This window comes from Vulpes vulpes, chromosome 13 (genome assembly GCF_048418805.1).
Source record: "Vulpes vulpes isolate BD-2025 chromosome 13, VulVul3, whole genome shotgun sequence".
Lineage (NCBI taxonomy): Eukaryota > Metazoa > Chordata > Mammalia > Carnivora > Canidae > Vulpes > Vulpes vulpes.
This window is the reverse complement of record NC_132792.1, coordinates 40,626,262-40,750,819: the sequence shown is the minus strand read 5'-3', so window position 1 is coordinate 40,750,819 and position 124,558 is coordinate 40,626,262. Positions and strand designations below refer to the sequence as shown.

Below are 124,558 nucleotides of genomic sequence, written 5' to 3'. Positions count from 1 at the left end.
GAGGTACCTAATCTCAAAAAGTGGTTCTCAGCTAAAGGGCACCTGAAGCATCCTCACCTACGTTAACAAAAATAATAGCTGTCATTTAATGAGCTCTTACTGTAAGGCTAGTCTGAACAAGTGTGCTCAGATCAGACTCCCTCTTTTGGACAAGCTTAGGTATTGCCAGCCTCTTTTACTGTTTGGGATGACCATCCTCTTTTTTTAATCTGCATGTCTATTTTCCATTAGAAAAATACTATCTATTAAAATTGTGGTCCACTTTATTCTCCTTTACCTCTACCATTCAAGTTTCAGGTACTTTAATTTTATTCAAGTAAAAGCAGAATTATATAGTTGAGGTGAGGACTAATTATTTCACATCATTAAATTAATAGGATTTAACTGAATTATGTGTGCTCTTAATTATTTATTAGGAATGGTAATTCCTCTCTCCCATGACTTATTTCCCTCTACTTTCATTTATTTGTGTATGTAATGAACGTCTCTTTCCCCACATCCAGTACCATGAGTGTGTGTGTGATTTATGGCACCACTAACTGGAGTTGCCATCTGATCTCCAATTCATGCTTAATTCCCCTTATTATATGGTTATTTCCAAAATGACCTCAAATGTTTTAGCCAATCATACACTTTCCAACGTCAACGGTAAAAATTAAGATGTAAACCTAAAAACATTGTTACGATTCCAGATAAAATAACACTGGGCCCACTTATAGCGATGCTGTGGTGAGAGGTCCTAGGACAGCCACTGCTTCAATCTCCACACGGCCTCCTTTGGACAAAGCAGCAACCTGGTAAGCAGCTCTTGCAGGAAAACTACTCTTGAAATACTGTTTGTAGACTTCATTGACAGTGTTGAAGTCATTTATGTCACCCAGCAAAACAGTTTTTTACCACATTAGTGAAGACACAGCCAATTACAATCACAAGACACAATACCATTACAATCAAAAACAGAAAATTCCAGCTAAGGTAATTGGGTTTAATTACTTAGTATTCTGGTTATTGAATAGTTTCTTGAACCTTTAGTATGTCAACATGGAAACCTAATCATTTTAGAGAACAGAAAAGTAAATTTCTGGAACAGAAAAACAGAAGACTATATCCTAAAACATAGTAAACACACTTATCCATGAGCATTCTATGCCTCTCCTGGGCATTTAGCCTCTCCAAGCTTTTTACCACATCTATCTCACTCCCTACCCTTCTGAATGATTTTGGTATCAGACAGTTTTTAGCTGCCCTTTCCAGCTCCTCAATACCCACAAGAACAGCCTTTCATTACTTGGACTTAAGAGTTCCTTGATCTTCTCACCTCCCAAGGACCCTTATTCCTTTTGCATCCCTTGACTTCCATTCAGTTCAACTGGCATATGAGCACAGGCTATGTGTCAAGCACCTTGCCAAGGCTCCTGAAAGACAGGTAAAGAATTTACAGTCCCTTTTCCTCAAGAAGCGTGTACTATAGGAGAAGAGACAGGGTGCATGCCATCATACACAGGAGGACATGTAGAACATGGAGATTAAGACTGGGCTCTTAAATCAGGCAAATTCAAGTTTAAATCCCAGCTCTGCCTTCATGACTGTGAACAAATTCCTTATCCTAAACTTCTCAATTGGTAGGGTGATGATAACAGTATCCACCTTTCGGGGCCATTTTTGAGGACTAAATTATACAGTGCTTGTAGAGTACTTAGCACAGTCCCTAACACACAATAAACTCCAATATAACTTGGAAATCAAGAAGGCTGGCTCAGATCAGAATGCCATAGTTCTGAACCTTGCTAACTGTCTCACATTAGTCACTGAATCATTTTGCTTTAAATTCTTCACCTATCAAATGAAGAGGACAATGACAAAGTAGGGTTGTTGTGTAGGTAAAGCACACCCCCACACACACACACACGGACCATTATATATTATATATAGCACATGGTAAAACACCAAGAAAATCATATAACATGAACTCTTACCTGTTGCTCTGGTGGCCCATATGCTCCTTTCTGATTTATCCCCTGCAGTGCTCCTTGGAGGCATACCTACAAAACCCCTAGGGATTGTTGGGGCTCTGTTTGGACACAACTGATTGAATAAACTGGGACAAATAAATGGGAGTCTTGTCTCTGTGGCAGAAAGATGGAGGAGACTGAGATCACAAATGTTATAATTGATGTTATACGTTAACAAAGGAGGCATGCAGAAAAAGTACTGGATAAAATCTCTGTATTTTACTGCTGAAGCTTTGACCCCCCTCCCCCAAATCTCAGTGTAGAATCCATTGTAGAACAGGTAGGACCACACATGAAGCATGTTATCTCATGCTTAGGCTTTGTTTCTCTGGGTTCCATCCAAAAAAATTTTATGGACACACAAAAAAAGTCTGTCTCTTATGACTGGCTAAAGCCTACTCCAGGCTCAACCCACATTGGTCCTCTCGCCTTTCCCAGGGATGAAATGAGGGGAGATAGCATTGAGATCCCCTTAGAGTTTGGAAGATGATAATAAACTAGAGAATGAAGCAAGTTTTGATTTAATCTTCTCCGTTGGGATGTGTGTTTTAAATGACAATATATTATGCGTAACTCCAGGTACTAAGGAGACAATGGTGAACAAAATTGGATGTGGTCCTTGCTCTCATAATCTCATAAATCATAAAATACAGGAGAGGACAGGAAAACTAGCAAAAGAATTCAACTAAATGTTAGTTTACAGCAGAGCTATAATAGGGAAATACATGATAGTGTGAGAGTATTTCATAGGAGGGCCTGGGCTGATTACAAAAGGCAAGAGGAATTTGTTAAAGAAGTGACAGATGAGCTGGAAGTAAAGGGGGAGTTAGTGAAGTAAATGGGAATTTTCAGAGAGGGGGTGGGAACAGGGGTGGTCTGCAGAGAGGTGCACAGACTTAGCACAGGAGTGCACAGGACAATGAAAGGGTGCAGGAAGAAGTCAGACCCTGCTGGGAGTTGCCGTCCATGCTCAAGACTTTGACCTTCCCACTGAAAAAAACCAACGAACTATTTTAAGCAGAGGTGACATGTTAGACTTGCATTTCAAGACATTACGGAGAATGGATTGCAGGCTGGCAAGAGTGTGTGTATGAGGACAGGTTAACAGGTTTTTTGACTTCCAGTTTAAGATAACAGTTTGAACACAGATATTTACTTCCACCCTTTCCAGAAATCCTAATAAAATAATAGAAAAGGAACTTGGGAAAGAAGCAAGAACGGACACAAATGAAGATAATAGAGGAGGCAACAACTATAAAACTTTGCAAGCATGAAACAACAGATGGATAGGTGATAATTTCTTTTGTGAAAACAGGAAGGCTGGATCCCAAATGGACAGTGGGAAAAGCTAAGAAGCAACCTGATATTCACCAAATTAAGTCTTTAAAAACCTTAGAAATCCTCAGTATCTTCTGTGGGGGAAGGAGGTGAAAACAGTTGGTTGAAAATCAATGTGTAAAGCACTAAAGACATGCATTTAAGACTCCTTTCCAGGGATCCCTGGGTGGCGCAGCGGTTTGGCGCCTGCCTTTGGCCCAGGGCGCGATCCTGGAGACCCGGGATCGAATCCCACGTCGGGCTCCCGGTGCATGGAGCCTGCTTCTCCCTCTGCCTGTGTCTCTGCCTCAATCTCTCTCTCTCTCTGTGATGACTATCATAAATAAATAAAAATTAAAAAAAAAAAAAGACTCCTTTCCAGTACCAAGAAACCTATCTCTCCCACACTAGAGCAGAAGGTTGAAAGTTTATTCTCTGGAGAGAGTATGAGACAATGGGTACAGATGAGATTAGGGGTTCTATTATATAAAAAGAAGTATGTAATGATGAAGCTGAATGATGAAACTCCCATCTTCTTTCCCCACTAAACCTGGCATCCAGGCTTACATTCTCTGAGGAATCTGATCAGTACAACAAGAAAGAAGAAAGAAAAAATACTAACATGGGAGAATGCCCTAAGAAACAGCCCAGTCAAATCACCCCACACATTGTCACCCAGTCAAGAAGGCCCACCTGTTCTTGTCGAACTTTCTAGTAGCTTTTCAGGGTGCCCCTCTAGTATCCATACATTACATAGATATACACAGATACAATACATGTATACAGAAATAACAAAGGGGCACCAGATTTATGAGTAAATGCTCTCACACAAAACAGAACTTTGAAAAAACAAATTGCATTGGCAGAAGAAAACTTTAAAACACAATCAGTAATGTCCTCAGATAAAATATTGCATTCATGAAAGACTACCAGGATGTTATAAATTATATAGTCAGAAAATGAAAAAGAGCTCTTAGAAATTAAATTAATAATAGTGGAAATGAAAATCTCAAGGTAGGGTATCCCTGGGTGGCTCAGTGGTTCAGTGCCTGCCTTTGGCCCAGGGCATGATCCTGGAGACCTGGGATCGAGTCTCATGTCAGGCTCCCTGCATGGAGCCTGCTTCTCCCTCTGCCTGTGTCTCTGCTCTCTCTCTCTCTCTCTCTCTCTCTCTCTCTCTCTATATATATATATATATATATATATATGTAAATCATGAATAAATAAATTTTTTTAAATAAGAAAGAAAAACTCAAAGTAATGTTTGATAGAGACAGCTTAGAAAATTTTCCAGGAAGTACAGCAAAACAAAATAAAATGGAAAAAAATATAAGAAAATTATAAAAACAGTCCAGGAAGTCCAATATCTGAAAACAGAGTATCCAGGAAGAAAGAATAGGAAAAAATAAGAGCTATTCAGAGGAACAATTAAAATCCAACAAGTGTTCAACATAAAAGAAGACAATGAGATACCCCTGGTGGCTAAGTCACATCTGACTCTTGGTTTCTGCTAAGGTCAGGACCTCAGGGTCATGATCTCAGGGTTGTGAGATGGAGCCACACTGGAGTCTGCAGGGATTCTCCCCTTCTGCCCCCCCCCCCTTCCTTATGCTCATGCACATGCTTTCTCTCTTTCTCTCCCTCTCTCCAATAAATAAAATCTTAAAAAAAAAAAACAAAAAGACAGTGAAATACCCCAAGACACATCACTGTAAAATTAAGAAAAAATGAACATTCTCAAGATTTCTAGAAAGTAAAAAACAAATTCAAACCCAAAAGATTAAGAATCAAAATGGCAGATTTTTTTCAACAGCAACATTAGAAACCAAAAGAAAAGCAGTGCCTTCAAAATTCTGAGGGAATATTTCCAAAGTAGAACTTCATACCCAAGTAACTATTACGTAACTGTGAGGGCAGAATAAAGATATTTGCAGATATGCAGGTCTCAAAAACTTACATCTTATGATATTTTCTCAGGAAGCTAATATTTACCCAAAGGAGGTGAACCAAGAAAGAGAATATGCTATACACCTAATTTGAGATCCAATAATAGATTGCGTAGTCTTTTCATTCTTGGCTTATGTACTTTAGAGGTTAGATAACAGTGCTTAACAACATAGATGCCTGGGGGGCACCTGGGTGGCTAAGTGTTAAGTGTTAGCCTTTTGCTCAAGTAATGATCTCAGGGTCCTGGGATAGAGCCCCACATCAGGCTTCCCGCTCAGCAGAGGAATTGTTTGCTTCTCCCTCTCCCACCCCCCCCCACGCCTGTGTGCCCACTCTCCCTTTCTCGAATGAGCACAATCTTAAGTAAACAAACAAACATAGATGCCTGAGGCAACTGAAGCAAAAATAAGTGGGGCTACATCAAACTAAAAAGCCTCAAAAAAAATTAAAAAATAAAAAAATAAAAAGCCTCCGCACAGCAAAGCAAACCATCAACAAAATGAAAAGACAAACTACTGAATGGGAGAAAACACATGCAAATCATGTATCTGATAAAGGGTTAATATCCAAAATATATAAACAGCGAATACAACTCAATAGCAAAGAAACAATTTGATTAAATAATGGGCAGAAGTTTCCAAAGAAAACATACAAATGGTCAACAGGTACATGGAAAGGTACTCAACATCACTCATCATCAGTGAAATGCAAATCAAAAACCACAGTGAGATATTACCTCACACCTGTTAGACTGGTTATTATCAAAAAGAAAACAAGTTTTGAGAAGAATATGGAGAAAAGGAAACCTTTGCTGTTGTTGGTGAGAATTTAAATTGGTGCAGCCATTATGGAAACCTCTATGGAGGTCCCTTTAAAAATTCAAAAGAGGACTATGATATGATCCAGGAATTCTACTGGAATTTCTATTTATCTGAAGAAAACGAAAACAGTAACTCAAAAAGATACATACACCCTACACTCATTGTAACATTATTTACAATAACCAAGATATGGAAACAGCATAAGGGCCCATTGATGGATGAATTGATAAAGAAAATGTGATTATAAACACTTACAGGAATAGTATTCAGTAATAAAGAATGCAATCTTGCCACTTGCAACAACATGGATGGACCTTGAGGCATTACACTAAGTAATGAAGTGAAATAAGTCTGACAGAAAAAGACAAATACCTTATGATCTCACTCTTGGAACCTTTAAAAAAAATGACAAAAAATCCCCAAACAGATACAGAGAACAGATTGGTGGTTTTCGGGGGTAGGTGGGAGGGGGTGAAATGGGTGAGTGAAATGGGTGAAGAGGGTCAAGAAGTATAAACTTACAGCTGTAGAATAAATAAGTCATGGGATGTAGTATACAGCCTGTGGACTATAGTTAATAAGATGTATTGCATATTTGAAAGTTGCTAAGAGTAGATCTTAAAAGTTCTCATTACAAGAAAAAAATTTGTGACTATATGGTGATGGATGTTAACTACACTTACTGTTATGATCATTTCTCAATATATACAAATACTGAATCATGTTGTACACCTGAAACTAATATATCTCAGTTATACCTCAATAAAAAAAATAAAATAATTGATAATGCCTAAAAATTTAAGGCTTATTTATTTTTTTAGGATTTTATTTATTTATTCATGAGAGACCCAGAGCATGAAAGAGAGAGGCAGAGACACAGGCAGAGGGAGAAGCAGGCTCCATGCAGGGATCCCGAAGTGGGACTCGATCCCAGGTCTCCAGGATCACAACCTGGGCTGAAGGTGGCACTAAACCGCTGAGCCACCCGAGCTGCCCAAATTAAGGTTTAAAATAGGTTATTGCAATAATTCACATGGGAGTAGGTAGCATTTTAGGGTGACAGTGATGTAGAAGTTAAGAAAAGTGGGGACGCTTGGGTGGCTCAGCGGTTGAGAATCTGCCTTTGGCTCAGGGCGTGATCCTGGAGTCCAGGGATCGAGTCCCACATTGGGCTTTCTGCATGGAGCCTGCTTCTCCCTCTGCCTATGTCTCTGCCTCTCTCTGTGTCTTTCATGAATAAATAGATAATAAAATCTTTATTAAAAAAAAGTAAAGTAAAAGTATTCAAGAGATATGTGGGCAATTAAAGAGATATTAGAAGATTAAAAAAATCAAGAAGTCTAGACTGAAATGGGAAGATGAAGGAAAGGAAAGCATCAAAAGCGACTCTCAGATTTTTGGTCTATATTACAGGTGGGTTAATGTTGCCATTAACTGAGATATAAGACACTGGAAGAAGAAAAGGTGGGAGGTAGAGAAGTGATGTAGTTCATGGGTTGTTTTGGAACCTTGAATTAAAGTTGCTTTATTCCATCCAAATGCTTCAATGGAGTTTTCAAGCAAGCAGTGGAAATACTCTTCAGAGCTCAGAAAAGATACTTGGCCTGGATAAATATAAATATGTGAGTGATCTGCAAAAAGTGGTCACTGATGTCAAGGACACGGTTGACATCATCCACAGAGAAACCAAAGTAAGAGAAGAGACATGAGCCTCAGGGATCCTCCATATAATAGGTAAAGGAAGTTGAGCCAACAAAGAGCAAAGAGCAGGAATAAGCAGAAACTTTGTTCTAGGAATATCCTGGAGAAAACTGGGAGAGTGTTCCATCATGGAAGCCAAGTTCAGTTTAGAACATATGGAATTTGATGCAGCAGTTCTAGTAGGAACTAGAGTAACACCAAGAATCTGAAGATTGGGTAAGAGAACAGGGCTTCCCACACAAAATAGCCCTGCCTCTAAGATCTTGACCTAATTCCTCTTTCTGACCATAATCTCCATTTCTGCATTTTGCATTTGTTCATCACATTCTTTGTAATATTTTAATTCATTAATCCCCCTAATGGGCTGACTTACCTTTCCCTTTTCTTTATTCATGGCTAGGAAAGCACAGCCAGGGATTCAAAAGCAGCAGTAAAGAAAATTAAGTCAAGTCAAATTACCAGAGTTAGAATCGTGCTCTGATTATGACCCTAGGAAGTTAAATATTGCTTTCTAACTCCTGATTTTCTCATCTGTAAAGTAGAAGTGATAATAGCCCCAATTTTGTTAAATGAGATATTGCAGTACCTGACACACTGAAAACAAGCAATTAATATCAAGTATTTACATTGTTATCCATGGTCCCAGCCCCCACAAACATATTAGATAATTCCTATAACTTTAATTTCTACCTTTAATTTTTTTCTGTATTTGGTAACAAGCTATTTTTTTTTAAAGATTTTATTTATTTATTCATGATAGACACAGAGAGAGAGGCAGAGACGCAGGCAGAGGGAGAAGCAGGCTCCTGGTGGGGAGCCCGACGGGGGACTCGATCCCAATACCCAGGGATCATGCCCTGAGCTAGAGGCAGATGCTCAACCACTGAGCCACCTGGGCCTCCCCAGTAAGAAGCTTTTATCTGTGGATAATTCCTTCACGTTAGCTGGGTGATACTCAGTAGGTCTTTAAGCCTGATAAATGCACTGTCTACTCATAGGGTTTATTAAAAAGATTAAAATAATGCATGTAAGAAGTTTAGCATTATACATGACACAAAGTGTTTGCTTTGATTTTTTTTTTTTTTAGGAGACGGGATATATCTCTGGCTCAGCTCATTTTCTTCCTCCTGTCTTAAATCGGAATTAGGCAAGCACACTACAACTAAGAGAGAAAGGCTGAGAAGACTACAGAGCAGACTATCTGACATCGTTGAATGAGGACCAGCGGCCACCTATCTCCAGACTACTCGTGTTTGTTTTTGTTTAAGCCACTGTGAACTGGCTTTCACCACCTGATCCATTTACCCACAGCACCAATATCCCTGATGATACAGTCCCAATTTATGCGTAACAGTTTCCGCTCACATTCTTTCTGCTATCCTTGTAAGCAGTTTATACAAATGAGCCTACAGTATCTATAGTTAGGGCAAACCTGTTTCTATTTTAAATCCTTCCACTACAACTAAGCTCTTTATTTAGCTTTATTGGAACCGTCTTCCCAGGTGCAGAGCCCAAAGGTCTTAGACCACCATAGTTCCACTGTCTGTGGTATACAGTGGCAGTATCACCTTGTCTGTGTGTGGTATACAGTGGCAGTATCACCTTCTTAACTAAAGGCAATAGGTTTGTCCTACATGTAGAAAGTGCCAAAATTTTTCTCTGTCTATTCCACAAAAAAAGCCACTTCATAAATTGAAATGATAAGTTGTGGAGTTGACCAGATGGAGACAAATTTTCGTTCCACCTCTTCCTAAAATGTAACTGTCTTGATACTAGGCCTGATGGTAGTTAATGGTTAAAGTCATCTAACTTAACTTAGATGCATTTTCCACAAGCATTAAGAGTTGTGTGTATGTATATTTTCTTTAATAGTGTCAGATCCTCATTTTTATTACAAAATAAAAAAGTTTTTTGAGAAAGCCAAAAGTTGTTCCAAGCTGCGACTGATGAATAAGATGGCTAAAAATTATGCTGGATGATTGTACTGGGAGAGCAGGGGGGTGTGAGAACAAAATAAAACAAACACAGTCCAACAAAAACGGAAGGGAGATTTAGATATAATAAAAAAATGCAATTTTCTGTGATCTGTAAGCTGCTTTTTTTTTTTTTAAATTTTTATTTATGATAGTCGCACACACACAGAGAGAGAGAGAGAGAGGCAGAGGGAGAAGCAGGCTCCATACACCAGGGGCCCGATGTGGGATTTGATCCCGGGTCTCCAGGATCGCGCCCTGGGCCAAGGGCAGGGGCCAAACCACTGCGCCACCCAGGGATCCCTCTGTAAACTGCTTCTAAAGCTAATTCTAAAATGTTTTGGTGAACATTTTACGGGCCTCCCGGGTTGCTTGCTTTTGAAAGGCAACATTCACATGTGCGTACGTTTGGTTAAAAATTAGGTTTCTTCTTTATTCACGAACGGGGTATAAAGATGATCTCATTTTATATACAGGATTTCCTTTATCCAAAACGAGGAAACTGGAAACACAATGAAACGTCTGCCAGGAAAAGACCTTTTTGAAATGCTCAAGCCAATCTTCCAGCATTGCCCATTTCAAATCAACGGGGGTGTTTTTTGTTTTGTTTTTCTACCTTTTTATTTCTATTTTTTTGTTTTTCTACCTTTTAAAAATTATTTTAAAAATTTTAAACATTTAAAAAATTTTTAATTTTTAAAAAAAATTTTAAAAGTTTTTTTAAACTTAATTTTTATTTTTAAAATTTATTTGTTTTTTATTTAACTTTATTTTTATTTTTTTAACTGACACACTTCTCAGGACACATGCACTGCTGCAATGTCTCCTTTAACGCGAAAATCGCCCGGTCTGAATAAATTCTGGTGTAAACGTCATTCAGCAGCTCCACGAAAAAAATACTTCTTCTCAATCTGCGTGATACCATTAGAGACTGCCGCGGGGTCCCGTTCACCGACCCCCGGAACCGGTGTCGCGTCCCGGGAACAGGTGGCGGCCCAGGGCGGGCAACACGCCTCCCATCGCCCGCCCGGCGCCCGCCAGCCGGGTCCGCACCGCCTCCGGGTCCAGCCTGCTTCCCGCGGTGGCGCGGTTCCCCTGGCAACGGGGCAGCGGCCGCAGGCACTTCCGGAAGCCCGGCGGAGCTGTCCAATCAGCTCTGCAGACTCGCCGCGGGGGCCGATGGGGCGCTGGGGCGTGCGCAGACGCCGGCGTCCGCACCATGGCAACGGGCGGCGGAGGGGTCGGGGCGGCCATGGCGGCTTGCTCGGTCCTGAGCCTGTGCCTCCTGGCGGTCCTCCCTCGGGTCCCGCACGCCCAGACCTTCTCCTTTCCCTTCGTGCAGCCGGAGTCGTGCGGCCACAGCCAGCGCTTCGACATCTCCGCGCTGTCCTGTGTCCCGTGCGGGGCCAACCAGCGGCGGGATGCCCGAGGTGAGCCGGCCCGGCGGGGCCCAGGCGGAGCCCTGAAGCCCCGGCCTCGGGGAGAAACGTCTGGGGGAAAGGGAACCGCCAGCGCGGGAGGGAGGGGTGTCCTCGGAGCACCGCAGCTTGTGCGGGGGGGCGGGGGCGGGTGAGCCGGGCCTCGGGCGCGGATCCCCTGCTTCCCGGCGGATGGGTCTGTCGGCAGGCGCCTTGCAGGGAGAGGGACGGCGGGGGGCGGGGGAGGGAGGAGCGCGGGAGGTTACGTGTCTGCAAACGGGATGCCAAGTAAAACATATACAATAATAATAACAACAACAAATTTTGTTAGCGCTTTTATTTTATTTTTTAAAGATTTTACTCATTTATTCATGAGAGACACAGAGAGAGAGGCAGAGACCCAGGCCGAGGGAGAAGCAGACTCCACGCAGGGAGCCCGACGTGAGACAAGAACCCGGGACCACGGGGTCATGACCTGAGCCCGAGGCAGATGCTCAACACCCAGGCGGCCCTTTGCTAGCGCTTTGATCTTGCATTTCAAATGCCACAAACCTAGAGCTAGACGGACCCTAACCAGGATGAGGTCCAGTCTTCTCATTTTACAGCCGAGGAAATTGAAGCCCAGCGGGTGTTGTAATAACCCTGTCTGTCGCCCACACCGCAGCTCGGGAGGACCGGAGTCTCTTTGCCCTCAGTGTAATTTCCCCTACATCGTGTGTCCTTAACGTAGATTTCCTTAGGACTCGTCCCTTTTGTTACTGACTATTACTGATCGTCCTTGAAGTCTCTTGAGAGTAAGCTTATTTCTTTTTCTTGAAACGTGTGTCATTTGGTCTTAGTTCTCCCCCTAGAGAGGGGGAGAAGCTGCACAGAACAAGACTTCCCATATTACTAAGGAACAGAATTGGCATAGAGTAGAATAGACTGTATTCTGAGGTCTAGGATGTCTTCAATTTCGATTTGGTCACCCACAGCGTCAACCCCCTGCCATCTCCAAGTCTTATATATCCTCCTGTAAGTCACGATGTCAGGCTCCCCAGGTGAGGAAATACGAATGAGAAAGCGTTGCACAGGCTCCTAAAGTGTAGGGTGTTGGCTTCATACTTAGGAACCCAGATATCGGATGCATCTGCTGCATAGATTCCGGTGGGTGCTGTTTCCACCTGATGTCTGCTTAGGACCGTGGTCCTCACCCATCCAGCAGGTTGAACAGTGATCATCTTAGTCTACCGTCTATCCAGAGGAAAACAATAATTTATTTGAATCAAGATAACTTAGTTAATAAAGTTTTGTTTTGGCAAAGTAACTTGGAAATCATTGAATATATGTATGTGGTCAGATGAAATAGAACTGTACAGTTTCCCATAACAGTTAACGAATAGTCTGATTATTAAAATTAAAGTCCAATACTCCAGTAGTTCAGTGATGCTTGCACTTAAGTAGCAAGCACAATACGTACTGTGTGCCATACATAGTCTAAGACCTTTCCATGTAATAACTCATTTACTACTCATACCAACCCTACGAGGTAAGTACTATTATCATCCCCATTTTGGTGAAATGGAAACCTAGGCGCAGAGTTCAGTAACTTGCTCAAGGTCACACAGCTAAGTAGCAGAGTTAAGATTAGAGTCCACATAGTACGTTTCCAGATGTGCTCCTAACAGCTGCCCTGGTTTCCAGGATCTTGAGAATACTGAAAATTTCCCCATCTTGTAGTTTTATTTTTATTTACCAAGGTCAAAATTGGCTCTTTTCTTTTTAGGAACTTCATGTGTGTGTCTGCCGGGATTTCAGATGATCTCTAATAATGGAGGACCTGATATTATTTGTAAAAAGTGCCCAGAAAACATGGTATCAAGTATTTATTTTGAAATAATTTTACTGTAAAATGTAGTAGATTGAATGTCTTTATTTTAAAATTTGTATTTGTTTATTTTAGAGAGTTGGGGAATGTGCAGAGGGAGAGAGAATCCTTGAGCAGACTCCCTGCTGAGCACTGGGCCCAGTCCCAGGACCCTGAGGTCTTGACCTGAGCTGAAATCAAGAGCCAGTGGCTTAACCGACTGAGCCACCCAGGCACCACTTGAATATCTTTATTTTTTAAACTATGTTTTAATGCTGTACTCTAATATGTTCTCAAATTCTAAAATTACTAAATTATCTTTGTTTTAACTAGAATAAATTTTAGGAGATCAGTGAAATTTTATACAAGCTTGGAAAAAACAAATGTAGCGCCTGAGTTTTTAAAATCTGAAATTTAAAAAACCACAAACCTGTGAAAATGTGTGTCTTTATGTTCTTTATATTTTCTCATAGAGTAACTCTGTCTTAAAAAAATAGATAAATGATACAAAGAGCAAGTTGGGATATGTGTATTTTTAGACTAGTACAGATTGAGTTATGTGTCTTGGAACTACTGTGTCAATAGTTTTATAACAATATATGTTCATAATGATACCTAAGGTGTGATCAGTTCATGAGTTGCCAATTGTATCATTAAATAGGTTAAATAGTATCTGTTGCTGCTCTGTTAGTCATATAACTTTTCGAAAATTAGTAAATTAGTACTATATATAATGATTCTTAATTAACAGAAATATATTTTCCAATCATTTTCAATAATTACAAGTCTTTGCGGGCCAGTTCTTTTATAGTAATGTTTCTTCTCATTATCTGGATAAAAAAATTTGAATCTAGGAATTTAATAATTACCATTAAATTAATTAGTATCAATAGTATAATTTACCAATTATACTAATTTATGGCAATTTGATTTAACTTGTAAGTTTATCACTTTAATACTTATTTTATATTTTTAGAAATAGTGACCATCCCTGAATTATCAGTGATAAAAAGCTGCTAGTATGAAATGGCTGCAAAGCAAATTTATTTTTCAGTGAAATTACAAAATAATCCTAATTTTTAAATAGTTCTATATGATGTAGTACCAAATATAGGACCATTTCTTAATATATGCAGTCTTTTCAACTAAAAATAAAAATAACTTGTGGTATTGTTTTGTTACTGCCATTTGTTCTTTATTCATTTTGGTTACTGTATAATCCCAATTTTTTTAAATAAATTTTTTATTTTTCTATTTTTTTTTATTTTTTTAAAAGATTTTATTTATCCATTCACAGAGACAGAGAGAGAGGCAGAAGGAGAAGCAGGCTCCATGCAGGGAGCCTGATGTGGGACTCGATCCCGGGTCTCCAGGATCACACCCCAGGCTGCAGGCGATGCCAAACCGCTGTGCCACCGGGGCTGCCCCCCAATTTTTTTTTTTAAAGCTTTTATTTGGGCAGCCTGGGTGGCTCAGTGGTTGAGTGTCTACCTTCAGCTCAGGGTGTGATCCTGGAGACCCAGGATCGAGTCCCACGCTGGGCTCCCTACATGGAGCTTGCTTCTGCCTCTGCCTGTGTCTCTGCCTCTCTCTCAATCTCTGTGTCTCTCATGAATACATTTTTATTTATTTATTATAATTTTATTTTTATATTTATAAAATTTTTATATTTATAAAATTTATTTATTATTTTATTTATTTATTTATCCTGAGCCACTGAAGAGTCCCTATAATCCCAATTTGAATGATGTCATATTTTATCAAAAACCTTTGTTAGTACAATTAATAGAAAGAAATATCTTTGTAATTTAACCACTTTATTTACATAGTCATATACCATAAAATTCACCATTTGAAATCATAGCTTAATTTTTAAAAGTTAATGGATGTATTTGGGTTATAAAAATTAGAATATGTTATAATAGGTAAAACTAAACTATTAATTGGCTAATCTGTTGATTAAATCCTTTTGAATTTTGTTTTATCTTTTAAATTGGAAAGCTGAATGAAAGTGTTACTTTGAAAGTAAGGACTCATTTGAACTGAAAATCATAAAGAAGCAGCAACTGTTGCCCAGAGTTAACAGTAGTTAGTACATAGTGATATTGTATAACTTCATTTTGGAATGTAAGCATAGTTTGGCTATCCAGGAAATTTTTATATGGCTCCTATGTGCATGATTTATTTGAGTATTGACTATTAATTATATACTATTGTGGTGATGCTGTGTGTGTGATGTAATACTTTTTGAATTTACATCACCAATTAAGGAGAAAATTAAAAAATGGTAGATTTTATTCTATTTCATTTCATTTCATTTCATTTCATTTCATTTCAGAAAGGTATTACTGAAGATGGCTGGAATTGCATTTCTTGCCCTGGTGGTTTAACTGCAGAAGGAAAATGCCACTGTCCCACTGGCCATGTTTTAGGTAAGAAGTAGATTCTTTATGAAAAAGTAATAATGAATCTTCACTTAGGCTGTTTTTGATAAGGACATTAATTGAAATTGCTTGGTGAAGAGTATTTTGTTGTTTTCCAAAATTTAATGATATTTAAGACAACAGCAGGCATTGGGAAGAGAATAAAAAGCCCTACTTGGTTAAAAAAAAGTCTTTATATGATTAGATGGATACTTCCTTAAAATAATGTGATAAAGTATATATGTTTCAACTCAAAAGCCTACATGATGCCAAATAGGGAGAAATGATAAGCATTTCTATTAATGTCAGGATCCAGATAAAGATGTAAACTGTGCACTTAGATAAGTGAAAGAAATAGGACGTAGAGTAATTAAAAAAGAGGTAAAAATCATTTAAAAATTAATTTTTAATGACTTGATTATATGTTTAGAAACCCAAGGGATCCCTGGGTGGCGCAGCGGTTTGGCGCCTGCCTTTGGCCCAGGGCGCGATCCTGGAGACCCGGGATCGAATCCCACGTCGGGCTCCCGGTGCATGGAGCCTGCTTCTCCCTCCGCCTGTGTCTCTGCCTCTCTCTCTCTCTCTGTGACTATCATAAATAAATAAAAAAATTAAAAAAAAAAAAAAATTAAAAATTAAAAAATTAAAGAAACCCAAGGGAATTACTGAAAATTATTATAAACAATTAAGGTTTTTGATACAAAATTATTTTCCAAAAATTAGTAGCCTTCTTCTATCTAAACAATTCTTCAGCATATATGTAGAAAATATCTCATCTAGAGTAGCAACAAAAAAAAGTGCCTAAAATAAACTTTAGAAGAAATGTATAAAATAAATCAATTGAAGAAACCTTAGAATGCTCCTGTACGATACAAAAGTTGGCTTTAATAAGTGAAATACAGGGCAGCCCGGGTGGCTCAGCGGTTTAGCACCGCCTTCAGCCCAGGGTGTCATCCTGGAGTCCTGGGATCGAGTCCCATGTCGGGCTCCTTGTATGGAGCCTGCTTCTCCCTCTGCCTGTGTCTCTGCCTCTCTCTCTCTCTCGGTCTATCTGTGTCTTTCATGAATAAGTAAATAAAATCTTTAAAAAAAAAAAAGTGAAATACATACCATGTTCTAGGAGGGTAAATGAAATTACTATAAAGATGTCTGCTCCCCAATGCCAGTCTGTCCATTTAACAGAACTCTAATAAATTCTACTAGGATATTGTTTGTCTGTTTTAGAGACTACACAACTAATTCCACAATTTATCTGGAAAAGTGTGAAAAACCAAGACAATTATGAAAAAGGAGAGGAAACAATCCCATCAGATACGCACATTTTATAGCCACTTAATAACATGTATGGCCGGCATATGGATTACACATGTTGATGGATGGAACTTAAAGTAGAGAATCAAATAGATCCAATCTCAATTGGAATGTGATATGTGATAAATGTCGTATTTCATGTCAGTGGAGAAAAAACTGATTAGTAATGATACTGGGGAAAATGCTAAATTGGGTTTCTAACTTATTTCTTAAAGACAAATGAATTTCAGGTCAATTATTTAATTATTAAATATGAATCTATAAAGGGTCAGTAAAAAATAGGAAAAATTCTTTTTTTCTTTTTCTTTTTTTTCTTTCTTTTTTTTTTTTATTATGATAGTCACAGAGAGAGAGAGAGATTGAGGCAGAGACACAGGCAGAGGGAGAAGCAGACTCCATGCACCGGGAGCCCGACGTGGGATTCGATCCCGGGTCTCCAGGATCGCGCCCTGGGCCAAAGGCAGGCACCAAACCGCTGCGCCACCCAGGGATCCCAAAAATTCTTTTTTTCTTAATGTGGAATAGGCCTACGTATGAGGAGAAACCTAGAATTTATACAAGGAAACATTGGTTAATTTTACTAAATACGAATTCTAATATCACATAAAGAAATTACAAACAATACTAGGAAAACACCTACAAACTAGAGAAAAATTTATAGTGCATACAATCAACAGAGGTCTAAGTTCTGCAATATATATAAAACTTCTTTTTTAAAAAATATTTAATTTATTTATTCATGAGAGACACAGAAAGAAAGACAGGCAGAGACAGGGGCAGAAAGGAGCCCAATGTGGCACTCAATCCCAGGACCACAGGATCACACCCTGAGCTGAAGGCAGATGCTCAACCACTGAGCCACCCAGGCATCCCTATATAAAACTGTTATGAATAAATAAGAGCAAGAGGAAAAGCTGAATTTAAGAAAATGGTCCAAAATTATGAATAAACTTCAGAAAGAAAAAAATGCTAAATGTGAGAAACAAGCTGAACCTTAGAGTAGGAATAATACTAATTAAAATGTTATTTTTAACCTACCAGATTTTATTATCAACATTTTTGAACTTTGATAATGTTTGCACCCAACTTAAGGTTGCATGAAAGGGAAATAGTTATTGTATATTGCTGGGGAATTATAAATTGGTGCAATCTCTGTAGAGAGCAACTTTACAGTTATTTATCAAATGCAGATCATCACCCAAGTAGCCCTCATATAGGAATTTCCGTTCTAGTGTAGGGAAATACATGTCTGAAGAAGTATATGCATGGCTTCTTATTGCAACATTAGTCCCAAGACAAATATTGTAAAGAATGTCAAAGTCCAGTAAGATATTAGTCAAACTGTCAGACATCCATGCAGTGGTGTGGGATACAGAAAAATATTATTGTACAGAAAAATAATGCAGTTCTGTAAGTATTACTATAGAAACAAATACATTAAAAAAACAAGCTATAGAAAAGCTCACTTATTCACCCACAAATATTTGAATACCTCCTATTTATCTGTACTGTTTTCTTTTTCTGGTGAGCTACCATTTATGCTTTCTAAAAATAATAAATTCATAGGTGCTTACGCAGCCTTTTTCTGGAAGAATTCACAAGGAGCTAAGAGCAGTATTGCCTCTAGTGTGGAGAACTGGCTATCTGGGGGAAAAGGGTGGGAAAGAGACTGAATTCTCACTTTAAATTTTTCTGTGCCTTTTATTTTCATATTCTACGTATATATTATTTATTCAAAAATTGATTTTTTAAAGAAAAATCCCTGCCATCAATTTATTTAAAATCTAGTTAGAAGGCAGGATATGCAAATGGAAAAGTAATTTGCAGAATAAGATAGCAACAAAATATTTTCACAGAACACATATGTTAAATCATGAAATGAGCATTCTAGACAGTAAATGGAAGGAAGAACTCAGTTCAGCCAGGGTTATTTGGGAAAGTTAGCATGGCAGTATAATAGTGGGGCCTTGAATGATTAATGGGATTTCAAAAGGAAGCAAGAAAGAGAACATTCTAGGCAGAAGGAAGAGTGAACAGGAGTATTATTATAAGTATAAACATCTAGGTGGAATATAAAGGGATTATGGGAATAACAGTGTAGTGAGTTTAAAGGTTCGTTGGGCAAGATTATGGGAGTCTTGAATGCTAGCATGTTCTATGGGCATAGGCCTTTTGTTGAGCTCCTACTGTGGCCTGGCCATTGTCCAGGAGCATGGAGGGTAAGACAGTGAAAAAAAGACCGTGAAGAGGAACGCAGTCCCTGCCCTCATGAAGTTGATGGTTAAGGAGTGGAGGCCAGAAGTAGGGAGAGTGTGAAGAGGCTGCTGCAGTACTGTAGACAGGCAGCGACAAGGACCTGAACCAGAGTTAGAACACGTTATACCCACAGAAGTAGACGCCAGAAACATCGAAAGGATGATAATAGACGAGATGAGTGAAGGAATATGGGGATGAGGAAAAAGAAAGTCAAAAATATCTTTGGGATTTCTAAGTGGAGATGAAGATTATGAGGTTCATAGATTCAAATGCTGTGACCAAGTTGGGATGGACCGAGTTCTGAAATGACTCGTGACAGTCAGAGGTTGCAGTTTTAATGAATTGCTAAGAATGGAGGCTAGATGCCAGGGGGGTCAGGCAAGGGCTCTGACACTGAGTGACCCCTTAAGGTTGGGTGACCGCTGTGAAAACAGTATTTCACTATTTTATTTTTTTAAAAAGATTTTATTTATTTATTTGAGAGACAGAGTGAGCAAGGGTGAGATCGACAGAGCACGAGCTGGAGGAGGGGGCAGAGGGAGAGGGAGAAGCAGACTCCCTGCTGAGCAGGGGAGCCTGCTATGGGGCTCTGTCTTGGAACTCCAGGATCATTGCCTGAACTGAAGGCAGATGCTTAACCCACTGAGCCACCCAGACGCCCCAGTGTTTCACTATTTTAGAGGCTGCTGTTACATACTCAAAATTCTCCATGGTGTGAGCTCCTTAGAGCCATCTTGAACTTTTGCTGTTAATTTGTTCTGTGGATTTGCAAGAAGGGCTAGTAGGGGAGAGTGGACAGAAAGAAGATACATCTTCTGGCATAAGCTCTTTCAACTCTTGCCATTTCTAGCATAAGAAGAAAATGCTCAGATAATCAGGTAAATAGTTTTTTAAAAATAAATGCAGTAAGTATATATCATTAAAAATATCAAATCATGAGGCTATAAAATGAGAAATGAAAGTCTACACTTCTCATCTGTTTCATTTCCCAGAAGCTACCCTAAGGTAATTATTCTCTATCCTTTCCAAGTTTTTAAAAATATTATAAATATTTTGGAGTGTTTATTTGCAGTGTACTTTGGAGAGAGTACTCTAAGAGCACACATAGGTTTATTGCTTAAAAAGGCATGTATTTTTCAACTTTAAAATTTTACTTTTTAAAATTAATGTGTTTATATGGCTAGAAATATATAGTATAGAAAAATATGAAAACTAAGCCCTTTCCCTTCTGCCCTTATTTTCATTCCTAGTTCTCTAATGTAAGCACTATTAAGTTTCTTTTGTGTTCTTCAAGAATGCTTTATGTATGTATGTCTTTATACATTCTTGAAAATATATGTTGTCATGCTCACTTATTCATAAATATTTGTTGACAAAAAATTAAAAGAATTTTTAAAATAAATTTTTAAAACTTCACTAAACAGAAGGGCAGTTAAGCTAAGAGGCATTAGCTAGTCAGTGCCAGCAGATTGTTGTCATCATGTAAGAATGTGGGTCCCATGAAATCAGATTTTCCTATTTTTTTAAATAGGAAAAAATTTTTAAAAGATGCCAAAAATATACAATTTTTATGTGAAACCTTTCGATTTAAATTTTTTCCAATTAAAATATATTTATTGAGTACTGCCTTTGAGCAGTGAATCAAACTTAGGTTCTAGTGGCAAGAGGAAGACAATAATGAATCTCAGAAATGAACAGTATATGCCAGGTGATGCTAAGTGCTATGAAGACAAATGAAGTAGGACAAGGGAGAGAGAACAAGTGTTATCTTACATGGATGATTGTGGAAGACTTCTTTTGAAAGGTAATATCTGAGGGAAGATTTGAAGGAAGTGAGGGACAGAGCTATAGAGATGACTAGGGTACTCATGCTAGGCAGAGGGAAGAGCAAGTACAAAGATCCTGAGGTGAGAGCATATTGAGCATGTTCAAGGAGCAGCAGATACACCGATATGGCTGAAGCAAAGAAGGAGGAAAACAAGCAGATGGGTCTGGAAAGTTGAGGTGATTGTGTGCAGACCACAGAAGGCCTTGTAGGCTATGATAGTGACCTTAGAAATTACCCCAAGTGAGATGCAAGGCCACTGGAAGGTTTTCAGGGGATTAAAATTATCACACATGGTTTCTGCCTAAAGCATAGAGCCAGGGCTCCAATTAGGAAGCTGTCGTTAAAGTCCAGGTGATAGATGATGGCCCTTGGCCTGGGGTAGAGTTGTGGAGGTAGAGAGAATAACTCAGTTTCTGCATATATTTTGAAGAAAGAGCAAACAAGATTTGCAGATTTATTTTTTAATTTTAATTTCATTGTTTTTAATGTGCAGTGTAAAAAGAAACGATACTCTTAAGGCTTGGGGCCTGAGTAAATGGTCCAATGGAATTGCCATTTACTGAGACAGGGATGACTGTAGGAGAAACAAGTCATTCACCTTTACTTCAGTTAAAATCATTTTTAACATCTTGTAAAAACTTAAAACATTATGGATAAAACATTATTGATAACATTATGATTGGGACTAATGGTCTTTGACCAATTTTCCCAATGCTGGTTCTCTGTTAATTCCCGTAGCCTCAGAGTAATTGTTATCATTTTGATGTGCGTGCACATACATGTTTGCATGTGTGTTCTAGATATGTTCTAGAACCTTTTTTTTCTTGTTTTTAAAATATACACTATACCCACAGGAAATATAGCTGGTATTTTTATATAAATGTTTCATACCAAAAATATTTTTCTACAGCATACTTTCTCCAGTTACCAGTATGATCTGTTGGATTACCTCATTCTTCTTAATCTACTCCATAGTATCTCATAGTATTTCATAGGTTGAATATTCCATCATTTTGCTATTGTAAATTTTTAGGTTGTTTTCTAACAAGGAATGCTTCAGTAAATATCCGTATACACATGTACCAATATTTCTGTAAGTTAGGTATCTAAAAATGAAATTGTAGTGTTGAAAAAGTATGTGAATTTAAAATTTTAATAGGAGCTACCAAAAACCATCTAAGTTGTAGAAATATGTCAGCTGTCTATGAAATTACTTGTTTCTATATACTTGTTGTAACAGGAACATACAGGTAAGAAGTAAAAAAAAAAACCACAAAAACAAAAACTTGAAGAAAATGCTTATGATTTTGAAAATTAGTTGCTTTTTTTAAATTCTTCCTTTATTTTTTTATTCTTTATTTTATTTTTTTAGGATTTTATTTATTTATTCATGAGAGAGAGAGAGAGAGGGAGACTCCATGCAGGGAGCCCAATGTGGGACTCGATCCCAGGACTCCAGGATCACACCCTGGGCCGAAGGCAGGGTCTAAACTGCTGAGCCACCAAGGGATCCTAGAAAGTCAGTTTTTGTATTTTTTTTATGTGGGAATGAGGAAGTCTTCACTTTTCAATACTTTTTTATGGTGATGTTTAACATGCCTCTTCTGCAAATCGGATATTTTGAAAATTATTAGGATAATAATTACAAGTGGGCTTCACAAAGTATATAGAAGATTAATGTTGACTTTGAGTTACATCTTAATTTTGTTTCTGATTGTTTAGTGGAAAGAGATGTTAATGGAACGTTGTTGTCTCAAGCAACTTGTAAGCTCTGTGATGAAAATGAAAACTCTTTCACAGTAGCAAATGCTTTAGGAAACAGGTAAGCAGTGTGCTGGGTGCTGACTTTAAATACCATCTTACATTTGTATGGAATCTGTACCCTTTTATGATTTTATTTATTTATTAGAGCAAGAGAGAGAGAACACCAGCAGGGTGAGGGGCAGAGGGAGAACCAGACTCCCCACTGAGCAGAAGCCTGATACGGGGCTTGATCCAGGGACTCCAAGATTATGACGTGAGCTGAAGGCAGGTGCTTAACTGACTGAGCCACCCAGGTGCCCCTCAAATCTGTGGTTTTTTTGTTTTTGTTTTTGTTTTTGTTTTTTTATTTATGATAGTCACAGAGAGAGAGAGAGAGAATGGCAGAGACATAGGCAGAGAGAGAAGCAGGCTCCATGCACCGGGAGCCCGATGTGGGATTCGATCCCAGGTCTCCAGGATCGCGCCCTGGGCCAAAGGCAGGCGCCAAACCGCTGCGCCACCCAGGGATCCCCAAATCTGCGTTTTTAAATACTTCCTGTGATATCACTTCTCCTCACCATAACCTAAAGGATAGAAGTAGACATTAACATATAAAGAAACTGAAGCTCAGAGAATGAGACTGATTAGAGTGCATTGGCCCATTCTCTTATCAGTTGTTTGACCTTGGCAAGCTTAGTAAGTCAGTCTTGTCTTTAAAATGGAGATTCTCCACCCACTTCATAGGCTTTTATCACAGCTCAGAAATCAATATGTGAATTCTTAGCTTAGTACTTTAAAGGCTCCGTAAAAGGTAGCTGTTTTTGTTTGTTGTTACGTAATTTGTATGATTTAGAATATATATAGTATATAAATATTAACATCTATTCACAGCATACTTACTATGTGCTAGGAACTGTGCTTTGTAATAAAGTTCTATAAAAAATTAATAAATGATAATTATAGTAACCCAAAAGAAGCCTGATTTATAGCCCTATTCTCTATCACTACTTGTCTCCCCTTCTTGCATGCTTGCATGCACACCACGTGCACACTCACACACACCCCTGCGTCTCTAACTCAAGCATAATATCCCTATTTCAACTTCTTCAAATTTTTTTAAAGGGCAACATAATGACTTCCCTCTAAGCACAGTTTTCTCTTCAGTTCCCAAGTTTAAAATAGAAAATCCTTGAGTAGTTTCTGAGGATGTTTAGTATTGGATCACTACTTCTCTTAGGCTGACTACTGGACTGATCCCCAGGCCTTCACTTCCAGTTCTGCTTCATGCCTAGGACTATGGCCCTAGTCCTCACACTAGGACTATGGGAGTAGGACTATGGGACTAAGACTATGCCATGTCCCATCCCCTCCCACCTGCTCTATCTTAAGAGTAATGAATACTACAAACCCATCAGTGTCCCCACTACTCTGGCGGATGCTGTCCCTCCCTGTATATCATACATTAATGAAAGCTATATTTTCCTAAAATAAATAAGGAAAATGAATAGACTTTAAAAGTGTTTATTATAAGTTTAATAAAGGGATAGATACACATATCTTCTTTTTGCTTTGTGACAGTCAAAGGAGACTGTGTGACAGAGCCAAGGAAAGTAGATTTGATATAACTGCATATGAACAGATTGGATTTCATTTATATGAGTTTGTTGGGCTCGTAATTGAGTGGCTTACCATATCTGCTATTCAATATTTCTTATTCTGTACACTTCATATAGTTTCAAAAGAATACTCTCCTATTATTGGTTAATTTTATTTATATATACCTTGTATACCTTGTAATACAAGGAGTGGTAGAAAACCAATCAATGTTAATATTTTTAGTGTGTTTACTTTATTGCAAGTAATTACTTAGCTAAATGAATCTATTCTAATTCAGCATTTAGGAAGACAACTGTTTGATGGAATTAAGTCTAGCATAATTCATTAACATTCAAAAATTTTTTTGTTATGTTGACAGATGTGTCCGATGTGAACCAACATTCATCAATACCAGCAGGTCCTGTGCATGTTCATCACCGAACATTTTAGTAAGTCTCATCAAATTAATGAAGTATATATTTTAAAATTAAGTTGCTTATACCTTTCCATAAACTGTCTTTTTTTTTTTTTTTTTTTTTAATGAAGACAGGGGGATTATGTTTCAGCAGCACAGGGAATTTTCCTTCACGTGTAATTTCATCTGCTCGTTATGGAGATCTTGTGAGTATGTTTCAGTTTTTTTGTTGCATTTTTATTGCATTACTGCCTTTGGTCATCAATCTGGGACTAAAATGAGAAACAGTTCTGTGTAAGTCATTTTAAAACAGAAATTATCAATCTAAGAAATTTTAACCACTTAGCATTATTATTTATAAGTACAGTTATTCTCTACCTTGGCTCATCCTTTTTCAGTGAACCACCAAATGCTTAAGCTGGAAAGTTCTTTTACAGATCCTAGAAAGAAGGTGGCATTATGTGTTAAGAGCACCAGAGAGTAGTCTTGAACCCTGGATTTTCCAGTTACTAGTTTTATATCCTTGGACTTACTTAATATATCTAAACTTTAGTTTTATTGTCTGTACATTGGACATAGTAATAATACTTAACCTCACAGTGCCTGCACATGGTAATCACTGGAGAATTCATATCTGGCCAGATTCCTTCTTTTGTAGATGACAGCACGGAGGCCTAGGGTTAGAGCCTCTGCAACACATGCTGGTCTGACAGTGTCTTCTATGTCAAATGAGAAGAAAGAGGTTGAATTGGAACCGAAGAGATCGCAAATCCAAGAGAATAGGAGTTAGATGACTAGGAATTAGTTAATGAGCATTGAAAATACTCAGTAGGCAAGTAGAGCTTGGGGTGGACTGGCTGGGATCTGATTGCTCAAATTGTCCTTAGATCAGTGAGAATGATTAGGAGGGGTTGGAGGATAGCCATGATGAACATAGAATCTAGGCTCTTGATGAATAAAGCAAGAATTCTTCTCCAGTATTGTCTTGTGGGTGTGATAGTAGGCAAGTACCAAATATTTGCAAAACAACAAAATAAATACTAAGAGGTATAAATAGGGAGCTCTGAGATCACCCAAAAATTGGTTCCTTAGCAATAAGATGCATATCATTTGGAGTGTTCCTCCCCAGGTTATAGTGACCTTCTGTATACCAGTGTCAAACTTGCAGGCCTTTATTTTCATTTTTTTCGTGTGTTTTCCTTTTTAAAAAAATTTTGCCAAAAGGACCAGCAGATCTCTTCTCCCTCTTTGGTGTCAGATCAGTCATTTAGAGCTCCCGCCTCTTTCAGTCTCATCTGGAATAAGTCCTTAGTCTTTTCCTGCCTTTCATGAACTCCACAGCTTTGAAGGTTACAGGTCTTACTTACAGTCTATCGGGTGACTCTTGACCTGGGTCCAACCCAGTTTTTCCTCATAATCAGGACATGCTTGGCAGGAAACCACAAAAACGATGTCCTGCTTTTCTCAGTGCATTGTACCAGAACAGAAGGCATGCAACATCCGTACGTCCTATCACTGGTGATGTTAACATGGATCACCTGCTGTAAAGTCACCGTGTCTGCTATAAGGGTACCATTTTTCCCTTTGTAATTGGTTAGTATTTAGTGAGGACAATTTGCAAGATTATGCTTCATCTTCACCAAACATTAACAATAAGTTCAGTAACAGTAAGCTTTACTCTCCATCAGTTATGCTTGCCTTTATCAACCACTACTATGATGGTTGCCAAATGTTTCCATCATTCCTTCTACATTTATTAATTAACCTTCTACTGTAAGGAAGAATTTTCCCTTCTCCCCATATATATATTTATTTGTTTATGTCAGTATTGATTAGTGGGTTCCTATTTTATTCAATTGGTTATAATCCAATATATGCGTTCTTTGTTTTGGTGCTCAAATTGTCCTAGATTTAGCCATTGAAGCCCCTTCAAGTTAGCTCCTTTTCTTTTCTTTTCTTTTCTTTTTTTTTTTCAAGTTAGCTCCTATATCTTTTTTATATGTCTCTATCATTCTTTGAGGATTTCTTACCTTTCTGACACAGCAAGATTTCCAGGCTTATCTTATACTTTTCCTACCCCAGTCCTGGAATCAGACATTTTTTTTTAAGTTTTATTTTATTTTATTTATTTATTTTAATTTTACTTATTTAATTTTATTTGAAAGAGAGAGTGAGTGTGAGAGACAGCACAAACAGTAAGGAGGAGTAGAGGGAAGAAGCAGGATTGAGGGAGAAGCAGACTCCCCACTCAGGTTATGATCTGAAGGTAGACACTCAACCAGCTCAGCCACTCTGGCACCCCATCAGCTATTTTTCTAAGATTTTCTGGAGTACAGTATTTAGAAACCAAGGTTACCATACTTAGAATGCCCTCTTAGGAGACAGAGCCAAAAAATATATACACACACAGTTAAATACATAAACACATCTATAACTATTTCTATATTTTATATATATATTGAAGTAAATGAGTTCATACTGATACTTTCAACTCTAAAGCAATACCTCAGCATTCCTTCTAACATTTCCTTTTGACAGATTTTAAGTGCCTTCTCCAGTAGTGAGAAATCTTGGTCTCATCCTCACTTAACTTGTTTACCTAGTATAACAGTCTTTCAACCAAGCTACTCTTTTCCACACCACCTGCACGTCCTCCCTTCTTCACACCCCTGTGCAGTAGATCTATTGTAGACTTCTCTGTTAAGAAAAGGTGGGCAGAGAAAGGCAATTCCATTCTTAAAGTTCATCTGATTCAGTGAATGCATTTCATTTAAACATATGAATCTTGAACATTAACTGATGCTTTCCTAAGGACAAATTTAGAAACCTTGATTTTAAGTCGACCATTTTATAATTAGTGTTGAGACAGGTTCTGTGTAGTTATATGAGACATGTAAACAAATGTAGTCAAAATTCTGTGACTATCCTGGCCCAGTCCTCAGCCTGGCACCCTTAGCAGTTCACCTGTAGGTCGGTCAGGGCCTAAGGGACCAGTTCAAAATAAATCCACAAGAGACTAGATGGATTGATAAACCAGAATGCATACTTATTAGTTTATGTTGTTACTGTAATTGGCAGCTAGACTAAAGTACTTGTATTAACTTGGTAATTTACACTCTTCCTAACTGGAAAAGTATACTTAGAACATGACAGATCAGATGTTTTTTGGATAATACAAAATTGAAACATAATTAGTTTTGTACAATTTTATGAGAGGCATTTAATCCTACTGTAGCAATGTACCTGCCAATCAGTAATAAAGAATTTCTATATAGTTGAGTCAGTGTCTTTCCATTGTCTTTCGCTGAAGATAGTAATAGTGATTAGTGATCTAGCATCTTGGTTGTATGTTTTTCTCACTTTTATTTTGAAAATTTCAGAATCACAGAAGAGTTCAAAATACAAAACTATGACTATATATATATTTCACCAAGGTTAACCAGTTATTAACATGATGCTGCATTTGCTTTATCTTTCCATGTGTATATAAAATGCATACATATACACACACACACTTTTCTGAGCAACTTGAAAATAAGTCATGAATGTATGACAGTTCACTCCTAGGTATTTTATTATGTAGCTTCTAAGAACAAGGGGGCTTTTGTTGGCATCACAGCAAAGAAATTTAAAATTATTAGAATTACCTGACACACCGTTCATATTCAAATTTCCCCTCTTGTTCCAAGAATGTCCTTTATGCCTGCCCTCTCCCTTTTTTGCAGGCGCATAGTGGGGAGGTGAGAATCCAAGGATCCGTTTAAAGATCCCACACTGCAATTAATCTTTTAATTTTCTTTAATCTAGACCCTATTCTGTTTTGCTTTTATGGGTTTTTGTCATTGTTTTTGCTGTTGTTTTATGCCATTGCATACAGAGTCAAGGTCAGCTGTCTTGTAGAGTATCCCGCATATAGACATTTCTGATTGTTTTCTCATGATTAAGACTCAATGAAACATCTTTTTTGCAAGAATATGATATAGGTGTTGTATACTGCCATTGCATTATAACAAAGAGTACAACACGTTAAGTGCTCCATTTCCTGGTGCAGCTAAATTCAGTGGCCAGGTCACCATGGTATCTTCCACTTCTCTTCATTGTAAAGGTACTGTGATTAATAAGTTAGTCTGAAATTTTAATTTGGCACTGTGTAAATACCCATTTTAGTGGCCATTGATAAGCCAGCCCGTGCCTGAGTCAAGTTGTAAATTGGTCATTTCACAATAATTTCACAGTTCTTTTATTCCCTCTACACTTATTAGTTAGCAATTTTCTGTAAAGAGTGCTTTCCTTTCTCTCTGTGCTTTTTTGTGTGTTTTTACTTTATTGTGAACTCATGAAATCTTTGTTTATTCAGTGTGTTATAATTGTTTCAAAGCTCAAATTGTCCTAAATTTTGAGAGATCTCCTGTGTTATTTGAACATGTCTCCATCAGTCTTTTTGTACTTTGTTGGTTTCTCTATACCATGTTCCAGGCTCAACCAATATAATTTTTAATAGTTACCGAACACTCTCATTAATGTACTGAAATTTATATAATAGTAGTACCTTTGAATATTTAGGTTTTCTGTTATTAACAATATTGCTATCAACCATTTTATGCACATAGATATGTTTTTCCTTTTGGAGAGATTATTTCCTTAAGCTAAGTTTCCTAAGTGTTTTCTAAACTCCTGGGTTAAAATGTGTAGATATTACTTTGTGAAAGGATCATACATCTTTAACATTGCCACTAGAATAGTCCATGGGTTTATTTTATACAAATTTCCAAGCACCATTGTAACTGCTTTCCATTTTTACTAATTTTTTAATGTGATCTGCGGTCTTATACATACATGTGAGTTTTTTCATAAAAAGGGAGAATTTTTGCTTCTTGAGAGATGAAAATAATGACATAATTTTATTTTTGATAGCTTTGGTACCATGTTCCATATAATTTGGCGTTATCTCCTCTGTACATGCATGTCCAGAAGATATACTCTGAATGGTGTTTCTCAGTGTGTCATTTTTTAGCAAGATGTTCGGATAAGCTCTAAACCAGTGGTTCTTAGCCAGAGATTTGTATCTGCAGCTTTCAGAGCACATGCATGACTTGCTCTCGTCTTGGAGATTGATTTGGAATACAGCCAGGCATTTTCTGTTCTTAGGAAATCCCACAGGTGATTCTGATGTTCATCATTGTTTGAGAATCACCACTTTGGAAATTTTAAATATTGGTTATTCTGTATATCCCCGATTTCCTGTTGCTTAAAAATCATTCATAAATATTTCTCTGTTATTACTTGCCAATTTAATGCAGTATAATAATCCTAAATCAGCAATGTTAACAATGAAATACTGAATCAGTATCTAGGTTTTCTTTTATATTTTGCCATTTTGTTCTTTGTTTCTCGTATTACTAAAATGGGCGTTTAGTTTTTTTGGATTATAGACACACTTTGTTTCCTTATATCTTTTGCCGAAGTGACATGATTTTGCAGTGCAGTCCTTATTTGTGATAACTGAATTTGGTTAGAATTAATTCTTATAGTCCCATTAAAACTAGTTTCTGGTAACACTGAGAAAGCAATAGTGCATATTTCCCATTGGAAAATATGCACATTAATGTTTTCCTAGCAATATAGGTAAGAAATCTTCATTTGCATTTAAAACTAAAACTTATCTTGTGGTGCATGGGTGGCTCAGCCAGTTAAGCTTCTACCTTCAGCTCAGGTCATGATCAGGGTCCTGGGATCAAGCCCTGCATTGGGTTCCCTGCTCAGCGGAGAGTCTGCTTCTCCTTCTCCCACTGTCCTTCCCCCTGATTGTGCTCTCTCTTTCTCTCAAATAAATACATTTTTTTAAAAAGTCTTAAAGTAAATATAAAATTAAGAAACTGAAACTTCTCTTTTTGTGAACAGGGCACGTCTTTGTCTTCAGAATGGTTTGCAAAGTATTTGCAGTCATCAGCAGCTGCTTGTTGGGTGAGTTTGAATTTTTTAAAAATAATTTTATTTCATTTTGAAGAATTGTGCCACCGTTTTTTTATTCAGATAATAAAAGTCTTCTAAGTAGATGTATCTCCATGGTCATATTCTATAAGAAGAATAGGCCATTTCTAGTGGAAAGAAAATATGCAAAATTGAATGTCTTCAAGGTTGTTCAGCTGGAATTGAGTGTTAGGGGAAGGTGATTCATACTGTCACTTAGTACATATTTATTAATAATCTGCTGTGTTCCGGGCCCTATTCTCAAATCAGGTAATGTATTTCAGAAAAAGACAGGAAAAAAATCCCTCATGGAATTATATTCTAGGTAAATGCAGGCAGTTCTAAGTGCTATGGAGACAAATTAACCAGTATAAAGAGCATAGAGAGTGGCAGGGATACTATTTTATATAGGGTGGTCAGGATAGGTATCTCTGTGGGTGATACCTAGCCTGAACAAAGCTCTGAGGAAGTGAGAGCCACAAGCAAATGCAGAGGTTCCAAAGCAGGAGTTCTCTGGTATGTTTATGCTTAATAAACAGGAAGGAGGCTAGAGCGGCCAAAGCCGAGTGAGTGATGAAAAGTGGAGAGATGAATTTGGGGATGCAGGGGGTGGCCATGGTGAGAACGTGGAGTTTACTGCAAGGGGGATATATGTGCTGCCAAAGCAAGCGCTGCAATGAGGATAGAAGGATTTTGTGCAAAGGAAAATACGATTGAACTTCAGGTTTTGAAAGGATCACGAGCATGGAGAAGAGATTTTGCAGAAGCAGGGAGACCAGGCAGGAGAGTATTACAGTAATCTGAGTGAGAGGTGATGGACCCATGGACAAGAGTGGTAGCGTGGAAATGAGAGAAGTTCAGTTTCTGGATATACTGTGAAGATTGAGCCAACAGGATCTACTGAGGAGTTGGGTTTGGGAAGGGAAAGAAAGAAGATCATTGTAATGTTTAACTTGAGTAATTTGTAAAAATGGCATTGCCTCTTCCTGATAGGGAAAACTGAGAAGTTTAAGGGGCGAACTCAACAATTAGTATTCTTTTAAATAGAGTTATTTTACTTCATAGTTTTTTTAAATGTCATGCTATGTTTTTAGTTCTTTTTTTTTTTAGTTCTTTATTCAGTTGCTTATCTTTATAGTTTCACCTATAACTTACAATTAAAATGCCCACATTATTCATGTAGAAAGTTCTTTTCTACTTAAATTAGAGGAAAGGTATTAAAGAGCAAAATAATATTGCCAAAAAGAATTTGTAGACTAGGTACAATTAAAACCAAGCATAATTTTTATATGAGTTTTTGCTAGAGTATTAAAGTCCGTGTTACATCTCTTTGCCATGGTTCCCTCGTAGGTGTATGCCAACCTAACATCCTGCCAAGCTCTTGGAAACATGTGTGTGATGAACATGAATTCTTACGACTCTACCACTTTTGATGCATGCCGACTATTTCAGTTTATCTTTGAAAATACTGCTGGACTGCGCACTGTTCACTCTGTTTCATTTTGGTAAAGATACCCTGATTGTTGAATTGTCATTTTAACCAGATTCAGTGCAGTTCCTTTTGGTGCCCCATTACTAAAACAACTCTAATTGTTTACAGGAGACAGAATCTTCCATGGCTGTTTTATGGAGACCAGCTGGGATTAGCACCTCAAGTACTTAGTACCACACCTCTTCCTACAAATTTCAGTTTTAAAGGGGAAAACCAGGTATAAGTCACTAGATTATTAAAGAACAACTGTATTTTGATTTCTCATTTTAAAAGGTCATAAGAATGTTATTAGTCATAATTCTTGATTCTTTAGGTTGTTTTTTAAAAATGTGATTATTAAATTAAACCTAAAAATCAGGTGCTTATAGGAATTAAACAGTATAGCATTTTGCAGTCTTACCAGTATATGGATACCTCTGGATTATGTGGTTGTGGCGGCAAGTAGCGCTCCTGGGACTGAAGGTAGTTTACATCACCAAATGCCAGATATACTCAGGCCTTCTGTATCTCTGCATGTTTAAGAAGTGCTTCTAAAGATTAATTGGGACTCTGTGCCATTTCCTGAGCATTTCACAGGTCCAAATTTTTACTTTCAGCTTTTTGAGCTTCTAGAAAGATGGACTATTCTCCCCCGCAGTCACTCCCTCACTCTTCTATACATGTGCATGCACTTGCGCATGCACATACACACATAACAGGTTTCAGAGAAGGTTATCTGTCACTAGCGTTGCCATCAATTCTGGAATAATAGTTTTAATGCAAAAATATAGTTCATTTATTTTTAGGTGTGGTTTAATCATAAAGATACTTAGATTAATTTTGCTTCAAAGTAAAGATAGTTGTATTTAATATTTGATATCTGGGAAAAGAAAGGATTAGTCAACAATGAATATTTCTTTATAAAATACTGCATTGCTTCTTGCATATGTGACATTATTTTATTCTTATTTTCATTTAATTAGAATAGAAAACTGAAGTTCGTTGCTGCTTCCTATGATGTAAGAGGAAATTTTCTTAAGTGGCAAACTTTAGAAGGAGGTGTTTTACAGGTGAGCATACTTCTAGCTAAAGAATTACTAATGTGCCTTACTTTTGCCTCAGGCAAAGATGAGGAAAACTAGGTATGTACTAGATTAGAGCATCACTTGCATGCTCCAGTTGATTCTTTTCTTGTGCTTTAAATAAGAATTTCTTCAAAGTAGAGGATCATTGGGGAAGAGGGGGGAAAAGTAAAACAAGATGAAATCAGAGAGGGAGACAAACCATAAGAGATTCTTATTCCCAAGAAACAAACTGAGGGTTGCTGGTGGGGAGTGGGAGGATGGGGTAACTGGGGGATGGACGTTAAGGAGCGCATGTGATGTAATGAGCACTGAGTGTTATATATGAGACTGATGAATCACTAACCTCTATCTCTGAAACCAATAATACACTATGTTAATTAATTGAATTTAAATTAATTTTTTTAATTTTAAAAATAAATAGGTAAATGAATACTAGCAATAAACAATCAAAAAAAAAAAAAAGCAGAACATGAGATGTGAATACTGCTGTGTTTATATGCATCTTTCTTTCCTAATGACATTCGAATGTAAGTAGGCTGCTCTTAAAAGATGACTTGCTTTCCAAAAAAAAAAAAAGGAATTTTTTAAAACTACTTTAAATAGTATTATATAAAGCATATGTTATGTCGGGGTTTAAGAACTCTTGACTAAACCCCAATCAAGCAAAGAAAACAGTATTCTGAAATATTAATCAGTTGTGTTTTTTTGCTATAGCTTTGTCCAGACACAGAGATAAGACTGAATGCTGCTTATTCTTTTGGAACAACCTATCAACAAAATGTAAGTTTGAACTATATTAGTCTATATTTTAGCTTCATTTTTCACATCAACAGTAATTGGAATGATCTTTGAATTTTCAAAATGTTTCTTAATAATAATGAATAATTTCACTGATAAAATTTTTTAATAATTTGGGTGCAGAAAGTCTTACCTTGTTTTCTGTAGAGTTTAAATACCATCTACTGTAAGATTTTCATAATTATTGTTCATTTACTTCTAGGCATATAGGTTTTAAAAATAATATTCTAAGCATTTTAAAATAAAGTGAAAACATTATTTTTAGTGACTAATAAAAATGTTACTCTCACCTCCCTCTACCCCCCCCAGTTAACAAGTACAAAGGCCACTTTTTCTCTCCTTCCATACTTTTTCTTCCTCTATCCTCCCTGACTTTCCTTCCTTTGGAAACCCAGTTTTGAAATTACAGTATGATACAAAGGAATATTATGAGTCCTTAAACTTTTGAAAGACATTGACTTGTCTACAAAAATACTTCTTGAAAAAATGCATATACACACACCATAGAACAGAACTGTGATGAAAATGTCATCATGGAAACTAGATTGGAAGACAATAAACATTTTTTCTTTTTGACAATAAACATTTTTAACAGTGGTTATCTCTACATGATGGGATTACAAGTGACTGGTTTCTTTATTTTATATTTTCCAAGTCCTCTATCATGAACATGCGTTTACTTTTATTATCATATATGAGTTATGTATTATTTAAAAAAGAAAAAAGAACCGTTATGTGTTTACCGTGAGTCAGGAGAATCAATCCTGGTTAATGCCTGCTGCTGGATGCTCAGCATTTTACCCTTGTTATCTCATTTCATCTGTGAAATAGCTATGAGATACATATCATTCATTATCTGTGCTTTGGAGTTGAGGAAATGGTGCTCAGGGAGGTTGGGTAATTGACTTAAGATCTTGCATCAGGTAAATTGTGGAGCCAGTGTTCTATTATGCTTGAAATCCCTGGGTTTTCCATTCACCCTGGCTGCCTCTGAAGTAGTTTACAGCCTAGTAGAGAAAAGAGTTACCTAGACAAAGAATTGCAAAGAATGTGGAATGTGGTGTGTACAAGGTACCATATTGACACAAAGGAGGAGTCATCAGCAGTTCCTGGGGAAGTACTAAAAGACTTCTCAGAATGAGTGATGTTTGGGCTTATAGAACGAATATGAGTTTACCAGTGAAACACAGTGGGGAAGGGAATGTCAGGCAGGAATGTTTGCAATGTCAGAGAGATGTAGAATAGCATCGTGTATTTAGGAACTGCAAGTAGATTAGTTTGAATGGACCTTAACACTGTAGGGAGCAGTGGGAGATAAGCCTGACTCTTTTAAGGGAATCACAGACAACATTGTACATCAGGAGAAAGAATTAAGACCTCATTCTATAGGACAGTAGTTTTTAAATTTTTTCACTAATGTACGCTTCAAGTTGAGGATTAAGGCATACCCTCTCCAGCTGTGTTGTAGGACAAGAACTAGGCAGTTCTTTACTCTTACTTTTTTGGCCCTTAAAAGAGTCATTTATGGTATCCATGTTTTAGAAGGCGCATTGAAATGCATATAAACAAGATAGTTTAAAGATACTTTATTTACAAAATTAATAGCTATGAGATACATATCATTCATTATCATTTAAAAGATACTAAATATGCTTTCTAATTTTCAGTGCTTTTATTTTTAATTTTATTTTCCAGTGTGAGATTCCTATCTCTAAGATCTTAACGGACTTTCCCTCTCCTATATTTTATGATGTGTACCTTGAATATACTGATGAAAATCAGGACCAATATATTTGGGCCGTGCCTGTGTTAAACCTAAATCTTCAATACAATAAAATATTTGTGAACCAAGGTAAGACATCTGAGCTAAAAACCAATAAATAAGTCCAACAACATGATAATTTAATAAATCATGGGTTATAAAAAAGGTTATGGATTTTCTCTTGTTATATGGTTTTATACAGTCTACCAAAAAGTAAAACAATAGGAGGGGCTGGTTTATTTAGACATTTTTACCAAATGTGTCAGGGTATTGTTTAAAAATTAATACTATCATTTAAGTATAAGCTGAGAAAAATTAGTAGAACTGAAAATTGGGGCTGCACTTCTTCAGCTGTTCTAAAGCTGCTTTCCTGATAATTCATTTATTTTGTTCTCGTATCATTAAAATCCTTATTAGGTAATTTGCAGGGAAAATATCTTCCAAACAATCAGACCATAGTCAGGTGAGGTAGGAAAAGCTATTACCAGGAATTTCTTACAGCAATAACTGCCTGTGCAGCCATCTTATCTAAAACAGAATGTGCTGATTTTGTGTTTTAAATTTATTCAGTAAACTTCTCCTTGAGAGCCATCTTGAACAATTTGAAGGTATTTTTTTAATGCCACCTTTTTTTCTTTCTTTTTATGATAAAAGACAGTAGCTCTGGCAAGTGGCTTCTGACTCGGCGCATTTTCTTGGTGGATGCACTAAGTGGACGAGAAAATGACTTAGGAAGTCAGCCAAGACTAATTCGAATTGCTACCCAGATATCACTGAGGTGAACAAACATGTTTTTCGTTTGTTTTTTTTTTTAAGATTTTATTTATTCATGAAAGACACAAAGCAGGCAAAGGGAGAAGCAGGCTCCATACGGGGAGCCCAATGTGGAACTTGATCCCAGGACCCCAGGATCACTGCCCTGAGCCGAAGGCAGATGCTCCAATGCTGAGCCACCCAGGCATCCCAAACATCTGTTTTTCTAAATTAAGCTTGCAGTGTACAGGAAAATGTTATAATGAAAGTATTTACTAGTAATTATCAAGAGGAAAACTGTAAGGACAAGTGAATTGGAATAATATGTAAGTTTTGTTTTTTTTTTTAATCTGTGTAGATTGGTATGCACCAGTAGAAGTGAGGAGCTCCAAGGGAAGAATTATATCAGAAGAACCTGAGTTTTGTCAGAATTCATTCTCTGGCCCTGCTGAATTAGAATGGGTTGAAAGGTGGAGGGGAATTAAACAGCAGTGGGCTGAAATGGGAATGGTAGAAAGAGCCCACCCAGTGTTTGCAATGAGTAGGCCTCTTGTGTGTTTTCACCTCCTTTCATAGCTACTCGTCTGGGTTGGCCCAGATTAACTAGCAACACCTCCCTCTTCTTAGGATGTCTTAATGATGACCCTACTGTAAGAGTAGTGCCATGCAGCTCTTATTTCTCTTTTCAGTGTGAGATTGCTACCTCTAGATCATAACCGACTTTCCCACCCCCATATTTTTTGGTGTGTACTTTGAACACTGGTGAAGATCAACACCATCATCTTATGAGTCTGGCACTTTGAAGCACTTTAATAAACTTTTTTTCATTGTTATTTCATTCTGATTTTCATCTCAGTCTTATGAGGTATAAGTGGTACAGAAGCCTTTATATCTTGATGAAGTCCAAATGTACTGTGTTTTTATTTAGCATTCCCTTAATCTACTAATGTAGTATCACTAGTAAAAATGAAATTGGATCTAGTCAGGTCTGACTTGATTGTAGTGAAACCATGCCACCCCCTAGTGTTTGGCACTTTCCTTTTTGAATTTACAAATTATACCATGCATTGAATTCAGCAAAATGCACTCCACTATGTGCCATAAATTGTACTAGATATGACACACATTATTTTGTGAAGAATTCACCTCTCTTTTTTTTTTTATTGAATTTAGATTTGCCAACATATAGTATAACACCCAGTGCTCATCCCATTAAGTGCCCCCCTCAGTGCCCGTCACCCACATCTTTCTCTTTTGAAAATCAAAACCTCAGAAATGGTTCACAATAGTTCAGTGATTTCATTTGTAAAACTTAAGATAGCTTGTGTTGTTATCATTAGTTTATGTTTGACCTTCCCTAGTCCTTATTAACTGGTTGGTTCTGAGATCACCAAGACTATCCATATTAAAAAAAAGACAAAAAAACAAAAACAAAAAAAAACAACCAGTAAGTTAACTGAATGCTTAAACACTTAGATATCTTTATAACTAGAAATGTATTTTCTCATAAACAGCATCCACCTTGTACCTAATACAAAAAATGGAAATATATACCCTCCTTTAATTACCATTGCGTACAGTGACATTGATGTCAAAGATCCCAACAGCCAGTCTGTGAAGGTGAGTCCCGTGCTGTTCAGTGCCTCTATGTCTGTTAATGGAATATTGATGCAGTTTACATTAATGGGCAAAGGCTTTTAGTCCTTTTTCAACTTTTAAATAAATGCTGTATTTAATATAGTCCACTCTTAATTACTTTACATTTTTAGGTTTTATTTAAATTCAATTAATTAATGTATAATGTATTATTAGTTTCAGAGGTAGAGGTCAGTGATTCATCAGTCTTACATAACACCCAGTGCTCATTACATCACATGCCCTCCTTAATGTCCACCACTCAATTACCCCATCCCCCCATCTCCCACTCCCACCAACAGTGTATGAGGGTTCCCCTTTCCCTGCATCCTTGCCAACATCTAATTTTAGCCATTCTAACTGGTATGAGGTGGTGGTATTTCATTGTGGTTTTGATTTGTATTTCCCTGATGCCGAGTGATGTGGAGCATTTTTGTGTGTGTCTGTTTGCAATCTGGATGTCTTCTTTGGAGAAATATCTATTCATCTCTTCTGCCCATTTCTTGATTGGATTGTTCTTTGGTTGTTGAATTTGATAAGTTCTTTATAGATCTTGGATACTAGCCCTTTATCTGATAGGTCATTTGCAAATATCTTCTCCCATTCTGTAGATTGTCTTTTGGTTTTGTCACCTGTTTCCTTTGCTGTGCAAAATATTTTTATCTTGAGGAAGTCCCTATAGTTCATTTTTGCCTTTGTTTCCCTTGCCTTTGGAGACCTGTCTAGGAAGGAGTTGCCGCGGTCAAGGTCACAAAGGTTGCTGCCTGTGTTCTCTAGGATTTTGATGGGTTCTTGCCTCACTTTTAGATCCTTCATCATTTTGAGTCTGTTTTTGTGTGTTGTGAGGAAATGGTCCTGTTTCATTCTTCTGCATGTGGCTGTCCAATTTTCCTAATATCATTTGTTAAAGAGACTGACTTTTTTCCACTGGATATTCTTTCCTGCTTTGTCGAAGATGAGTTGACCATAGAGTTGGGAGTCCATTTCTGGGTTGTCTATTCTGTTCCATTGATCTATGTGTGTGTTTTTATGCCAGGACCATACTGTCTTGATGACTACAGCTTTGTAATAATCATGAAGTCTGCTGTTTTGATGCCACTAGTTTTTGTTTTCCTTTTCAACATTCCTTTGGCTATCCAGGGTCTTTTTGGTTCCCTACAAATTTTAGAATTATTTGTTCCAACTCTGTGAAATAACTTGATGGTATTTTGGTAGGGATTGCATTGAATGTATAGATTGCTCTAGGTAGCATAGACATTTTAGCAATATTTGTTCTTCCAATCCATGAGTATGGAATGTTTTTCCATTTCTTTGTTGTCTTCCTCAATTTCTTTCATGAGTGTTCTATAGTTTTCTGAGTATAGATCCTTTGCCTCTTTGGTTAGATTTATTCCTAGATATCTTATGGTTTTTGGTGCAATTGTAAAGGGAATTGACTCCTTCCTTTCTCTTACTTATGTCTCATTGTTAGTGTATAGAAATGCAACTGGTTTCTGTGCATTGACTTTATATCCTGCCACTTTGCTGAATTCCTGTATGAGTCTACCAATTTTGAGGTGGAGTCTTTTGGGTTTTCCACAGAGTATCATATCATCTACAGAGTGAGGGTTTGACTTCTTTACTGATTCGGATCCCTTTTATTTCTTTTTGTTGTCTGGTTGCCGAGGCTAGGACTTCTAGTACGATGTTGAACAGCAGTGATGATAGTGGACATCCCTGCTGTGTTCCTGACCTTAGGGGAGAAGTTCCCAGTTTTACCCATTGAGAATGATATTAGCTATGGGCTTTTGTATATGGCTTTTATGGTATCAAGGTATGTTCCCTCTGTCCTTACACTGTGAAGAGTTTTAGTCAAGAAACTATGCTGTAGTTTGTCAAATGCTTTTTCTGCATATATTGAGAGGATCACATGGTTCTTGTCCTTTCTTTTTTTTTTTTTTTTTTTAAATTTTTTTTTTTTTTTTTAATTTTTATTTATTTATGATAGTCACAGAGAGAGAGAGGCAGAGACACAGGCAGAGGGAGAAGCAGGCTCCATGCACCGGGAGCCCGATGTGGGATTCGATCCAGGGTCTCCAGGATCGCGCCCTGGGCCAAAGGCAGGCGCCAAACCGCTGCGCCACCCAGGGATCCCTGTCCTTTCTTTTATTAATGTGATTGTGTCACATTGAGTGATTTGTGGATGTTGGACCACCCTTGCAGCCCAGGAATAAACCCGCTTGGTTGTGGTGAATCATCCTTTTAATGTACTGTTGGATCCTGTTGGCTAGTATTTTGGTGAGAATTTTGGCATCTATGTTCATCAGGGATATTGGTCTGTAATTCTCCTTTTGGGTGGGGTCCTTGGTTTTGGGACCAGGGTAATGCTGGCCTCATAGAACAAGTTTGGAAGTTTTCCTTCCATTTCTACTTTTTAAAACAGCTTCAGAAAAATAGGTATTAATTCTTCCTTTAATGTTTGGTGGAAGTTCCCTGGGAAGCCATCAGCCCTGGATTCTTGTTTGTTGGGAGATTTTTGATTACTGCTTCATTTCCCTGCTAGTTATGGGTCATTCAGATTTTCTGTTTCTTCCTGTTTCAGTTTTGGTAGTTTATACATCTGTAGGAATGCATCCATCTCTTCCAGATTGCCTAATTTGTTGGCATATAGTTGTTCATAACATGTTCTTATAATTGTATTTCTTCGGTGTTGGTTGTGATCTCTTTCATTCATGATTTTATTTATTTGGGTCCTTTCTCTTTTCTTTTTGATAAATCTGGACAGGAGGGGGTTTATCAATCTTACTAATTCTTTCGGAGAACTAGCTCCTAGTTTCATTAATCTGTTCTACTGTTCTTTTCGTTTCTATTTCATTGATTTCTGCTCTAATCATTATCATTTCTTTTCTCCTGCTGGGATTAGGCTTTATTTGCTCTTCTTTTTCCAGCTCCTTTAGGTGTAAGGTTAGGCTGTGTATTTGAGATCTTTCTTGTTTCTTGAAGGCTTGTATTGCCATATACCTCCCTCTTAGGACCGCCTTTGCTACATCGCAAAGATTTTGAATAGTTGTGTTTTCATTTTCATTTGTTCCCAGGATTTTTTAATTCTTCTTTAATTTCCTGGTTGACCCACTCATTCCATAGTAGGCTACTCTTTAACGTCCTTATATTTAAGTTCTTTCCAAATTTCCTCTTGTAATTGAGTTCCAGTTTTAAAGCAGTGTGGTCTGAAAATATGCAGGCAGTGATCCCAGTCTTTTGGTACCGGTTGAGACCTGATTTGTGACCCAGTATGTGATCTGTTCTGGAGAATGTTGCATCTGCATTTGAGGAAAATGTGTATTTTTTGCTTTTAGGATGGAATGTTTAATATATCTGTCAAGTTCATCTGGTCCAGTGTGTCATCCAAAGCCCTGTTTCCTTGTTGATCTTCTGCTTAGATCTTTCCATTACTATGAGGGGCGTTAAAGTCCCCTACTATTATTGTGTTATTGATGTGTTTCTTTATTTTTGTTATTGTCTTATATAATTGACTGCTCCCATGTTAGGGGCCTAAATATTTATAATTGTTAAGAGTTTCTTGTTGAAGAGACCCTTTAATTATGATATAGTGTCCTTCCTCATCTCTTATTACGGGTTTTTGGCTTAAAATCTAGTTAGTCTGTTATAAAGATTCCCACCACAGCTTTTTTTTTTTTTTTTTAATTCCATTAGCATGATAAATGGGTTTTCAGCCTCTCACTTTAAATCTGGAGGTGGGCAACCACTGTGGCTCAGTGGTTTAGCGCCGCCTTTGGCCCAGGGTGTGATCAAGTCCCATGTTGTGCTCCCTGCATGGAGCCTGCTTCTCCCTCTGCCTAAGCCTCTGCCTCTCTCTCTCTCTCTCTCATGAATAAATAAATAAAATCTTAAAAAAAAAAAAAAAAGTTTAGGGATCCCTGGGTGGCGCAGTGGTTTAGCGCCTGCCTTTGGCCCAGGGCGCCATCCTGGAGACCCGGGATCGAATCCCACATCGGGCTCCCGGTGCACGGAGCCTGCTTCTCCCTCTGCCTGTCTCTCTGCGCCTCTCTCTCTCTCTCTGTGACTATCATAAATTAAAAAAAAAAAAAAAAGTTTAAAAAAATACATAAATCTGGAAGGAGGTATCTTTGGGCCTAAAATGAATCTTTAGCAGACAGTATCAGTGGGTCTTGCTTTTTTACCCTGTGTCTCCTGATTGAGGCATTTAACCCATTTACATTCAGAGTAACTATTGAAAGATATGGATTTAGTGCTGTTGTATTACCTGTAAAGTCATGGTTTCTGTATATGATCTCTGTTCCTTTCTGGTCTATGTTACTTTTGGGCTCTCTTTTCACTTAAAGGATCCCTTTTTATTGTTTCTTGTAGGGCTGGTTTGGTGACCACAAGTTCTTTTAGTTTCTGTTTATCCTGGAAGCTTTATATTTCTCCTTCTATTTTGAATGACATCCTACCTAGGTAAAGTGTTCTTGTCTACGTATTTTTCCCATTTAGCACCCTGAATATATCATGCCAGTCATTTCTGGCATGCCAGGTGTCTTTGGATAGGTCTGTTGCCAGTTTAATGTTTCTAGTCTTATAAGTTATGGGCCTCTTGTCCTGAGCTGCTTTCAGGACTTTTTCTTTGTCTCTGAGATTTGCTAATTTCATTATATGTCAGGGTGTTGGCCTATTTTTATTGATTTTGATGTGGGTTCTCTGTGCCTTCTGGATTTGGATACCTGTTTCCTTCCCCAAAGTAGGGAAGTTCTCCCCTATAATTTGTTCCAATACACCTCTGCCTCTCCCTCTTTTTCCTCTTTTTCTATGATGCCATTTATTCTAATATTGTTTCATTTTATGGTATCACTTATCTCTTGAATTCTCCCCTCGTGTTCCAGTAGTTGTTTATCTTTCTTTTTCTCAGCTTCTTTATTCTCCCTCATTTGGTCTTCCATATTACTAATTCTCTTTTTAGCTTCATTTATCCTAGCAGTTAGAGCTTTCATTTTTTTATTGCATATCATTAATAGCCTCTTTTATTTCAACTTGATTAGAATTAGATTTAGTTCTTTAATTTCTCCAGAAGGGGATGCTCTAATGTCTTCTATGCTTTTTTAAACCCAGCTATTATCTTTATAATCAGTATTTTGAACTCTAGTTCTGACTTTTCACTTGTGTCCATACTGATTAGGTCCCTGGCAGTCAGTACTGCCTCTTTTTCTCTTTTTTGAGGTGAGTTTTTCCATTTTGTTATTCTGCCCAGAGAAGAATAGATGAACGAGAGAACAAAATACTAAAATGGTAACAACGACCCTAGAGAAATATACGCTAAACAAATCAGAAGAGACCCAAAACTGAAAAAAAAAGAGAGAGAATATAATCAGACAGGTGAATAGAATAGAGCAATAGGCTAAATCCTGTGTGTATTTTATTCCATCTGCTAGAATATTAGATCCCAAAATTGTAATGAAAGAACATATATGAAAAAAATTAAATACAATGAAAGGTTAGAATGTAGCTATAAAAATGAATATTAGAAGAAAAAAAAGGAATATAAACAGGTGAACAGAACAGAGCAATACACTATATTCTGAGTGTATTTTGATCAGTTTATTAGAAGAAGCTACATCTCAAAATTGTAAAGGAAGAAAAACATACATATACAAAAATAAAATTAAATACATTAAAAGGATAGAATGTAAAGATGAAAATTTAAAAAGACTTAAACAAAACAGAAAAAAAAAGAAGAAAGAAAAAAACCTGAATATAATCAGGTAAAGAAAACAGCCATACACTAGATTCTGGGTGTATTATGTATGATTTGTTAGAAGAAACTCCATCCCAAAATTGTAAAGAAAGAAAAGCTTACATATATAAAAAAAATTAAGTACAATGAAAGGATAGAATATAACTGTAAAAATGAAAATTAAGACAGATTTTTAAACAGCATTGATAAAATAAGAAATTGGTTGAAAAGGAAAGAGAAAAAAATTAAAATTAAAAGACTCAAGTATCATGAGAAAAAAGAACTCCATGAATTCTATAGGCTCTATTCCCCCGGTCAGCGCTGGCGTTTTGCAGTAATCAGTGATCTGAAAGTGGTGGCCTCCCAGTCTCCAGTCCTGGAGCCAAGAGCTCGGGCCACCCTCCTCAGTGCACCCACAAGGAAAAGCAGTCAACCACGCCTGTGTCTGGGGCCTCTGGCTCCACCGTGTGCTCTCCCAGCCTGTGAGCGAGCATTTCTACCTCAGGGATGCAACCCCCTTTTGAGTCTCAGAGCCCTGCAGACTCCTGCAGCTCACTCTCACCTCACTCCTCCCAGGGTAGCCGGGGGCTTGATGGTTCTGCCGTTTGCTGAGCCCCTGCTTAGAGAGCAGTGGTGTGGACTGTGCCTCTGTTCTCTGTTCATGGCAACCCCGAGCTGCAAGGCCCCTCCTGGGCTCGCCGGTTGCAGCTGGCTTCCCTGCCCCATGCCTGGGGACACTGCCGCACCCAGGCAGCCCGGGCTTCCTGTGACTTCCAGGATCCTGAGACCACACTGCTCCGCTTAGGATTCCGCTCCTACTTCACTGCCTGAGCATCTTGCAGGCAGGGCTGTCCCTCTCTGGAGCTGACTTTTAAAAGATCTGATTTTGCGTCTGGATGCTATATCACTTTCCAGTAACCGGTTGCCAGCCCGCTGTTTCTCTTCCCATATATTGCCTCAGATTCACCTCTCCGTACCTCCTACCTTTTAGAAAGTGGTTGCTTTTCTATTTGTAGAGTTGCAGCTATTCTTTTCTTAGATCTTCAGTTGAGTCTGCAGGTGTTGAGAATGATTTAATAGCTATCTAGCTGAATTCCTGGGACCTGTCAGACAAAACTAAGGTCTCCTACTCCTCCATCATCTTGGACTCCCTCCAGGTCTTAATTACTTTTTACTAATAATGATAAAGGTGAGTTCTTGTGGATCCTTCAGGTGAAAAAGCAAGAATTAAGTTTTTCTCTAGACACCATCACCAGCAGTTTTTGGGCATCCCTGTTTGGGATCTTAGGGTATGCAGAGATGTGCAGCATCTGTCCCTGTCCTCTTTGCCAACTTGCTTGCACTAAGATTTTGCTTCCTTGGTGAATGAAACCAGAAACTCAAATGTTCAGCAGACACATGTGTTCTCTTCTCACCAGGCTTGCTCCCTGGATGGAAATACACTTCAGCAGGTAGAAAGAGGTTCATATTGTCTGTAGTTGGTAGCTAGTAGTACTGAAGTGAAGTAGAGGATACAGTTTGGTCCTGCAGCCACGTAGTCTTCCGACTACTTCCTCAACTCAAAGTTAATACAGAACTAAAGGCCTCTCTTGCGTGGGACGGCCTGTATGGAGGAGAGACCTCGTACACCCTGAAGATGGCCTATGCCAAAGGGAACAAGCCTGGAACAGGCGGAGCACGCACGCACGCTCAGTTCCTTCTCCCAACCTCTTGGGTCAGGGAAAGCCTCCCTGCTCTCAGGAGGGGTGTGTGACAGAGGGCTAGACATTGACACCAGAGGTAGTCCTCCTATAGTTTTTCCTCAGATTCCCTCTCTGGAAATGTGAGAGATGTTGAAACATTCCCTACCTACAAACTTCACTAATAGCTTTTAATTTCCACTATTTTGCATTTCTGAATTTTCATGTTCTAGTTCCTACAGCCAGTACTTTTGGCTTCTCTATTGTGCTTATACTCAGCTGCTACTGGATTCAGGCTTTCATTAAGCAGAAGGTAGGCACATAGCATTAACTTTCCTCTGAAAGATTTCACATCCTCATTTGTATTACCTAATTGGGTGTTAAAATTCGTTTCCATTGCCTGAGCTTGTATGCACCATAATAGGAGAAGAGGAAAATCCAGAAACACGCTGAATAGCAAAAGGCTGCCTGGTTTAAAATTTCTTGGGTAACCAAGAGTACCTTTGTTTTAAGATAAAATACTTCCAGTTAAAAACTTTTAACTATTTTTGTTGTTGTTTAAAGTATTCCAAAGATGGTCTTGTTAAAGTGGAAAACCATAGAAAAAGAATTGAGAGAATCATGAAACAATACTGATGACATCCACCCCAGGTTCGTTCTAAGTGTAGAATGTACAGTTCTTCCATCATTGCTTAATTTTTCATGACAGCTTTTGCAAAAAGTTTCCATTAGTTAATCATTCAGCTACATCTCTGCGCTCTTATCAATAGCAAATAACTTTCCCTCATCTTTTCTGAGCAGATCAGGACCATCCCTCAGATTTCCCCTCAGTTGAGTTTCCTCAGATTCCCCCTTTAATGCTTCAGAATCTCTGTTTCATTATCCTTCCTGTCTCCTGTTCCGGTTTTTAAGAACAAAGAGCCCTTCCTCCTTTCTTAAATTAATCTTCTACTGTGCTTGTTTGCAGTACTTTCTCCAATATCCTGTTTCAGCCCTAATCCCTTATTCAGCCAGCCCCTCTGCTGGGCCCTTTTCTCTGCTTTTCACAACTGTCACTTCCTCCCTTGCTAAAAACAAAGGAAAACAACCAAACAATAAAACTTCCCTTAATTCCGCCAGCATTTCACCTTGCTATCCTGTATCTTTCCTTGATTTCCCAACCATTTACCCTTTCATTATTTGCAGCCTGGCTCCAGCCATTTTGCTTCTTTATAAACCTCTTTCTTAAAGGTCAACAATGAATTCCACATGCGGTGGTTTTATTTCTTTAACTTGACATTGATACATTTGACATTGTATTTCAAGACTTTTGAACCTCTGTTCTGTGATCTTGGCAAGACTTCAGTTATCTCGCCTCTCCTTCCTCTCACAGTCCTGTTTCTCTGCCCTTTACTGGTTGTTCTTTCCCTTCTTGTCTCTTAATATAGTGGTATCCCTAAGATTTTTGATCAGCCCGTTGAATAATCTGCCTTCTGAGAGTGCGATTGTTGAGCCAGTTGCTAAATACAAGATTAGTCACATTCCTCAGTTATACAAACCTATCAGAAAATGAAATACCATTAGTTTGGCTTGATTGATGTTAATGAACCTAAAGGAGTTGCTAATGAACCCCTCTTTCTTTAATATGTGTTCAAAAGGGATATTCAAAGCATCATGAATAATTCCTCAAAGTATTTCCATTTATGTATAAATAAGGGTCAACTCTAATAATATTGATAGATTAAAAATAATGGCATTTATATACAAATACATCTTTATAGTAAAAGTAAGTTTGTGTTACATAATTTCAGTATGGTTAATTTACTGTCTTTTAAATGACAGATTTCTTTCTCAGTCAAATATGAAATGAATCAAGGAGAAGCACAAGTCCAGACAGATGTAAGTTTATTTTAACTTGTTAAAAATATCTATGGTATATTTCTTAATTTTAAAACATTTAGATATACAGGGGAGTTGTCAAAATAGTTTTGCCATATATCCTTCAGCCAGCCTCCTCTAATGTTAACATCTTACATAAGCAGAGTGCAATCATCACAATAAGGAAATTAATACTGATGTAATCCTATTAGCTGGTCTACATACTCTGAATTTCACAAGTTTTTTCACTATCCATTTTAGGACCCAGCCCAGGGTTGCATATTGCTTTCAGTGGTCATGTCTCCTTAATCTCCTTTAAATCTGTGACAGTTCCTCAATCTTTGTCTTTCATAACCCCATCCACTTTTGAAGAGTACTCGTCAGGTATTTTGGCCTTCAATTGGGTTTATCTGATATTTTCCCTTGATTAAATCAAGTTCATGTAGTTTTAACATAGATACCACAGATACGATGTTGTGCTCTTCTCAGTACATCATATCAGAGGGTACATGGTGTCAGGATGTCTTATTATTAATGATGTTAACTTGGGTCATATGCCTAAGGTAGTGTCTGTGGAGTTCTCCACTGTGTTTTTCCATTTGTAATTAAGTATCTTGTGGAGAAATACTTGAGAGGATGCAAATACTCTGCTTCTCATTAATCCTTTTGTTCTCTAAATTTAGTATCCAGGGATAATTCTCATCTATAAAAAGTATTACTGTATCATCTGCCTGATAATGATTTTTTCTATTTCCTTCATTTATATTTGTTAAATGGAATTCTACTATAAGGAGAAGTTGTCCCTTTGCCCACATGGATTTATTTGTTCAATTATTTCTTTAACTCAGTATGCACTCCTGGATATTTATTTTATTCTAGTGATTATAATTCATTACTATATATCTATCTTGCTCCAATTTTCCTAGATTTAACTGTTGGGAGTTCCTTCAATTTGGCCCCTATGCCCTCTCACCATGCCTGCCACAATTTCTTTTCTTGAGCACTTCTTTATGCTCTATTTGCATATTTGAACACTGATGAGGAAAATTGCATATATCCCAAAATGTTCTTTTTTTTAGATTGCTTTGGGTGTTTTGGGTGGACTGGCTGTTTTATCATCTCTTCTGAAGACAGCAGGGTGGAAGAGGCGCATTGGGAGTCCCATGATTGATTTACAGGTATGGTCTCAGGAGTTTAAAGTATATTTTCATCTTTTGACTACTTTGTATCCTTCTTTTAAGATACAGCTTCTCTGGGGTATATAACTAGCAGAGGTATATGCACACCTCATTTCCCTCCCATGTTGCTATATGCCAGTCTGCACACCCACCAGCAGTGGGAAACCATTTTTCTGGTTTCCACACATCCTCATCAGCATTTGCTATTTTTCCAGCCTTTCCATTTCTTGCCAATGTGGCACTATAAATAGCATGTCATTTTTAGTTTCATTTTGATTTATCTGCTTTTCATATACCTCATTAATCATTTGGGCTTCCTCTTCTGTGAACTGCCTGTTTATATCCCTTGCAAATTTTTCTGTTAGGTTTCCAGTTTCTTTTGTTTACTTAAAGTAGCTTTTTGTGTTTTCTAAATATGAATCCCCTTTTGGATTTTGATGTTGAAATATCTCCTCCAAATATGACCCATCTGATTTATTTATTTATTTGAGAGGAGAGAGAGAGTACAGTGAGAGGAACAGAGAGGGAGAGTCTTCAGGCAGACTCCCTGCTGAGCATGGAGCCTGACTTGGGGGCAAGGGTTCTGGTCTCTACTCTCAGAGTTCAAGAGAATTTGCCACACAGAAGAAGAAAAGAATATTTGATGAAACAATAATCAATGTCCATTTCATTCTACAGAATAATTGCAATGCAAGTTAATCATGGAGTAAGTGGTTGAAACTGGCAGATGAGGCTAAAAAGTCCATTTTGGTTTAGGTTGTGAAGGACCTTTTGGGCTGGAATTTATTCTTTAGCGGAGAGTCTCTGTACATTTTTAGAATGTACAATTTACATTTACAGTCCAATTTACATTTTAGGAAACTAAGTCTGGTGGTAGTATAAAGGATTGATTGGGGTGGGGGCTCCAAACTGTGAAAGAATTAAGAAGCATTATAACTTTCTTAGATGGTGAAAGATGAGAAGGGTTTTGTAAGACAAGTGCTTTTGGGAATGGACGGAAAGGCACAGATCCAAAGGAGTCCAGGAGGTGGCCACCGTTGGGCTTTATAACTGAGTGATCCATGGACATGTGAAACAAGGCCTCAAGCTTGAGAAACTGGGTACAGAATATGTTACTGAAAGTGATGGTATAAATAGACCGAGTCGATAACAGCTATAATTCTCTTTCTAAATTGCAGACAGTTATGAAATTCTTGGTGTACTATGCTGGTGATCTGGCCAATGTTTTCTTTATCATCACTGTGGGAACAGGTCTTTATTGGCTTATTTTCTTCAAAGTAAGTGAGTTTCTGAATTTAACCTAAATGTTGATACTTGAATAGATGGTAAGCTGTCATTATGAAGGAACTACTTTTATTTGGGTGTATTTCTGATCCAGAGTACGGCAGTACATGCTACACCACCATTCCTTGAATGTGCTGTTTATTAAGTATCACCACTTTCCTTTTCTATGCTTTTTTTTGGGGGGGGTTTTAAAGTGTGCTTATTAAAAACCTTGAATGGTCATATTTACCATTACCAGGGTAATTTTTATCACAGGCACAGAAATCTATCTCTGTTTTGCTGCCAGTCCCGTCTCAAGAAGAACGTCTTGTTACTTATGTGGGATGTGCTTTTGCTTTGAAGGTAAGTTTTAAAGGACAGGTCCCTGATAAACTTATAAGTCTTTAAAATTAAAATGATTTCAAAATTTTCAATGTAAAATTTAGCTGATTTTAAAAGAAAGCGTGAATTATTTTATTTTACCAAGGGTATCTACTTTTATCTATACTAGGTGGTTCATTCTGAAAATCCAGCTTAAATAATTGTTCTAAGAAGCCATGATAAGTAGTTTTAGATTAATACAAGTTATAGCTAATTTGATAAAGTGATATTTCATTATATGACTTTCTTTTCCCCTATTTTAAAGAAGGGACTACAAATTAATGTGTATGAAAATTTTGTGAATTTGGCGATTCCATGTTATTTTAGTGATTCCCTAATGATATAACTTCATTTGTCATTTGTGAAAATTGTATATTCTTGAGATAACAGTATATTTGCTTCTTAAAAAATAATAATTTTTTTTTAAAGATTTTATTTATTTGAGAGAGAGCGCACAAACGGTGGTGAGGGGTGGGCATGGGGGGAGAAGCAGACTCCCCACTGAGCAGGGAGCCTACACAAGGCCAGATCCCGGGACCCTGAGATCATGACCTGAGCTAAAGGCAGACACTTAACCAACTGAGCCATCCAGGCGCCCCCAAAAATCAGTATTGTTTTCATAAACAGGCTTAGTGTGGATACTTTTAAAGTGTTTTGTTTGTCATTTTCAGGCTCTGCAATTTTTGCATAAGCTTATGTCCCAGATTACCATAGATATATTCTTTATTGATTGGGAGCGACCTAAAGGAAAGGTTCTTAAAGCTGTTGAAGGTAACTGAATAACCATTGTACCAAAATTCTTTTGCTACTTTTTCAGAACAAAGATGAAACCCTTTTACTTATTTTATCTCTCTGACCAGGTGAGGGTGGTGTTCGGAGTGCCACAGTTCCTGTGAGCATATGGAGAACATACTTTGTAGCAAATGAATGGAATGAAATTCAGACTGTGAGAAAAATTAATCCACTCTTTCAAATACTTACTGTCCTCTTTTTTTTGGAGGTATAAACTTTTGTAATTTTATGTGACTTTTGTATACCTCATAAATACTAATTTTGTATAATTCCAGATACATTTTCACATTAGTGGAAGAGTTTTCTAAAGAGTTTTCTGAAGTTATCAAGCCATTATGAAGAGTGTCTTTTAAAAATTGTGTTAAAATACACGATATGAAATTTATCATCTTAATCATTTTTAAGTATGCAGTTCAATCCTATTAGGTACATTCACATTGTTGTGCCATCAACCCCTAGACTAGCTCTTCTCTTTTCTTTTCTTTTCTTTTCTTTTCTTTTCTTTTCTTTTCTTTTCTTTTCTTTCTTTTCTTTTCTTTATCTATCTATCTATCTATCTATCTATCTATCTATCTATCTATCATCTATCTATTTATTATCATGAGCAGGGGGGAAGGGCAGAGGGAGAAGCAGACTCCTCACTGAGCAAGGAGCCCAGTGCAGGATTTGATCCCAGGACCCTTGGATCATGACCTGAGTCTAAGGCAGACACTAACTGAGCCATCCAAGCACCCAAACTCTTCATCTTACACAACTAAAACTTTGTACCCATTAAACAGTAATTGCCCATTCCCCCTCCTGGCAGTTACCATTCTGCTCTGTCTCTTTCAGTTTAACTATTCTAGATAAGGAATGGCTTGTAAACTACTGGTTTGTATCCAAATCCCCAGGGAAACTTTTGTGAAAAGCTTCACCACTAGAGATTGTGTTTGATTGAGTAGCTCTGAGGTGAGCCTAGCTATCTATATTTTGAAAAAAACTTCCTCTCTAACTTACGTTCTTACTTGAATTAGAATTCTGCATTAGAACTACTATTAAAGGTGAAAGTTTTTAGCACATTCTCACTGAACGCCCTATGGATCCTATACTGCGGACCTTACTCAGTGCCAAGAGCTGGGGCTCAGCTGTACTATGCACAGAGAATGGGTACATGTTATGATACCTTTACAGTTATTTCACAGATCTGGCTGGTATTACTGAAAAGAAGTATTCTGTACTGAGTATGAGACTAAGCTGTGAAAAATGTTTATATAGGTAATAACTTTTCTCGGGAATTTGCTGCTTATATAAAGTTAGATATGAATTATTAACTCTTATGTCTGCCTTCCTTTTTCCTTCCTTTCTTCCTTTTTCCCTCCTTTCCCTTTCTTTCCTTTTTTTAAAGCCAAGAGAAGAATATATATGCCTCCAAAGCATTTGAACAATTTTTCAAAAATTCATTTATAGTATTGTCTGTTAAGTGTTTTATAAAGAGCTTTAAAATATATGAAAAAGATTTTTTTTAGTTAAGCACATTTAGAAAACAGTGGATTCAATAAATCATGTGGCTTTCTTACTGTAAAACTTCCCAGAGCCTTTATTCTAAGAGAGTGGAAGGCATGGACATGAGTATACTGTACAGACCACATTTACTTAACCATGGCTTCCTTTTTTCAAAGAAGTTACCTTCCTCAAAAGACATTTTGGAAAATACTGTTTAAAACTATAAAGTATTTTACATAGTACCTGGCATATGTTAAAAGTATGTGAAATACTGGTTGTTCATTGGTAGTTTACTGAAGAAAGTTTTATTCTTTTGATGAATTTTTTGCTTTTGTCAGTGTATATAATAATACAGTTATATTTGGCCCTTAGTCATATTGAAGAGAATTCCAAATGAACTAAATTTTGCTTTGTTATTAAAAAATACTGAATAATTATTTTTACTTAGGTTTCTACTGTTTGTATAATCTTTTGTAAATATTTTAGCTTTTAAAGTTAGAAATAGGAACATCTCATTTTCAGAATAAAGCTATTTTCTTCATCCATATCTGTTTAAATTTTTCCTTTTTACTCCAGGTTGTGGGATTCAAGAACTTAGCATTAATGGACTCATCTTCTAGTCTTTCCAGAAGCCCACCTAGCTACATAGCTCCTTACAGTCGTATTTTGAGATATGCGGTATCTACTGCTCTTTGGCTAGTCATTGGAATTATACAGGTAACAACAGATTATACTTTTTGGCAACATTGCCCTTCTGTATTTATAACTATTGCATACTAATTATCTTTAAATATTGACCACACCCTGGTTTCTACAACAGAAGGAAGGTGATGGTGAGAACAACAATAATAGCTAATAGCTAATTCTTACGTAGTGTTATTATCCAGGCACTGTGTTAATTAATTGCATTGTACATCTTAATTTTTATAGAAGCCCTCGAGGATAGAGTCTATAAAATAGACCTCATTTTATAGATGAGGACACTGGTGCACAGAAAGGCTAAATAGTTTGCTAAAGTCATGTAATTAGAGATTGGGAGAACTGGAATATGAACCCAGGCAATCTGATGTCAGAATTCACATTCTTATCAATAGTGGGCTCTGAAGGATCTTTCAGAGCCTGCATTTTTCTAGTCAGAGGATGGCTTAGTTTAAACAAGCTGTAGGGATGGCTAAGCTACCCTTAATATTTTCTCCCCCCCCCTTTTCTAAAATACAATTTATTGTCTACATTTGTATATCATGACCAGTAGCCCTTGTGAAATTTTTGTTGAAATACTTATTGAGAAAAATGAAAATAAAAATAAACCTCAGCTTCAAGTCCTGTGACTCTAAACTGAGGATCATTTTTTTTTTTTTTAAGATTTATTTGTTTATTTGAGAAAGGAAGAGTGTTTGCGTGTACCAGTCGGGCAGAGGGGAGGGACAGAGAGTGAGGGAGAGAATCCCAAGCAGGTTCTACGCCCTGGAACTCCCCAGCATGGGAGCCTGATGCAGGGCCCTGCATGGAGCTCAGTCTCTGAACCCTGAGATCATGACGTGAGCCAAAATCAAGAGTCAGATCCATAACTGACTGAGCCACCCAGCACCCCATCTTTTCTATGGTCATTTCCTTTATTGTCTTAGACATTAAAAAAAAAAGAAAGGAAGGACAGAAGCATCAGCTAAAGCACTTAACTCTTATATCTATACTTCTTTCTCTTACTTCCAGACATTCCCATGAATGGAAAGAGTTTCTGTTGGATTAAAAATTCCTTTTATGTTTTAAGTCAGCAAATGAACATGGGACCTGTAGAAAGATCAGATTGAGGGGCAGCCGGGGTAGCTCAGTGGTTTAGCGCTGCCTTCAGCCCAGGGCCTGATCCTGGAGACCTATCAAGTCCCACGTCGGCCTCCCTGCATGGAGCCTGCTTCTTCCTCTGCCTGTGTCTCTGCCTCTCTCTCTCTCTCTCTCTCTGTCTCTCATGAATAAATAAAATCTTAAAAAAAAAAAAAAGATCGGTTTGAGCTACCTCTAACCAGACAAACAAATACCTGCCTAAAACAGCCTATTTTTAAACATGGTTTGGGATTAAAATGCAGAAATTCCTATTGAATTGGTTCCAGGTGGCATTCTGTAACCTGAGGATAGACTTTTAAAATTTACATTTATTTTAAATTGGTGACACTTGTTTCAATTTGAAACTACAGAGATAGATCCAGTGAGGGATAGCTTAACAATCAGAAAAGAAAGCCAAACAAATTAGAATTTGAAATGAGATAGGATCAAGAGAGTATGGGGTTTGATGTTTATCTTCAATATAATAGTGAGAAAATAATTCATTTTAAAGATATACCAGTACACATTTTTCTGAGTAGATTGGATTCATTTGGATGTAGAGAATTTAGAAGAATACCATCTGATGCTTTTCATATTTGGTTGAGTACAACAACAAAAACAACAACAACAACAAAATAGCAGTGGCTGAAGTTAAAATGACCCTTACCTCTCCCATGAGAAAAGAGAGTGGAGATGTGCAGTGCAGGGTGGCTCTATGGCTGCTGCCCAGGACATCCATCTCTCAGGTCACCTGGTGGTCCATAATGGCTGGTGGAGTTGAAGGAGGGAGTTGGGGAGAACAGTGCACACTCTCTTTAAGAGCCTTCTCAGAAGTGCTGTTGAGCATCTCCTTGGCCAGTACTTAGGCACATGGCCACACCTTGCCGCGCTGGTACCTTCCAGTTGGGCAACAGTGTGCGCCCACTCCAAGGAGGGGTCTGTCACTAAGGAGAAAGGGGAGGGGATTGTTGGGGCAAAAACTAGGCATCTCAGGCACCACCCTCTCACCTCATTCTCTCACTCCGCTATCATTCTGGTTATATTTCTCTCCACGATAACATTCTAGGTTTGTCAGGGTTTGTTCCTCAAGTATCTTTAAGAGTTCCTTTAAAAATGTGCTATAGCTCCATGAATTTGTCCATAAAAAGTCTTGTTGTAGCACCTGGGTGGTTCAGTCGGTTAAGTGTCATAGTGACTCTTGGTTTCGGCTCAGGTGGTGATCTTGGTCCTGGGGTAGAGCCTGGCATTAGGCTCTGTGCTCAGCTTGCAGTCCGCTGTCCCTCCTCCTCCCCCTTTGTCCTGCCCCTTCCCTACACATGCATACAGTTGCTCCCTCTCTCTCTCTAATAAAAAAATAAAATCTTTTAAAAAAAATCGTTGAGCGGCTCAGTTACGCATCTGCCTTCAGCTCAGGTCGTGATTCCCAGGGTCCTGGGACCAAGTCCTGCATTGGGCTCCCTGCTCAGCAGGGAATCTGCTTCTCCTACCTTTCCCCACTGCTTGTGCTCTCTCTGTCTCACACGCTTTCTCTCAAATAAATGAATTTTTTACAAATCTTTTTTTTTAAAAGTCTTCTTGATTCTCATAATGTTAGTCTTTGTTTGCTTCTTTTATTTCCCTAAACCCAGCTTCTTCAACTTTTAAGTGGTATTTTTTTAAGTTGCTGTTTTTCAGGTCCTTTACACAGATTTAAAACAAGACAAGTATATACAAGTATATAGAATGTTAGGGAAGTGTGTCCAGTAAATCAGCTGATGTAGATTATTTATTCATTCATACATCGGAGTACATTTTATGTTGTAGGCACCGTGCTGGGCTCAAGGATATGCTTAACAAGAGCAAGCTACAGATTGTGGCAAGTGCTGTGAAGGGCATCAGTAGGGAGATGAGATACAGAGTAAATGAGGAGAGGCAGGTTGGAGTTACAAATGGGGGACACCTTTCAACTGGATGGTTAGGAAATGTTATCTTTCTCTCAAATATATCTAAGTAGGTCTAAAGTATTAACTTTTCTCTTTTGATTTATAAAATAATTTCCTTTTCTGGTATTATTAAAGCTAAGAAAATACTTGAAACCATTCCATTTCAATATTTAACGCATTATCTGCAGTTGAAGTAGAATATTTGATATATGCTTTTTATGTGCTACTCTGTCAGAATGTTAATTTGAAAAGCAGCAAGTTTTCTTTTTTTTTTTTTTTAATTTTTTTTTTTAAATTTATTTATGATAGTCACAGAGAGAGAGAGAGAGGCAGAGACACAGGCAGAGACACAGGCAGAGGGAGAAGCAGGCTCCATGCACCGGGAGCCCGACGTGGGATTCGATCCCGGGTCTCCAGGATCGTGCCCTGGGCCAAAGGCAGGCGCCAAACCGCTGCGCCACCCAGGGATCCCAAGCAGCAAGTTTTCTAATAGCTTTGAAATTTAGGAGATGGGCAGGACTGCAGAACTATACATAAATCTGGCCATTAATATATTGTTTATGCTAAATTTTTTAAAGCCCCTCTCTCCCTCCAAGTTTGTCCTGTTGTGTTTTAATGATACAGAAAAGTTCTTAAAATTCAAAATAGGCTCCCTCAATAAATTTCAACACAATCCCAAAACCTTATTTCTTTGGCAGAGGAATCAGAAATGATAAATAGGATTTTATCCCACAGGAACCATTTAAAGGCCACTGTGTTCTTGGGTGGACTTTCTTTTTTCTTAAGATACTAAATTGTGGCTATAAAAGAAAATTAAATTTTAAAAGCTAATAACCATGAACTTGGCTTACTGTTTCAGATCATGTTCTTTGCTGTCTTTTATGAGAGATTTATAGAAGATAAAATTCGACAGTTTGTGGATTTATGCTGTATGAGCAATGTAAGTACTTTCTGACTTTATCTTGCAACTGTTATTTTTCCCTTTTTAAAGGTCATGAGTACATTAAGAGAGGCTCTAAAAGTGATTTGGTATGATTGAATTTTTTTAGTCCAATTTCCCACTGATTGCTAATTCCAGAGATAGTTGTAATGAGCTACAAGTTAATGTTTACTGCCTTAGTTTCTTCTTCATTTGCAATTTCTTAATTATGAATTCCTTCTCCACCAAATGATTCACTCAGCAGAGTCCCTGAAAAGTTTTCATATATCAATCTTAACACTTCCTTTCTTAGAAAATATCTTCAATCTCTTTTCAACTTTTTAATAATAACATAATTACCCTTTATTACCTTATTGTCCTATTTATATATTTCCCAAGAATTCAACCCTCTTTATTTTGAGAGAAAGGAAGCAATTTTTTAAAAAAACTTAATTTTTATTGTTTTCTACATGAGTTGCTGTTTGTTTTTCTCTTTTTATAGATATCAGTGTTTCTGTTATCCCACAAATGCTTTGGATATTACATTCATGGTAGATCTGTACATGGGCATGCAGATACTAATATGGAAGAAATGAATATGAACCTTAAAAGAGAAGCGGTATGAGTATATTTAACATCTTTCAGTTTTTAATTGAAAAATGGGTTCGCTTTTCTTAATCTAGGATTTGTAGTAATATTTTTAAAAATTCCCCATTGATTACTTTTGAAAGTTGCTAGAGTACCCAACCAACTCATTACACTGAACATTGATAAAGGGAAAGAATCAAATTTCATCCTACGGTTCCTATATGGACTATATTTTAAAATAACCAGAATATTTTGGTTAAATAATTTTTAAGCACATAAATAAGAAACAGAGACTAATAAACCCCTAAGAAATGTATAGTCATAAATAAATACAGGTAAAAAATCGTATTTTTTCCCCTCTTCAAAATACTTTGTTTATTTTGAAATATAGTTCATGAGGGGAAGTTCTTTCCATGAGGGGAAATTCTTTCTTATAAAAGAAAATAAAAGGAACTCTTACTTGGTAAGTCACCATTTTGTAGTGACTAATGGATTATTACAGATAGGCTACAATGCAGTGGATGCTAAAACAATTAAGTGAAGGCTGACAGGGAGCTTTATAATGAAGAAACAGATTGACATAGTCTGAACACACTGGCTCCATCTTACTACAAGTAAGAATTAGGAGAACCAACATTAATCACTATCAGTTATAATGTAGTAGGAAGTACATAATATCGCTCATGAAATATTCTTGCCTAAGAAAGTGGAACCTGAATATAAATAATCAAGCCTCTAGATCTAACCACCAATTTATAGGAAATAGAAGAGATAGAGGGATAAATTAAATAGTATCATAGGAAGCAATTAGCCATACTCAGAATGCAGGATGTCTCACAGGACAGATGACCCAGTGTCTCCAGCAAATCTAAGGTGTGTAAAGAAGAGGAGTGGTGGTGGAGGTGGGGGTGGAAGAACTGTTAGATAGTAAGAGAAATTTAGAAACAAAACAGTACAATATGTAGGCTTTGGATCCTGATTCAAACCAATAATTAAAAAAAAAAAATCCTTGGGAATAATCTGGGAGACTTAATTTAAGGACTAAATATTAAATTATATTAAGGAATGATTAATTTTATTAGGTGTGAAAATGGCATGGTGGGCTTTTTTGTTGTTGTTGCTAAGACCTTATTAGTTAGAGATATATACGAAAGTATTTACAGATTTGGGGTTGAGTGATGGATGGTTTACTGTTCTTTGTATTATGTACATTAGAAATTACACCTGGTTTTGAAAAGTTAAATGTTAAAAAAGAACATTTGAGATTGAGAGATGACTTTTTAAGCATAAAGAATATAAAGGGACTATTAATTGATTTTACTTCATTAATGGAGAACATTTATGTGGCCAACAATCCTATAATAAAAGCAAATTTGGCTAGAATTCCCATAACAAATATGATAAAGATACTGATAACAATATTGAAAATCATAGAAATCATTAAGCAGATGGTTAAAACCTCAATGGAAAAATGATAAAATAATTTTTAAGCACATAAATAAGAAATAGAGACTAGTAACCCCCTAAAAATGTATCATCATAAATAAATACACGTAAAAAATGATATTTTTTTCCCTCCCTCAAATTAGCTTAGTTTTTTTTTTTTAAAAAGCTAATACATAGTAGTACCAAGGACATGATGAAATGAGCACCCATAAAACTACTGGTCTCAGGATAAATTTTTACAAATCTTCTGGAAAGCATTTGGAAATGTATATACGAAGAGCTTTTTAAGAGATCATTATCTTTGTCTCACTAATTCTGTGAATCTCACTCAAGGAAATAATTAGCGATGTGAATAGCTAATTGGGTTCAGGATCTTCATCACAGTGGTTATTTATAAGGGATTATTTAAAAGAGAATATTAAATCAGTTGGTTTTCTTACTCAGTGAAATTCTTAGGTAGACATAAAAATCATGTTTTATAGAATATTTAATGACATAGAGAGTTGCTAGGATATAATGTTAGGTGAAAAAGAAATCGACGTTGTTGGACCCTGGCTCACGGGTGCCAACGTGTCCTGGTGGACGCCCCAGAGACTCAGACCCCAGACAGGCAGATGCAATTAGCAAGAGGGTTTATTGAACGTTTGCACAAATGGGCTCTCCGCCTCCGAGGAGGAAGAGAGCCCCGATTAGCAATTACAGGTATCTTTTAAAGGTAAAAGAAAAAAAAAAAAAACGCTTAAAGACAAAAGAACCGCGGGAGTCGCATAGCATCCAGGTTGATTTCTCAGAAGGTCAACATGAACCTATTCAGGGACATTCCAATCAGGGTGTGGGGGGAAATGGTTTTCTTATCACAAACAGAATGCTTTTTGTTGCTAAAACTTCAGGAAGGCACCTGGATGGGCTGCCTCTGGATTGGGGCTGATTCCACTTACAGGGGGGGTTTCTTCATTCCCTCCTCTTTGTTTGGGCTGATTTTAACCTTAAAATCTTAGGGAACATTTATTTTTTCAGTTTGGAGGGCCCGACATTGTTAATACCAGAGCTTGGGTAATGGACAATTTTTCTCGGATGAACTGGAGCAGCCGGTTAAGGATGCAGGGGGCGAAAGTTAGCAGCAGGAGCAGGATAACTAGAGGGCCCATAATGGTAGAGATTAGGGTGGTCAACCAGGGAGACTGATTAAACCAGCTTTTAAACCAGCCCTGCTGGGCCTCCCGGTCCCTTTGTCTTTTATTTAGCCTTTCCCTGAGCTTGGCCATGGAGTCTCTGATGACTCCAGAATGGTCTGCATAGAAACAGCATTCTTCTCCTAGGGCCGCACACAGTCCTCCCTCTTTCAGGAGTAGTAAATCCAAGCCTCTCCTGTTTTGAAGTGCTACTTCTGAAAGTGAGGTGAGGGACTGTTCTAACTTAGAAACGGACTGCTCTAGTGCCCGTAGATCCTCATCTACAGCTGCCTGGAGTTCTATATAACATCGTGAGCCCTGGATCAGAGCAGCTGCGCCAGTACCCACCCCAGTAGCGACCCCTAGTCCCAACATAATGACTAGGGTTAGGGAGACAGGTTCGCGCCGAAAACGGGTGGGATGTTCATCATACTGATTTTCTAGAGTTTCAGCAGGGTGATAGAACACCCTGGGTATGATCTGCACCATGACACAGAAGTCGTTTGAGCTATTTAGAACCTTAGCTGACACACAGGGGGTGAGGACTTTGTTGCATGCCCACCAAGTTCCCGGCTGGGGCTCCAGGTAAGAGTCAGTCCCTAAAATCGGGGCGGTAGTATTGCAGAGTTCCTGGTAACCCCGGGTGAGTATAGTTAGCCTTGACAGTGATGTAATCCCAGGAGGAGGAGGGCCTCTCATCCTGTGTCTCCCTAGTCTCGCACCCCCAATTTTTACAATAGAAGTATTCCCCTTCTCCACAGGTGGGATTTAGCCTGCGATCTCTGTGGTACCCGGGACAGACATAAAAGGGAAGAGTGCTTAGCATGGCCCTTCTGTCAGGCGTGCCACATCCTCCCTATGGGTCTAATCCCAGTCGCCCTGGAGGGCTTTCTCGGTTAGGGGCTCTAGAGGTGTCGAAGTATCCCTCTAGGTCCCATGGGCTAGGGGCCCCTATGGTTACCTTGCATAGGTCAGGATATAGGTTAGGCCACCAGGTTCCCACGGGGGCGGTCTTAGTTATAGACCAGACCTCATCACCCCCAGACGTTAGTACCTGCCAAGTTAACCTTTTGAGGGCATGAGGGTCACCTTTGGCGGAGGTGAAGAGCGCTAGGAGAGGTAGGAATATAACAACTGTCATTGAACAATTTTTGAAAGTCTTATCTTGAGCGGGTTTTGGGTGCGGTGGAGCTTCCATTGGGGTGGCTCGCCCGGTCCGTCCTGGCTGGCGTCAGCGGTGCTCGTTGATGGGGCGCGCTTGACGTGTGAGGCATGGACCCAAGCAGCAATGCCGTCTACCTTTAAGGCGGTTGGGGTGGTCAGTAGTACAGTGTATGGGCCCTTCCAGTGGGGCTCAAGCGTCCTGGACTGATGTTTCCTGATGTAGACGGAGTCACCGATCTGGAACGGGTGTGGGTCGGTTGTGTCTCCGGGGCGGTAGACAGCCGCAAGGGGTTTCCAGATCTGGCGCTGGATAATCTGGAGCGCCTTTAGCCTGTCCTGTAAACCGGGAGTGTTAGCAAGAGGGTCAATAGCAGAATCTAGTAAGTCCGTTACTGGTGGGGGACCTCCATAGAGAATCTCGTAAGGAGTTAGCCCATGGTGCGCGGGAGTGTTCCAGACTCGGAACAGAACCATATGGAGGAGTTGGACCCAGTCTCTAGTGCCAGTCTCCAATGTCAATTTGGTTAGGGCCTCTTTAATTGTTCTATTTATTCTTTCTACCTGCCCTGAGCTCTGGGGTCTGTATGCATAATGTAATTTTTAATTTATCCCCAGTAATCTGGCCACCAACTGACTTACCTGGGAGACGAAGGCGGGGCCGTTGTCCAACCCTATTACCTTGGGCAGTCCAAACCAGGGGAACATTTTTTCTAGGATTTTCTTGACAACCACCTGGGCAGTTTCTCGTTTGGTGGGGAAGGCTTCTGTCCATCCTCCTGTGGGCCTAGTGCAGCGGCTCGTGCTGTTTCATCGGCCATCCTGTTCCCCCTCTGCTACTGGGTCGTTTCCTCGCTGATGCCCCGGACAGTGAATTATCTACCACGGCCGCCCCGGCTTTAAGTTCACCATTTCGTAGAAAGCTACTCCCCTCGGTGTACCAGGTTGCTTCAGCATCTGGCAAAGGCTGGTCCGTCAAGTCCCCTCTGGTGCCATGGACCTTGGCTAGGATCTTTTACACAATCCTGTTCTGTCTTAGCCGCTATGAGCAAATCATCCACGTACTGCAGAAGAACGAGTTCCGGATGGCCAACTCCGAATTCTGCCAAGTCCTGATGCAAGGCTTCGTTGAACAAGGTGGGGGAGTTTTTGAATCCCTGTGGTAGCCTTGTCCAAGTGAGTTGTCCTGAGAATCCCGTCTCAGGATCTTTCCATTCAAAGGCAAAAATAGGCTGGCTTTGAGAGCTTAACTTTAGGCAAAAGAATGCATCTTTAGATAGAGCTCAAGGGTCCTTCTGCCTCAGTTAAAACTGAATGTTGAGTTCCCCTTAGCAACCAGGAAGGTCACTGGTTGACCCCCTCACTTTAAGGGTTATCCGAGGCTGGGGGGGGGGCCCCTCCTGGCCCTGACATCCCTAATCTTCATCCTCTAGGGACAGTACAGGAATGGGCTTCTTCTTAGGTCCCTGCGTTTGGCCCTTCTTTGGACAATCTTTAACCCAATGTCCTTTTTCCTTGCAGTAGGCACACTGGTCTCGTTCAACCCGTGGTTTTCTTTTGTCTCCCAGGTCCTTACTCTGTCCTGACTTACTCTGCCCTGAGCCCTGTACTACGGTGGCCAGTATCCCAGTCAGTTCTTTACTGCGTTTCCTCTCTCTCTCTCTCTCTCTCTCTCTAAGTATACATACGGTAGCCCTCCATTAATCTTTCCAGAAAACCTGCCGGCGTCTCATCTTTTCCCTGCACTATAGCAGGTACCTTTGCCAAATTGGTGGGGCGTCGCCCTGCCCTTTTGAGACCCGCTAGGAGTACCTGGTGATAGAGAAGGAGCCGCTCCCTCCCAGCAGCAGTGTCGTAGTCCCAGGTCGGGCCAACCAAGGGGAAAACATCCTCGATTTCATTAGGCAGCTGGGGCGGCCTCCCATCTGCCCCGGGGACGTTTTTCTGTAGACGCACTGTCTCTCCTCCGTGGTGAGGAGAATCTGCAGGAGCTGATCAGGGTGCCCATTGGGTCCTGGCTGAAAGACCGGGGCCTTCACCTGCAAGATAATATCAATATTAAAAGTTCCATTCCTGGGCCACCCGACGTTGAGAGTCGGCCACTCTGAGGAGCAGAAGGTGACCCATTTTCGTCTTCTGACTTTGACCGAAAGGTTGTGTGCCCGGCCGGCGACTTCTTTCCAGTGATCTAGAGTGAGGCTTAAAGGGGTGGTTACAGTTTGCCCCGCGGGTGTAGAAAAGAGGTGAGCGGGGAGGAGGAGGACAGGAAGAAAGACACAGAACAGACAGACGTACACAGATGACAGGACTGGCGCAGCAGATTCAGATGGGAGCGGTCGCGAAAAACGACCCTCCCCGAAGAGGAGGGAGTGCCGGAGGGAGTGCCGGGGCTCCGTTCCTCTTCCAGACCACTCCGGAGTCCGACTCCAGAGGGGGACCAGGGGTCTCGGGCACGTCTGCCTCCCCCGCTGGTCCAAATACAGAATACAGAGTACAGAGTCGTGCAGGCACAATACAGACCCGGCACAATACAGACCCGGCCAGTCAGACAAACAGACGAGACAGATATGACATTTAGCGAGCTCGGTCTTACCTCCTACCGATCTTAGGATTGAGCCTGGGGCGTCTCGGATCCCGGACGAGCCCCCAAATGTTGGACCCTGGCTCACGGGTGCCAGCGTGTCCTGGTGGACGCCCCAGAGACTCAGACCCCAGACAGGCAGATGCAGTTAGCAAGAGGGTTTATTGAACGTTTGCGCAAACGGGCTCTCCGCCTCCGAGGAGGAAGAGAGCCCCGATTAGCAATTACAGGTATCTTTTAAAGGTAAAAGAAAAAAAACGCTTAAAGACAAAAGAACCGCGGGAGTTGCATAGCATCCAGGTTGATTTCTCAGAAGGTCAACATGAACCTATTCAGGGACATTCCAATCAGGGTGTGGGGGGAAATGGTTTTCTTATCACAAACAGAATGCTTTTTGTTGCTAAAACTTCAGGAAGGCACCTGGATGGGCTGCCTCTGGATTGGGGCTGATTCCACTTACAGGGGGGGTTTCTTCAGACGTGATCCCAGTTTTATGCTATCTATATCTGTATGCCTGGACAAAGAACTAGAAATAAAATACCTTAAAATACTTGTATCTCTGGATGTTGAGATCATAGGGGATTTTTTTTTCTTTTCTTTCTTTTCTGTACCTCTCCATATTTTATAAATTCTCTGCAGTACCATGTAATGTTTTAATCAGGAAAAAAAAGCTTTTATTATTTTTTTAATTAGAGAAATTCACTGCATGTAGACTTCCTTTCAGTCTGTAGAAAACCAAGTGTTATATTTGCAGATTAAATTTAGACAAAGAGGTTATTAATATTAAGCTCTGGAATAAGCAAATAAGGAAAGAGAAGGGAGGCAGGAGGACTTGAGCTGACCTTGAAGCATGGATGGGAAGTAGCTAGGGGGTGAGGTAAAGCAAAATTTTGCATTTTGATAGTTGTCAGGATTCAGGTTGTGTCAGGAAGACCTGAAATGGATATCTGGTCAATGACATTAACTGTTTAGTCATATATCATGCTACTTTTTTATTGTATTTAATTAAGGAAGTGTTCTAAAAGTTTTTAGAAAATAAAAAAAGACTATTTATAAAAGTGTTTAAGATTAGACTTTTTGACAGGCACTAAAGAGCAATAAAATGAATCATAAAGGAAGCTACAAATACCAATACACAATGAATTTAGTGTGGATTTTTAAAAGTAGGATACAGGAGATGATACAGAGACCTGAACGGCGTATGACAACATAGAAATTAGTAAAATCCAGGGGGAGTGGGAACCTTGGGTAATGTCAGAATCTCTGTCTCAAATATAGTTTCAGTAAAATTTCAGGTGGTCTTGTAATGTGATACTAACTAAAAGAAAAGTGTTGTATTTTCTTTTTGAAATAGGCAAAATTTTCATGATCTTTAAATTTTTAACTTTTCAGGAAAATCTGTGTAGCCAGAGGGGTTTGGTACCCAACACAGATGGTCAGACTTTTCAGATTGCGATTTCTAGTCAGATGAGACAGCACTATGACAGAATTCATGAGACACTGACAAGGGTTTGTATAAAGTACAATTCAGGTATATTTTGCCAATATTTCATCTTATTTAAAAACCAAGAAGGTAAGACATGTTGCATTTATTCTTACCTCTTTTTCACATTAGAAAAATGGCCCTGCCAGACTATTGAGTTCATCAGCAAGCACTTTTGAGCAGAGTATAAAAGCATATCATACTATGAACAAATTTCTTGGCTGTTTCATCGATCATGTATGTATGTTAGCATTTATATTTCGACTAGAAGCAAAATATAATTTTAAAAATTTAACCAGTAATGTTATTTAGTTAAATAACAGTTATTTTAGTTAACCAGTCAGTGAACTTAGAACCCTTCTTTTTTCGCCTATCAAAATTAATACAGTGACTTAAGGATAGAGTTTAGGTTATATAAAAATAAGGTGACATTTTATGCATCTATTAGCATAATGATGATTCCCTTAAAGTATGCCTATGCTGCAATTTTGTTAGCTAATTACTAAAATATTATTATATTTTTTATTATAGAAATATGCTATGTTGTGGTTGGTTGTATTCCTGAAAAGCTTGTTAAAAGTTGATTTTAAGTATAGCCCTAAATACGACTAAAGACATTTAAAATTTAAAACATTTCTGAAGAAAATCTTGTTATAAAGCACATTGTAGTAAGACCAGTCTTTTTAAAGAACAGATTTTCTTCATGTACTACTCATTTTTCATTTTCTCTCTTTCTGATTTACATTAGTTGGGAAACATTTATTTCATGCTGTTTTTGAAATAATGCTTATCTTTTTATATTAGGTTCATAAGGAAATGGACTACTTTATAAAAGATAAATTGCTTCTTGAAAGAATTCTTGGAATAGAATTCATGGAACCAATGGAAAAAAGCATCTTTTACAATGGTATCCTTCAAATGCCTTTGCGGAACTTGATTACTATTTTCAAAGTTTGAAAAAAAAAGAGTACTTTAGTTATTTTTTTAAATTTTATAATTTTATATAAAAACAAAGGAAACATAATGAACTTAGTTAACTTCATGGTATGATAGTACTTTTCCGTGTTCCATTTTATTATGTCATGTAGTAGGAAACAAAAATGTAAAAGATAATTATTCTGAAGAAAGTGAAAAAATTTCAAAATCAGAGATAGACCCAGAAGAGAGAGAGTAAAACACAAAAAATTCAGATTTTTAAAAAATTTGAGTATAATTGACAGATGATGTTGCATTAGTTTCAGGTATACAGCCTAGTGATTCAGCAACTCTGTGTTATGCTCTGCTCATCACAAGTATAGCGACCATAGCATCATGAAATGACTATTGCAGTACCACTGACTGTATTCCCTGTGCTGTACCTTTTATTCATTCCGTAGCAGGCAGCCTGTATCTCCCACTCCCCTTAACCCATTTGTCCTTCCTCCTACCCCCTCTCCTCTGCCAACTATCAGTTTTCTGTATTTATAGTTATGATTTGCTTTTTGTTTGTTTGTTTATTCATTTGTTTTGTGTTTTAGATTCCAGTGTTAAGTGAAACCATGTGGTATTTATCTTTTTCTGTCTGACTTATTTTACTTAGAATAACACCTTCTAGATCCATCCATGTTATTGCAGATGGCAAGATCTCACCCTTTTATGGCTGAGTAATATTCCTCTGTGTGTGTGTGTGTGTGTGTGTGTGTGTGTGTGTGTGTGACTATATAGATCTGTATATCTCATTCTTCTTTATCCCTTCATCTGTGAATGAATACTTGGGCTTGCTTTGGTACCTTGGCTACCGTAAATAATGCTACAATAAACATAGGGGAGACTATATCTTTTTGAATTAGTGTTTCTGTTTCCTTTGGGAAAATGCCCAGTAGTGGAATTACTGCATCATATGGTATTTCTACTTTTTAATTTTTTTAAGGAACTTCCATACTGGTTTCTGCAGTAGCTGTACCAATTTACATTCCCACCAGCAATGCACGAAAGTTCCCTTTTCACCACATCCTCATAAGTATTTGTTATTTGTTATCTTTTTTTATTTTAGCCAATCAGACAGGTATAAAGTTTTCATTGTGGTTTTGATTTGCATTCCCTGGTGATGTTGAACATCTTTTCATGTGTCTGTTGGCCCTCTGTATGTCTTTTTTGAGAAAATGTCTCTCAGATCCTCTACCCATTAACCCCTTTTCAGGTATGTCATTTGCAAATATCTTCTCCCATTCAATAGGTTGCCTTTTTTGTTTTGTTGATGGTTTCCTTTACTATGGAAAGCTTTTTATTTTGATGTAGTCCCTATAGCTTATTTTTATTTTTGTTTCCCTTGCCTTAGAAGACATACCTAGGAAAAATGTTACTGTGGCCAGTATCAAAGAAATTATTGTATATGTCTAGGAGTTTTATGATTTCAGATCTCACATTTAGGTCTTTGATACATTTTGAGTTTATTTTTTGTGTTTGGTGTAAGAAAGTGATCCGTTCCATTCTTTGAATATAGCTGTCCAGTTTTCCCAACACCATTTATTGAAGAGATTGTCTTTTCCCCATTGTATATTCTTGCCTTCTTTGTCATAGATTAATTGACCATGTAACTGTAGGCTTATTTCTAGACTCTTTGTTCTGTTCTGTTGATCTATGTGTCTGTTTTTGTATTATATCTTGAAATCTAGAACTGGGATACCTCCAGTTTTTCTTTTGTTTTTTCTTATCAAGATTGCTTTAGCTATTTGTCGTTCTATACAGATTTTAGTATTATTTGTTCCAGTTCTGTAAAAAGTGCTGTTAGTGTTTTTAATAGGGATTACATTGAATCTGTAGATTACTTTGGATGGTATGAACATTTTAATAATATTAATTCTCCCAATCCATGAGCATGAAATATCTCGCCATTTGTGTGTAGCACCTTCAATTTCTTTCATCAGTGTTTTATAGTTTTCAGAGCACAGATCTTACACCTTCTTGGTTATTTATACCGAGGTATTTTATTATTTTGGAAATAATTGTAAATAGAATTGTTTTCCTAATTTCTCTTTCTGCTAGTTCATTATTAATGTATAGAAACGCTGCTGATTTCTGGGTATTAAGTTTGTGTCTTAAACTGTACTGAATTCATTTATTCTGATAGTTTTTTGGTGGAATCTTTAGGGTTTTCTATGTATGGTATGTCATCTTCAAATAGTGACCATTTAACTCTTCCTTATCAATTTAGATGCCTTTTATTTCTTTTTCTTGTCTGTTTGCTGTGGCAAGGATGTCCAGTACTATGCTGAATAAAAGTGACGAGGGTGAAGATAAAATTCAGATTTTATGGGAATGTGCAGTCAGTGGAAAACTAATAAAACACTTAAGAATAATATTTGTGATTAATCTTTAACATTTAATTTTTCATTTTATCCAAATTCGTAAAAATTGTAGGTATCTGTGATAGGAATAGTGCCTACATCTGGTTTCCTATCATTAAAAGGGTAGTATATATGTCACTTTTAATGTGGCTGGATGACCTCCTATATGGGTTGGTAAGAATGACCTATGTCCTGGCTTGGGTATCACTTATTCATGCATTATTGAGTGTCATGTGTCGTGCCAGTCCCAGGATACATAGCACAGACCAGTGAGCATCTTGAATATATGAGTGGGGTGATGCTGGGATGGAAGTCTCTGCAGACACAGGTTACACCAGGTACGAATAGTGAGTGGGAAATCTAACCAGACATACAAACGAGAAGAAACCACATGGAAAAGTTTGAACTGCATCCTAAAAAAAGTTGTCAAGTGGGAGGATCAAGGGAAAAGAGGCAAAGATATTTGTACAGAAGGGGGAAAGGGCATTCTATATTTATGAATTTTATGATTGAAGCCTGATATGAAGTGGGACATAGTAAGAGTGCATGAAAGATAAAGAGGCTGGAGAGCAAATCCCAGAATCCTTGTCTGACACTCTGAGGCATACCGGCCGTCCCCTTATTTTAAAACAGGAGTTCCTAACTGGGTATCCATGAACAGCTTCATTGGTTCCTTGGATCTCCCTGAAATTACATGCCAGATTTGTATATATGGACTCCCTCCGCCCCCTGACTCTGGTGAAAGGGTCTGTAGCTTTCATCAGAATCTTAAAAGAGGGTTTACATCCCAAGAAGAACAAACCCCTCCTTGTGGAATGAAAAGAAAAGAGGTCTTGGAGCAAAACCTCAGAGGACTAACCGTTAAGACACAAATTATAACTCACTATGCACTACTCCGTCCTTGCTGGTTTTGTTTTTGTGTTTTTAACTTTGTCTATCTTAGAAAATCTAAGATTCTTTGACCTTTAGTTACATAAACAAATAAGGGATATTCATTACCTGGTCTTTGGAAGGTATTAACTATATATACTCACACTACTAGCAATTACCAACCCTTGGTACAAGTGTTAAAAATTTTTTATTCATTTATTTATTTTTAATTATTTTTTATGAGCAGAGTTCCGTTACTGACTTTTGAGATTAGCAAATTTTAATACCCTTTAATTGTTTTTGAAAGCCATAAAGTATTATAAGTAGTAGCTTCTGTTATGTTTTTTTAAGTACCCAAATTTTAACACCAGAAATTTATCAGAAGCTTATTCTATTTTAAAGTTTTCTAAATTATATCTTATACATTGCTTTTTTTTTTTTTCTTAATAGATGAAGGATATTCTTTCAGCAGTGTTCTATATTATGGAAATGAAGCCACTCTTCTTATTTTTGATCTGCTGTTCTTCTGTGTTGTGGATTTGGCTTGCCAAAATTTTGTTCTAGCGGCCTTCCTTACATACCTGCAACAAGAGGTAAGTTTAAAAATATTTTCTGGATTTTTTTTCAAACAGATACTTTGGAAGTAGATATTTTATAGCAGAGAATAACAATGTCTGCTTTTATCAGGAATTTGTAAAGATTTAGAATAATTATCCCCACCAAAAAAAGAAGAAACATTTGAATCAACTACACTCTCCTCAGGGTCAGTGAAATACTGGGGTCTTGTGGAAATAAGTTGCTTGAACAACTGTGAAAATAAAGGAAGATACTTAAATTGCTGATCTCCTAGATGCCAGAAGTAGCAGTAATTAGAACCTGAAACTAATTTTACCATATATATTAACTAACTAAAATTTAAATAAAAAGTTGAAATTAAAAAAAAAAAAGTAGCAATAATGAGAGTTCCCTTCACCCTCTGCACCAGCTGTTATTGTAACAAAAAGACAAGCTCCGGAGGGCAGGGGATGGGAAAGGGCAGGGCATGGGAGATCGGGCTCAGGACTCAACCACAGAGAAGCCCCTTTGTTGTGACAGTCACACAGTTTCTACCTGTGTGGTTAAAACAATAGTTGCTGGATGGGTATGGAACCTGAAGTGGAGATTTTAAAAAATGACAAATTTCTCTGGAAATGTTATTAATATCACTCAAATTTTCCCCCATTATGTCAAGGAAGTATGAGTTAGTAACATATAATTAGTCTTTGACAGAGATCTAAGATTACAAGCAAATTTTATCCCTAACAGTGCTTTTGATGTTTCCATAGCTTTTAAAGCTAGAGGTAAGTTGCCTTCAAAATATTTGATAGTATATTCCGTGAACATGAGAGGACTTGTATTAATTCATTAAGATATATTCTAAATAGGAATATGCACTTGTTTGGTATTATGAAAGATGATAAATACTCTTGAAATAATTTTGTGCATCACCATGGAATACGGATGCCTGATACATGAAAATAAATAGTTGACAGAATTAGCTAGGTTAAGTTAGATATTTTAATTGATGTGCATATGTTTCTTTATATATTTTTCCATTCTGAATTGTTTTAATTTTTTTTCCAGATTTTTAGATTTATACGTAATACAATAGGACAGAAGAATTTGGCATCCAAAACATTGGTGGATCAAAGATTTTTGATTTAATTTTTTGAATAGATCAAGACCATATAGTTATGGCAAAAATAGTCATAATTATCAGATTAGTTTGCCATAGTTTTTTAAAACCTTGAATACAAATTTTTCTATTTTTATTTGTTTTCTAAGCTAAAGAAAGATTTATTTTTGTAATCTATGGATTCATAACTTCTTTATGCATATATACAGTGGTATAATGAAAAATGTTGTTTTCCCATTTGTGATGGTATTTAATTCAAGAACTCATAAATTAGATACACTGACAGTGGGGCAAAAGAAATCTAAATGTTGCTGTCAGCATAACACTTTTTAATGATAAAACAATCCCATCATTTGTCTCTGTAGATAATTTTATAACCTGGGATTTGCCTACATTTTCTCGCTTTGACAAGTTTATTCCAAGTTCAAGCAGTTTTCAGTTCAGTGTTTTCTAGTTTTTACATATGTTATGGTAATAAATGTTGGAAAATGCTTTCAAGTACTTAGAAATTTGAAATTGTATATTGCTGACTCGATTTGCCTCATTTTAATTGCTCACATTGGCAGTGGACTGATTCACCACTGGATTAATAGGCATCTCATGAAATGGTACATATTCATTATTTTTTATACCTATATCATTGTGTCAATATGTCCTTCCCATCAAGAGTGTATATTTCTTAATTATCATTTACATTTTTTAAACAAGCCATAATGTGTGACATTTCTCCCAATATAGTTTTTTATACATTTTGAATTACTTAGCATTTTAAGAGCACTCGCAAGGTTTTGTTCCTTAGTTATGTTTAAAGATTATAAATAACCATAAATTTATCATGTTATATTGACAAGGTGACTTACTGAAAACACACTTAGGCTTCATAAGTCAGTAGGCCTGTATTTATTTGGATCCAAAACTACACTCAATGTAAATTCTGAGCCATGTAGTTAATAATTTTCCATGATATGATTTTCATTGCATACCATTTGAAAGACATCCTTGTATTCCAGGTATAATGATCATTGACCTCCAACCATCATTTCTTACTGCCTTTTCTGTTAATGCTGTGTAAATACTGAAATATAATGCTATGTAAATATTGTTTATGTTTTTGAGTTGAAAATATGAAATAAATCCTTAGATGTTTCCATTTCCTGTTTGATTAATGTGTATTTCATGAAATAACATTTAGGAATGAACAACACTATTGCAGCAGGCGTCCCCAGTCTTTGCCAAAGTTGAATCTTTTACATGTCTTTGAATCTTAAGGATGACAGAAGAGAAAAAAGGGGTAAGAAGCTAAACATTTGAAACTACAGTTTCTGAAGGGTCAAAGTACAGGAATGCCTTTATAAAAGCTACAAAGAGAAATAAATAGTATAGATTTTTAAAACCACTTGCTCAGAAGCATATGAGAGAAATCAAACTCTTATTCATACATGAGAAGTTAATATTAATGTGAATGTTTGAAAATGGGAATTTCAAAAAATAGGATCAGTCAGCTCACCTAATTAACACAGAGAAAAGGCATTTTGAAGAATAATTTCACACTGGTTTTACACAATATTACTTTTTATTTTGGTTGGATACATAAAAATGTGTTCAGATTTTCACACACTGTTGATTCCCCTGTTCACATTGCTACAATTTAAATTCTGTGATCAGGTGCCTAATGTTCCATTAGATCCATAATCTTTTGTCTATTTCTGTAGCACTGATTTACTGTACTTTCTATCTTATGCCCCCAATTTTACTGACTGCCTAGAAACAGTTGGTAAGTCTCCTCATCATCTGGTAAGGAAGCAAAATCTAGGTTCACCCAGAGGTTCTTCATAAGCTGCTGTGTGTTTAGTGTCCCCCACAGAAATGCCCAGGCCCCTAGCATGGTTCTGTGGATCAGTCTCTGTGTTATGAGAAATTTGCCTATTTCTCTGGCACTGCTGTCCTAACACCCCCTTTTGAGAAGGCTCTGCTGGTTACCTAGATTGAGAAGGATTCAAAATGATCACTAATTCAGTGGTTGCAGGCACAAAATCGGTCTTCCTTTTGTTGTCTGCAAATATTGATGAAAGCTGAAGGGAAATAAATAGAAGTCAAGGAGCCATGTGGCTTAATGGAAAATGCTCCAGATTTAGTAACAGAAGCCTTGGATTCAAATTAGAATTTTTGCCCCCGTCACTTACCAGCTTTGGGACCTTAAAACAAATCATTTGAAATCTTTGAGCTTTAGTCTGCATCTCTGCCATGGAAATAATATCCTTGGTTTACCACTTGTGGTAAGGATTAGCTCGTGAAGATAAACTTATGGCAGTGAGTAAACTAAACACTGGAAGTTTTAGAATTTTTAGTTTAAAACATCTGCCTTGGGGCAGCCCAGGTGGCTCAGCGGGTTAGCGCCGCCTTCAGCCCAGGGCGTGATCCTGGAGACCCGGGATCAAGTCCCATGTCGGGCTCCCTGCATGGAGCCTGCTTCTCCCTCTGCCTGGGTCTCTGCCTCTTTCTCTCTCTCTCTCTGTGTCTCTCATGAGTAAATAAATAAAATCTTTAAAAAAAAAAAAAAAAAAAGGAAAGTCTGCAACAGTTTAAAAAAATAAAACATCTGCCTCCAAGTATATTTTCTATCTTGCGAGTAAATTAATTCCATAATACTGAAACCCAGATTACTGATCTCAGTAACTGACCAAAAAAAAATAACTTCCGAGGCTTAGTTCCGCTTCAGCCTTCTGGCCTCACCAGGAAGAGGTCTCCCCCTTCCCCAGTAGATGTCACAGCGGTCGGTGACGGGAGCCAAGAAGGAGCTGTCCTCACACCACGTTGTAGGATGGTTCATGGTACAGATTAGGAAAAAGGGAAGAGAGGGAAATATTGTGTTTGGGAGAGAGAGTTACTCACATATTTATTCATTCAAACAATATTAACACCTGTTCCCACTCCAGAGCCTCTCAGAAGGGTCTTAGAATTGGTAGAGGAAGCCGGTGTATTAACCAATAATTTCAGTGATCTGAAAAGTGCTACAGCCACCAGGGTGTGATGGGAAAGCTCCAAACTGTGCATCCGTGGTCATTAGGACTTCTACCTGAGAAAGGCGGCATTTGACCTGAAGAGGACAAGGGCAGTCAGAGCAAGAACAGTCCGTATTTGAGATGAAGCATGCAGCAGACGGGCACTTACAGGTAGTTTGTATTATAGAACACGTGTTCTTTATATTTTTAAAGTTTGCTGTATGTTATGATGTTTTGACATCTTAATTTCCTCTGGCTATAGGGAGACTTAAACATGTTTTCTAGGATTGGAATCTCAGCAAAGGGCGTAGCCAGGAACATGCTTTGACATGCAGACTAACCCTCTGCGCCCGCCCGGTACACCCCAGGAAGCAATATTCCTCTGCCTTAACCATCCCAGACAGGCAGCTTAGCACCAGCCCTTAGAGCCCATTGTAGCTTAGAGCCCCCTGTAATCATGCCAGCTAGCTCATCCTGCTTACCTGGCCTGCCTTGCCTTTCCTGCAGAAATGCAGAAACTAATAAAGGCTGGGACCTAGGTTCCCCCTTGCCCCTGTTCTGCCTCCCAGCCAGCAGTGGTGCTTCCCCGGGGGCCCATGTGACGTGGGTGCCTGCTTGGCGCATGGCGAGCCTCTTGTTTCTAGCACCTGTGAGTATGATCAGCTTTGTTTTCCCGAGCCCCTCCTGTGTTTCCTTGTGTGGCCCCACCCGACTGACCATCACACGGCAGAACCTGGAACAGTACATTTGGGGGTTTGGGAGGGAGATGAGGTTGGAAAGGAAGGTAAGAGCTGCATCATGAAAGAGTTTTGCATCAAGCCACAGCGTATGAAGACTTCAAGCCAAGTTTACCAGCTGAATATTTTAACACTCCGAAGAGTGAGTGAATGCACAGAGGGGGTGAGAAGGGATCCTCCACAGTCAAGTCACCCTGCAAGAATTGGTGATCCAGGGGCTGGGAGGCTGGCGTGTTGCCTGGCTGCCTTCCTGGTTCGTAAAGAAAAATGTGTTGCCTGTAAGGCAGCAAAGGATAGTGGTTGACGATACAGAGTCTGGAGCCAGACCTACTGTATTCAAGTCTTACCTCTTACCAGCTGAGTGATTTGGAGCAAGTGACTTCTCTCTGTGACTAAATTCCACCCCCCACCCCCCCATAAAGGGGGGTAATCGTACCAGCCTTAGAGTTTTGGGGAGGAGTGAATGAGTTTGCAAGCATGCAGTGCTTAGAAGAATGCCTGGCACAGGGCTGGTACTCTGCAGGTGTCGCCGCGTGCTAGTAGAAGTAGCAGAAAGAAGTCCTATTAATATTTGATTCTGAAAGAAAGACCCAGATTAGCGTCTCTGGGGCTGAGCGTAGGACAATGTATTGTTAGCAGGGCTAGAAGTAGAGTGGACAAACTGCCCAACACAAAGCAATCTGTGGGCCTAAAAAAAATAACTTTGCATCTATTTCTTTTTAAGATTTTATTTATCAATTCATGAGAGACACAGAGAGGCAGCGACACAGGCAGAGGGAGACGCAGGCTCCGTGCAGGGAGCCCGACGTGGGACTCCATCCCGGGTCTCTAGGATCATGCCCTGGGCTGAAGGTGGCGCTAAACCACTGAGCCACCGGGGCTGCCCCTTTGCATCTATTATTATTGTAAAGAAAAGGACACGGCTGCAGACAGGATAAACATGACCTCTGGAGTAAGGTCTAGAAACAGACCCACAGACCCACAGTCACCTGATCTGTGATTCGCAGTGCACTATGGACAGGGTGGCTTTCAATGGTCAGTCAAATGCCACAGCAGAGAAAAATAGAATCCTTATCCCTTTGTCACACGCAAAAATCAATTTCAGGCCGATGGCAGATGTAAAGGTTAAATGCTAAAGCCTCTGGAAGGTACCACAGGAAAACACATTCATGACTTTGACATAGGCCAAGATTCCTCAAGACCCAAAAAAGACTGGCCTTAAAGGAAAACATCTGCAAGTTGGACTTTACAATTTCCATTCAATTTACTTGTGTAAATACACAATACACTTGTGTGTATTGTGTGTATTTGCATTACTCAGCAAGTGGACAAAGGTCCGAAGCCTGCCTCTCTCGCAAGAGGATTTCTGAATGATCAATGAGCTTGCGTGGGGAGTGTTCCGCGGGGCGGTGGCGCCGGTGCTGCAGATTCCATCCCCGGATGGGCCAAAGGGGGCATCGGCTCTTGTAGATAATAAAAATCATTTCTAAACAGCGCTCCACCGCCGTCACCATGAGACTGCAAAATAAAAATCAATGAGCTCTCCCTCAGCGCGGAACCACCGAAATGGCTAAAATTAAAACGTTCAAAATCCCAGTTGTTGCTAAGGACGTGCAGCAAATGAGCTTCCCTCGTGCGTTCATTATATAAAGCGGAAGGGATGAGTGTCGATCTGTAACTTTCCACTGTGTGTCTTTTGTCCCTTAAACCAGGAAAACGTCTCTTTGTTCTGTTTGAAGCCGGGAGTGACGGCAGGTGGCAGCAGAGGGCACAGGAAAGCCACCCAGGGGTGCTCCCGGGTGCCAGGGCTCCAGGGCCCCGGGGAGTGGGGTGTGGTGCTGGGCTCCCTGGGGGCCCTGCCCTCCCCGCAGGTGTCTGGGCTCCCTCCCGGGGCATCAGGTACTGGTCCCTGCCAGCTCTCAGCTTTAGGGAGCGAAAGGTCCAGACGGAAACAGGCTCAGAGGGAGGCCCACAAACAGCTCTTGCCTAAGGGGGAAAAGAAAAGCTCACTAATGATTATGGGCTCCTCCTCTCCTTTTAATAAAATGCACATTTCTATTAAAATCCTTTTTAGGGTCACCTGGGGGCTCGGCGGGTGAGCATCTGCCTGCGGCCCAGGGCGTGACCCCGGGGTCCCGAGATCGAGTCCTGCGTGGGGCTCCCCACAGGGAGCCTGCTTCTCCCTCTGCCTGCCTCTCTGCTTCTCTCGGTGTCTCTCCTGGAAAAATAAATAAAATCTTAAAAAGATATATCCTTTTTAAAAATCAAACCATTATCCAAAGTATGTAATGCTTCCTTTACAAACCTCCCCAAATGGTTACTCTGTGGGACATTTTTTTTTTCTTAAAGATTTTATTATTTGACAGAGAAAGAGCATGTGGGAGGGAGCTCAGGCAGGGGCAGAGGCGGGGAGAGGGAGAAGCAGGCCCCCCCATCCCCAGCAGGTGCCAGGGCCTGAGCCCCCCCCCCCCCCCCCCCCCCACCGTGGGACATCTTCCTCCCGTGCCTGCCTCTCCGTCATTTCAAGGACTGCTGTGATAGCGCGGGGCCACCTCCACACCCTCCGTCACTCTCCCAAGTACCGTTTGAGCAGGTTTTGAACGTGCAGGTGAGGTTGGGGGCCCCGAGCCCGCGGCCAAGAAAGAGATCCTGGGCCGGCGGGCGGAAGGGGCGGCTGCGGCTGGTGGTTCTCTTGGAGCCCCCGCTGCCAGGGCTGTGAGCGGCACCGGACGGGGGGTGGGGGGGGGGGTGGGTTGAGGACGGGGCAGGTCCCAAGGATCCTCCTGTGCTAAGGAGGACGGACACCGGAGGCCCTGCCCCTGTCCCACCCAGGTGGCCTTTCTAGCAAGGAGCGGTTTTGTTTTTTTAATGTAGAAGTTTTTATTTTATTTTATTTTATTTGTATATTTTTTATTGGAGTTCGACCAAGGGATCCACACGGCGATGGAGCCTCCCGCGGGAACCTCGCTCCTGCCGCCAAGCATCTGTCCTGTGCCCGGTCATCCCCGCCGCCCTCCCCCTGCTCGGCCACCGCCCCCTCCCCGTCAGCCTGTGAGGAATAGAGAAGGTCGGGGAGCTGGGATGGGGCGCCTCTCGGGGTGTCCCCAGCCGGGAAGGGGCCTTAGGAACATAAGGCCTAAAAGGGCCGAGGGCGCTGCAGTGCGGGCAGGCCGGGGGCGGGGAGCAGGCGGCGCGGGGTGCGGCGCCGCGCGTGCAAAGGCCCTGGGGTGGGAGGCGGCGGGAGTGAAGAGGGCCGTGTCCCGGAAGGCGAAGCAAAAGGGTCGGTGCCGCTTGCGTCAGGGCCCCGCTCCACCCGCCCCCCGCCCGCGGCCCCGCGGCCCGGTGGGGGGCCCCTGGCTACGCTCGGCTCCGTGCCACGGCCGCCCCCACTTTCCGCAGGGTCTGTGCCCGTCGGCGGCGGGTGGGCCCGGGCAGGGGATGCAGCGCAGGCCTGGGCCCTTCTGGGGCGGGGGGGGGGGGACGAGCGAGCTGCCAGGGGCCCTCGGGCGCGGAGCCCAGCCTGCAGCTCCTCTGCCGCACCCCTGCCCCGCCAACGCCCCCCCCCCCCCCGCGCCCAGGCTCCCACCGACCGCCCCCCTGCCCTCCCCCCCCCCGCCGACGCCCCCCGCCCTCCCTCCCCCGCCGACGCCCCCCCGCCCTCCCTCCCCCGCTAATGCCCCCTGCCCTCCCTCCCCCGCTGATGCCCCCTGCCCTCCCTCCCCCGCCGACGCCCCCCTGCCCTCCCTCCCCCGCTAATGCCCCCTGCCCTCCCTCCCCCGCTGATGCCCCCCTGCCCTCCCTCCCCCGCTAATGCCCCCTGCCCTCCCTCCCCCGCCGACGCCCCCCTGCCCGCCCCCCTGCCGCCCTCCCCCGCGCCCCCTGCCCCGGCCACCTGCACGGCCGCCCCCCCCTCACTCCGGGTAGCCTCTGCCCCTAGGGGGTCGGGGGGCGGCCAAGGAGGTAATCGGGCCAGACCCTGGGAGACAGGAGTGCCCGTGAGGGTGGCGCGTCTTGCCCCGAATTCCGACTCCGGGTGTGGGCAGGACAACCCAGAGGAGGACTGACCCAACCGCAGGGGTCCAGAGGAAGAGGAATGGTTCCAAGTGGCCGGCAAGCTTAATGCGAAACAGCCTCGGGAGGAGGTTTTTAATGCAATTTCTGACTCCGGTAGTCGCGGGTCCAAAATAACGGAGGAAATGCTCCTGTCGTGTGCGGCTCCCATCTCGGCCTGGCATCGTGTCTAGTTCCCAACACGCCTGCTTTTAGGAGCCTGACACGCTAGATTTTTTTGGAGGGTGGTGATCGGGTGGTCAAGGACCTAGAGATGCTCCAGGAAGCACAGTAGAAGGACCTTGGGAAAAGATAAACCAGAGCCACGACAGCTTTCTTCAAATATTTGTCCCGTAAGAGATGGAGCTAACGTCCATCAGCTGTCAAGTACAAATTAGGACCAATAAACAGAAGCCAAGAAACAGTGGATTTCAGCTTAAGAGAGGGAAGACCTTTATGAGGGTGGCTTTATTTTCAAGCCACCTAAATAATAGTGGCTCCTCGTCACCCAGGCCCACAGGGATACAGGGTGGGTCACCTGCCTGGGGGGATGGACCACACGACCCATCGTCCTTTCCCTGTCTGCCTCTGGTGCGCGCAAAACCTTCCCAGACGAAATCGTGCCGTCAACGGAAGGTGTTTCTGGGCTTCCGGAGGGTGAGCCTCAAGAACTCAAGGCGGCGCGGGGTGCGGCCGGGAGGGGCCCACGCAGGGCGCCGCGCGTGCAAAGGCCCTGGGGTGGGAGGCGGCGGGAGTGAAGAGGGCCGTGTCCCGGAAGGCGAAGCAGTTCGCTTGCAGCGAACTGCCTCGCACGCGGCCCGGACTCAAGCGTCAGAGACAAAGCGGGGCCCACCAGGCTCCTGAGTGATAGAGCTCTCCCCTCTGGGCAAATAATTTACCCCAGGACGCATGTGTCTAAGTCCATAAACTGACAAACCTGTTATTCGGTTCGTCCAGAAGGGCTCCCGGAAACAAGACGCGGCCTAGGAAAGACTCTGAAACAGAGGCAGGACGAGTGAGTGAAACCTCTGTGACTCTTCTTCCTCGTGACATAAACGAGTTCCAACTTTAGACAGACATTCACTGGGCAGATTTGAGCAAGGAGTGGAAAGTATACTGGACTGGAAGCCAAAAGGGTAGGGTTTTCGCCCCGTCTCTGTCGGTCAGGAGACCTTGGCCAAAGCAGGTGTGCTTCCCGGGCGCCCGCCCCACCAGCTGCCGTCCCGGTGATCCCTGAGGCCTCTTATCTCTGAGCCCAAGATGCACAGTTGATAACTTTGTACTTGTGAAATCCTGGATGAAGACACTTAATGTTCACATTGAGTCCACGTGTCCTTGGACAAGTCATTTCACCTAAAGCATAGGCGTATGTATTTTTAAATGATAGAAAATAATCTTGAGAGGACGGGTGGGCCGGTTTGGTAAGAAGTACAGTATTTTACACTCAGACTATCTGGGTGAAAACAATGTTGGTGACCCTGACATGTGAACACGACCTATAATGTAGAGTTCGCCACCACAGAGCTCCAAATTACTACCCTAAAATAAGTCAACTTGCAAAAGAACGTTGCTAGCTCCTTATGGACGATTCGTTCTCCCCTTCTGTCCTACGGAACCCCGGTTTCCCTTGGAATGAAACGTGTTCAACTTCCATTGCATAGGCGGCCCTGTTCCGTGGTGCTCAGCGGGAGCCCAGCAGAGGTCCACTAGTCGGGGCTTCGGAAAAGACTAGAGATTTCCTTGTAAAAACTTACCGGTCACATGCTTTGGGCCCTTCCCCTCTTCCGGCCTGAAATGTGATCGTGACACCTGGACGTGCAAAAGCATCCTCATGAGCTCAGGCAGGCCAGCATGGAAGACTGGGTTTGGGTTTTTTTTTTTTTTTGGTTGTTTTTAAGATTTAATTTTTAAGTAATCTCTACACTCACCGTGAGGCTCCAACTTACAACCCTGCCAAGATCAAGAGTCACACACTCTACCCACTGAGCTAGCAGGTGCCCCAAAAGACTGGATCCTTGGCAACGCTCTTGAGCGGCTCCATCAGCACAGGGCTGCTTCTACGTCTCATTCCTGGAAACCATACACCCCTACTTGTAGACACGCGCCCATTACATGCAGCCTAACACAGTCCTGACTCGTCAAATACTTGTAAGCAACTGCTTCCCAGTAAATCCCCGTTATTTACACCAGACTGCGAATTTTGCCCCATGGCCTCCAGAGCATCCTATGTCCTGAGAGGTGGTGGCCTATGTAACCACCGCAGCTCACTGGCACAGTAGAGGACCCTCTTCTGGTATCTTCCTCTCTGCTTCTTTCTCAAAAACGTGTGGCTTAGTGTCGGAATCATCATCAACGCCCCCAACAACGGCAAGACCAACAGGCGGTGAGCATCAGCCCCACTCCTTAAGCAACTTGGGATTGACGGACTGACTTCCAGCAGCGCTGCTTGATGTAGACACATTTTCCCAGGCGACGGGCACGAGGGAGGGCACGTGATGACATATAACACTGGGTGTTACTCTATATGTTGGCAAATTGAGTCCAAAATTTTAAAAGTTTATTAATAAAAAAAATTTAAAAATAAAATCTTTCAATATTGTTGAACATGAAAAAAAAAAAGAGAAAACAGAGCATTAATTCAAAGTTTCTTGGATAACCCTTTAAGGGTCACACTTACCCCGTAAGATGACATTTAAGTGCTAAGAAGGCAAAAAAGATACTGCAAATTGTTTAATGAATCGCCTTATAGCTCACATAGTTCATGTTAATTTTATTGCTCTGGTTTGTGCGACTGTTTACGTCGTAGTGTATCGGCTGGAGCCTCTTGGGAAATCCTGAGTTATTCCATTTGTGCCTGTTTTATGGAACTCGAGAGCAATTTTATCGTCTTGAGTGATCACATGGGGGTACACGCGCTCTGCTCTGACGACACGTGGCCGCTTGTATTTGTGGCCTGTGCGAGGCTGAGTCCTTGGTCTGGGGGCTCTTCGGTTTGGTTTGGTTTTTTTTTTTTTTTTTTATTTTTGAGATATTTATTTACTTGAGAGAGAGAGAAGGAGTCAGGAGGGGCAGAGGGAGCCGCAGACGCCCTGCGATCAGGGGCCGGGCCCGGGGCTCCCGCAGGCCCCCACCAGCCCCCCGCCTGGGTGCCCCGCAGGGGCTGCTGCCTGAGGCTCATTTTCCCAGGGGGATCACGGGGCCTGTCGGGGGGCCGGCGGCCGGTGGCCCACTTCCAGGCACGCCTGCGCTCCGTTTAAGAACAGGTGACGGGGGATCCCTGGGTGGCGCAGTGGTTTGGCGCTTGCCTTTGGCCCAGGGCGCGATCCTGGAGACCCGGAATCGAATCCCACGTCAGGCTCCCGGTGCATGGAGCCTGCTTCTCCCTCTGCCTATGTCTCTGCCTCTCTCTCTCTCTCTCTCTGTGACTATCATAAGTAAATAGAAATTAAAAAAAAAAAAAAAAAAGAACAGGTGACGGGCTTACTTTACTTTCCCCTACAAGGATCCGGCTGCCTCATCCCTGCTGGAAGCTCCCGCTCAAGCCCGCCTGCAGGACCCAGAGCTCCCTTGGTGGCTCTCCGGCTGCTACTCCCCCGTCGTCCTGGGTCCCCAGGCCTCGGGCCTGCTGCGGGGCTGTGGCTTCTGCTCCCTGGGCCCTCGCTGTCCCTCCCGGCCTGCGGGCCATGTCCCGGCGGGGAGTCCTCGCTGTCCCCTCGCTGTCCCCTCGCTGTCCCTCCTGGGAGCCCTCACTGTCCCCTTGCTGTCTCTCCCCCCTGGGGCCACATTCCTCCCAGGAGCCTTCGCTGTCCCTCCCACCTTCGGGCCACGTCCCTCCCGGGGCCCTTGCTGTCCCTCCTGGCCTGCGGGCCACATCCCTGTGGGGAGCCCTTGCTGTCCCCTTGCTGTCCCTCCCAGGGCCGTCACTGTCCCCTTGCTGTCCCTCCCAGAGCCTTCGCTGTCCCCTTGCTTTCCCTCCTGGGAGCCCTCGCTGTCCCTCCCCCCTTGGTCCACGTCCCTCCTGGCAGCCCTCACTGTCCCTCCCGGCCTGTGGGCCACGTCTCTCCTGGGAACCCTCACTGTCTCCTCGCTGTCCCTCCCCCCTCGGGCCACATCCCTCCTGGGAGCCCTCGCTGTCCTCTTGCTGTCCCTCCTGGGAGCCCTCACTGTCCTTCTGGCCTGTGGGCCATGTCCCTCCCTGGGGCCTTTGCTGTTCCCTTGCTCTCCCTCCCGGGAGCCCTCGCTGTCCCTCCCACCCTTGGGCCACATCCCTCCCAGGAACCCTCGCTGTCCCCTCGCTGTCCCTCCCGGGGCCCTCGCTGTCCCTCCCTCTGCGACCACACAGGGGCTGCTGGCTGCTTGGCTCCTCCAAGCCTCTCCGGGCTTCCACAAGAAGCACAGTCACACTGAACATTCCGTGATTTTATTATTACTATTTTTTTACTGCGAAGCTTCCGAGGGCGCCGGTCATGCTCAGCACCCGCCCCCGCGGTCACGGGCGCCGTCTCTCTCCCTTTCTCCTCTGTCCTTGTCCGCGGTCCACCCGGGAGCTGCTGCCCAGGCACGCGGGGTGTGTCCCCAAGCCAGGCTCTCCCCGACCACTTCTTACCCCCGCTGTGAACCGAGTACCTTCCCGCCACCGTGTTGCCCTCACAGTCAGCACACCCCAAGAGCATTTGCTCGCATGTTCTCATGAATAGCTGGGACAAGCTCTGGCTCACGGGACCGTTCCATGGCCTCACACGACAGTTCGGGCCTGCCTTCAACTTGCAGTCCTGGAAGTTAACAGTAAATCAGGATAAAAACAGATCCTTGAAACCCAAGCCCCACCTGGAACGTTGACTTCTGTTACAGTCACATGTTAAGTGTTCCTAGTTTTACACTCTCCAAATGGGGGAGCATCCGTGTCAGATACACGCATCTGATCCCAAAACTCAGTAGTTTAAATGAAAAAAAAAAAAAAAAAAACCAACGACAAGAGAAGACGGCCCGAGTGGGTGGTTCAGGTGCTTCTTTGGGCCCCTTATGGGCAGGGATCTCAGGAAGGATGCAGGAGGGATGAGGCCTTGGAGGCCGAAGGCTTGGCCAGGCAAAGCAGCCTTCGTGTGTGCAAGATGTGAGTTGAGCTCAGCTGACTAAGCAAGACGTTGAACAGAAACCAGATGCTGAAAATGTTCCAACAATTGGAGAAGTGACTTCTACTACAATGGGGGTTGTTACTGACTTTTAAAGAAAAGAACTGAGCCAGCAGGCTACGTTTTACTAATATTACAAAAATGTGTTCTCCGTTAAGAATTACACCTTCAGGGGGCACCTGGATGGCTCAGTGGGTTGTGTCCACATCTTTTTTTTTTTTTTTTAAGGTTTTATTTATTTTTCCATGAGAGACACACAGAGAGAGGCAGAGACACAGGCCAAGGGAGAAACAGGCCCCATGCAGGGAGCCAGATGTGGGACTCGATCCCGGGACCCCGGGGTCATGCCCGGGCCAAAGGCTCAACCACTGAACCACCGGGTGTCCCAAGTGTCCACGTCTTGATTTCAGCTCAGGTCATGATCTCAGGGTTCTGGGATGGAGCCCCATGTGGGGCTTGGCACTCAGCATGGAATCTGCTTGGGATTCTCTCCCCTTTCCTCCTCCTGCTCTGTTCCTTCCCGCTGCATGAGTGTGTGCTCTTGCTCATGCTCTCTCAAATAAACAAAATCTTAAAAAAAAAAAAAAAGAATTTCACATTCAAGTGAAAGCCATTCGCGAATGTTCCAGCCTTCTGAGGATACCTTGTTCCTACACTGTTCAGATGGAACGATGAGCTTCCAACCCTCAACCCCTGCATTAGGAGAAGTCCTGTCTCTTTCCAGTATTTCTGCAGATTCCCGGTGGGGGGTGCCTGCATGTGTGCGTGCACACGAGCATGCGTGTGGGTGTGCTTGCATGTCACCACAGAGGATCAGAGTGTGTGGCAGGTGGGGTGGCTCATGCCTTCACGTCCCCTTGCACTATGACAGATTCAGCTGAATTCCAGTTTCGCATCTTGCCTGCTAGAGCTCCAGCTCTTGCTCTTGCCTTCATGCCCCATAAGGACCCCGTCACTCCCCCAAAGAACTTATTAGCACCCCATAATTATGTGTCAATGGGATGGGGGTCGCACGGACGGTAGAGGAAACGGCTAAAGCCACTTCTACCGATGTAGCCACCCCTCATTTAACCCCGGCAGACCCACCATCTGTCTATCTTACCTACGGGACATTCCGACCTCTGTCAAAGTACCTCCTTCTGGAACATGCCTTGCAGAAATCGCCTTTTAAGAACCCAAACCCCCCTCAGGTAATTCTCCGACAAAAGACCAGCCTGGTCTGTTCCTCCTTCCTGAGTGCATAAGCAGCCTCAGACATTTCTCTTTAAAACAGCCGTGGTTCCTTTTCAGCAAAAACATGCAGAATAAAGATTATTAGTATTCATAGAATGTGCAGTCTTCATTATGTTTTTAAGAAGTTGTCAAGTGTTACCGTGAGGAAAAAGAAATTCCCGAATCCTAGACTTCACTGGGCCCGAGCAAGAGTAGCTCACCTCCCTCATTGGGAATCACAAAACCGAGGCTGTGAGAAGCTCTCGGTAGGCCTCAAGTCACTGCGGGGCCCTTCAGTGAAGAGCTGGGATTAAAGCCTCCTCAGGACAGTCACGGCTGCTCTGATAATAGTTTAACAGACACAGGATATAATTTGCTCACCTTGCTTGCTGAGTGCAATGAGTGAGGCTCAGGATTCGAATAAACATGACTTATGGGTTGAAATTATATGCAAATGACATGATTAGACATGAAGAATATGCACATATCTATTAGCAATACAGGGGAATCTTATCTGCCAGTAGGGAAATTTCTGATGAATTATCAAAAGATAAACAGAGCTTTCTTTACTGCTATGCAGATTACAATTTAAATTGCTACAGAAAAATAGCAGTAAAATTTCATGGGCCCTTGAGTCCCATCTAGGCCTCAGATGAATCTGGGTTTTTTTCCCACTGAACAGCTGCTTATATCTCTTTCACATTATAGGATGCATGGTGACCTCTGACCCTTAGGGTGCTGCTCTTTGTCTCTAATGCACACTTCTTACACACTTAAACCCTTTTCTTCTGATCATAAAAATGATATTTATTCCTTGTAGAAATTTTTGGACAATATAAAAGAAAACGAAGAAAATAAAATAAATGCTGCCTGTAATTCCATCGCTGGAAATAACCAAAGATTCTCTCTTGGTGTTCACTTGTTACCCCAGACATTTTTCTTTGTATCTTAGATAATATACCATACTTACACTTTTTTTTCCATATTGGGACATGCGTTGCTTTGTTTTGTAGCCTGATTTAAAAAAAAAAAAAACCTACACAGAATAAGGATATTCCCATGTGATTAAATATTCTTCAGAAATTGATTTTAAGCTTGAGTTCTAAGCCATGTCAGGGAGTTACTCGTTGTTTCCTGGGTACCTACCATGCATATAGGAAGTATACATGTTAATAAAATTCTGTTTTTCTCTTGTTAATCTTTTTATCATAGAGGACTCAGCTAAGAACTTGGAAGGGAGAGGGAAAATTATTTTTCCTCCCCTGCAGTAATCTTCTATAGACACTTTTCAACCCCTCTCCTATCGTTAGACCTTTTGGTGATTATCTGTCATAAACCCTCAGCTATGTCCTCGCCATTTAGAAGGGCAACAAGCAGAGTTTATGAGCAGAAGGAAAGGTCTACCTGGTGCACAAACATGTGGATACCAGAAGGTGACAAAGGAGAGTGCTGTCCTCATTCATCCTCCATTGTCACCTTGTGTTTCAGACCCCACCCTGCACCCACTCCTGCAGCTCCCTAGGGCCTCCTCTCACCTCCTCCCTTCTAGATTTTCCCTCTCCTCTGCTCCTTGGCCCCATCCAGCTACTTCTTCCTCAGATCTCTGGCTCTGACTTTGTGATCCTCAGTTCCCCCTTGTTTGTCCCATAATGAACCCGGTGAGGGGATAAAGGAAGGTGGCTGCACCTGCTCTAATCCTGGAGTGATTCAGCTGCAAGGCTTGAGCCCCAGAAAGAAGTGAAAGAAGTGATTAGATGTTTCTTCCCTATTGAATGCCCTGTCCACAGTTCGTACAGAGCTGTAGCCTTAAAGCACTGTGCCACCTGTTTGGGAAATGACACTCCTAAAATCCACAAACATTTCATTAGTTTCTTTTCTTTTTGGATCTAAATGCTGAGAACCACTGCTTAGCTAAAACTTTGCATCTATCCTTATTTCTTTAGGAGAAGCTTCTGGAAGAATAATTCCTGGTTCAAATGCATTTTTAAAATATGCATTTTTAAGTCTGGTGATAAATGTCAAATTGCCCTTTTGGTATAAAGGTTATACAAAATTACATTTCTAGCAGTGCTGTCCAGTTATGCCCCCAGAACTGGGATAATTAATTCTCTTTGGTAGGCAATTTGTGGTATCTCACTGTTGCCTTAATTTGCATTTCCCTAAGGTATAGGTTTCAAATTTTTAATAATTTCAAAGTGTGTTTTTCTTTTCGATATAACAATAGATTTTTAGGATTTTTTTTTTTGTCTATTAATTCTGAGATCATTTGAGACCAGGAGATACCAGGGTTTTTAATTGTATTTCAGAACTACGCACTACATATGGTTAGAAGTGAAAAGAACAGCGATCACCTAAACAATCTTGTTGTTTTATAGATAAATCAAAGCTAAGGCCCTGTGGTTAAAGAAAGATGTATTCAATGAAAGCCATGATAGTGGAGTCAAACACAAAATGAGATTATTTTTCAGCAGCAAAACCTGAAAAGCAGCAGTGTATTTAAATATAAGCAATATTTTGTGGTATGGACTTTGCATAAGGTTGTTCAAGAAGGTACCACCAAAAAAAGAAAAACTACACAAAGACTTCTTTCAAGAAATTTATGTATTTATAATCGTAAGGGATTAACATCAACAAAGTATGTAGCAAAAACAGTTAACCTTGAAAATGAATACAATGAAGCTAAATAGATTGTTGATGACATAGTCAAATTTGCTGTCAGCAAGCAATGGCAAAAAAATTGGAAAAAGGCACTTTGTAGGTGAAATACTTTTATATTTTGGTGTGAGAAAAAACACTATTATCGTCGTTATGTGTACTTTTCATTGATTTGAAACTGGCTGTATAAGAGGCATTTCAGAAGATTGAGTGCACTATCAGGTGCCTCTAAGTGGTCTTAAGGACTTAGACACCAGGAGCCCCCAAGATTCACAGCCACTTGTTTGGAGAACAAAACAGTCAATTTGCTCAACAAGCAATTATTAGTTTTTAAATCCTTTTAAAAAATTTAAACTCAATTAATTAACATATAATTTTTAATTATTCGTGTCACATCAGTGATTCATCAGTCTAATCCCCCATGCTCACGGCATCACGTGCAATCAACAGGCAATTATTAAGGATCTATTCTCAACCAGATGCTACCGAGGATCTACTGAGATGGCAGACAAGACGCCTCTGTCTTGGAAGAGAGTTCAGTCTGATGGACGAGAAAGACAACACAGAACAGGGTGGTAAGCTCTGTGACCATCCTATCTGAACTGTCGCCGCTCAGCCCCTGGGGCTTGTGAGCTTCAGAAAAGCTAGAAACAGGAGACAGACTGCAGTCAGATGCCAGAGAGAGACAGACAAGTTGCCAAAGCCCGGCCCTTGAGTGGAGCGCAGCGCTGGCACGGAGCTGAGGTCAGATGCCTTCAGCAGGGCTGCTAAGTTAGAGCAAGGGCAGGCCTGGAGGACAAATGTGACATCAGGTAGGGCAGGGCTTATGGGAGTGGCAGAGCAAGGGAATGAGAGATCCAGGGCAAGGGGCCGGGAGAGCTTGGGGAAGAGCATCCTGTAGTGGGAATGTTCTCCAAGACCTGCTCACCCCTCGCAGGAGACGCACCTTCCACTGCTGGCCTTAAGGGCTGCACTACCCAACCCAGGATGGAGATAGAGAGGGGTGCACAGAGTGGGGGTGGAATCGCCCACTGGGACTTCACGGTCTCATAGAGGGGGGAACAGAGAGCGCGGGCCGCCTGAAGGGTGCAGCATGCCGCAGGATGAGGCTGGTGAATCAGCGCCCACATCACGCGTGCCCGGAGTCCTCGGGTCCAAACAGCAGCCTCTACTGTTAGCCTCAGTGGGCACACTGGGAAACTGAGGCTTAGAGAGATTATATGACTTATCCATGGGTTTAGACTAGAATGTGGGTTCTAACTCCAGAGCTGGGCTGTTAACTATTACTCTTAACCACTAAAGTTCCCTGGGGTGCAGTTTCAGTCAGCCTTTCCTTTTCTTTTTTAAGATTTTATTTATTTATTCATGAGAGACACAGAGAGAAGCAGAGACACAGGCTGAGGGAGAAGCAGGCTCCCTGCGGGGAGCCCGATCCCAGGGCCCCGGGATCATGACCTGGGCCGAAGGCAGATGCTTAGCCACTGAGCCACCCGGGGCGCCCCTTTGCTGAGCCTTTTCTGGTCTTTCTCTTGTAGCCAGTGGTGAGGAGCCGGAGGGGTTAAAACCGAGGACTGACACGTGTTTGGCAGTGTGACCCAACGTCATCAGCATAAACTCCAGAGTCCTCGGGTTCGAACAACAGCCTTTGACTTTTGGCGGATCCTTGGTCAAGACTCCTGGGGCCTTGCGTTCCCGGGCTAAAGGGAGAATAGGCGTGTTGTCTTGCTGGAATGCTGTGATACTTAAATGAAAATGTACAGGAGAGCAGCTTGCTAACTGCCAAGCTAAAAATAAGTATTAACTTTTCATGATTCCTACTGCACTTCAGAAGAAGCAGGCAGCCAGGGACAGGTGTACTGGAGCGCCCCCGGGGACGACTGCAAGGGTCCGGATGAAGGAGGGTGACTGGGGCATAGAGCCCCGGGGCTAGAGCAGCGGCTATGGGGATGGAGAGGGGGGGCGCATTTAATGGAGAATTAGGACACTTTACAGACTGGCCTCAGTGACTGATTGGAGTTGGGGACGGAAGGGAAAGGGGGTCAGGATGATTCAGAGCTCCCTGTGAATCAGCAGGTGGATGGTGATGTCATCGATGCAGGAGGGAAGGTGGGCAGGAGACTGTGGTCTATTTCGGGAGCACCGTGAAGAGGTGGCTGTGAGGCATCCAGCGAGTGGAGGTGGGGAAGTACGGGTGGGGCTCGGGGTGGGGGGCGGCAAAGAGGCGTGCTGTGGACTCAGAAGTGTGGCACTGATACCGGTGGCGTAGGTGCGACGTCCGGGGGGACGTACAAAGTGATGGCTCGGAACCCTGTAATCGAGGGAAACTTCCCAACTCACACCCCAAGAGAAATGCTTCTGCAGAAGGCTGATTGGAAAAGTGGATGCAAATACTCCGGGCACCCCCCTGGAGCGGGGTGCCCAGAGCCCGCTTCCTGAGACAGGTCTGCAGGGGCCTCAGGGAACCCAGCTCCAGAACCGCCCACCTGTGGCCAGAAGAGGAGGAGGAGGCTGGATGGCCCTGCCGAGCTGGAAGGAGAACCGCTGATGCAAAACCAGATTGGAATGTCCCTTTTGGACTTTTAAAAGAGCCACGTTGAAACTCTAATTCTTTGTGGGGGGCCTCAGCCAGTGGGCTGCAGCCCCGCCGTTTCTCTGGCCCGCTCCCACCGCGCAAGGCCCAGGCCGGCCCGCCCAGGAAGGCGGCAGGCTGAGCGCCTGGGCCCATCTCTATTATGGGGCCGTGCACCCTGGCTCTCCTCATCCGAGGGTGGCTGTGGTGTCCACGGCGGCTGGGCCTCCGGCCCTGAGGGCATCACACGTGTCACAGTTACCGTGAGGATCCCCTGTGCGCTCCCAACTCGGTACCTGGGATCCTTTACGCAAATAGTGGCTTCATAAAACTTATCCCGGCGTGGAAGCTTCCTGGAGAAGTTGGTCCGTTGTACTGTTCCCCGTAATTAAATTCACTGGGTCTCATTGTTTCGACACGGTTAAGGCCTTCACCCCAAGTCCAATAAAAGCAGCGTGGTCTGGTGATTAACTCAGAAGGAGCGATTCCCGTGATGGAGGGAGACACTAAGAGGAAGGAAAGGAGGTGAAAGAAGGCACAGGACGGAAGAAAGGAGGATGAGGGGTGTGTTTAGTGGCTACCACGACAACCAGCAACAACACACAATGAAAACGCTCTCTGAAGTCTCAGTATTCAGGGCACCGGGGGACTCAGCGGTTGAGCATCTGCCCTCGGCTCACGGTGTGACCCCAGCGTCCCGGGATCGAGTACCGCATCGGGCTCCCTGCTTCTCCCTCCGACTGTGTTTCTGCCTCTCTCTCTGTGTCCCCCATGAATAAATAAATAAAATCTTTTTAAAAGTATAGTTTTCAATATGATGAAATTTTATTTCTTACTTATTCAAAGTTCAACGTGGTGGGTGTTTGCAATGGGCACGTGGCCTCAGCATCCTTGCCTGGATCCTTTGCCATCTGGGGACCGGAGTCAGTGGAGACCCGGTGGGCCAGGCCTGCAGGTGAGCGCACCGCTGCCGTGCACAGTGTGGACACGTGCCCCGACCAGAGCCGGCCCCCAGCCCTGAGCATCCACACGAGGTTCCGGGAGATGCAGTGGAGCCATGTGCCCCGCCAGTGTCTGGTACGGATGATGCAGCAAGGGCCGAGGCTCAGGTGATGTGAAAATTATAAGTAAATTCCTTGCATAAAATAGTCCAGTTTGTTTCTTCTTCTGAGAGTCTTACTCCAAAAGACTAAGACAGGTGACTACTGGAGCCCCTCAACCTGCCAGAAATATCAGCTAATCCCTAAGCAGAGGGACCCCTGGGGTGTCTGCCTTCAGCTCAGGGTGCGATCCGGAGTCCCGGGATCGAGTCCCGCATCGGGCTCCCCGCATGGAGTCCGCTTCTCCCTCTGCCTGTGTCTCTGCCTCTCCCTCTGGGTCTCTCTAAATAAATGACATCTCTAAAAAAAAAAAAAAAAAAAAAAATTCCCCAAGCAAAAGTTAATTACCACATTTTCAAAGGCACCAGAGAACATGTTCAGCACTTTTGCAGGGAAGGCTCAAGTCTGCAAACATCATTTGCAAAACACTGTATTTCGAATAATGAGGCAAAACGTATTTGTATTTGATGCAGCTCCGCGTTATTATATAAACCTTTCCTTTACAAACTTCTCCTAAAAACTTCTTCACATTCTCCCCCGAAAAAAAGAATCTTCAAAAAGCTAGACATATACCCACTGAGTCATAGAATAATTGGAATTCTGACAGGAAGATATCTGTAAAGCAGTTCTTTAAAAAGGAACGCCATCCTGCTTTATTTAAACTCCAAAGTAGGTAAGTGCTTTATGGGTCGAGATTTTCCTCATGCGGGGTGTTATGCAATACCCAGCTCAGCTCCTTTGTTCCTCCTGCACACCACGCACATGCCATCTGGTGACATCCTGAGGTCTGCGAGGCTAGTGGATTAGGTGCTCCGAAAAGAAAAGGTTATGCTACATCATGTATAGAAAAAAAATTTTTAAAAAAGCTTTGATGATTCATAAAATTAAAGCCTTTCAGTTCCTGGCAGGGGCGATCTCCTAGTCAATGTGTTGAAAGGGACGTGGCTGCATTGTGACTTGGCCCCCGACAGAAGCAAAGCTCCCAGCTGGCTTTTCTGCAGGAAAGAGGCGAGCATTAGGCCAACCCCGGCGAGGCGACTTTGAACGGCCGCGCAGCAGACAAAGAGCATCTCAGCCTCCGAGAAAGACCCGGAGGGAGTGCCCGTGAGGCCGCGGGTTAGGGAAGGTGTCAGGGTAGTTCCAGCAAACATTTTCTCGTTCTGGAACATTCTAGAGCAAACACACATCAGGCCCATGTCCCCCCCCCCCCGCCCCCCCAGATGTGTCCTGGGCCTCTGGGCCGCGCCGCCTGATACCTTCGGCCTCCGAAGGTACGAATTCGTATTGTGAAAGGTGGTCTCAGCAGACGGGATTGGCCGGCGTCCAGCAGGGTCCCCATCCCCGTCCCATCTTCCCTCCCCGCTGCAGCCGCTGTCAGAGGCTTTGCGGCCTGCAGAGCGCTCTGGCCAGACGGGCATTTGGCGGTGCAACCCGGGGACCTCAGAATTCGTAAAGAGCTTGAAACCCAGGAAGGGAAGCCCTGGTGAGCTTTCCCTCGGGTCCATCAGAGAAAGTTCTGTGTTCTGCTTTCCCTCCCTGTTCTTCCGATGGCAGATTTGCACCCGACGAGTGCCTTGGTGTCGCACCCGGGCCAGGCCTCGGGGTCACGGGTGCAGAGGCCGCCTGCTGGGCTCCAGGCGGACACGGGTGGAGGCAATGAAAGCAATACTTAATTCCTCCAGAATTTATCATTTGACCCAGGTAGGGAAACGGCCCCTTCATCCTTTTTCAGACCCTCTGGCAGAGGACAAAGGCTCGACCTAACGCTGGCTCCCGCTGGCTCCTCTGGGTCACTTCCTGTTCCTTCCCAGCAGAGAACGGGTCCTAGGCTGGGAACCTCCAGCAGGCGATTTTGTCTAAAGTGAAGTCTAATTATCTAATTTTATCTCAGCTAAAGCAAAGTCATGTTTTCCTCTCACTGTGGTTTAGTTTTAGTTCTTGTCCTCGGATAGCAAGTGAAACAGCTTCCAGTTATCAACTAATGAACATTTTCCTTTTCTTTTTTTCAAAAATTTTATTTATTTAAATTCGATTTTCCAGCACAGAGCATAACACCCAGTGTTCACCTGTCACGCGCCCTCCTTCATGCCCGTCACCCAGTTACCCCATCCCTCCCCACTCACCACCCGAAAATTTTCTTTTAAAATAAATAATTAAAATTCTATGGGGCACCTGGCTGGCTGGGGGGTTGAGCGTCTGCCTCGGGCCCAGGTCGTGATCCTGGCGTCCTAAGATCGAGTCCCGCATCAGGCTCCCTGTATGGAGCCTGCTTCTCCCTCGGCCTGTGTCTCTGCCTCTTTCTCTGTGTCTCTCTCATGAATAAATAAATAACATCTTAAAAAATAAAAAAGAAATGCTAAAAAGTGGGTCACTTTAAAGGGCAATATTGAATGATGTGGCAAATCATTTGTGAATGAGTCAAAATGGAAAAACACAGGGGCACCTGGGTGACTCAGTCAGTTAAGTGTCCACCTTTGGCTCAGGTTATGATCCAGGGTCTTGGGATCCAGTCCTGCCTCGGGATTCCTGCTCAGCGGGGAGCCTGCTTCTGTCTCTGAAATAAATAAATAAATCTTAAAAAAAAAAAAAAAAAGATTGAAAACCACTGGTCTGAGAGCCAGACTCCTGAGTTTCAACGCTCTGCAGCTAAACAGCTGTATGACACTAGCTGTATGCCGCTAACCAGCTGTATGACTAGCTGTAAGGCACGTGAGCCCTCCAGGGCTCAAGTTCCTCCTGTGTAACAGGCCGTGATCCCTCAGTGCTTCTCAGCGTTGGCTACACGACAGCAGCACCTGAGGACAATGTAGGGCTCCCGGCGCAGCCACCGCCCAGACCCAGGGTGTCGCGATCCCCGGGAGGGGGGCCCAGGCCTCAGTATTTTGCAAAGCTCCCAGATAATTCCAATACACTTCTTGAGTTGAAAACTGCCGCAGTAAAGGGACCTCTGCCAAGTTTCTGACTCTAAGGTAAAAATGATAGGTTACGTAAAAGATGGTGTTAAAATAATCCAGAAACGGATGGGCATTGTGGGTAATCAGCTGAATGAACCAAGTTGTCCCCGGCGTTCAGGCATTCTGATATTCAGCTATGCTCTGCGTTCACACCGCGATGTGACACGGGACCTACACTGGGGATCTACGGGTGAACAAGGCACACGTGCTCTCTCCCTCATAGAGCTGACAATTTAGGGCCCCTGGGTGGCTCGGGCTCGGGTCATTAACCCCTGGGGCGGGGATTGAGGCCTTGCTGAGCAGGGAGCCTGCTCCTCCTCCCTCTGCCATTTCCGCTGCGTGTGCCCTCTTGCTCTATCTCCCTGTCAGATAAATAAGTAAAATCTTAAAAAAAAAAAAAAAAAAAAAAAAAGAAAGAAAAGAAAAAAGAACTGATAGTTTCGTGGAAGAGGAGCTAAATACGCACAGCATTTCTGTGTTAAACGCTGTTGAAGAGAAGCAGGAGCTGGTTGGAGGGTGCCGTCGGTGGATCCTAATTATTCCAAGTCTATCAACGAAGACGAAACATCCGGGCGGGGCCTGGTGTCCCGCTTTACCTGGTTCACCTGGACCGCCCGCTGCGACAGGTGGCCCGTCCCCAGCGGAGAGGCTGTGGCTGGTTTTGCACGCGGCCACTCTGCAGCTGCCACCGGAGGAGCCAGCCACAAAGGCGAGGACATGGTGTCCTGCCCCGTCCTTCCTACCCCGATGGTGCTCCGAGTTGTTGGCGGAAACCTTAGACACTCTGTTAGAATCCGCTGGAACTCAGGGTAGCAACAGGTGGAGCCCAGATCCAGGACTCACCCAGACCCTGTGGGCCCTTTCCTCCCCAAACCAAAGTGCTGGGCCCCTGGGGGCTCAGTGTGGAGCTGCTGCCCTGGGCCCAGGGTGTGACCCCGGGTCCTGGGATGGAGCCCCGAGTCGGTCCCGCATGGAGCCTGCCTCTCCCTCTGCCTGGGTCTCTGCCCCTCTCTGTGTCTCAGGAATAAATACATAAAATCTTTAAAAAGAAAACGATTAGAAAAAGCTAAGAAGGATAAGACCCTGTGACCATTGCTAGGTCACCTTAATTCCATTCCAGTTTCTAGGGATAATGGGCCACAGGGAGAGCATTGGGGAGCCACGCTGACCCCCTAAGGAGCACGGGTCAGGGCCCCACAGGATGACCGCACCAGCAAGGCCAGGGACACCCCCAGTCCCGTTCTCCCCATCCCCCTCCCTCTCCCCTCACCCCTCCCTAGTCCTCCTCCCTCCTCCCCATCCCCCTCCCTCTTCCCATACCCCTCCCTACTCTCCCTCCCTCTCCCCTCCCCCTCCCTCCTCCCCATCACCCTCCCTCTCCCCTCCCCTCCCTCCTCCCCATCCTCCTCCCTCCTCCCCCTCCCCCTCCCTCTCCACTCCCTCCTCCCCATCCCCCTCCTACCCCCTGCTTCCCCTCCTCCTCCTCCTCCTCCCTCTCATTACACAGCTGGCTGTCAGTATTTCTCGCCGGAGCCTCTGCAGGGTGTGCGGGCCCCGCCTTCAGGGTGCCTCCTGCTTATTCCTCTCCCTCTGTTTCAGGTCCCCCCGCCCTGCCCTTCACGCTGGTGTCACAGGCCAGGAGCCCTGGGGCCCCTGGACAGTCTGCAGCCGCTAGCATCGCCCCCAGAGTCCAGGCTGCGTGCTATTGTGGGACAAGTCGTCCCAGGAAAGCACCCACGGGTGCAGCACAGCCCCCGAGCGTGGGGCCCTGCCGCCCAGTGCACTGATGGGGACGGCCGTGGTGGCCACTGTGGTGACCAGGGCGTGCGCGGGCCGGGGCAAACCCTGGACAGCTCGTACCACTAATTCCTCACAAGGGCCGACCTGAGCACACACTACCCTCCCCATTGTATAAGAAGGGAAACAGGATCAGCGTGTGTTGACGACTTAAATGGCCCAAGTTAGGACCAGGTGGAGGTTGGAGGCCACGCGTGAGCCCGCGCTGCACCTGCTAGGCCACCCACCTTCAGGAAGCTCCGTGCATTTCTGGGTCTGCTGTGACATGCAGGCCCCTGCGGATCTAACCTTCCGGCCTGCTGCTCTGCATCGGACCTCTCACTCGGTTGGGAGAGGCTCGCCTCTGTCCCTCGCAAGTTCCGCACCGGCTCCCTCCTCCCCACTTTGTCGGACAGGGTCCTCACCCCAGGAACGCCCAGACTCTAACTTCCGTCTGCCTACCTCTTACCCATTCTTCAAGGTCCTGGCCACGCTCAGTCTTCAACCTAGACTGCCCTGAAGTCCCTGGAGCCTGAAGGCCTGTTTCCCTTTCCTGAGGTTTGACATAGGATCGGTGCTCGTAACTTACTCATCCAAGCTTTGTCTGTGGGGTTAGAGGTGAACCTAGAGGATACAGAGGTCATGGAAGGGCCTAGCAGATCAGCAGGCCTGTGTTTGGATTCTGGTGGCCGTGAGACACCAGACCAGACCCGCTAACTGCCTTCCTGAAGTGAGCTTCCTCATCTGAAGACAAGATAAGAACCTCATTTGGCAGGGCAGTTGCACAAATGAAACAGCACCCAAACAACGGGAAGCCCTATCTGAGGCCCAGCACTCTGTGCTCTCTACATACTTGGGCGCTTTCTCTTCTCTTTGAGGGTTGGGCTATGACTCATATTTAAAGAATTCTTGCAAGAGATTAGCAACAGCTTGTGTGTCTTCCATTGTACAATGGAAGGTTGAGTTGTACATTTTAACTGAGACTTTGAGATAAAAGAGAAAACACTCCAATTCTCCAAAACCAACTCCCGGACACTGGAATCCCCTCATTCCAAAGGGACAGAGAGGAGAGTAAGAGAGGATGATGTGTGAAGTGGATTTGTGATAAGAATTTCTTGGAAGTGAAAGCAGAGACCTCACAGGTATTTGTAACCCCCCCCCGCCCCCCCACCGCCCGGGTTTGTGCAGCATTCCCCACAAGAGTCAAAAGGTGGAAGCAACCCAAGCGTCTGTTGACCAATGAACAGACGGATGAAATGTGACCTACGCATACAGCAGACTATCATTCCACCTTGTAGAGGAAGTTAAAGTTCTAACAGGTGCAACCACACGGGTGAAACTTTATCGTGCTAAGGGAGCTAAGCCAGTCAATAAATGTTGTATGATTTTTTTATACAAGGTTCCTGGAGTAGTCGAATTCAGAGACAGAAAGTAAAATGATGGTTGCCAGGGCGGAGGGTACACAGAAGGGGCAGTTGGTGTTTAACGAGCATGTGCTTTCAGGAGGAGAAAATGTTCAAGTTCTGGAGGTGGATGGTGACGATGGTTGCCTAACCATGTGAATGTACTTAATCCCACAGAGTCCTATACTTAAAAATCGTTAAGATGGTGTATTTTGTTGTGCGTATTTTACAATATAAAAAAAAAAAAAACATCAGGGGGAAAAGAAGGGCTGGAAAAGTCCTGGGGCCTGTCCAAATATTCCCCAGCTGGCAAAAGGACTGCCCGCAGCTGAGCAGGTTTACAAGGCCCTGAGGGCCACAGATGAAGTCACAGAGGAAGTCTTTACACCACCGGAGCCCTACTGTTCAAAGTGCGGGCAACCCCAGTAACAGGAACACTAGGAAGCGGATTTATTGCTTAAGTAACTTCTCCAGGTCGTTGGTTCTCACATTTTAATAACCATCAGAATCACCTGCCGGGCCTGGTAAAACACAGACTGCTGGCCCCCACCCCGCAGTTTCTGATTCAGCGAGTCTCAGGTGATAACGGAGACATTGCGTTCCTCGCCCATTACCGGGCAGTGCTTCGAGAATGTAGGTGAGACGGCTTCACCTGTGTATGTGGGCTCGTGTGTCATCTGTGTCACCGGGGCTGTAGCTCTAGATCTCCGCAAGCCTGTTTCTCATCTTCAGGCCGACTTTTCCCACAAGAGCTAAAACGTCTACCCCACCTCCAGGTCTCGCGTCTGTGTACCACGTGGCCCAGAGCAGGAGCAATGCCTCGTGTCCCAGCATTCTAGAAAAGAGCCAGACTGGATCAATTAGCACTTGTTAAAAATGAAAAACCAAAAACCAAAGCACAAATGTCTCTAGCAGGTGGTTTCCTCCGTAGAGATCCTCACCCCTGATAACGACAAACAGAAAAATGACACTTGCCTGGGTTCTACTTGCCCTTTGTCTCTTGGGCTCATAGTCATGGGCTCCCTTGACCGTTAATGACAAGGCCTCGCTCCAGAAACTGCCATGTGAGCGTGTGCCATAGGCGCTGAGCTCTTGGGCTTAGCCGCTGAGATGGATGTGACCCAAGTACAAAACCAAATTGCTTCTCTTTGTGGCCACAGCTACTGCGGAGAGCCAGGCTGAGTCAACCAGGACAAGTGCTGAGCGGCTCCAGCAGGACCCCGTGCTGGGCACAGCCAGAGCCCCGCCAGGGCTGAGGGCTCCTCAGGCTGCTCCGCCGCTCAGAGGGTGAGGGTGGATCTTTAGTCTCCCCCCACCCCCGCCCCTTTGTTTCCTCTATAAGCTTTGTCTCTTCAGGCTCTACCCAGACCCACCATCTGGAAAGGCCAAGTTCCTTGGATCTGGATCTTGGATTTCTTTCAGGAAATTCTCTTTTCTCATAAAATTACAGATTTTTTTTTTTTAATAACTAGAAGAAATCTTTGACGTTGGGTCATCCGCAATTCACCACATTTATAGGTAAATACACCAAGTCAGGGTCTTTTTCATGGCAGGAGACAAAGGCTATGGTCGATGACTCTATGGCAAAGAAGTTCTCCGACTTGTGGCTCCAGTCTCACCCAGAAAGCAAATACTGGATGGATCCCAAAGAGAGGGCCGGCCCCTGACGTGGGATGCCTTCCACAGGTACCAAAGCAGTCGATGCCTGCAGAGTCCTGCTCAAGCCATTCTCCCCCAAGAAGACTTGGCCAGTCACTCCAGCCTACAGGGACCTTCTTGCCCCTGGAGCCCTAGAACATTCAGTTGGAAACAGTTTATAATGTTGTAATATCTAGGTATGATGTAATCTCATAGATTATCCATCCTGGTAGTTCTTAATCAAATTACCGTATTTCATGAACTATGTAAGACTAAACATATGTCACTTCGTGATCTTTTTTGAATTTAAATCCAATTTGCCAACGTATCATATCACACCCAGTGCTCATCCCATCACATGCCCCCCTTCATGCCAGTCACCCAATTTTACCCCATCCCCCCAACCGACCTCCCCTCCAGACCCTCAGTTTGTTTCCTATGATTAAGCATCTCTCATGGTTTCTCTCCCTCGCGAGTGGCTTCCCATCCAGTTTTCCCTCCCTTCCCCTATGATCCTCTGCACGGTTTCTTATGTTCTGCATGTGAGTGAAACTATATGATAATTATCTTTCCCTGGTTGACTTATTTCGCTCAGCATAACACCGTCCAGTTCCATCCATGTCGATGTAAATGTTAAGTATTCATCCTTTCTGATGGCTAATATTCCATTGTGTGTGTGTATATATATATATATATATATACCATCTTTTTTAAAGGACATTGTTTTACTAAGATGTGATGCATTCAATACTGAAAATCATCTGCATTCAATATCAGAAAAGATCTGACTCTTCTGAATAACTTCCACTGCTTTCTTCAGTATTTGATTTATCTTATTCCCCCAACAGTCAGATAATACTTTTTGCTTTACTAAGATAATAACATTTTACCATTTAAACTAACAAGCATTTATTGAATGCCTCCAATGTACAAAATGTGGTTCCAAGTGATTTGGGGACCAAAGAGAAATACACAATAATCTCTGCCCTCGGGGAATTTAATCTACTGGAAGAGATAAAACATATAAATTAACATAGTAAAAAGCAGAGTGAGATAAAAATCTGTGGAAGCAGTTGAATCAAAATACATCGGAAACAGAAGAATCAATCGACTATAGAATTCAGACTTAGAAGGTTTTTTAAAAAATCATCTAGTTTGGGGCAGCCTGGGTGGCTCAGCGGTTTAGGGCCGCCTTCAGCCTGGGGTGTGACCCTGGGGTCCCGGGATCGAGTCCCGCATGGGGCTCCCTGCATGGAGCCTGCTTCTCCCTCTGCCTCTCTCTCTCTCTCTCTCATGAATAAATAAATAAAATCTTTAAAAAAAAAAACCCATCTAGTTTAATTCTGCAAATGTTCCTTGAATCCCCTGTGCAGTATAATCAAATAACCAACCAGCTGGCTACATCTGAAGAGCTCCAGTGACAGGAACTCATTATTTCATGGACTCCTAGTTTTGAGCCTAGTTATCTGGTTTTTGTTCCCCTCCCATCATGGATACAGCTGAGATCGCATGTCTGGTCCCTGGGGTGGTTCCTGGGGTGCAGGCCACTGTCCTGTCCCGCATAGCACGGGGCACACCTACTGGGATGTTGGATGTTTCCATTCAGGGACACTTCCGCACGTGTCTGCTATTAAAACGGGTATAAAAGCAGGAATAAAAATGATGAGATAAAGACGAAATACAGAATGCTTCTGAAGTGCTCTCACGTTTTACCTTCTTAATGTGATCTATTCCCTTTGTTCTCATCATAATGAAACTAGTATCAATAATATCATAAGTGCTTAGTTTTAAAATGTCCCGATAACCATGCTGGCTTCCTAGTCTCCTAGGCTGATATCACAGGGCATGATATTCCCTACTGCTCCATTTATTATGTATCATGATGGATGTAAATCCATATTTCAGAAAGGGTTTTTTTTTTTTAATTTTTTGATGATTTCAGCTGTGTTTGGCCAACATCTAGCCAGAGTTGTTTCTATTTTTACCTTATAATGTGGCTGATCAAAACCTTCTTCTCAGTGTTGGTGAAGTGCCAGCGCTGCCATTTCTTTGAAGTTCTCTCATTCTTATATTTCTTGGTCACAGGAGTCATTTTAAGCCACTTATCTGTTTTGTTGGGATTACTTTATATATATATATATATTTTTAAAAGATTTATTTATTCATGGGGGACACGGAGAGAGAAAGAGAGAGAGAGAGAGAGAGGCAGAGACACAGGCAGAGGGAGAAGCAGGCTCTATGCAGGGAGTCCGACGTGGGCCTCCATCCCGGGACTCCAGGATCATGCCCTGGGCTGAAGGCAGGTGCTAAACCACTGAGCCACCTGGGGATCCCTGGGATTACTTTAGTTATGACACCCCATGTTATGGGACCCCTGCTCTGGCCTCAGGACATTTCAGGTGTGGGAGACACACAAGATTTACTTGGGTTCTGTGCCCCAGCGGATCATCAGGGGCCTCTGGCCCTTTTTGCACATTACTGTTTATAGTGATCTCCATCTGGTTTCCAGCAGGCTCTGAGGGGGAGAAAGTTGTTCCTTCTACTGAGTTAAAACCACGCCGTATGTAGAGAGCCGGTCTACTCGCTCTCCCACCTGAAGTCCAGGGCCATGGATTCTTGCTGCCTTAGCTTATTTCCCCAAACGGCTCCCATGGGCCCAGCCCTGGGTGTCAGCCTACTGCTTGCAGCCCTCTTGTCTTCGGGCATCTCCTTCTGCTAGATATGTATTGCCTCTCGGGACTCCTAGCCCTACCTCTTACCAATCACTCCCGATTCTACTCATATTCCAGCCCGCCAAGGGAAAGAGATCTATATAGATCCCCCCCCCCTTGGGCTCTCCCGCTCTCCCCGCCAAGGAAGTAAATGGAATCGTTTTTGGTTTTGTTTTAATGGTTCGCATACATCTCACAGGGACAGAGAAAGAACTGAGAATTACAAGTTTTCTAAAGTAAATGCTGGAAGGAAGGGGGAAGGGGGAGGAGGTCTCCCCTTTGGTGCCAGGGAAATGATTCTTTAAAAATTGGTATTGCCCTTATACTTGGCATTCAGATGCGTGTGCTAATCCTGAGTTTTGTTAAGGGTAGTCAGCATACCCAAGCCCAGGCCATCAGGACAGCACGGGACAGACTGAGTCTCGGGACATAAAAACCTGAGAGGGGAGCCTTCCAAGCGGTGATGATTTCATCTGTGAGAGTCTGTCTGAGAGGCCAGTTGGCTTTCTAGATGACCCTCCACCCGACAGCTCTCCACCTGACCCCAAGAGCTATTAGACACTTTGGATATCAACATTTTTTTCACAGAGCAAACCCCAAGCCAACGCGTCCCCCATCCTGGTAGGTATTCCTGCTACACCTACTATCACGGTACTAAGTGACACCTTGTAATGGTCCGAAGCTACTTAGAGTTTTGAGCTTCCCAGGAGGAAGATACTACAGAAGCTGAATAGCTGTTAGGAGAGAGTGGGGCAGGAATTCTAATCATGAGTGGAGTTTCGATTACATGACCTGCAATATTCGTCTCAAAACAAAGATACTGGTTCCCTTAGGCCTTCACACACATGGACTCCAAGACTCCAAAACCATTCTGCAGAAGAGAAGAGTGTCTAGATTAGGAAAACTGTATCATATGACCTTACAACTTCAGCTTGTTGGGGTTGACTAGGCCATGCTGGCTTTTATCTTTGCTTTTTTTTTTTTTTTTTATCTTTGCTTTTAAGTAGCCTCCACACCCAGCGTGGAACAACAATGTGGGCTCCAACTCACAAGCCCAAAAGAGGAAGACCTGAGGTGCAATCAAGAGCTGGATGCTTAACTGGCTGGGCCCTCCCCAGGTGCCTCATTGTCCAGATCACTTTTAATTTCTAGATTTATCTAGTCAGATACTGATGTGTTTATGCCTTTGAAGAACCTAGTGATTAATAAAGGAAAAAAGAATGGAATGAAATATGCATGTGTGAGACTTTATATGCTTAGAAAAATCTGGAAGGGCAAACGTTAAAATATTACAGTGTTTATTGCTGAGATATTAAATTATGGATGATTTCAGTGTTTAATTTTGTTATTCTCCATGTTTCAGGTTTTTTCTTTTTAATAAGGAAACAAGATTTATGTTTACAATCAAATGTCTGCTTTTCTATCTATATAGATCTCTTTCCCTTGGCGGGCTGGAATATGAGTAGAATCGGGAGTGATTGGTAAGAGGTAGGGCTAGGAGTCCCGAGAGGCAATACATATCTAGCAGAAGGAGATGCCCGAAGACAAGAGGGCTGCAAGCAGTAGGCTGACACCCAGGGCTGGGCCCATGGGAGCCGTTTGGGGAAATAAGCTAAGGCAGCAAGAATCCATGGCCCTGGACTTCAGGTGGGAGAGCGAGTAGACCGGCTCTCTACATACGGCGTGGTTTTAACTCAGTAGAAGGAACAACTTTCTCCCCCTCAGAGCCTGCTGGAAACCAGATGGAGATCACTATAAACAGTAATGTGCAAAAAGGGCCAGAGGCCCCTGATGATCCGCTGGGGCACAGAACCCAAGTAAATCTTGTGTGTCTCCCACACCTGAAATGTCCTGAGGCCAGAGCAGGGGTCCCATAACATGGGGTGTCATAACTAAAGTAATCCCAGGGATCCCCAGGTGGCTCAGTGGTTTAGCGCCTGCCTTCAGCCCAGGGCATGATCCTGGAGTCCCGGGATGGAGGCCCAGAGAGACGGAGAAGCAGCGTGGATCCCAGGACCCCGGGATCGAGACCCGAGCCTGACCCCCAGAGCCATGCAGGCGCCCCTTATGTGAACCATTCTAAAAGCTAAACCAGCCTCCTGCCAGCTTTAAGTCCCAGGAATCCTTTTCTCGAGGACGTGGGAATTGCCTCTGGGGTGCAGGCCTCAGGGAGCCTGGGGAACACGGGCAGGAGCCTGACTTCGGGGACCCCCCGGCTCCAGCTTGCAGACCCAGCTCCTGACCAGAGGAAATCCCGGTTTTCCTTCAGATGAAGCCAGCTGGCCGGCACAGGTGATTGGCCCACGTGCCAGGTGAGCCCGTGACGGTGGCACCGCCTGGTCTCACTGCTGCCCCGAGCACGCGGTGGTGGCCGCCCCCCTGCAGGGAAGGGCGAGCTGCAGACGAGGGGGCATCGGGGACCATGAAATGCACTTCACCTCCAGAGCGGCGACCTCACTGCCGCAAGGACACCTGCACAGGGAGTTGAGACACCGCAGGCGGCCAGACACGGCTGTCCCTGAGCAGGATCATCTGGTCTGTTGGTCTGCGAACAAGCGGCAAATCCATGACGTAGTACATGACACGCCTGAGTGCACTTGGAGAAGGTGCTTTCTTAGGCTTCATTTCAGGGTTTTGTAGGTGAAACGGAGTGCTGACCCACCGCACCCCGGGACCCAGGCAGCAGGTGCCTGTCTCGGTGAACGGGTGTCTCACGGGGCCGGAGGCGGAGTCTGGGCTCAGGGTGCCCTGGGAGTGGTACCCGGCGACACCTGCCTCCGTGAGTCCCAGATGCTGCTGCCTCCTTGTGTCCTGGCACGAACCTTCCTGGGACACTTTGGGTACAAGGGAGGGGGCAGTTAAGCAAGCTCTGCAGGGGCTCTTTTTTTTTTTTTTTAAGATTTTTAAAATTTATTTATCCATGAGAGACATAGAGAGAGAGGCAGAGACCCAGGCAGAGGGAGAAGCAGGCTCCATGCAGGGAGCCCCGATGCGGGACTCGATCCTGGGACCCTAGGGTCACGCCCTGGGCCGAGGGCAGATGCTCCACCGCTGAGCCACCCGGGCGTCCCATGTGGGGTCTCTTCTTATCAGGGCGCTAATCCCATCAGGAGCACCCACCTTCATGACCTCATCTAAATGTAATTACCTCCCACGGGTGGTGGTTAGGGCTTCGACATATGAATTTGGGGGGTCGGGGGCCCCCTTGAGCCCCCAGAATGGCCTTTGAGCAGGGAAGGGGCCTCCTGTTGCCTCAGGGCCGCTGGTGAGCTCAGCTCCCCCTCCAGCTCTGGGATGCATTGTCCCCTGACACTGCGCCCCCCTGTCGGGGCGCCCCCGCTGCAGGGAGCTGGGATCCGAGAGCAAAGCCGCTGGGCGACAGCGAGTCTCGCTTTCGGCGGAGGATGGCGGGCCTGGAGCGGCCAAGGCGGGTCAGCGTTTACTTTGAGGTTTCCCTGCACTGGCAGGTGGCTTATAAGCCGGGTTCCTCCTCCGTCCTCCGGGGCCAATGGCTCCCCAAGGAGGTTCCCAGAACCGGCCTCCTTCACGAACCTTCGCAGGTTGCTGTTCTCCATCTCCTTGTGCTTTGGTTTGGTCCCGCTTCAAGTCCCAGCTCCAGGTGGCTGACCCCTTCACTTGTCCTCTCTCTGGGCCCCCTAAACCTGCCACAGGTTCTTGCCCCCCCCCCCCGGATTTGGGGCCTGTGGCTTTCTCCAGGATACTAGGGCATGACCCAAGAGCCAGGACTGGAACATTCCAGTCCCAGTCTCAGCTTCCATAATCCGCACCCGTCTCCAGGCCTCCCCGCCAGCAGGCAGCCCAGCGCCTAGCAACTCCCCCTTCTCTTCTCTTCCCTCCAGGGTGGGAGACGCCTGCAGACAATCTCTGAGAGAGCCCGAGAGGTGCGGGACTCCTAGAAACCTGCCTCGAGGCCTGCAGACGGGAGATGGGGCCGTGCGGTGGGTGGAGGCTGTCCAGGCTGCGATCCAGGCGGCATGCGAGAGGCCCTTCTATTTTTAAGGCCCTCTTTCTGCGAGCTCTAGCACAACTGCTATTGTGTTTAATTTTATCTTTGACATCAAATGGTTTGATATCTGCTCACTGCCTAGGAGTCTGATAACCGGGATGTTCTTAGAAAATTGAAAGCCCTTTCACACTTTTTAAAATTTAATCCCCATAAAATCTTCGGAAGGCAGGTATTAGTCTTCCAATTGATAGGGAAGGAACAGATGCTGGGGGAGGGGTTCCTACCTCCTACCCCACCTGAGCCGCTTGTGTCAATCCTCAGCTGCCCCCCCGTTTTGACCTAAAATGCTGGACTAACGCCATCTGGTCTAACAACAATAAGAAAAATCACCGGCGATGTAGCCTGCGGCATTCATGCTAGTGGAAAATATGTTTCATGTCTTACCTCCTGAAAAACAAAAGTGATGTTTATGGAGGACCTCTTTCAGCTTAGAAAATGCAGTGTCCAAAGCAATTTCATGTGTTCCTTCTTTCTTTTTTAAAAAAAAATTTTTTTAAGTTTGAGGTATAATTGACATGACATTATGCCTGTTTATTCCAGGTGTACAGTGTAATGATTCAATATTTGTTTAAATTGCAAAATAATCACTGCGGTAAGTCAGGTTAGCATCCTTTACCACACAGTTACAAAATGTTTTTCTTCTTTTTTTTTTAAAGATTTTATTTATTTATTTGACAGAGAGAGACCACAAGCAGGGGAGCGGCAGAGAGAGAGGGAGAAGCAGGCTCCCTGTTGACTAGGGAGCCCAATGTGGGGCTGGATCCCAGGACCTGGGGACCATGACCTGAGCCAAAGGCAGACACTTAACCGACTGAGCCCCCCAGGCACCCCCAACATGGTTTTCTTCTAATGAGACTTTCTAGATCCACTCTGCTCGCTGCTTTAGAGCCGCTGCAAATGTGTTTCAAACAGGTTACTGAGATTGATATAATTTTATTTCCCTCATTTGTGCAATCATAACAAACGCTTTTTTAATTTTTATTTTAGAGGGAGAGAGAGAGAGCAGGAGGAAGGGGCAGAGGGGGAGAGAGAGAGAGAGAGAGAGAGAGAGAGAGAGAGAGAATCCCAAGCAGTCTCTGCACTAAGCATGGAGCCCCATGGGCTGGGTCTCATGACGCTGAGATCATGACCTGAGCTGAAACCAAGAGTCAGTCCCTTAACCAACTGAGTCACCCAAACACCCCCATTCATAACAAATACTTTTAACATTTTCTAAACAGAAGGCTCCAGGAGATACATTCTTTGAGAAATATTATGAGGCAAAAATTGGAGCTGAGAAAGCACATGTGCTCCCCAGGAGCTAACTCACATTATTCAAGCTTCTGGTGGATGTCATCGCCTCGTGAGCTCTGGGAGGGTTCGCTTTCTCTTCAATGTCTTCCGTCTTTCCATTTTCTTTTCTTTTTTTTTAATATTTATTTATTTATTGGAGAGAAAGAAGAACAAGTGAGAGAGCATGGGGGGGCAGGTGCAGAAGGAGAGGGAGAAGGAGACTCCTCACTGAGCAGGGAGCCCGATGGAGGACTCAATCCCAGGACTCTGGGATCGTGACGAGCTGAAGGCAAATGCTTAAATTTGAGCCACTCTGGCGCCCAGGTTTTCTATTTTAACTGGCTCCTCTTCTTCAGCCTAGAAGTGATTAAGTCCCTTCCATCTACACACACACACACACACACACACATACTCCTCTCAGTTTTGTGTATCCCTGTCGCTATCACCCTACTGGTTCTTTTTTTTTTTTTTCACCCTACTGGTTCTTTTTCTCTTTCTTCCTACTGAGCCATAATTCATGAAGGAGTACTCTGCAATCACTGCCCAATTTCATACCTCCTTGCTCCTTGTCTCCACCATGCATTCATTCATTTGCATTCATTCAACAAAGTTTTCTTCCCTGGATGCCGGGCATTGCGAGAGGTCCTACAGAAACAAAGAGAAAGAGCATTTCTCTCCTTAAAATGCATGTGTTTTAGGACAAAGAAATTCAAGTTGTAAAGCACAGTGGTTAAGAACACAGATTTAGGAGTTTGACTACCTGGCTTTGAATTGTCTCCCCTACTTACAAGCTGCAGCGTTGGGCAAGTGACTCTACCTCTCTGAGCTTTGGTTTTCTTAGTATCATGAGTTTCATTATAACTCCTACCACCAAAGGTTGGTACAAGGATTATACAAGGTAAAGTATATAAAGCATTTAGCTCAGAGCCTGACAAATGGACTATTCAGTAATAGTGAGCGGTTTCTGTTCCCATCGCATTACAGTGGGACAAGAGCCAAATAGGGGTAGGCAAATGGGTGCTTTGCAACAGATGCGTGTTTTTCTGAACCTAGACTGGGGAGGAAGGTGAAGTCAGGGGAGACCTTCTAGAACAGAAGAATGACCTAAAATGATCCTTGAAGATCAAGTAGGAGTTAGCCCGGAGAGGGGAGCGGAAGAGGAAAGCAAGGCTAACTGGGTTCAGGTGGAGGGCACTGTTGATGGAAACCAGGAGAGAGCATATAGGCCCTTCTGGAGAAATGGAGGTAGTGTGGCTGGGATGTAGGGTGAAGGGAAAACGGGCCTGTGGACACTGGAAAGGCAGGGTCTTCTCCAGCAAGGGCCTGTCCCGGCCCAAGGGCTTACCTTATACCCTGAAGGCATTGGGGCCTGTGGCGCACTTCACACAGGGCAGTGGCAGACCTATATTGACTCTGGGGAAGATCATTCTGGAAGGTGACAAAGTTCCAGGTTGTGGAGGGGCCAGGAAACCAGGCCGGGAGTATCAGTGGCTGAATGAAATGGTTAATTGTATGTGTCAACTTATCTGGGCCACAGGGTGCCCAGATATTGATTAAATATTATATCTGAATGTATCTGTGGGCATGTTGCTGCATGTGACTAGCATTTGAGTTGGTGGACGGAGTAAAGCAGATTGCCCTTCCTGAAGTGATGGGGCCTCATCCCATCTGCTGAAGGCCCGAACAGAATAAAGAGCCTGAGTAAGAAAGAATTCTCTGAGTGTCTTTTGAATTGGGACATTGGTCTTCTCCTGCCTTTGGACTGGGACTTGGACTTGGACAGGAACTTACACCATTGTCCCTACCAGTCCTCAAGCCTTCAGACCAGAATGGAACTCTACTATTGACTCTCCTGAGTCTAGACTTTTCCGTCTCCATAATCACACGAACCGATTCCTTATAGTAAGTCTCTTTACACACACACACGCACACCCTACTGGTTCTGTTTCTCTGGAGAACTGTGACTCTGCTGGGGGAGCCCTATAGCCCTTCAGTCTTCATCCATGTCTGCTTCCTAGCTTCCCTCCTTCCCACCTACCCTTGATATTTTGAGCCAAGTTATCTTTCTAATATATATGCAAGCAGGGCAGCCCTCCCTTGATGTTCTCTCTAATTCCCAGTTATCTACGATTCCCAATTCCTAACCTGCAATAAGAGGTCCTTCAAAATCCAGGCCCAGCCTCTTGGTTCAGCCTTCCTCTGTTTCCTTGTGCCAGTATCACCATTCTAAACTCACTACAGTGTTTCATGCATTTGTGCCTCTCGTACCCACTCTTCCCATTGTCTGGAATGCCCCCCTTTTCTTTTCTCTCTCTAGCTGGCTAACCACTAGTTAGCAACTGAGGTTCAGTACAAGTGTCACCTCATTGGCAAATCCATCCCTGACTCCTCAGACGTACACAGCCTGAACTCCACTCCATTGTGTACGTTCCTGCCCTGTGGCAGGTATTACATCTTTTCATAGGAATCCGTGTATCATCTATTTCTACCAATTGACAGAGGGCTTCTCAAGGGCATAGAGTGTGACAGCTTAAGTGTTGGATCCTAAGGGCCTACAGGTAGTAAGGACTCAAGTCCCTAAGCACTGAAATACTGGGTGCAGATTTACAAATATATGCAAAAATGGATAAAAGAGACAGAAAAAGTAAAAGTGATGGCATAGACCCCACTAATCACAGCTCATTCTCCTCTTTAAATATCCTGTTAAATGAGTGTCACAATCCTCTTTCCCATCCACATTTTACTACCAGCCAATAAACAAATACGGGATTGTTTTCATAAGATTATTTTTCTTTTCTTCTTGTCAAGTTTCATCCTGTTTCTATTTGGGCTTAAAGAGTCTGGACTAGATTTCAGAGATTGTAGCTCTCCCTCTCTCTCTTTTTTTTTGCTTTTATTTTATAATGGAGAAATTCCAGGAACTTATTTTAGGGCTTTTAGGACATTTGTTCATAGCACTATTTAATGTACAGTTACCTTTTTAGGAAAGGCAGATTTTTTTTTGAAAAATATCCTTTGATCTTTTGAGTTATAAATAAATACATATTCAGAGTTTTAAAAATCCAGCTCAGCAAGTTGTGCCAGAGTGCGGGAAGACTTTATAGAGGAGTTATGCTTTTTAACAAACATTAGGAGCATATGATGCCGAGATGCAGGGGCAGGCAAACCAACTGTGGCAAGTAACGATTGTGGACCTGAGAAGTTTCTCATCACGACTCCCACGAAGCAAGAGGAGAAAAAGCCAGAGTGTAGGATCTTTAGAATGAAACCACAGCAGGGGCCACAGAGGTTGGTTCAATTATTTTAAAAGCAATGTGAAGACTGAAAGATGTTTTTAACATTCTGAGTACATAAAAATAGTTGGCCTCGGTGTTTTGATGTGCTGAACAATTGGGAAAATGAGTATTTCCACCGTGGCCAAAAGCCTGCACATTTTTCTTATGACTCATCTTGTATCTGAATTCTGAAAGCTTGGTTTGCGGAAGAAGTGGAGCCTCCACACTCTCATTTCCAGTTAATCTCTGTCGATATAAAGTCAGGCTGCACTTCGGGGTGAGTTTTGTGTGACAGTTCCATTCAGAGTATATTTTTGAGGGTCCTTGATATTTGGGGTCAAAAGTGGTTTTTCATCTCTAAATTTTCTAAGAATGTAGACACAATATGGTGTGTAGGAAACAGCAACAACCACAGCACTATACTCCCTCTTGTTCTCTGTACTGTGAACTGTATACACCAATATCCAGATCTCGGGCAAGTAATTAGTATTTCTGAGTTTTGTGTTCTTCATCTGTAAGGTGGGGAATATACCACCTCACTGGTTTGTTGCAGGAGTTACATGAGTGAATATATGTAAATAGCTTATCACGATGTCTAACACATACTCGTTCAATAAACAGTAGCTGTAAAAAAAATAATAAAAATAAAAATAAATAAATAAACAGTAGCTGTTACCGTGGTGTTTGTTCATATTATTAATAGTTTAATACAAGGAAAATTGACCTGGAAATGGGAAAAACTAAGTTTTCAAAAAATAACTACTGAACCTATCACTAAGCCGATTTTGCTTATTTTAGCAATTTTGAGCCATAATTTTTTCATCTTAAAATGAGGAGTTTTTCCCAGATAACTTTCCCACTTGATGACTTATGTCTCCACAAATAAATCGGTCAGTGTAGTGAAGTCCTTCATCCTCATCCCCTGGAGTCCCTGCACCTTTCCTGACATAGTCTTCAACCACAAGCAAGTCTAGTGTCCAGTGTCACATGGAGCTCCTGTGTCCGACTCCACACTGGCCAACTCCATGTAGGTGCAGGATAGCTCTGAAGATTATCAGAGGAAAAGACTTTTTTGGGTAATAATTTTTAAATCCAAAGACATAATATCTAGAAACACGTTTTAATACTAGTGGGTAGCACAAATAGCGTTCAGACCTGTCTCCAAGGGATACCGTTCCATTGTCAGTGAGAGCAGAAGATTGATGCCTTTGCCCCATAGTCCTTGACAGAATTGAACCATTTTTATGGAAATAAATGAGTTATCACCCGCAGAAATAAAATTCTCCGGACTGACTCTTGTTAAGGGCAGGCATCCGTAACAGTACAATAATTACCCCTTGCATCTGTATGGCTTGTTGCCTCTACAAAGCCTTTTGTCACACATTTATGCCATTTCACTCCCCAGAGCAGCCATACAAGGCAGGTGGGGCAGCTGAAATAAGGAAGCTGAGGTCCAGAGAGGTTGTGTGACCTGCCTGAGATGACACGGTGTATAAAGACGTGTGTTAACGCCAGACGGAGCCATGGCTCTCTGGCTCCATGGGACACCGCTGACACTGCGACTGAGCAGCAGCAACTCTTTCTCCTCACTAGTTTCCTTGGAAACTGGCAAAACACTCAGCATCTCTGTCAGATAAAACTAAGCAAAGAAAAGTTTTCCAAGAAGGATATACGTATGGGTCAGCTTCCCAAGAGGGCCCGCCAAGATACATGTATGGGATAAGGGGAGCGGAGACTGTCCTCCGTCTCTGTTGAGACAGACCCTTATCATCCTTCTTAATGGACATTTTTAAAAGAGCTGTTGAGCTGTTCACATTCCAATGTGCACAAAAATCACCCATAGGGCGTCATACTCCGTTCAAAAGCACAGTCACTCATGACATTTTATAGAGCAATTTTTCTGCTTATTATAGAGGAAAACTGGAGCATGTGAGCATTTTATTAATTGAATGAATCAAATACAAAAACAAAATTCAGGTCCATGAATCAGGAGTTAGATTGTCTTGGCCTGTTCCTAACTTGGCTTCGTCAGTTCTGCAGCTAGAAGACAATGACAGACGACTTGCCTCTCTCTGACTGTCCTTGCTCTGGTCTGAAGCAGAAAGGATCTTCCTATGGCTTCTCTCCGGATATGCCCTGCTCACCCAGAACATCGGAGTGGGGAGCCCTGGTTGAGGGTATTGGGTGGGTTTGCCCATCAGTCACTCAGACAGGGAACTACAGACTAGCACTGTTGGCTCTTGAGCCCTTGAGTCTGGACTGAACAGGCCCAGGGGGCCTTCGCAGCTGGAAGGCCAGGGATGCCCTTGTCCCCCTCCTGGGAATCAGCCAGCTGAGAGGGCCCAGAACTGCTCTTGTGCTACTGGCAGGCACTGAATACGTTCCCCAAGTGAAGAGGGAGAAAAAGGAAACCCTCAGAGGCCCTCACTCCATCTCCTCCTCACCCTGTTGCAGGCAGGCCCGCAGCCTGGATGTGTAAGCTACATCGTGTTTGAACAGTGCTCTTGAGCCTTAGATGGTGCGACCAGCAGTGAGGTTTGGAGACGACACATCACTACAGAGCTTCAGTTCCCAAATATCCGAGCGTGAGGGCCCTCTTGATGGGGTGAGGCCCACAATGTCCCAGGGGTACATAAAAATATGGCTCTAAACCCTAGTATATCCCTGGACCCATTTCATCAACTTTCCAAAGTTTGGGATCCCTTATTCCAGCTCTAGCCGAAAGTCCTCAGACTAGCCTTGTTTTCTGTTTTGCACTATGAGTTTCCATCTGCTAATCTGTGTAAAGCCTGGCATTTCAAAATCTAAAGTCATCTGAATGAGAAGGCTACAGGCAAACTGTGAATACCCTCCCCCATTAACCTCCAGGGAGATTTAAAGAGAACATCAGTGTCCATTTGCCAACGATCAACACAAGCCCCTTTGCCTTTACCCTTGTCTGCAACCCCATGAGGTAGGTGCTGTTACTATTCCCACTTCACAGATGAGGAAACAGACTCATCAGTACGGAATAATTAAGTGTATGTAGGGAGTGAAAGGTGGTGAGTACAAGGTGGTGCCACATGGAACCCAGGATCCTGCTTCCAGCTAAAGCAGAGCCTCCAGAACTCTTATCCAGCTGTGCACCTGCTGCCTCCCCACTGCTATGTGCTGTACCCCGTGTTCTATAAATGCAACAGCCCCACAGCTTCTCTTCGCAGCAATGGGAAACACAGGCAAACCCGGAAAAGAAGAAAGTCAGTAAGATTCACGGGGTGTGATGGGGCTCAGTCTTAGTGTGCAGGGGGTGAGAGATGAGGCTGCGAGTGAGTGAGTGCACACACACGCACACACACATACTTGCTGAGTCTAGAAACACGAAGATGAGACGACCTGTCTGGGCTTTCACACCTCCAACGGGTGCTGCCCGGGAGAGCCCAGCCTTGCTCTTACCTCGTCCCACTACTCAGCAGCCCCTGTCACTGTCCACCAGCCCTCCTAGCACTTTCCACCTTCCCAGCTCTCCTTTCTCTCGGGGGCCCCTCCACCCTCGGGGTGGATTAGCTCCCCTCTCCTGCTCTGCACCAGCTCCTCTGGACTCCTGCTTTGGTTTCTTCCTCTGGTCGCTGCGACACCCACTATACCTGCTTTTTGCCAAGTTACTAAGAACAGGAGTTCAGTGAGGGCAGCCCAGACCAGATCGGCTTGATGTATCCCTTGAGCCAGCAACCAGCTCACCCCTGAGGTGGGCACCAAAATGCCAACGTGAGGCTCTGCAACGTGCTCTGAATCCCTGCCCCACCTGGCTACTACTTTACCTCCCCAGTCTCAGTTTCGTTATCTGTATCATGAGTACAGTAACCCCTTCCTCAAAGAGCTAGAAGTAGTTAGTGAGAAAATGCCATAAAGACTCAGTATGCGACACCTGAAACAGTCCAAGCTGTTACGAATATTGTCATAATGACTTGACATGCTCCTCACCCAGGTAGCAGGGCTCCAGAGCCCCCGGTTTCCCATCACCACGTTGCTAAACATAACATAAGCCAGACTGTGTCCTGCTCTCCTGCACTGAACATACCCTGGAGGAGAGAGAGAGAGAATCCTGACACAGAAGAGAGGGAGGGGGCACCCGGGTGGCTCAGTCAGTGAAGAGTTGGCCTTTGGCTCAGGTCGTGATCTCAGGGTCCTGGGATCGAGCCCCCCATGGGACTCCCTGCTCAAGGGAACCTGCTTCTCCCTCTCCCTCCAACCCTCCTCGCCGGTGGTGCGCGCTCTCTCTCTCTCTCTCTGTCTCAAAGAAATAAATAAAATATTTTAAAAACTAAAAAATAAAATAAAAGAAGGGAGGGAGCAATCAGGGAGACACTGCCAGAGTAGGTAGTTTTATTAGAGACAGCTTTCAGGGGAAGAAACTACCATGAGCAAAGACAAAGCCCTGAAGGACAGAGGATTCCTGGTGGGAGGAACACTGATGATGAGGGTGGAGCTGAATCATGAGGAGCTGAAAACACCAAGCCAAGGAACCTATTTTGAGATCAAAAGGGAGCTACCTAAGGTGTAGGTCAACCCTGGAGCTATTCTGGGTGGCAGCATGTGTGTGGAGGCTGGTCAGGAGAGAGGAAAGCTCTAGGCAGGAAGATCAAGAAGGTCTATCATTTGGGTTTTCCATATACAGTACCATATCATCTGCAAAGAGGGAGAGTTTGACTTCTTCTTTGCTGATTCGGATCCCTTTTATTTCTTTGTGTTGTCTGGTTGCCGAGGCTAGGACTTCTAGTACAATGTTGAACAGCAGTGATGATAGTGGACATCCCTGCTGTGTTCCTGACCTTAGGGGAGAAGTTCCCAGTTTTACCCCATTGAGAATGATATTAGCTATGGGCTTTTGTATATGGCTTTTATGATATCAAGGTATGTTCCCTCTGTCCTTACACTGTGAAGAGTTTTAGTCAAGAAACTATGCTGTAGTTTGTCAGATGGTTTTTCTGCATCTATTGAGAAGATCACATGGTTCTTGTCCTTTCTTTTATTAATGTGATTGTGTCACATTGAGTGATTTGTGGATGTTGGACCACCCTTGCAGCCCAGGAATAAATCCCACTTGGTCGTGGTGAATAATCCTTTAATGTACTGTTGGATGTTGTTGGCTAGTATTTTGGTGAGAATTTTGGCATCTATGTTCATCAGGGATATTGGTCTGTAATTTTCCTTTTTGGTGGGGTCTTTGTCTGGTTTTGGGATCAAGGTAATGTTGGCCTCCTAGAAAGAGTTTGGAAGTTTTCCTTCCATTGCTATTTTTTGAAACCGCTTCAGAAAAATAGGTATTAATTCTTCCTTAAATGTTTGGTGGAATTACCCTGGGAAGCCATCTGGCCCTGGACTCTTGTTTGGAGAACCCAAAAGACTCGACCCCCAAATCTCTAGACCTCATACAGGAATTCAGCAAAGTGGCAGGATATAAAGTCAATGCACAGAAATCAACTGTATTTCTATACACTAACAATGGGACAGAAGAAAGAGAAAGGAAGGAGTCAATCCCATTTACAATTGCACCAAAAATCATAAGATCCCTAGGAATAAACCTAACCAAGGAGGCAAAGGATCTGTACTCAGAAAACTATAGAACACTCATGAAATAAAAGAAATCAAAGAAGACACAAAGACATGGAAAAACATTCCATACTCATGGATTGGAAGAACAAATATTGTTAAAATGTCTATGTTACCTAGAGCAATCTATAAATCCCATGCAATCCCTACCAAGATACCATCAAATTATTTCACAGAGTTGGAACAAATAATCCTAAAATTTGTATGGAACCAGAAAAAACCCTGAATAGCCAAAAGAATGTTGAAAAGAAAACAAAAACTGGTGTCATCACAATTCTGCACTTCAAGCTGCATTACAAAGCTGTGATCATCAAGACAGTATGGTCCTGGCACAAAAACAGATTCATAAATCAATGGAAAGGAATAGACAACCCAGAAATGGACTCACAACAATATGTTCAACTAATCTTTGACAAGGTAGGAAAGAATATCCAATGGAAAAAAGTCGGTCCCTTTAACAAATGATGTTGGGGAAATTAGATAGCCAAGTGCAGAAGAATAAAACAGAACCACTTCCTCACAACACACACAAAAACAGACTCAAAATGTATGAAAGACCTAAATGTGAGACAGGGATCCATGAAAATCCTAGAGGAGAACACAGGCAGCAACCTTTGTGACCTCGGCCACGGCAACTCCTTCCTAGACAGGTCTCCAAAGGCAAGGGAAACAAAGGCAAAAATGAACTATAGGGACTTCTTCAAGATAAAAAGCTTCTGCACAGCAAAGGAAATAGTCGACAAAACCAAAAGGCACCCTACAGAATGGGAGAAGAGATTTGCAAATGACATATCAGATAAAGGTCTAGTATCCAAGATCTATAAAGAACCTATCAAACTCAACACCCAAGAAACAAATAATCCAGTCAAGAAATGGGCAGAAGACATGAACAGAAATTTCCCAAAAGAAGACATAGACATGGCCAACAAGCACATGAGAAAATGCTCCACGTCACTCAGCCTCAGGAAAATACAGATCAAAACCACAATGAGATCCCACCTCACACCAGTGAGAATGGCTACATTAAGAAGTCAGGAAATGACAGATGTTGGCAAGGATGCAGAGAAAGGGGAACCCTCTGCACTGCTGGTGGGAATGCAAGGTGGGGCAGCCACTCTGGAGAACGGTATGGAGGTTCCTCAAAAAATTGAGAATGGAGCTATGCTGTGACCCAGCAAGTGCACTACTGGGGATTTACCCCAAAGATACAGATGCAGTGATCCCAAGGGGCCACCCACACCCCAGTGTTTATAGCAGCACTGTTCACAATAGCCACACTGTGGAAAGAGTCCAGATGTCTGTCAACAGAGAAGTGGATAAAGAAGATGTGGTCTATATATACAATGGAATATTCCTCAGCCACCAAAAAAGAAAATGAAATCTCGGCATCTGCAACAACATGGGTAGAACTAGAAGATATTATGCTAAGTGAAATAAGTCAATCAGGGAAAGACAATTATCATATGATCTCACTCATATGTGGAATTTAAGAAATGAAACAGGATCACAGGGAAAAAGGGGGGAAAAGATGAAATCAGAGAAGGAGACAAACCATAAGAGACTCTTAATCATAGGAAACAAACTGAGGGTCACTGGAGAGGAGCAGGGCGGGGGGATGGGGATAACTGGGTGATGGGCATGAAGGAGGGCACGCAATGTGATGAGCCCTGGGTGCTATGTAACCAACGAATCACTGAACTCGACCTCTGAAACCAATAATACATGTTAATTAACTGAATTCGAATTAAAAAAAATTTTTTTAAAGATCTATCATTTTAAGCCAGGCTTGTCTCATTGCTGTGACAGAGATGGTAGGAGTGACGTAGAAATCTCAGGACCCAGATTTGAACTGTGAAGGGAAGGGAGGGTGGAGCGCAGTCGGTCAGAACCTTGTTGCTTTGACTAATCAAGCCAATGGCCAGTGAAGGAATGCAGTAAATCAGTCAACTTAAACACAAAATATTTCCTAGACTCAAAACAGGAAGAGCAAGAACATAACTGCAGGTATTATGTTGTCAAAAGTAGGACTGAATCAATGAAAGGGGAACTGCCATTCTAGAAACAGTGAAAAAGAAAATAAACAGAAGCATGGAGAGACCGAAGTTGGCAGCATCCGGAGGCCGGGATTCGATGACTCCACAAATTCAATTTCCCATCACTGCACTGGGGATATTTGACCCTACTGGGGGTCTTCATGTCATTAGCCTCTCACTTTGTCCCCGACTCTCCTTGCTCTGACTTGATGCTCACAGAGACCCTTTCCGGGTGTAATTATGCTTTGCGTGTGCATCCTCCTACAGAGGAACTAACCACTGAGCCGCCAACACTCAGGTCTGGGACCTTTGGCAAGAGAGGACGGAGCGTAGTGGTTAAAGGGTACGGTTCCTGAGCTTAGGACCTTCCCAGTTGCGTGACTTGGGGCAAATTATTTCAAAGCACTACAACTCAATCCCTTATCTGTAAAATGGAGGTGACCAGGGCACCATCTCAGAGGGCCATCCCAAGGAGTAAATGGCATAATGCGAGGAGATATCTAGGGCAGTGTCTGTATACAGTAGGTGCTTAATAAGCCATAACTATGATTATGACAGATCTCCTGGAAAACTGATAACTGATGGTACCGTGATCTATGCATCAGTGTCTCATGAGGGTGGGAACTGCGAGCCAGTTCCTTTTTCTGTGGAACTGATAAGATTGTTTCTAGCTACGTGAAGCGGAGAACCAAATCCTCCACCATGGTGGATTCATTTGCGTGTCTGTTTCCTGCAAAATCTTTGTGACTTTTTGACAAGAGTTTGTGCCTCACTGTCTCACCGTCCCTAGTGCCCAGAACGGTCCCTGGCACGTTGTACATTTTTATACATTTTTATAGCATTGAAAGCTATGACCCTGACATCACTGCTGGTCTACTTCAGTGCCGCCCGGTAAACAAGGAATTGGTAGCCACATTTTATTTATTTTTAAAATATTTTTAAAAATTATTTTTAAAGAGATCATATTTATTTATTTGAGAGAGAGAGAGAACATGAGGAGGAGGATGGTCAGAGGGAGAAGCAGACTCCCTGCTGAGTGGAGAGCCTGATGTGGGGCTCAATCGTGACCTGAGCCGAACGTTGACGCTTAGCAGACGGAGTTACCCAGGTGCCCTGGTAGGCATTTTAGAAAGCAAAAAGATTAAGTGAAATTGACCATGAGGATATCTTTTTTTTTTTTAAGATTTATTTATTTTTTATTTTATTTTATTTTATTTTGTTTTTAATTAATTAATTAATTAATTTATTTATTTTAGGGAGAAAAATGAGGAAGGCAGTGGGAGAGGAGAGAATCTCAAGCCGACTCCCCACTGAGCGTAGAGCCTGGTGTAGGGCTTGATCGCACAACCACGAGATCACGGCCTGAGCCAAAATCAAGGAAGACACGTAACTGGCTGAGCCACCCAGACACTTCTGTTGCTCATACCTTTTTTTTTTAAATCTTTTTTCCCTCCAGTCTTATTGAGAAATGACTGACATACATCATTGTGTTCAGCGTGGAAGTTTGATTTACATATATTCTGAAGTGATTGCCACAGTAGGTTTACCTAACATCAATCTTCTCATACAAATACAATAAAACGGAGAGAAAAATTTCTCCTTGTGGTGAGAGTTCTTAGGATTTACTTTCTTGCTTGCTCCCTATATCCCACACGGCAGCCTCAGCCCCAGTCACCATGCTGGGCTGCACACCCCTGCTCCTTATCTTCTTCAACGGGAAGGTTGTACCTTTTCACCACCTACTTGCACGTCTGCCCATTTAGCTGTTTGGCTGTTGGTCTCTCTCACTGGATTCCCTAACAACCTACCAACAGGGTAAGTACCAGAACCTCTAATTAGGGCCAGAGAGGTGAAAGGAAATTTGCAAGACTGCCATAGCAAGTTCCAGGCTTCCTGGCTGCAGCCTTCTCACTAAGGATAGTGTGATGAGCAAGAGAGTCTGAGAATGATATATGCACATTTAAATGGACAGGAGCCAGTGATGAGACTCCTAGTGACGGCTGAAGAGCTGCATCTAAGCTCCACTTCCCCTGGGACGGCTAGTGTCCTTCTCCTGGTAGGAGGACCGCAACATCCTACGAAACCTAGTTCCTCAGCTGCTGGGCAGCTGGCTTTTCCAGCAACGCCTGTAAATACCTGGGCTTCCAAGTCCAGACTGCCTGGATGGGCTGCCCGAGTCTGCCTCCAGCCACAGGGCAGCTTTCTTATACTTGCTTTCTAGAAAAAAGCAGAATCAGGGTGTTGGAGGGGGGATTGTTCCTTATTGGAATATCAACCCTGACTACAAGTCTTGGAAGGCCCCCTTGCCTATCTCTGAGGGCCCATGGGAGGCAGTGAATCCATGTCTTCTCTTTCTTTGTGACCTGCCTTAGACGTTTCCCCTTTCCTCAATAAAGAGTATCCCTTAACCTAAACCGAGCAAGGTTGTGGCACTCATTCCAAACCTGACTCACAGCGGGCGGTGACCCAGAAAGGATTCAGCTTGCACAACAGTCAGACAGCCCGCTTTTTAAATGTAGGTCGGAGGATGTAAGTGCCATTCGATCGTCCCCACAAGTGCAAAGCTATTAGTACAGTGATGCAGGAGAAAACGCACGTAACAACGACTCGCCCATATTTTAAATTTTTGCCTTCAAGTTGTGCGTATCCATTCCAGTCATCCTTTCTTCTGCAACAAAATAGCATATAAATAAACACATATCAATAAGTGTGTCATATACATGTTGTTTTATCCAAGACTTCTGTGTTCTTTCTGCTGCCTCTGGCCTCTGCTTTAGATACACACACACACACACACACACACACTCACCCCACTCACTTTCTCTCTGGCAATAGTTCACCAATGCCATTGCCGAAGAAGCTCGATTTCTGTAGTGATTCTGAATATTAAGATTCTAGGGGGCATCGGAAACATCCTTCCCCTCTAATTCCCCTGACCCTACAGTTTCTCTCAGGGGATCAAGGACATGTGAGCTCTCACAGTGACCAAAGACAAAGTATCTTTTAATAAAGAAGCAGGTTTCTCAGTAAGGTGTTACTCTACCTTCATGAGTATTCCTTTGATTGGTCTTTGGAATATTCTCCATCGTAACCCTCCCCTGATCGCCCCATATTTGCAGATCCACTTTCAGTATCATCCCTCCCCTGAAGTCTCTCTCTGGCCAAGGGCTCCCAGCAGCCCCTTCTCCAGCACTTGCTGATTGCATAGCAGTTATTGCTCATATAGCATCACGGAACAACACATGCAGACTTGCATGCGAGCTGGAGAACAGAAACCACGACAAATGCTTCGGTGTATCCTCCCACCTAGAGCAACAGTTGATCGACTTTGATGTCAAGCAATAGCTAATGAAAGAAGAAGAAAGAAATTCTTAAGAATAATAGTTTTGTTTGTTTTCTATGCCTTCGAGCCCAGTGGCTCATATTTCTGGAAATATAAATTTCTACTTACTTACTCAATTCATTCTGGTTCCTCAACAGCCACCAGTAATCATGCTTCTCTTGTCTTCATGACAGTGTTATGTGTAGACGAGAAAATCTTCACGTATTTTTTCAGGAGCTAAAAGGAGCTACTCTACCTCCAATATTAACTTTTATGGTATCCAGAATATCCCCTGAGATTAAATAGAAAACTAGAAAAATAAAAATACAAAACTCATAATGATTTCCTTCATCGCCCTATCAAATATTTTCACCTCATTTTACATGTTCATTACTTTCTCTCATTACTCCCCAACCAGGAAGGCTAAAATTAAGCAAGAATGACAATATATAACATGCTGATGAGAATATAGAGCAACCGATTAGTGGTGGGGTTGTAAAATGATACAGCACTTCAGAAAAATGTCACAGTTTTTTGTAAGATGAAACACATGCTGATCTTATGATACAGGATCTCGGCTCCTCAGTCTTTATCCAACAAAAATGAAAATACACATCCACCAAAAGACATACAAGAATGCTCATGGAGCCTTATTCCAGGTATTGACCTTAGAGAATGGATACACATACCGTGGTAAATTTAACAAATGGAAAGCTGCTCGACAACCAAAAGGGACGAACTAATGACACAAGCAACCACTTGGATGAATCTCTAAACCATGCTGCGTGAGAGAAGCCCTGCATAATGCAGTACGCGCCGTATGGTTCCAACTACACGAAGTTCCACAGTGGGCACAACTAATCTAAGGTGGAAAAAACTCAGAATAGTAGTTGTCTCTGCAGTTGGGTAAGATGGCAGATTGACCCGGGAGGGCCATGAGACGTATCCCGTGACCGGGATAATAGTAATGTCATTTTGATGAGAGTCTCCATTAAACAGTTGTGTACATTTGTCAAAACTTAGGGAATGTTTGCTTAAAATGTGCATATATCATTGTGCATCTAAAAAACAGCGGTAAATAAAATGAAACTCTAGTTAATGAAATGCATGTTGAAGTATTTAGGAGGAAGTAATGTTTGCAATTTACTTTGAAATGTAGCCAAAAATTTGATGGATTGATGGCTAGGGATGGACAGGATAGAGTATATTAACACACTATGATAGAATCTGGGTGGTGAGCACATGGATGTTTAGTATAAATTCCTCTGAATTTTCTTACGTTTGAAAATTTGCATAATAAAATATTGACTAAGGGCTCATTAGCTTCTCTTATCTTCCAAAATCAGTACATTGTCCTTTTCAAGTTTCCTTTAGTCCTCACGGTTCCTGGAGGCACAAACACAGCCTAGAGCCTAGAGCTACCCATGAGATGTGATTTCAGAGACTCCAGGAAGCCTTCTCTGCTCGGCGTCTTCCCTGCCACAACTGAATTTTCTATTAATGATTTTTTTCCTTTAGATCTTGATAAATTTACTTATTAGAGCGAAAGTCTTTTTGTGGATCATTTTGGAATATATGAAACTATGAAAGCCAGTTTCTCTTCTTATTAAAAAAAAAAAAAAAGATTTATTCCTTTAGACCCAGAGGGGATTTGGAGCATCAGAAATCTCCTATGAAAATGCAAAGATCTCCAGGTCAGAGAAGTAATTTCAGCCTAGAGGGAATTGCTTGTCAAATAACAGAAAGCAGAACTTTTTTGTTACAGTAAATAAAATATAGAGGAGATGAGGACAAGAAAGGAGAAAGAGAATCCGTACAGGAGGTTAAGATGAGTCAAGAGCAAACCACAATCTACAGTTTTTCCTGGGCCATGCATGGCTCATCAGTAGAGGACAGGTCTCATTCCTGCTCCTCAGGCCACGACAGCCAGAAACTAGAAATGAGGTCAAGATAAGGGTCATCAGAAAAGGTTTCTCTGACTCCAGCCGTCCTTGCCCTATGGAATGCTCAGTTCTCTGGGTGTCTCCTAGTTTGTCTGGGAGTTCCGAGAGGGAGTCTCATGTGTGCTTGAGAATGAGTCCTCTCTCCTGCCTTGACTTGCTGAGGCTGTTGAGCTCCCCCTGGACATTCCGTCGAAGCCTGTGTCAAAGGCCTGGATGCCTGACCCAGGTGATTTCCTCTCCCATATCAATTCTGGTCCAGAAGCTGGCTGGGTTTAGCACCCCCAGCACCACCCCCATACACCCTTCACCCTCTAAACCCCCATGTCTTCCCTGAGGCCTTCACGAAAACTCTGTTTTGTTCTTTTTATTGCAGCCTCTTCTCAGGCCTTGGGTATGATCATGGGCGCAGGGCTGGGGCCATCTGAGGGACAGACAAGGACTGTACTGAGGTGTCCCCACCTCTCTCACAGACTCACTGTCCTTGGGCAATCGTATCACTGTCCTCTCTCTCTCTCTCTCTCTCTCTTTTTTGTCCTCTCTCTCTTATGATGAATTATCACTTCCCTTAAGAAGCTTTTTGGTTTTGGCACATTGGCCCCTAACCATCTCTTGTTTAGTTTCTTTTCAGGCAAAACAGAATACTCTGGACATCCCAGCTAAATTTGACAGATGGGACCTCAGCTTCCAAATAAAAACAAATGGATGCATACTTCCATTTATGCCCTTTCCACCAAGAGATAGAGTCGTATCACTTCA

General features: G+C 42.3%; 1 protein-coding gene and 1 long non-coding RNA gene across 6 annotated transcripts; both read left to right on the top strand.

The window, feature by feature from the left end:
• The first annotated feature begins 10,935 nt into the window (after positions 1 to 10,935).
• TMEM67 (transmembrane protein 67) lies at positions 10,936 to 72,552 on the top strand. Of its 5 annotated transcripts, none has more exons than XR_011996576.1 (29): positions 10,959 to 11,201; positions 12,955 to 13,043; positions 15,374 to 15,467; positions 22,576 to 22,675; positions 24,572 to 24,641; positions 24,739 to 24,813; positions 30,509 to 30,571; positions 31,928 to 32,082; positions 32,178 to 32,286; positions 33,032 to 33,118; positions 33,848 to 33,913; positions 35,627 to 35,783; positions 36,348 to 36,471; positions 37,961 to 38,066; positions 47,310 to 47,366; positions 48,425 to 48,523; positions 49,702 to 49,800; positions 50,063 to 50,149; positions 50,839 to 50,938; positions 51,028 to 51,167; positions 53,018 to 53,158; positions 57,041 to 57,121; positions 57,603 to 57,719; positions 62,507 to 62,604; positions 65,441 to 65,557; positions 65,664 to 65,768; positions 66,336 to 66,438; positions 70,178 to 70,320; positions 71,351 to 72,552. XR_011996576.1 is itself a non-coding variant. In XM_026013634.2 (28 exons), exons 1-28 carry the CDS (start codon positions 10,991 to 10,993, stop codon positions 71,429 to 71,431), a joined length of 2,976 nt encoding a protein of 991 aa, XP_025869419.1. In that variant the 5' UTR covers positions 10,936 to 10,990; the 3' UTR covers positions 71,432 to 72,552. The 5 variants fall into 5 exon arrangements, 2 of the variants coding, with proteins under 2 accessions (XP_025869419.1, XP_072590425.1); XR_011996577.1 differs by having other exon boundaries at positions 65,441 to 65,579; XM_026013634.2 differs by lacking the exon at positions 62,507 to 62,604 and having other exon boundaries at positions 10,936 to 11,201.
• Positions 72,553 to 88,595: 16,043 nt separating this feature from the next.
• LOC140595054 (uncharacterized) lies at positions 88,596 to 91,562 on the top strand. The gene is made up of 2 exons (XR_011996449.1): positions 88,596 to 88,765; positions 89,726 to 91,562. It is a non-coding gene; the product is annotated as an uncharacterized lncRNA (long non-coding RNA).
• The last annotated feature ends 32,996 nt before the right edge of the window (positions 91,563 to 124,558 follow it).

Coding starts and splice junctions, on each gene's coding strand:
- TMEM67 (XM_026013634.2), top strand. CDS start 10,991: ATGGCAACGGGCGGCGGAGGGGTCGGGGCGGCCATGGCGGCTTGCTCG. Junction 49,801..50,062: donor ATTGGCTTATTTTCTTCAAA/GTAAGTGAGTTT, acceptor TTTTTATCACAG/GCACAGAAATCTATCTCTGT. Junction 50,939..51,027: donor GGTTCTTAAAGCTGTTGAAG/GTAACTGAATAA, acceptor CTCTCTGACCAG/GTGAGGGTGGTGTTCGGAGT.